This window comes from Hippoglossus hippoglossus, chromosome 2, assembly GCF_009819705.1.
Source record: "Hippoglossus hippoglossus isolate fHipHip1 chromosome 2, fHipHip1.pri, whole genome shotgun sequence".
Lineage (NCBI taxonomy): Eukaryota > Metazoa > Chordata > Actinopteri > Pleuronectiformes > Pleuronectidae > Hippoglossus > Hippoglossus hippoglossus.
In genome coordinates, this window is record NC_047152.1 from 3,638,864 (window position 1) to 3,783,042 (window position 144,179).

Sequence of the window (144,179 nt, forward strand, 5' to 3'; positions counted from 1 at the left end):
AAGAGTCAGTAGTAAAATTCCACTCCTGTTCCTTTTTTTTCAGACTTGAGACGCGCACCTAAGTTGGGAATTTCCACCCCGTGTGTGAAATTTTTCTTTTTTGGGTGAGAAGAAAATGTCTTTTTCATTTTCTGGACCCTACGGCTCAGTAGAAAACTCTGCTGGCAGTTGCACGGCTAGAATTAAGCCCGTGTCTAGCAACAACACGAGTGTGTGCGTCAGAGCCGATGCTGTCATGGGAATCGTAGGTGTCACCAGCCATTGCTTTGAAATTTGGGGCAGCAGTAGTATTAACCGGGACTCGCTCCAGCACACTGCTTGTTTCCAAGCTTTATTCTCAGGGAAACAATCCGTGCTCAGGTCTACTGCTTTTCCATCCTGTTTGGTTTGACGCACCCAGATAATACATGTTTGGATTTACACTATCAGTAGCACGGGATTGGGAAGTTTAGCAGCTCTGTATATTTTCTCCTCCTCCTGCATCTCGTATAAGGGGGGTCCTGCTTTCGGACGCCGCCACACTCTGAGAACTCGCCTGTAATTTTTTACTTTCCAAATTGGCTGCGATCTCGACTCTCACCTCGACGCGGCCGGTTCCCTCGGCACCGGGAAAAAGAGTGAGATGTGGAGGACTGTATATCCGAGCCCTGAGCTCCGAAGTCGTTTAGAAGAAGCAAAGAAAATCAGTGTGGACAGGGGTGAATGTGTGGGATAGTGTCCCGTGAATAAAGATGCATTTTCCAGTGTGACCGGTCGTTTAAGCGCAGAGAAAAGCATCCTGTCTTTGAATTCTATCTTTGGAACGTAGATCGACTGGCAAATCGAAAGCTTCCACACGACGGTCGCACTACCGCTACCTAAAAGTGGATTTGAATCAAAACACTACATGGCCCATTTCGCACGTCCTCTTTCTTCCCAAGTTATCCTGTGTTGTAAGAACCTTCAGGGGAAAATCCATAAATCACATAAATAATAATATTAAAAAATACGATCAAACCCAAAAGAGTAAAAAATAAGAATGGGTTGTTACTCTAGCAGCTGAAGTCACAGGTTTCGTAGTTGAAATCTTGTGATGGCTGCTGGTGGAGACAGTAGCTCTTTGTCTGCGGAGGCTCCTCTGAAGGAGGAGGCCCCAGGCCGATTTTCTCCTCACATGAACTGAGGCATTCACTGCAACGCTAAAGTAGCTCAACACACTTAATGTCCGAAGTCACGTCTAATGAATTGAACCTGCCACCAAAAGACTTTAAGGACTACAGCCGTTCTCAGACATGAACCGGTCCAGAAAATTGAGCTTGGACATTTTCTGCAGCTGGAAAATGTCCGGAACATTGGTGTCTGCCCTCGAGTCTTGTTGTCTTTCCACGTTGACACCTTCTTTGGTGCCATGTATGACTCCTCTTTTCGATCCTGAGATATTTGTGTTCTTCTAGTTTCACACCGCTGGGAATTTTCCTGTTTTTTTTCCTCACTTGGGCTCACTCTGCCTTTTTTTTGAGTGGGGTTGACAGGAAAAGTTCTTGAAGGCGTCCGGAACAAACTTTCACAGAAATGTTCGGAGATCAGTGCTGATCTGAAGGCAGCTCTTGGCTTTCAATGAGTTATCAAGCATCTCGTTCCCATGGCCAATGCAAAAATATTTGTAATATTCAATCCGGCTGCCGCTTTGTTCGTCTGTCAATCATTGCTGCACTTCCGTCAAGTCGTAAAGAAAACAATTAAAACACAAAAGAACAAAAAAACATTTTGAAATGCCTCTATGTCCCACTCGGTCCAAAGTTCATGGCAGGTTGAAAACTACAAGGGCAAGCTGCAGAGGAGTCAACCATTTACCCAAGTGCCTTTTTATAGACATTTAAACTCCCCAAAGGAGAATCAGACTTCCACTCACCAAAGTCTCCTGCAACAATAAGGAAGAAATTTGAAAGGATTATTGTTATGCAGGGGAAATTCTCTCTCTAATATCCTTTAATTTCATTCTGAGGAATTTGAGGTATCTGCTTTTGAGATCTCTCCCTCCGCCCCCGATTCGAATAAAAGTGAAAGGACAGATATTTCGAAGCCTCAACACACACACGACCCGAAGCATTCACCACGAGAGCTGAGTCAGAACATGTCTTTTTCTGATTTGCATAAACACCTGAGTGGCTATAGAACAATCGTCACCCTACGTCAGTCGCTACTAAGCTGTTTTCTCTAATAATATCACTATTACCGCCTGCACTCTCTACTACAGCGACATTCCAAAGGCCATGTTATATGTCGTTGGTTGGCACGCTGTTTATATGTGGCAGAGCATTGTTTGGGGTTAAACAAGAACCTACACTACGTTAATTACGCCACTGAAACCCCCATCCGTCGCAGGCAGAACTCTGAGGGTGCCACTTAGGCTCAATAGTGGTTTTGCGTTTTTTTACTGAAACCGCTCCTGTGTGGGAGGTCGACTTCCCAAAGACTGTTCAAGACCGAAACCTTTGCGAACGAGAAAGCGTAAACAGATATTCTCAGTGTGTGTGGGTGTGTTTGTGTGTGTCTGCGAATGCGTTTGAATAGAGGGTGTGGCCCTGTGTTGTTGTGGGGCTTCAGAGAAAGGTACCGGAAGTATGTGTTGACAGCAGCAGCGCAGATACACATCTATAGCTGCTGCCCAGATGTGTCGAGAAGCACGTGGGTTTCAGCCGATTATCACCAGTTACTCCACCGCAAACCAATTTCCGTTGGGTTCTGCCGTGAGCTGTGACGATTACGCGCTTGTAAACTGTAAACACAGCAGTCTGGGGGAAAATGAAAAAATAGGTTTTATTTTATTTTTGGGTTGAACTGTCCCCTCGAGGCTTTTTCCCAGCCGCTCTCTCTGTCTCTTACATCACCGACCTCCTTCTCCTGGAGCCGTTCAATCGTTCCTGAATAGAATCGGAGCAAATTGAATTCACGACGCTGCCGCCTCGAGCGGTGCGGCAGGTCCCGATGGCCTGTGTGCTGGTAGTGCAGCAACGAAACGGGCTGCGTTGATTGTGCGAAAAACTAAAACACCAGCTGAGAGTCTACTTTCCTTCCGTCGGGCAGTTTTCACCCTCACGTTTCTACCTTCCCCCAACCTTCCTTCACTCTTCATCCTCACATCAGTGTCCCCCCCCCCTCTGCCTCCCTGCATGGTCTAGTGACTATAAACAGTTGCAAGTTTACTACAAACACATCCCGCCAGCCAGCCAGCCAGCCTCCAAGGACAATCCCTCCTCCTCCTCCCTGTGGGTTTCAATGAACAGGAAAGGCAGTCCTTGGTTTCATGAGGGACTTCAGGGTCATGGATGTCCTTCGGTGTCCGAGCTGTGCTACAGGTGGCCGCCATAGATGTGGGATGACATTGTGAGCGCTGGGACTGGGTCACAGGAGCCGTTTGACCTCGTGCACAAACATACACGACGTCAAATTGGGCCCATTTACCGTTTTTCTGCCCCAACCTGAGCACGTTTAGTCTTCAAGGACATTTTCTGACTCCGTCCCCAACTCTAGGGGATCTAACTTAAGATTGGGCAAACATTTCCTGCAACACCAATTAAATAAGTATTTGTATCCGTGTCAGGGCTCAGCAGCAGCTGAACTTTGCCCGAGCTCAGACATGAAACCCAAATCTCACCTGCACGCTCAGGAGGCCCGGCACAAATGGGGCCTCAAATCGGATTTTTCATGTTTTCCCCGGACGATTAATGTGTATTAATCAAACAGGAGTTGCGGGAAGTAGGCCAATGACCTCTTTAAGCTCATTCATTGTTAGAGCAGTATGAATCTATGCAAAACACTGTGGTTTAGAGTTGTGTAAGACATTCCAGCGCCGCTCTTTTCACATTTCCTGAGGTGAAATCTCTTTTAAAATCAATTACTAGGTGTTTTTCTTTCGGTTATTTTCAGTTCGCTAGACGCTTTGACCTCAGACAGAGAGGATTCCTCCCTTTGCATTCCTCTGGCTAAACCAACTCTTTTTCCCGCGCCGTCTCAATCAGCCGCGAACGTCTCTCCCTCGTTCGCACTTTGTTATTCAAATGCCTGCAGCTCGTTTCAGCTTTTGGCAAACAAGTCACCTGCAGAACTGGACTTTCACCTTTCCAGCTTTATCTCTATTTGTCATTCCCTCTTCCGCTATCCTGACCCATTTTTTGTGTCTTCCATTCCTCCATGGAGAGGAAGCACATGCACAGGGATTCACTTTCCTGATCCAAACCACCTGTTGCGTGTGAAGGTAAAAGACTTAAGAGTGAAACAAGAGGGAAAGTGGTTAGAAAAAGAAAAAAAAGAAACAGGGAAGTTGAGACAAGACCTACCCCTCCCCTTTCTCTCACACTCCTCCTCCGCTATTACCTCCCTCCCCCAGGAGTGCCCCCCCCCCTTCCCACCCCCAGCATCACTACTACTCACCCGTCCAGTTTCACCCCCCACCCCTCTCTCTCTCTCTCTCTCTCTCTCTCTCTCTCTCTCTCTCTCTCTCTCTCTCCCTCTCTCTCCCAAACTCCTCCTCTCTGGGCAGGTGAGCCAGTTGCTGATATAAAGGTAATGTAACGTGAGGCAACCTATCTTCACTGCGCTGGGGAGTGCGGAAGACACAGGACGCAGCTGGGCTGAGAGAGAGAGAGAGAGAGAGAGAGAGAGTGTGTGTGAGAGTGAGAGAGAGAGGCGGAGTAGGAAAGTTGCAATTTAAAAAGACAATTGGACAATTGACCGCTCTCAGACTTGAATTGCAACCATGGGGCTGGGAGTAAGTACTACAGCTTTGTCACATGTTTTCCTCTGCTAGTGAGAGTCGTTATGTTTTTTGCGCCTGCTTATGAGTTTCTCACAGTTCGGAGCTGAGGGCTGAAGGTTTGGTCACAAGCTGTTGGTTAAGCTTGGCAGGAGAGTTGTGGATTGCCTGAAGTACTTTGTACCTCGGTTTTTCGAAATTCCTGCACATGCGTACAGGAATTTAGTTCAGGAAACCTGTCGAATTCTTTATTCACAATCCTAGAATGTTTTACAGCATGTTTGACGTTGACGCGGCCAAAGAGGAAGCTTCAGGGCAGGCTTCCCCTCGTGCGCTCAGTCTTCTCAGGAACTCATTTTGTCTCACTTTCTTCACTGCAGAGAGGGAAAGATGAGTACAAACTGGCGGCCACCTCAGACGATGGGCCCAAAAAAGTCAAGAAGGGCAAAGGGAAGAACAAGAAGGATATGGACGAGCTGAAGAAAGAAGTCGACCTGGTGAGTTCACACACAAAACTTTGTTTTATCTGAGTGGGAGGTTTTAAACTGAAAGCAACAGTTTTTTAGATTCACAGCTTTATCATCCTGCTTGCCTCACACTCACCTCATTCAGGCCACGGTAATGCCGTTGGTCACTGTATGCCACTGCCATTGGTCACAGCAATGATACAGTCGCAACGGACACAAACCTCTGCTTTGACCTCACGCCGAGTCACATGAGATGTAGCTGTTTGCCCTGCATTTCATAAAGATTGCTGCTTACACCACTGCATCTGCAGTCACATGTCATTAAGGAGTTCAGAGCTGTACTTAACGTCTAAATCACGCTTATCTAGACTGGCTCTCAGCGCTGAAATGTTGGGTCAGAGGTTCTCTGGTCATCATAAGAAAAAACATACGATCTAGAGATTTTTCTGCAGCCGTGTGTTTTCCTCCGATGCTTAGTTTAATTGGAGGAGCAGGTTTATTTTTATCTCGAGGCACAACTACACTTTGCTCGACTGGATGCACCGGACGTTTGCAGAGCATGAAAAAGTTGCACAGACAGTTTTTTAGGTTGGTTTGACGTATCACATGTAGATCTGTGGTTAACCAGTTTCGACTGGTGTCAGCTTTTTTTTCTCAGAGTGAATCTCGAGGTCACTTCCCAAGGTCAGTGAGGCCCTTGCTTCATCCCCAAGTCAGCGAAAAAGGGCTGACGAATACTTCCACACCAGAGCTCTGTGTTGAAATGTGCAGCGGTGCTATTTTAAACAGAGACAAACATTTATTTAAAGGTTTCATTTGTAACTTAAGTCCTTCCTTGTGAGGAGAAGTTCGTCGTACGACCTTTAAAGTGTCCTTTCAAAAGACAGGGCGCCCGTAAACCTCAGTAGGATCGTGTCCTTCACAAGGTCAGGTCACAAGGAGCCAGAGTCAGGTCTCACATTCATCTCAAAACACTAACAAGACTTTAATAAACGAGTCCTGCTCAAATGCACTACTATTTGATTTGATAATTTAAAAATGTTCTGTAATATTGCCATGTGATTTCTTTTTACGACTCAGTGACTTTCACAAGGTCATTCGCTTTTCACGGATGCTGTTAGTCTAAATGAACTTTTTTTAAAACTACAATCAGAACAGAATAACAGTTTCATTCGGCCCCGGTGCCATTTTTGTAATTACTTTCTGCCCAATGTCACTCAGCAGGCCACAGAGTGCTGCAGGTTATTAGGTAATAAAACTCCCATCTAGTTGACATATTAATGATTATTGTCCTGCCTATGTCTCAACTCGCTCTCAAAGTCCTGCCGCCGCTGAAGGACATCTCAATGCCATAGCAACCGTATCACCTGTCTGCCATAACCTCGCCGACTTAGCATATCATTGACGGCAATTAACAGCAGGCGCTGTCTTTAATGTGGCCCCCTGCTGTCATAAGTGCAACGTACATATTCAGAATGTTTTTTTAGTTTGACTTTGCGAGGGTCCACAAAGGTCAAGAGTGATTTACTGTCCTGCATTTATAGTCCACAGGTTTTCAGATTTGACCTGTGGTTAAAGGATAATAACCGATAGTGAAACAGTAGCGTAGATGGGTCTCTATGGAGCCAGCGAAGCAGACATGTTAATCATTATTGCACCATCACACTTGTATCATCCTACTATTACCCGAGGCCTCAAAGTCCACTGTAAGACAATAGAAACTATTTCCATGGCAACATGAAGCAATGGGGCCCAAGTCCAAACATTTCATTCCACTGATTTTCGTCTGGAATATCATTTCTTAAACTCTGGGTCGAGGAGAGTGAGAGTCGCAGCTAGTGCAGGAATTTCCTGTTCAGACTTCAAAAGAATGGAAGACTTGACGTCTATGCGTGGCACATTTGGCACGGAAACGCTGTGCTAACTTTATAATGCAAAACTGTGTCAGGCTGGAGCTGTGAAGTTACACCCATTTTCTGCACTGGCTGTAAAGAGTGCATAGAAACGCAACAGTCTGATTTCACACAGTATCTATATATAAACACAGTGGAGGATGGGGACATTAAACTTAAATAGGGTCAGAGTGAACTTGTACTTGATACCGAGATATAATGGGACACTGTGAACTGATACTTTATGTGTTTATACATTCATTCCCTCATTCATTTAGACGATCCTTATTTTCTAATATCAGCAAGTAGCCATAACTCAGAAGATAAAACTGTCAAGTCTTCACCACAGAAACCAGCGAGGGCATATTTCACTAAAGATTTCACTACAATACTTTTGTTGTTCCACAGCATAAAAAAATGGAAGGTGGGAGTCAGATATTATCATCAGCAGATCATCCAAATGATATTGGATGAATGTCCTCGCTCACCGGCTGTGGGTGTTATTCAGAAAAGACCGTGTAGGCACATGGATGTGTCAGATTCTCTCCTCTTTTTCACAGGCAGATGCATGTTCCCCCGCTCTTTCATTTCAAAACAAAAGAGATTTTCTACTGGGGTGGAAAAGAAGAAAAAAACACTCCAAATTGACCCTTTAGGAGATAAAAAAATCCTCCATTTACTGACACCGATGTTGATGCAGCCTCCACTCCTGTAAAGCAAACACCAGTGTGTCAGTTGGTTGGCATTGATTGTGCTGTTTGCTCACAGCAAGCCGACTGTTTGGATGAGTCCATGTGAAGGCTGGCGTCGGCGTAGCCTGTTGTGTTTGGGTCCCAGATTAGTTTCACTCTATCGCTGCTTTGGCTCATCTTGAAGTGGCGCGTAACAATAATCCTGATCAGACGGCTGATTTCTGCCGTGTCATCTCTATTTCCCCCTGGGTCCGACATGACGGGGCATGTTTTAATCCTCAAAGGAGATAATGTCTGTGGTTTTAAAATGACTTTGGAATTAGTATTAATTGTCTCTCTCTCTCTCCCTCTCCATAGGATGATCACAAGTTAACCTTGGATGAACTTCACAGGAAATATGGAACTGATCTAACCCGGGTGAGCAATCTGCACATGTGCATATTTGTTTTTGATCCTGTGTGTGTGTGTGTGTGTGTGTGTGTGTGTTTGTGTTTGTGTTTGTGTGAGAGCCTGTCACGGTGACTCACTGGAGTTATTGTTCTAGCTGCTGGTGATGATGTCACACAGGCAGATAGTCCCAAAAAGTGACAAGAGGAAGATCTTGGAGTATCTGCCGATGAATATAAACTGATCTTTTTGTAAAATATAACTTAATATACCTATTTTCTATATTATTAATTCTGTAAAATACAAGATGTCTGTGAAAGGCTAATATCAACCGATTTTTATCACTCTTCTCTCAAGGCTATCTGCCTCCCCACCAGCACAATTTCTCGGAAATGTGTTTTTGGTCCTTACTATGCAGCAAAATTACATCTAAAAAGTGTGAATATGTATCAAACAAAAGGAAATTCGGTAATTGAGTCACAATATGTTCCCTTCATGCTTCGTGCCCAGTCTTTATCAAGGACGCACACACACACACAGTCCCATTACACAACCCCACAGCGGCCAAATGCTTGACTGATGCTGATTATCTGCTGAAATCTGACCTGTATGAGTTTGCCCCCCCCCCCGTAAAAAACAAAGACTGCATTCAAACAGAACACAGGTCTGAGAGGCGTCACCAGAAAGAAAAATCCGCCTTTCCACTTCTGCTATCGTTCCAAAAGAGAAACGTGGCCTTGACCTTGTTGATGTACACGCTGTTCGCTGATCGCCGAACCGTCCTGTCTCACGGTGTTATCACAAGCTTTGTTTTCTACTGTGTCATTACACAGAGGAGGCTGGAAACATTTCTCTTTTGGTGGATGTGGTTTCTTTTGTCTAACCCACGTCCTCCTGAGGCTTGAGCGCTGAACCCGTTCACAGCGGCTGCAGGAAACGTGCCGCCAGGCTTTGTCCCTCTCCCACTAAACAAGTTCCAAGGACAAAACTGGATTTACAGGTTTCTGCTCAGTTTACACAGGCACGCGTGCGTCAGGGGATGCGGTTACTGATATCACCACTTTGTATTTACCTCCGAGGCTGGTGTTAGTCAGCATGCACAGTTTAACGTTTTCCTTTTCGTGTCTCTTTTTCAGGGTCTTTCCTGCACCAGAGCAAAAGAGATCCTGGCCCGCGACGGCCCCAACGCCCTCACGCCTCCTCCCACGACGCCAGAATGGGTTAAATTCTGTAAACAGGTACAAGTTTTGCGAATATTACTCAAGCAAAACATAAATATATCTTGAATAGTCTGATTCTTTGTTGATGTTCAAACCGGAAAATTTGCAAAACGTTAAATGTTATTTTATCACTTTTGGTTTCCAGCTGTTCGGTGGTTTCTCCATGCTGCTGTGGATCGGCGCCATGCTCTGCTTCCTCGCTTACGGTATCCAGGCGGCCTCAGAAGACGAACCCATGAACGACAACGTAAGGAGGCTCCCGCCGGTGATGTGCAAATCTCCGTTCGTACCTCCACAGATGAACTAACAACCTTTTGCTCCCTCCCTGCAGTTGTACCTGGGTGTTGTGCTTTCCGCTGTCGTCATCATCACCGGCTGCTTCTCCTACTACCAAGAGGCCAAGAGCTCCAAGATCATGGACTCCTTTAAGAACCTGGTCCCACAGGTGAGTTTTTATATTGACCAGCTAATTTTAGCTGTGATTATTTCCCACAATCCTTTTTTTTCTTCCTTCTGTGAATAAAAGAAAAACCTAAAAACACATATTTTACCTTTGGTGTTGTAGCAAGCCCTGGTCATCCGCGACGGTGAGAAGCAAAGCATCAACGCCGAGGAGGTGGTGGTCGGGGATTTAGTGGAGGTGAAAGGCGGCGACCGGATCCCTGCTGATCTGCGAGTCGTCAACGCCCACGGCTGCAAGGTGGGAACATGTTATGGGGAATAAAGCAAAGAACAGACGTGCTTTACTCTCAAATTGATTTTATGCGACTCATCGCGCAAAACCTCATCTAATTTTCTATCTTCAGGCATTTTTCTTGTGTCTTCTTCACAGAATGTCTTCAAAATATTTCATTCTTGTTGTGTTATTATGCCTCCAGGTGGATAACTCCTCTCTGACTGGTGAATCGGAGCCACAGACCCGTACTCCTGACTTCTCCAACGACAACCCGCTGGAAACGAGGAACATTGCTTTCTTCTCAACCAACTGTGTTGAAGGTAAACAACTTTTGTTGACGTCAAAATCACAGGGATGAAACAGATTTATTTACAGTTTTAAGTTGGTGACATTTGTCCCAAACTATAGAGAAAAGTTGCAAAAGCTCTTGTCAGTTTTTATATTCTGTCAGATTTCTTGTTTCTAACTTCTAAAATGTCTTTGTAGGTACCGCCAAAGGAGTCGTCATCAACACTGGAGACCGTACTGTCATGGGACGTATCGCCACCCTGGCTTCAAGTCTGGACGGCGGCAAAACTCCCATCGCTAAGGAGATCGAGCACTTCATCCACATCATCACCGGCGTCGCCGTTTTCCTCGGTGTTTCTTTCTTCGTCCTCTCCCTCATCCTCGGGTATGGCTGGCTGGAGGCCGTCATCTTCCTCATCGGTATCATCGTCGCCAACGTGCCAGAAGGTCTCCTGGCCACTGTCACTGTGAGTCCTGCTGTTTCTTGGGTATTAAACGGATCCAAAAAGGTGACTCAGCTCCTCGACTAACCCGAGCAATCCCTTCTCTAGGTGTGTCTGACCCTGACTGCGAAGCGTATGGCCAAGAAGAACTGCCTGGTGAAGAACCTGGAAGCCGTCGAGACCCTGGGCTCCACCTCCACCATCTGCTCCGACAAAACCGGCACCCTGACTCAGAACAGGATGACCGTGGCCCACATGTGGTTCGACAACCAGATCCACGAGGCCGACACCACAGAGAACCAGAGCGGCGCCTCCTTCGACAGGAGCTCGGCCACCTGGGCCGCCCTCGCCAGAATCGCCGGGCTCTGCAACCGCGCCGTCTTCCTGGCCGAGCAGGGCAGCGTTCCCATCCTGAAGGTGAGATATTGATTGGATCTTCCTAGTTGCCAAACACGCTCTGGTTCTGCCAGTTCATTAACATTGACTCTTAGTCCAGGTTGAAAACAAGTGAATATTTTCTCTTTCTTAAAACATCATGTTGAACTGAACACTGTTGCTAGGTGAAACATGAAATGCAGGGAGTGTGTGGGAGGTGTCTTGGCATCATGGATTGGCAGGGACGTTTTTGGATCTGACAAAAAAATACAAACGCGGCCAAACAGCTCCACAAATGTTTATAAAAAGCTCTCAAAATAATTAAAGGCCTTTTCTGAAATATAAAGGAGGTGGCCCGACAGACCCATTGATTTATTTCTTAATGAGTACTGGCAAATATATTGCTGTTTCAGTCGAGGGGAGAAATAAATGAGGCGTGCTGAGCTTTTTTATTCAATTAAAAAGTATCCTCTCGGGGAGTCGACCTGCTTATCTAACTGTTTTTCCCTCAATCGACAGAGAGATGTGGCCGGTGACGCCTCAGAAGCCGCCTTGCTCAAGTGTATCGAACTGTGCTGCGGCTCCGTCGGCGGCATGAGAGACAAATACAACAAGGTCTCTGAGATCCCCTTCAACTCCACCAACAAGTACCAGGTGAGCCAGCCACATAGTTCCCACTGCAGGTGAAACAACAACTGATAGTAAAAAAGAAATTCGAATTTAACCTACCTCTTGTCCCGCAGCTTTCCATCCACAAGAACAGCACTCCCGGAGAGACCAAGCACCTGCTGGTGATGAAAGGCGCCCCGGAGAGGATTCTGGACCGCTGCTCCAGCATCATGATCCAAGGCAAAGAGCAGCCTCTGGACGACGAGCTGAAAGACGCTTTCCAGAACGCGTACGTGGAGCTGGGAGGACTCGGAGAGAGAGTTCTGGGTACGACACCGCTCCATTCTAAAGCTGTGTCCATCCATCTTTGACGAGTAAAATTGATGTGTTAACCCGTTTTCTTCCTGCCGCCTTCTCCAGGTTTCTGCCACTACAGCCTGTCCGATGACCAGTTCCCAGACGGCTTTGCATTCGACACCGAGGAAGTGAACTTCCCCACTGAGAACCTGTGCTTCATCGGCCTCATGTCCATGATCGACCCTCCTCGTGCCGCCGTGCCTGACGCCGTCGGCAAATGCAGGAGCGCCGGAATCAAGGTGTGAATCTGCCTCTATTCGAGTGTCAAGCACAGCAAAGAGAAATGTGTTTGTTAAGTTTACAAAGTGTTTTCTCTTCCCTCCTCCTCCCCTCAGGTCATCATGGTAACAGGTGACCATCCAATCACAGCCAAGGCTATTGCCAAGGGTGTGGGTATCATTTCTGAAGGCAACGAGACTGTTGAGGACATCGCTGCCCGCCTGAACGTCCCAGTGTCAGAGGTCAACCCCAGGTTTGTGCTCTCGTCCTGTTTTACAACATCTCCCCTCTACATGTGGCACAGGCGTCAATTTTCCACCCGATTCCCAGAGCCAGTCATGCAAAATTCAATCAGAGATGGCTAACAAGGCCCTGCAGACGATTCAGCCAAAAAGGCTTTTACTGTTAATTCACTGCAGACAAATGAATCTAGTTAGAGCTCTGAGCTTGAGACGTTTCTGTTTCCTACACAAGCAACTTCTGTCTGTGTGTTCAGATCAATTTTAAACTGTAAAAAGATCACACATCCTCATGCAGGGAATTAGGGCCCGAGCACAGTTGGATTATTATTCCTGTTTGTAATTGATGAGAGATTTCCCCCATCTGGAAAATATAAACAGAAGCCTGTATCATGGCCGTGTTAAATCATCATTCATGATTCCTTGTCTGCAGGTCATGCTTTTTGCTGAGGATGCGTTCATTTTTCTTTTAATATCCTGTGGAATTTCCCCTGTTCACACGTAACCCCATTCCCCATGACTTTTTTTTTTCCTCTCAGAGAAAGGATGTTGTCCTAACCCTTGCTTTGATTTCCCCCTCCAGGGATGCCAAGGCCTGCGTCGTGCACGGCGGCGAGCTGAAAGAAATGACCGAGGAGCACCTCGACGATATCCTGAAGTACCACACCGAGATCGTCTTCGCCAGAACCTCGCCTCAGCAGAAGCTGATTATTGTGGAGGGTTGCCAGAGACAGGTATTGAAGACACAGGGATTAAAAGCTTTCTGAAATGTCTTGTGTTGTTTTCTAGAAATGTGGGACCAACGCTGGTTTCTTCTCTCCGCAGGGCGCCATCGTGGCCGTGACAGGTGACGGCGTGAACGACTCTCCTGCTCTTAAAAAGGCCGACATCGGCGTTGCCATGGGCATCGCTGGATCTGACGTCTCCAAGCAGGCCGCTGACATGATCCTGCTGGACGACAACTTTGCCTCCATCGTTACCGGCGTGGAAGAAGGTAAGACCTACACAAAAGCATCACCAGCTCAATTTGTTTGATCTCTTTCCTCCCAATATTAATTTTCTAAATTACGTCGTCAGGTCGTCTGATCTTTGACAACTTGAAGAAGTCCATCGCCTACACTCTGACCAGTAACATCCCCGAGATCTCACCCTTCCTCCTCTTCATCATCGCCAACATCCCTCTGCCCCTGGGAACCGTCACCATCCTCTGTATCGACCTGGGAACCGACATGGTGAGCTCTTTGCCTGGGGACACAACTGATTATCTTGTAACTTGACAACACAAAGCCTTTATTTATTTTATATTATTTATTTCCCCTCTCCAGGTCCCTGCCATCTCCCTGGCTTATGAAGAAGCCGAGAGCGACATCATGAAGAGGCAGCCCAGAAACCCCAAAACGGACAAACTGGTGAACGAGAGGCTCATCAGCATCGCCTACGGACAGATCGGTAAGAAAACCTGACGATACTTCATTTCAATGATAGTCATGTAATAAATCCACCTACTTCTGTTGCTGTGCACCGCTTCTTCCTGCAGAGGGCGACAAAGCGCGTGACTCTGTGTATTTTCGCGTCAACAACAATATAAGTGCACTTTCTTATCTTTTGGAAGCACAAAGTTTAAAATTACTCGTCTCCTCTGTTAGGTATGATGCAGGCCACAGCTGGCTTCTTCACATATTTCGTCATCCTGGCTGAAAACGGTTTCCTCCCCATGGACCTGTTGGGGATCAGGGTGCACTGGGACGACAAATACGTAAACGACCTGGAAGACAGCTACGGACAGCAGTGGGTCAGTACTGGTTCATGGGCAGTGATGTTTACCGGTTCATTCGCACTTCGAGGGAAGAGAATGGGCGGTAAAGTAACTTTCTTTTCCGTAAACGCAGACGTACGAGCGCAGAAAGATCGTAGAGTTCACCTGCCACACGGCGTTCTTCGCCAGTATCGTGGTCGTCCAGTGGGCCGATCTGATCATCTGCAAGACCAGGAGGAACTCCATCATTCAACAAGGAATGAAGTACGTACACACGGCAACCTAAAATACCTACCTATCATTTAAAATCACAACTGTCATTTAAAGAAACTCCCAAAAATGATATAAAATTTACAGACAGTGATTTAATTATCTTTTTTTGATTCCACAGGAATCGCATCCTCATCTTTGGGCTGTTTGAGGAAACCGCTCTGGCAGCTTTCCTGTCATACTGCCCGGGCATGGACGTTGCCCTGAGAATGTATCCCCTCAAGTGAGTAAAAACACACTCATCAAGTATATCCATACTGTTGTTTTTCATTCATAAAAATCTGCCACGTCCGGGTCCTTTAAAACACGCTGTTGCATGTTTTTGATTTTCAGGATCAGTGTTTTTATTTTAACACGTGTAGAGATAATGTCAGGGTGCTCGCTCACACTTTAGTAGTTTAACACAGGTAAAATAAACCAATAAGAATAAATTAGAAAAGAGGAGCGATGCTTTCTTGGGGGTTTTGTACACTTTCGAAGACAGAATCCATCCTCGTCCCAGCTCGGCCTCATTTTGCCACTGACTAGCTTCTGAATTAAATCCCAAAGCCTAATGTTCTTCTCCCAAAGCCTTTTATGTGCTCTAAGCGAAACTTCAGCCGAGCTTAATGACATTAAACTCTCCGTACCTGTATTACTCACTAACTCTCACACAGGCCTGGGGGAGGACTCTTGTACTTTTTGTCAGATTAAAAGTTGTGACTCACTCTCTCTCTCTCTCTCTCTCTCTCTCTCTCTCTCTGTGTCTGTTCATCCATCTACTTTAGGCCATGTTGGTGGTTCTGTGCCTTCCCCTACTCCCTCCTCATCTTCCTGTACGATGAAGCCAGAAGATATATTCTCAGACGCAACCCAGGCGGTAAGACCTCTACTCACAGTCCCTCGTTTGACTTTTGTTTCACACGTGTTTTTTTTATCGTCCGTTGAAGCAAAACAGATGCAAACAGGATGGTTTCATGTTGTAGGGTAGTGGAAATACAGGTGTAAACACATTTAGCATGAGCACTGTAGGTTCCCCTGTGTCTATGTGCGCGTGTGTGTGTGTTACTGCCACAAATTCCCTACTCCACACACACACCAGTGAACTTTGACTGATGGCAGAGCCCAGTGGGATTTGAACCCCCAACCTTGCCATTGTTCATGCCTCATTCCACCCACAGAGCTGAGCAGAACCTGCATGTAGGGCTGGCTCTGATACAGCAGCGTGTGCGTGTGTGTGTGTGTGTGTATCTGCTACATCTGAGCCTCACAGCACAGATCAGTGAACACCTCATTGCCTATCCATGGTGAATAATGTGTTACAGTCAGACACAGAAAACAAGCTCAACTGCCAGTTTTCAAACAGCTCCTGTATTTTTACGAAACAGATTTTACACTTTACAGTTTTAGGCTTTTTATTTGAGTCAAAACTAAATTTGAGCAAGTGATATTTTTACCCTGTGCGAGGCCCAAAGCTAATTATTTCTAACCCTGTGCTCATTGAAGTTCTCAAAAAAAAACTCAAAAGTGGAAACCAGGACTCAAGCCCAGTATTTCCTTTGCCCTAAAAATAAAACGTAGCTTTAGGGCCGAGGAAAAGCTGCTAAATCACATTATTTAAGTGTCCGCACACTGGAACCACAGTGACTCCTAATAGATTTAATGGATTGTGTGTACATTTAATGATACAGGAGCCAACACATTGATGTGTTTCTCTGGGAGATTATTATAAGGCCTCAAGGATGATATCATCACCTCATGAGAAACTGTGAGGCGGCGTTTGCTCCAAATTCTGGAAGTGACTCGCTCACGCTCTCCAATCTGCTCCGGTTTCTTGGAACGGCCTCCAGGCAGCATGAGGGATGATATCACCCCCCCGCGGCCTGAGTGCAAAGTTGAAGACTTTTTGGGATTTAGAGCCCAAATGTGACGTGAAACATCCCAACAACAAACTGTCCCTAATTCTGTCCCCTTTGGTTTTCTAGGTTGGGTTGAACAGGAGACATACTACTGAGGCGACACGACACATTCAAGAAAGGAGCAGTCAGTGTTTCAGCTTTATTTACTGCCGTGTTACATACATGTCTGACATGGTCGGACTCCGAAAAAAAAACAACAACACCAAACACTGATAATTTAATATCTTAATGTATTTCATTCGCAATAAAACATTTCTGTACCATTGTACACTGAGGCTGCTTGGACGTTTCTTTCTTCCTGCACACACTTTTGCTTGTGGATTTCTCTGACACACACATTGTGGGGCAAAAACAGGGTTTGAAGAAAGGGGGGGGGGGGGGGACTTCATGCAGGATGTTGTTTCAAGGTTCAGCAGATGCAGCGTGCACCTGTGAGTCAGGTCCGGTGACCCGTGCGGTGGGATTATCCACCTCAGCAGTTCCTAAACTTCGGCTCTGGGGTCAGATACACAGAGTCACCATCACCTTTGACAAAAAAACGGCTGTTTGGCAAAATGAAGTTTGGCAAAAAACAAAAAAATCTAATCAAAGCTGTATTAGATTTTCTGTGTTGATATGAGATTAACGATTAATGTCCTGTTTAATAAACACACTAGTCATGTCAGTGTTATCTGGTGCATTAGATGTGACCTTTTTTAACCTGTTTTTTTATCTTTTAGCCATCACACATTGAGGAAGCATGTCAGATCAGTGTGTGTGTGTGTGTGTCTCCATTATCTCAAGAGCCAGTCTGCCACAGTGGTGTTTGCGATTGATCGCTCCGTTGACCACTAATGCAAAGAGGCCCTCAGTGAAAATGAACTACTCTAGTGCTATGTACTTGGTGTTTACCCAGGTCATTATGAATTTCCCCTTCAAGCTCAACTCCTCCTAATGGGTGTGTGTGCGTGTGTGTGTGTGTGTGCGTGCACGGTATCCCATCTTTAAACCAACCAGGTCACAGATCGACGGCCTCACAAACATTCAGTAACACTCGTATCGACCCTAAAGCGTGGATTTTCTCAGGGAGGATGAATGAATGTTTCAATCAGCCAATCGGGTTCTTCCTCCTTCCACCTTCACAGGCGGTGTCTTTCTGTGCAGCAGAGCGAGCCGGTGTAACCAACCCAGTAGGTGGCCACTCGCCATTAGACCGAACCAAGAAGAAGGCGAAGCTATTAGATATCGAGGGCAATACAGTAGACGGCGTTGATGCACCTTGACTTTAGTGGCCAGCCGCCAATGAACCGAACAAAGAAGAAGAGCTAGTGTAAGAGGCTGCAAAGGGGAGAAAGAATGAGGGTGATGGATGGCGAGAAAAGTCAATCGATGTGATGAACAAGAGGGAAAAGAGCAAGACAACGACACATATTGGCGTTTCCAAGACGTAATTAATCCTCTTGCTGCGGTTCGGACGCGTTAACTGCTGCTTGTTTATAATTTTCTGATGAGCCGTAACCCCGATGAAGCAATTTAGACCAGATGAATGGAGGTGGGGAGAGAGAAAGGGGGAGATAGAAGGAGAGATAGAGACTTACATTATCATGCCTTCATCCTTCCTTCACAAGCAGGGCCCCTGAACGTGCCTGTTGCTATGGCAACTTGTTTGAGAGCCCTCTCTCTCTAACATCTAAATAAAATCTGGGCTATTTATAGAACAACACTGGCAACACGCGAGCCACACTGATGGCACATAAATGAGACGTGAATGCACTCGGCAAAACAATAATACGGCGTATATTGACCGTGCGTGTGCATGCACCTACACGTGCACACGTACAGTACGAGCACATGCACGCGATAAACCCCTGCACAAATCCAGGGCTCGCTGCTGTGCGTCCATCTGTTTGTGAGGTCCACCTGTGGTTTTCTGTTTGTTTACTCCTGATTCTGCTTATTCTGTGTGTTTTGATCAAGTGTGTGTGTGTGTGTGTGTGTGTGTGTGTGTGTGTGTGTGTGTGTGTGTGTGTGTGTGTGTGTGTGTGTGTGTGTGTGTGTGAGTGAGAGTTTCTTAAAAAGCCTCAAGATGAACTCCTCGCAGTGAAACCTCCCTGTCGCTGAGATCTATCTCAGGTTTATCTTGTCAGTTGGTGCCGAGTGCTCTTCAGGCCGCCCCGATAAGGTCTATTAGAGGCAGACAGTGAGTGACACAGTCAGGATACAATAGCGCTCCAATGGCGGGTTCACACCGTCCACCCGGGTCTACTTCATGCTTGAAGAGGTTCCTTTCAACACACGATCTATCACAGGCTGCTGATTGAGCTGTGTAACGTGCAGACGGGGGCGCAGTGCAGGGAATTTGTTGCATTTTGGAGAAACGTACTTATAAAGTGTGAAGACGTGGGTTCGCATTATGCATGAAACTTGTCTTCCTCTGCACGCAAACGCATGAGGACGTGTTTTCAGATTTCAGGCTTAGGTCCAGGGATGAAAGACTAAATCTCTCATTTGTGTTGCGGGATGAAAAAGGGTTTTAAGAGCTCCTGGAACAGATGCAAACGGGCGTGAGGGTGCCGCTGCCCGGGTTGTGGTGCAGCGAGGCAACTCGCAACGTGATAGTCGATGGGGTCTCCTCCTCCATCGGCGCAGTGGGGGGGTCAGGGGTCAGCGAGCATTGGTTCTGGACTTGCACGGTAGGGACAGAGAAATATGGTGGAACAATACACAGAGGCTCCGCTAGTCAGGGGGAGAAGGGGGAATACTTTGAGGGGGCCCCAGAGCTTAAGGGGGCCCACACGTGCTGTGGAATTCCAAGCAGCACTTCTTACCTACTTGGTTTTGCATCATAAAAATAGTAAACAGATGTAAAGACCTAAAAAACATGGTGGACATGGTGTCTGCGAACCCAGCTGTTAAATGTGTGTGTGTTTAGAGTTGGGCGTGTGGGGTGGGGGGAGGTGGGGGCTCTTTTCACAGCACAACAGTGAGACTGGAGATACACTTGTTTGTGTGTCCACGATGGCTGCCTCTTGTATTGTGCCCTCTAGAGGTGCCCTTCAGTAACACAGGTTCCACACACGCGTTTTTATGCTTTGGTTTTTTAGAATATAGGACAAGATGTTGAATATCCCTTGTACGTTTAAAGGTCTTCTGCACAATTTAAGTTACCAACCAGCAGTAGATGTTAGCAGGTGTTAGCGGCCACCTGCGGATGTTAGGGACGTTACTTCAGTTGTGCGTCTTAGCGTCAGCAAGTGTTTTTTTGCCTTGTAATCAACGATACAGGCCGGACTTGAGGCTAAAGCCGAACGCTGAGGCTAAAGCTTCTCAGGCTTTCAAACATGAGATATAAGATATACAATGGGGGCAGATTTTGTCACCTTTGGACATAGCAACTTTTCCAATGTTGTCCTCGTGTTTGTTTCTACGGCGGTCGAAAGAGCTCGACGCACTGCACATTACGAAAACACGTGCAAATAGTTCAAAAACAGGTGCAAATTAAGAAAACAACTTCATCGATTTGACGACAGGCGCGCTGCAAAAAAGTCTCAACATGTGCAAATACAGAAACAAGCTGCAAATTGTGAAAGCGACAACGGAAGTGTTTTCTGTATTTGCACCTTTTATCAAATTGTAGAAGTTGTTTCTCTTAATTTGCACGTGTTTTTTTCTATTTGCATCTTTTCTTACTTTGCAGTGAGTTGAGCTCTCTCACAGGTGCTCCCTGTATTGATTTATTCATATCAAATAGTTATTAGTTGACAAGTTTGATGTTTGATTTGTTTTCCAATCAGTGTGTGTGTGTGTGAGTGTGTGTCTGTGTGTGTTGAAAGAGAAGAAGGGGGGGGGGGAAGGAAAAACGTCCAATAATGGCAGACGCCCCGCCCCCCTCCGTGGGGTTACCATGGCAAACGGCGTCGACGTCACAATGGAAGGAACGCCGTCTATAAGTATCGGAGGATCTGCGGCGGCGGCTCGCGAGCTCGGATGTGTGTTCTGGAGGAGTGACACGTGCTTGGGAGAAAAAAAAATCTATAAAACTAAAAAAAAAAACACAACAACAACAGCGGGCACATCCTTTCTAGAGTTTTAATGTTTTTTACTGTACAACATTTTTAAGGTGGATTTCTTTTTTCTTTCCTTCTTTCTCAATTCTTACCGGGGAGAATTAAACCGACAACCGGGCAGCCATGGGGAGAGGAGTGAGTATAAATGTTTGTGCGTGTGGTTTTTAAAAAAAATTTTATTTAAAAACTTCGCCATTCAAACAAGTGGTTTCTCTGAATCCGTGTCGGCGGTGGGATGTTGAGGTGTCACATGTGTTTGAAAGAAAAGAAAAAAGTCCATTTCTCTCAAAATGCCCGAAATGAAACTACTACTTCCGTGTGTGCGAACCCCGCGAGCCCAAAGACCCCCTGATTTAATGTCATGTGCCGGTTGCGGATAACGGGGGAAGAAGAAGAAGCAGAAGTTCGTATTTTCCGTGGCTCGTGGAGATTCCTCTCAAACCCGGAGTCCGGTTACATAACGGGATGTTCTCAAGCTCCCGGGTCTGTCAAAGTTTCTCTGTGTAATGGAAGTAAAAACCCGGTTTAAAGTGGTGGTGGTGGGGGGGACAGCGGGTCGAAGCCCGGCGGTGGTTACTTCACGGACTCCACTCGAGCACTTTAAATGTGGCCCAACATGCGTGGGAATTTCCAGCATCTGTGCCACTAACATGCAGCAGCTTTTCTTCTTCTTCTCTAGTTTCCAGCCCAGCTGTGAATTCTGGGTAGAAGTGATGTTTAAAGCACAACCCCCTCCCCCCCTCCTCCTCCTCCTCCTCCTTCTCCCCCTTCTCCCCCTTCTCCTCTCTTACAGGGAGATTTGATCTGTGACCAATTGTGTTAAACTTATCTCAAGTCGCATCTACGCACCTTTTTTTGGGGTTTGAGGCACAAAAAGCAAAGAGTGTGGCTGCTTTTTCAGGCTCGTGCACTTTTTTTTGTGATGCAGCGACTGCATGTGGTGTTGCACTTGCAGGAATCAAGCGCAGGAGTGATTCTTTTAGCTGTGCATTCCCCTCAAGCCTGGATTTCATGTCGTAAAATGAATAATTGAGTTCAAATCAATTGGGGGGGGGGGGGAAGTTGCTCTTAAACGTTGGGATTTGAGCTCGAGCAGGAAGATGTGTGTTTCTGTTGTTTCCATAATCAGGTCATTCTGTTTTATTTCCACGTTCGAACCCGAGATTTTGACCAGAGGCGTCCTCTGAACGTGATCCCATCAAAAGAAGACGCAACCCAGATGCACCAGCAGCTCTTATTGTCCCTCGCCACACAGCTGGTTATTCTCCACAGACCTGCCCGAGAGGCACGTTTGAGGCGTGAAATCGAACCCTGAAATATTAGGAGTCGCCACACCCTGCCATGCTGCGCATTAGAAAACCAACTCATTATAGATTCAGCCTGCGAGGGATGGAGGGATGGAGGGATGGAGAGATGGTCGGAGGGGAGAGAAAAAGGTGGAACGAGAGATCTGGCGGGAGATGTGAAGCGGAGTTGCTCATTCAGTTTCGCTTCCTTCCTTCCTCCCTTCCCTCTTCTCCATGACGATCATTTAGGATTCAGAAAATCTTTCCTCTTGGCTGCTCCTGCTGTTTCCCCCCCCCCTTCTTCCTCCCATATGTGATGAAAGCCATGCCCTGCCCCCATCCAACCTCCATCCACCTCCCCACTGTGTCTCCCCTCCTTTCCTGGTGTAAGGAAGGAGAGGTGAGGGGGGGAGGAGGAGAGGGAGGATGAGAAGTTGTTTTGTTGTAATGGAGAAGAATCAGGGCACTGGAGTGGGAGCACAGGTATGAGAGGAGCCTCGGCAGCGACAGGTTGTTTTTCTGCCCAGTTCTCTCTCCCCCCCCCCCCCGTGTTTTGAACACTCACATCTTCATATGAGATCACTGCCTTCGCTGCCCTAGTCCAGTTTTCCCATCACGTACGCTGCACATTGCAATGAACAGACAGAAAGCAAGTGCGCAGAGAGGAGGAAGAGGAGGAATTGATTGCGTGAAAGAGGGAGGTAGAGGGAGGTGGGGGGGGGGGGGTTATATTGAGGAGAGCCAAGAGGCACCAGTTCCCGCATTGCCCCAGACGTGATTTAGAGGACGGAGGTTGGGGTGCGGCTGGAAACTGCAACATTTGAGCCCCTCAGTTATTTCATTCACTGGAGTGACCGATCCACTGCAAACCTCCATTATGTTTACTTTCCTCTGGAAAAGGCAGCAGGCAACTTAAAACTGCAAATAACTTGTTGATCATCTCTTGTCCGGACCCCCAGTGTCCTCGCTGACTGCTTAATTGTGCAGCAAGGCAGAGCGGGGATTCAGTGACAGCTGGGAAACTCGCAGGAGACCGACGCAGGCAATCCAGCTAAATATTTCATAATCTTACCTCACTCAATACTTCCCTTTTTAATGGGCGAATTGTAATGATGACAGCAACTTAAGAATCCATATTTCATTGAAAAAGCTCCGCCTGCAGATATTTGGAGAAGGGAAAAGACGAGGAAAGCGTCGCCCGGTAAATGAAAGCATTTGTGTCAGTGTCACCAACAATATATCTGCAACTAGAGCAGCACTTAGTCGAGTGCATGCATCCGCCAAGGCCTGAAACCCCCTTCAATTGAATCAAGCTGCACCAAATTGCCCACACTCAAAAGATATCAGCCATACAGATGAATTAATTATTTAAATGCCCAATCTCACAATGTTGAAGTAAGTTCAACATTGAAGGAAAGAGTTTTTTCCTTTTTGCGTAACAACAATGAAAATAATATAATAAAAATCATCATGCAAGAGACGTGTGCATTGTTAAAAATAGCAAATTCAGGGCGTCTTGCCTGCAGAACATTAAAATAAACAATGTAACAGAATTGGTCTATAAAACTTCAAGGTTAGGTTTATAAATTAGTCCGTTAGGCATTAGAAGACTTGGTTCTAATTAAATTAATGCATTAGATCTCCTCGCACACTTTAGATGTTAAATTGAAGGAGTCACTCAGTGCAACTTCAGTCGGAAGTCAGTGTGCGGTTCAAACAGCTCTAAAGGCTGCTTGCTGAATGGATGGTATATGAATCTAGGCCAGCCTCACTGCGCTTGGAGCCTTCACACTCGACCCACAGAGGCATCTTGTTCTCGAGCAGCTCTGATCGGAGCATGAGGAGAAATCATATTCCCCAAGTGAGGAAATGTCTGTTGAGTGGCACCACTCGCACCCAAATGTATTCTTTAACACCGCTCTCCCCAGCCCCCGGCCACTTTTTCATCTCCGCCAGAGGGGCTCCCCGGCTACACCTTCACCTCCATCCTTCACAGTCGGTTTCCCCCTTGTTCTCTGTGTTTGTACCTGCTTTCCGTCCCTCCGTCCCTCTCCCTCGCTCCTTCTCTGAGGATTTAACATTCTTTCCGCTTGGCAGTCATTGTGTATTAACCGGGGCTTTTGTCACACGCCACCCCTCGTCTGTGACAGAACACAGCGTTCTCCCTTCCTCCTCGCACACTCACTCCATCTCTCTCTCTTCTGTAAAACCCCCCCGCCTGGTCATTGCTGTACCTTGTTTCATCTATCTTTTCTTTCCGCTGCTCTTTTCCTTCCTTCATCTCTTCCCTCCCTCCCTCCCTCCCTCCTCCAGCTCTCTCACATGCCAGCTCGCTCCCTCCTCGCCTCTGTTTGGCCAAGCAGCTTGAGCCGCTCGATTTTGTTTTCTGTGGCAGCTCTTTGAACCTTCGCTGCGAGCCTGTTGCTCGGCCGGAGTGGAACATTCGCATTAGAAACAACAAACTCCAGAGCGCACTGTTCCCCTGCCGGTGTCCGTGCATCTCCTACATGAAGAAATATGGTGTTTTTCCATGACATGTCATAATCCGGGGCCTCAGCGCCGCGGCCCGGATCACTGGGCACTTTGTTTCATGGGATTACGACGACGTGAAAAGACAGGAAGTTTGAACATTTCAGGCAAAGTGACCCCCTCAGCTCCCCCCCCTCCTGCCCCCTCGAGGAAATGATGCAACCTGTAGCCATGGTGTCTTGGCGAGTTAAAGAAGCAGAGGAGTGGCTAAGGCCTGAGAGTGAAAAAAAAAAAAAAGGGAGCCATTGATTTATTGCTTCATTCATTCTTGGCCAGAGGAACTCCTGGTTGCCTGTTCTGCTCTTAAGATACTTGCTTTTTCCCACATTTAACAATGTAAAGACTCCTTTTATACCATCAAATGGGATAAATATGGGATAAATAAAGATTTATGCATGCACCTTAATTTAATCACCTTGATAAATAAGGAATTAGATAAGCGGATAATCCTGAAAAAGAACAAATCTTTTTTGAATTGGATTCCTCAGCCAAGGCACAACAGTCCCCTTATGAAACCACATTTAAATCCAACAGACAGGGGTGCAAACATAACCACCTTGGCAGAGAGGATTGTGGCTCAATGGAAGTTGATATTTATGTTCATAACCTAAACACAATAACCTTTTCAAAATATTACAAATAGTTTAAATAGTTTAAAACAAAAAATGTACTTCAAAAGTGCTTTCTGAACAGCTTAGATATTAAACAGAGTCTGGATGTGTGTGTGAGAGACTCGTCCCTAATGATGCCCCGAGCCCTTTGGTGAAGTTGTACTTCATAAGTTGAGGGAAAGCGATGGCGATGGAGTGATAATTCACCATTTGTCTGGCGGTGGCAGTATGTGAATTTCTCATTTCGGTGGTGCCGGGCGGTCGGCGAACTGCCCGCAAAGTCCCCAACAAGGAGAGGCATTGATTCGTGTATTCGCTCATTCATTCGCTCATCCATTCACTTTTGTTCTGCTCTGGGGGGGGAAAAAGCTGAAAGTTACACTGGACGTGGAGGGAGAGTTAAACACGGCCCCCAGTGTAAATTAACACACTTTTCTTTTCACCGTCTGAACAGAAAAGAGGGATTGGTTGGGAAGAAATGAAAGAGGAGGGAGACAGAGAAGGGGGGGGGGGGGGGGGGGGGGGGGGGGCGCCACACGTGATTGCCCATTCACATATCTCAAGAGGTGCTGTAATAGTCGCCGGTAGCAACCGGGCAAAGTTCCAGGACTCTGTGAGTGTGTGTCGCCACAGTTGAATGAGCGGCTTGTGTGTCTGGCTCCTCAGAGGAATTAATTTCTTCCTGTAAAAAGTGTGTTCTTTAAAATATGCAGCCACTTGACCGAGCGCTATCTTCTGCTACATGTGAGCCTCCAGGACGTGGTTCTCTCAGGGGAACGGGGGGAGAGGCGTGCTCAGAAATTCTTGGTTAAGTTCAGAGGCCCCCCCCCGCCCCAATTCATTCATCGTTTTCCTAACTCGCCTCTTCACACTCTTCAGATGACTCAGGACCAGAGTCGGGCCTCATTCACGCATAAAAACACCCCTAAAAAAGTAAAAATGGCACATGACGTCACCAAATGAGGGATTTAAGTTTGTAATCTGCACTAAGAATGTGTTTGAGTGTCAGCTGAGGTCTGCTTTCTGAGGTCTGGATGGTGTAGAAGAGCTATTTTGTCCATATTTTTGCGATATTCCCACAAATCTCCTTAAGGAGTGAAGCAAATATGGTGTTGGTCAGCGTCACTGGCATATAAAGTCGTCCCTCATGCCCGTGGACTTAAGAGTCACATGAAAAGATTTGAGTGTTTTGTTTGTGTTTTTGATGCAGATTTAATGTGAGCCGCACAAAGGGCCATTGTTCCACGTTCAGTCGGCTCCTGTGTTTGTGTGTGCGACTTCTGTCATCTCTGTGCTCTCGAGCATCAATTTCTGTTGTGCGCCTCTTCTACTCATCTCTTTTCCCTTTTGTTCTGTCGGTATATCCGTCTCCCACCACACTCTCCCATCCAAACATCCCCAGTGCTGTTTGGGTGTCGTTGACGACCTTGAAAGGTTCGTATTTATTTTCTAGTGTTGTGTGGGAGAACAACAGAAGACGATTTTGCTGCCAACTTTTAACTCATAGACTGTATAAAAAGATGGATGACATGACAGCTCCCTAAAAGTGAAGCCAAAATGTCTTGATCACCACCTGGTGGCTGGCTGCAGTATAGGTAATAGTTGCAATAGTTAGAGATACCACAAATGTTAAAGTGCTGTAGATGCTAGAGGAAAAGTCGTAGGGTCACCAAACTTGGTGGACTATATTGTCAGTGAGCCGCAAAGGTCCGTACAAACTTTCACTGCAATCCATTTAAGAGTTGTTGAGATTCTTTAATGTGTGATAGCAAAAAAGATTTTTCTTAACATTTGGGACAAATTACATGAAGCAAATATGCATAGCATGCAGTAGTGTAGAGAAGTATATTACACCGAAGCATTTGCAGATTGTCTGCTGCAAGAGCTTCCTGTAAAATATTGGCCATCATCAGACCTGTGAACTCTGACAGCTTTACTACAGCACTGGGCATGAAAAGCCTCGCTGAAGCATCTCGCATGATGATTAGTATCCAGGCTTTGAGCTGTGCTGCAGTGTTGCCAAATCAACATCCCCATATGTGGGCTATGATTTCCTGTACAAGATGGTCTCTGTGTTATTAATACTATAAACCAGGGCTGTGGCCTTGAGAGCTTAAAAATGCCAAACATGAAAATCTAAATCGCGCTTTCAGGCCTTCTCCATACACCCAGGAAAAAAAACGTGGTTTGAAATATATTAATGGTTTTATTTTGCCTTGAATTGAAACTCAAACACATCAAAGTGTGAAAACGGATCATAAACTCCCTGCAGGCTGCGAAAATCCTTAAATTCCCCTCGAAAATACTGAAGACATGTCTTCGTAGACTGTGTGTGTGTGTGTGTGTGTGTGTGTGTGTGTGTGTGTGTGTGTGTGTGTGTGTGTGTGTGTGTGTGTGTGTGTGTGTGTGTGTGTGTGTGTGTGTGTGTGTGTGTGTGTGAGATGGGTAGTTGAGACGTTGGTGCACCAGCAGAGGTTGTAGACACCTCTTGTACTATAAGAGAGTTTCTCAGTGACTGGCAGCAGGTACAGACAGCGGCCACAGACGTTAATCAATGTGATCAGAGTTGTTAGTCAAGTGACATGTGCCATGCGGTCATAGAAACTTAACTTAAGGAAGTGGTTTAGGCGGGGTGCCCTTATTTCTGTGCAGCGTGCCGAAGACGAGGGAGCTGACAAAATCCCCGACAGGCCTCGCTACAGCTCATCTGAGGACGAGATGGTCTCACCCGACTTTGTTTGTTGTAGTCTCATTAGTTAAGAGTGAAACTATCTCTTTTTTTCACCGGGAATTTCCCTTGAAGGCCTCGTGCACTGCTCGTCTGGTAATCAGCACGTGCAAAGTCACCAAACAGAAAAACAGAGTCAGAGAAATGTCAAGTAACATTAGAGGTTCGTGGTTTTACTTGCACCAATTTGCGAAGTAAAAACGTGTGAATATCTCGACAGAATCGTCGTTATGTCCCAGTTTTTGTTGTCTGATGAGAAAGCTGCATATTGGTGTTGGACTGACATGCCAAGATGCTTATGCTGGAAACTCGCCAATCCAAAGCTGCGATGGAGTGAACAGAGCTGGTGGTGGACGGCGTGAGGCCACGCTTTGAGACTGCTCATCCGGGTAACTTGACTTTTCCAGTTTGCTCCGTCTTTTGAAGGAAATGTCACAAGCAGATGCAGGAGGGGGGGGGGGGGACTGTGGCGCTGCGGCTCCAGCTCGAGCTCGTCACTTCTTTTAAACAACTGCTCGTCTCGACGTGCGTGGAAGCAGCTGAATGTTTGAATATCAGCTCCCCCCTCGGAGTCTGCTTGTCGGGGACGATGTGCTCTGAACAGTTCCACTCTGGCATTTCAGTGGAGCACTCCAACCATCATGTGTTTGGATCGTGCAGATAAACAGGCTTTATTGGTCTCTATGCAAACACTTCAGGTCACCAAAGAGCTCGTACGTGAACCCATGTGTTTCCCTCTAGCTGGGTTTGATCGCTGCTATGTACCTGAATTTGCATTATCATCATAGACAACAAATATAAATGGCAAATATTCACATTTTAGAAGCTGGAACTACAGGATTCTAAGCATTTGTTCTTATTTATTTATTTAATTTTAGGATATTAGTGTTTCAATTTTATTCAAATTATTTTTAATTTCTCAAACATCGAGTACATTCATATTTTTAGACAATTAAATCCTTTTATTTTGATTGCTCTACTGTAATTCTAAACACAATGGTAAGATACAACACATTAAATAACCAAATATTTCAAGGAGGCTCAAATAGTCCTCTAGTTCCATTCGCATGTCTGTTGGATGTAGCGTCTGTCCCAGTTTCAGGCCCTGGACCACTGTCTGTGAATTATTTGCCTAAGCCAGATGGCCCCTGGGGGCCCTTGGGGTTCGAGAGGCCGGAGTGATCAAGGACCAGACTCAGTGTTTTCCCAGCCTTACCAACCAGGGGGCTGGAGCAACAACAACAACATGTGCTGGGATCACACACTCTGCACTGGTGGCTCCCTGGGAAACTTTGAAAAAAGTTGAATGCGATAGAAAAACAATATTAGTTAATTATTTCCATGACAGGGGCCACGTCCAGGACGCCCATATTTGGTCGTGTCGGTGCGGCGGAGCCACGCTCGGGTCATTTTGTGTCCAAAATATCGCCGTCTGAAGAGTTTCTTTCAAAATGGCTGCTGCACACTGTGGCGTTGCATGCAGACAAATGGCTCATTAGTAGTCACTGGGCAGCCTCCCTCCCTGCTAACATGCTAACACCTCTAAACCCTGTACAGTGTTGAATTATAGATGAGCCTTAACTGCTAATCAATGCTGGCTTATAGCGCCACAATCTCGTGTTACCTACCTGAAACACACACAGGTTTGGCTGTCCCTCTGTGATTCTCACACACACACACTAAGAGGCCTACACATGTTTCATATGTTCAGTGATGCTGCACATAAGGGCGACAGCCACAAACACATGTAGGTCACATCTCGATGTTGATCATTGATTGGCTGCTGTTTCCTCTGAGTGGGCAATATGGATAAAATCATTGTATTTGTAGTTTTATATGACAACCTTAATATTTACTATGATATTGTAAATGTTCAATACTCCAAAAATATTTAATTTGGAAACCAAGGCTAATATCACAATAGGTTTAAATGGAAATTTGTCAAGATTTTAGACTTTTTTTTCAGGAAAAGTCCTCTGGAAATGAACAACCACTTCCTCTCCTCCATCTCTTCTACTCTTTACGACTTAGCTTTCTGTAATAACTTAGTCAGCACCTGGTTCCTGCAAATGAACTTGATGAATTAACGATTGAACGGCATGAAAACAGTCTCTATTTGCAAGTAATCAGTACGAGATTGAATGGAGAAATCCTTTTAATTACAGAATCATGATTATAGACACAAGATTATGGCTTTGTGTGTCAACAGGCTCACACTTGGATGCATTCTGATAGCAGTTAAACACTAATTTGATGTGATCTGCCTTCATCCTGCAGAAAACATCACGTCATTGCTTAAGTCAGGAGGATTCACCCTCTGGGGAACATGAGTTCATTTGTGCTGAATTCCGGTAGTTGAGACATTTCAGTCCAGACTGAAGTAAAGAGTTGACCCACTGGATTAGTCCTGAACCTCATCCTGAACTTTCACTTATTGATCGATCCAAAAAAAGATACTCATTCACATTTAAAGCAAAACATCCTGCAAGTGAAAATATTTTAATGAGATCCATTACAGTCAGATAGCAAAGGGAGGAGCTACATTAGTATTGGCTATATATAAAACTGTTAAGTATCAGTATCCTAATGTAATCAGTCCTATAATCTTGGAATATAAATTCAGTTTGGCAGATTGATTAAATGGTTCATCATAGTTTATGATAATGGTTCAAAATGCTCAGTGTGGAGGTATGTAGTTCATATACCAGTTGTATACTGGTGCTGGTGGTCACTCACCTGTTGCACGACAAAGTACAAGGTGGAGTTATGGATAGTACTCTGGTGTCGTCCCATGACACAGCACCCACTGTTGCTAAATTGTTGCAAGTATTCGTCTTTTTAAATTTCACTTCAGCCCCTCTGCCTCTCTCCCCTCCTCTCCCGTCTCGGCTCCTTTTTCTCCGCTCCCTTTATCTATCTCACCCTCTCTCTGTCACTCCGTCTCCCACACCCTCTGGCTTACAGCCGTCTGGAAGACACTATCTCTGCCCGGGCCTTTTGTTGCTCTGTCGGCTACAGCGGCTGCTGATAATGAGAAGGGGGGGGGATGTCTGTGGAGGAGACGGCGGAGAGAAAGAGAGGACGGGGTGTGCCAAAGTGACAGGGGATGACGAGAGAGAGACGAGTCGCACAAATACGGGACATTTCTGGCCCTGAAGTGTGTTTTATTGTTTTTAATTGCGTATACTAGGACTTAGACATTCTCCGTTTAATTAAAGTGTTTCTTGCCTAAAGTGAGAAAATTAGTGTCACAGTCAGAGTTAAAACCAACCAACTGTCCCCCAGTGTGATAACCATTGAATGACTCCGCTCTGGGGGTTGGCGGAGGTATTTAATTGGTTAGGTTTTGTGTAGGAAAAGCTGGTGAATGAATAGGGAGCTCTGTGTATTTAAGGCAGAGACAGTGGCGTTTAAACAAGTGCAATTTCTGTCGTGCAGCAGCCTAGTCTAATTAAAAAAGTTGCTTATCTCTCAACCGACCAAAAACACCATGACTCCTGCTCCTCCCTCGATGCAGATGCTCAAAGTGATCCTTAAAAATGATTTTATTTCAGTAGATTGTTCTTAAATTGGCAAAGTATTCTGCTGATAAAGGAAAAACCTGCGACAAGTGCTAATCATGGCTTCGAAAATGAAAAAAAAACGATGTTGCGATTCTTCGGTGTCGACATATAAAATCTAAAACATGTAAAGCAAGCGGTCTGATTGATGGAAGAGTTTTAAAAAAGTACAGAAGCCTTTCAAAAAAGTTAGCATATTCTGAAATAGTGGTTCCCCATGGAGCTCTGTTTGCAGTGACAGATGGCAGCGGTGACGATAAAGCCTCAGTGAAAAACTTTATTCACTCTAGATATTTTGAACCTAACTCTGTGTGACGAGTTAAGAGGCACTTCTGTTCTCTTCTTGGACTCTTAAAGTTTGCGGTGTCCTCAGTTTTAGCAGTTCATATCTGGTTCTCAGTGCATTAACCCACATGGAAGCTTAAAAGAGATGCAGGATGACAAAATGTCGTCTGGCACTTGGCGTCATCAGATGTCAGTTGTGCTCACGTCGCATCAGCACGAGTCAGTGTTCCCCCCCACTCCTTCAAATATGGTTACTTCGAGTTAAAAAGATAAAAGATGGCGAATTACAATCCTGTGTGTGTATTGTAGCTTTGATAAAATATTCGCTTGTATATATTTCTAAATATCTACAGTATCGTTTCATTTCCTGTGGAAGGAGTTGGTATGACAACAGGTAAATGTCATCCGACCCTTCAAGTTGCTGTGTATGATGACCTGTTGTACTTAGAGTTGCTCCTCACTTAATAATAAAAACCGACTTAGTTTGGGGAGGAAGACGTTGGGATTCTCATTTTTATTCCCTTTATTCTCCCTCCTTCGTGTTTCCAGGAAGGACGTGAACAGTATGAGCTGGCTGCGACCTCGGAGCAGGGCAGCAAGAAGAAAGCGAAGGGGAAGAAGAAAGAGAAGGACATGGACGAGCTGAAGAAGGAAGTGGATATGGTGAGAGCCTCGGATTGATTTTTTTCAACTGTCTCCCTCTGTTGCTTTTATTTCTCTCACCTCTCTCTTCATGCATTGGCCAGATTTCTCTCGGATACATGAACTAAAAATATTAAAATGATAAAATGTTTTATTATTTTTTCCATTTATAAATCCATTCGATTTCTGGATCCATTACTTTACTTCTTCATACTTCTATCTTAAAACTGTCCTAAAATTTCCATTACTTTTAATTTCTCTCCTTTTTTACCATCACCAAGATGTCTTCTCTTTTCTTTCTTTTACGGTCGCTCTCTTCCTCCCTCCCTCATGTCTTTTCTTGGCTCCTAATCCATCCATTCAACCTCTCCCCTTAACTGTGAACGTTTCCCTGCCATTGTTCCACCTCTACCTTGTGAGAGGTAGTCACAGTGAAACGAAAGGTCAGCAGACAATCCACCATAAATGTCACTGGCCTTTGGCATATTGAACACACACACACACTCACACTCACACACTCAGACACTGGACTGATGCCACCGTCTCTTCTCTGTGTCCCTCCAGGATGATCACAAGCTGACCCTGGATGAGCTCACTCGCAAATATGTGACGGACCTCAACAACGTGAGTGAGATGAGATGATTTGTGTTTTTTTTTTTAATGGGGTCAAACACTGAAAAGATGTCTCACCCGCAGCTTTAAAAGTCACACCGAGATGCAATTTTGGCAGCGAGATCGTTCCCCTCTCCAAACTCCGGCATCGTAACGTCTTTTTGAAAAGACTGTATCCATCAAATTGTCTGCATTTATCACCGAGATCAAATAAATATCAAAAAGCTGAGGGGAAGAGCCGCAGAGGACGTGATCAGCCCTCCCTGGGTTTATTAAACAAAGATTGTCGATCGAGGAGGAGAAGGAGGAGGGGAAATATTGAATGGAAAAGGAGATGAATGTAGACAAAGAAAGGAGGGATAGAGATGGATGATTTTTTTTCATCCTAATCTAACTTGTTTATTGCTTAAACCTTAAGTCGAGTTCAAAGTTTCCCTCCCAACAAAACCTTTGTTGTCATTTTAAAATATTTTTCCCACGTTCTGTGACTGAAAATCCAAAAATGATTTGCCTGATTCCTGCTGATGATGCTGTCAATGTGCTCAGACCTAATATAAATTAGTAGGATGTTGAATTTGTAGCTTTTGAAGCCTTGTTCCTGTTGTTTGCAGTCTTTGTGCTCAGCTAAGCTAAAATGGCTGCTGCCTGTAGCTTCATATTTACCGAACAGATATAAGAGTTGAATTGGATTCGACTCTGTGGTGTATTTCTCAAAATTTCAAGCTGTACATTCAGTTTTTTTTATTTTATTTCTTTGTCATGCCAATGCACTTGGATTTCAAGACACCCCTGATTTACAACCATGTTCATCTTCTTATTCTTATTAAAAAAGCAAAAGAAATCTAAAAAGGAAACGGCCTCTCTTGAACTTAATGCTGGTGCCGATATGAATATTGAAGGACAGTGTGAAGTGAGAGCTGATTACAAGTGGTCACCTCAGAAGCCTCCTGATGAAAGGTGTGAACGGAACGACCGGAGAGATGATCGGGGTTCAAAACAACCCAACAACCCCCCCCCCACTTACCTTTAATCACACACTCCAGCTAGCCCGCTCCCCTCATGCAAATGCGCTCCTGGTCATGCCGGAAAGATCAAGGAGAATGCTTAATGAGTACCTCTAAACTGGGGTCTCCGAGCTCTGCGTGCGCTTGCATGCAGCATTTGTGAATAATTTATTAGCTGCACAACCATAACCCACACCCCCCTTCCTGCCCTGATTTCATATGAATCTGTTCGCCTCGTCTTGGCCTTTACCTCCTTCTTCCACCGGTTTCTTTTTCCTACCTGCTGATGAAGGAGACTGACACTCTTCTGTTGATTCTGTGTTGCCAGGCAACGCAGCATCACCTGCAGCTCCCCTCGGACTTAAATATGTGTCAGGGGGTGTGTGTCTACACGTGCGGTTGGCTGACAAACAAATAGGGCTGCGCTTCAAACGGTACTTAGAATTAGAAGTGGTCGATCGCATGCTACGTTTGTGAATTTGAATTTGTGTGTTCTCGTCATATCAGGGTTTGACATGTGCAAAGGCTGCTGAGAATCTGGCCCGTGACGGCCCCAACGCCCTCACCCCTCCTCCCACCACCCCAGAGTGGGTCAAATTCTGCAAACAGGTACCATCCTCACTGATGATATCAACACTTTCTGGGGGGGGGGTTTATCATCCATGTTAAGGATTAGATGTAACCACAGTCTCCGAATTTCGAAGCTGCGTAGTTTTCAGACGTGAAAAGGTCCCTTATGCTCTGTCTTCATCCAGATGTTTGGCGGGTTCTCCATGCTTCTGTGGACTGGTGCCGTCCTCTGTTTCCTGGCCTATGGTATCCAGGCTGCAATGGAGGATGAGCCGGCCAATGATAATGTAAGAAGGCCCTGGAAATAGTTACATGATGTGTTAATGTGCCAGTTTGTTGCATGGTTTTATCTTAATGTGGACCTTTTTGTAAATAATTGTGTGTTTTGATGTGTGTCTGTTCTCAGTTGTACCTGGGTGTTGTGCTTTCTGCTGTCGTCATCATCACTGGCTGCTTCTCCTACTACCAAGAGGCCAAGAGCTCCAAGATCATGGACTCCTTTAAGAACCTGGTGCCACAGGTACCCCTCACCCCGCAGTTTAAACCTTTTTATTCATTTATCGTCTTTTGGTTTCATCCAAGCCTCCAGACATGTTCTAAGATTCCAAGAAATCAGCAAAAACCAAGGATACCACTGTTGAACTTTTCTGAAACCACTTTGAATCTGAATTTTGTCTCGTAGCAAGCCCTGGTCGTCCGTGACGGTGAGAAGAAGTGCCTCAACGCCGAGGAGGTGGTCGTTGGCGATTTAGTGGAGGTGAAAGGTGGCGACAGGATCCCCGCCGACCTCCGAATCATCTCTGCCAGCAGCTGCAAGGTGGGCAGCTCGGGAGACGAGTTGTTTTTCTTCTGTCTTAGGATCCACTTCTACGCAATTTAGCTTAAAAAAACCACTTCTCCATCAAACATTCCAGCGGTACCTTGACTTTTTGAATTTCTGTCTGCCGCTGCACTTTGGTTGACACTTAAAAAAACGGTTCTACTTGTCAGTACTTTGAACCTCTTTGTGTGTGCTTCCTTTTGAAAAGATGACTTTATTCAAGTACTACTTCTGTTGTCTTTAATGTGGATTTCAAATCTTTTGTTAATATTTAATTACAAGACAGTGACACTTCACTTTTTGTGGTGAAAAAGATTGTGTCTGTGATCCATTTTGGTTCCTGACAACTGCAGGAAAAAAGGAATGACGGTGGAGGAGAATGTTTTGTTTTCCTCCTGAAGTGATGGCTTTCTTGGCAGCTGTCTTCCTGTTTTTATAACTGTCTTATTCTCCTTTTGTTTTTAGTTTTCATCATAAATCAAAGTGTATGTCTCATTCCTCAGGTGGATAACTCCTCTCTGACTGGTGAATCAGAGCCCCAGACTCGTACTCCTGACTTCTCCAACGAGAACCCGCTGGAGACCAGGAACATTGCTTTCTTCTCCACCAACTGTGTCGAAGGTATGACGGCGGCCTTTCAGAGACAGACATTTTATATGTAGTTCAGAGGGATATTAGTGAATCAGAGATGTCATAAAATCCTTCTCACCCCAGGAACTGCTCGTGGTGTCGTGATCAGCACCGGAGATCGTACCGTCATGGGCCGCATCGCCACGCTCGCCTCTGGACTCGAAGTCGGACGCACACCCATCTCCATCGAGATCGAGCACTTCATCCACATCATCACCGGCGTGGCTATCTTCCTCGGCGTGTCATTCTTCGTCCTCTCCCTCATCCTCGGATACAGCTGGCTGGAGGCCGTCATCTTCCTCATCGGTATCATCGTCGCCAACGTGCCAGAAGGTCTCCTGGCCACTGTCACTGTGAGTCCTGCTGTTTCTTGGGTATTAAACGGATCCAAAAAGGTGACTCAGCTCCTCGACTAACCCAAGCAATCCCTTCTCTAGGTGTGTCTGACCCTGACTGCGAAGCGTATGGCCAAGAAGAACTGCCTGGTGAAGAACCTGGAAGCCGTCGAGACCCTGGGCTCCACCTCCACCATCTGCTCCGACAAAACCGGCACCCTGACTCAGAACAGGATGACCGTGGCCCACATGTGGTTCGACAACCAGATCCACGAGGCCGACACCACAGAGAACCAGAGCGGCGCCTCCTTCGACAAGAGCTCGGCCACCTGGGTTGCCCTCGCCAGAATCGCCGGGCTCTGCAACCGCGCCGTCTTCCTGGCCGAGCAGGGCAGCGTTGCCATCCTGAAGGTGAGATAATGCTCTTAACATTACCCTCCTCTTCTTCTGCTCACTTAAATAAATGACACCAAATATCAAGTGAACCTTCAGAATGTACTTTTTTGTATTAGTTTGTTTGTCTCATATATATTAACCCAACTATTCTTATCATGACAACTCACAGATTGCACGAACTGACCAGCTGTTTAACTGCCTGTTAAGCTGTTAGACTTATAATAATATAACTAGAATTACTTGAGGTGGCGGTAGATGAAACTTCACGTTACTATAGCAACGACGTAACTTATGTAACTGAGTAGATATTTTTAAATCAACAAATATTCAAACATTGACCTATTTTTGTGAACCGTTTGGCCTCTAAAACAGTGTAACTGGAAAACAACAAATTCTCTTCAGTGATTCTGTAGTTGTAATTTTATCGAGATGTTTACAGCCCACACCAACAGGCTTGTTATCCAGCTTCCACTCTCCCTGGAGTATATGCACACACATGTTGCAGTCACATGATTATTCTTAACACCGCCCCCACACGCACAGTAAGTCTCTTGGCTCCCAGACTTTTGTTGGAACCCTGTCTTTGGTTTTCGTGTGTGTGTTAATCACCTGTATATGTCTGGCTGCCATTGTGGCTCTAATTACCAGTCATTCTCTCCCACTGCTCATTATTCTTTCCCCCACAGTCACTGGTTCAGGACTAAAAGTTGCTGTTTATCAAGTCCCCTGATTTATTATGGAAGGAAAATAAAGAATATTAGCATTTTTTTTGCATTAAAGGGCCACGATGGTTAATGGAGACGTTGAAGTCTTTTAAATCTTTGTTACTGAGGCTCACAGAAGAAAAAATGAATCATTGTGCGTGTGATCGATGTTCTACTGTCTCCCTCCACCAGAGAGATGTGGCCGGTGACGCCTCTGAGTCGGCCCTGCTCAAATGTATCGAGCTGTGCTGCGGATCCGTTTCGGAAATGAGGGATAAAAGCCCCAAGATTTCAGAGATCCCGTTCAACTCCACCAACAAATACCAGGTATGAAGTTGTCATTCTTCTCCTTCAAATTTCGATATTTAAAAGCCGGATGCTGACGCTGTCCTGTTGTATCCGTCCTATGTGCCCGCAGCTTTCCATTCATACGATCTCCCCATCTGAGGGAGAGACCAAGCACCTGCTGGTGATGAAAGGAGCCCCGGAGAGGATTCTGGACCGCTGCTCCAGCATCATGTTGCAGGGCAAAGAGCAGCCTCTGGACGACGAGCTGAAAGACGCTTTCCAGAACGCTTACCTGGAACTGGGAGGTCTGGGAGAGAGAGTGCTGGGTAAGCATGCAGGGATCTACAATTTAAAGATTTTGCCTAAAGGTCAAATTCAATATTATCGCCACGATTCCCGTCATCTCTGACTCTTTGTATTGGTCCTGCTCCGGCCAGGTTTCTGCCATTTCAGTCTCCCTGATGAGGAGTTCCCAGAGGGCTTTGCTTTTGACACTGAGGAAGTGAACTTCCCCACGGAGAAGCTGTGCTTCATCGGCCTCATGTCCATGATCGACCCTCCTCGTGCTGCTGTGCCTGACGCTGTCGGCAAATGCAGGAGCGCTGGAATCAAGGTGTGTCAAAAAGCCACATTTTACTTTCGCGCCAGTTGTTCATGGATTTGTATTTTGACGGCATTAATGACACGTGTGGATTCCTTAAACTCATCTGCACACCCGTCCCTTCTCCTAGGTAATCATGGTGACAGGTGATCATCCAATCACAGCTAAGGCCATTGCTAAGGGTGTGGGAATCATCTCTGAAGGCAACGAGACTGTCGAGGACATCGCTGCTCGTCTGAACATCCCAGTCAATGAAGTCAACCCAAGGTATGGACAATACTGAGAAAACCCTGTTAGCATATCACTGGGTTCATTTTTTAAAATATAGTTTCCACGTGGGTCTGTGTGAATGAGTTCGAGTGACCTAACGGCCGTGTGCTCCCTCCAGAGACGCCAAGGCCTGCGTTGTCCACGGCGGAGACCTGAAGGATCTGGCCCCGGAGCAGCTCGACGACATCCTGAAGTACCACACGGAGATCGTCTTCGCCAGGACGTCCCCGCAGCAGAAACTCATCATTGTGGAGGGCTGCCAGAGACAGGTGTGTGTCCAAGGCGGCGTTCGCTGAGTATTCAGGTTCAGTTTTGAATTAAAGGAGCACAGTTGAGTGAGCTATGGTCCTTGATGCAGACAGAAATAGAAAACTGTATTTCTGAGAACTGAAATATAATTTAATATATACAAATACAACTGCAACAAATAAAAGCAGCATCCTCACATTTCCTCCTATCTCCGCAGGGCGCCATCGTGGCTGTGACAGGTGATGGTGTGAACGACTCTCCTGCGCTGAAGAAGGCCGACATCGGCGTTGCCATGGGGATCGCTGGATCTGACGTCTCCAAGCAGGCCGCTGACATGATCCTGCTGGATGACAACTTTGCCTCCATCGTTACCGGCGTGGAAGAAGGTAAGAGATTGTGCTCAAAAGTTCAAACCTGAACTAATTCTTATTTATCAGATTTCTTTATACAGCAATGACTTTATTGGTGTATGTTATGTTTTGATCAGGTCGTCTGATCTTTGACAACTTGAAGAAGTCCATCGCCTACACTCTGACCAGTAACATCCCCGAGATCACGCCCTTCCTCTTCTTCATCATCGCCAACATCCCTCTGCCCCTGGGAACCGTCACCATCCTCTGTATCGACCTGGGAACCGACATGGTGAGCTCTTTGCCTGGGGACACAACTGACTATCTTGCAACTTGACAACACAAAGCCTTTATTTATTTTATATTTTTTTATTTACCCGTCATCTCCCAGGTCCCTGCCATCTCCCTGGCTTACGAAGCAGCCGAGAGCGACATCATGAAGAGGCAGCCCAGAAACCCCAAAACGGACAAACTGGTGAACGAGAGGCTCATCAGCATCGCCTACGGACAGATCGGTAATTTCAAATCCGGCTTTACCAAGCTCCCTGTCGAAATCAAACCACGCTATCCACGGTTGCTCCTGATGAGGCAGCTCAGTATCTGGGTGGTCCCGAGATAACCCAAAGAGTGGCATGCACCAGGAATAGGCTTGCTCTGATAGAGAACTAGAGAGTGTGTGTGTGTGTGTGTGTTTGTGTGTGTTCTGAGTGACGATAAAGCAGCGCCTCTGGCTTTTGATTTCTCCCTCTTCGGTAATGACGCCAAAAATACTCTGTCACCCTCCTGAACTTCCCTTATAAGAGCAAAATACACGCAAAAAACCTTTTGGTAGTTTTGTTGAGACGTTTGTTTTGTTATTTTTACTGCAAAGATATAAACCTGCCTGTACTTTTCTTTTCAAATATGATCCTATTATGCATGTTATGGTTTATTCATCAAAATTATCTTTCCTAAAAGAGCAGTTAATCAGATTAATTGGATTAGGCCTCTAATCTCCTCAGAAGACGACCTAATCTCATTTATTTGTTTACTCATCCGGTGACGAATGATTTAGTCCTTAAAGAAAATTCCTCCAAATTGAATTAATCCGATTCACATTCATCTTATTTGCACGAGGCTGCTTAATCGTTTATTGATCCGAGCTTCAATCTCAAATTCTAAACCGAATGAATCAACCTTATTTGTTCTTAAAGCGTGAAACTGAAATTTATCAGAGATTATAAAATATAAGATGCAGCCTGGTGATGCTGTCACATATCATTCCTGCAGGTATGATCCAGGCGCTGGCGGGCTTCTTCACCTACTTTGTGATTCTGGCTGAAAACGGCTTCCTGCCCTACACCCTGGTGGGCATCCGAGTGTCCTGGGATAACAAATACTGCAACGACCTGGAGGACAGCTACGGCCAGCAGTGGGTCAGTGACATTTCTTGCGTGGACCCCGAGTAAAGGTTAAGATTTGGCCGTCGAACACCTGGTTTAAATGATTTTTTTATCCCCCCCCCCCCGTCAGACTTACGAGCAGAGGAAGATCGTGGAGTTCACCTGCCACACGGCGTTCTTCGTCAGCATCGTCATCGTGCAGTGGGCCGACCTGATCATCTGTAAGACCAGGAGGAACTCCGTCTTCCAGCAGGGCATGAGGTGAGTTCCAGTCCGAGCTGTGGCTGGTTTTTTGGGGGCTAAAATACACCTCTGCTACTGAAACAGCCGCCTGTGTGAATGTCCCGCCTCCTTATTTCACAGTGCGCGCGCTGTTGAACTTTTCTCAGAGGAACTCCAGTTAACCTCTGTGTTTATTTCAGGCTATAAACAAGACGAACTGTTTTTAAAAGGCATTACAGACTGCTGTTTGCCTCGGTCCCCTGGCTCAGCGCTGGTTGCAATTTGAAATCCTGGCACCGAGCGGTTAAAATCCAGCTATTTTCAGGTTTCATTTTTCCCCCAAAAAACAGAGTCTTGATTGTTCGTACTTGTGTGTTTCAGGAACAAGATCCTGATCTTCGGGCTCTTTGAGGAAACCGCCCTGGCTGCCTTCCTCTCCTATTGCCCCGGCATGGACGTCGCCCTCAGAATGTATCCTCTCAAGTGAGTAAAACCGAAAACCCCAGCCAGTTGTGCACAGCTAGCTGAATCTGTCCTTGTCCTGGGGCCCTGGATCAGTTTCTCATGGTCTTTTCTTGTGTGTGTTTTCCAGGCCCAACTGGTGGTTCTGCGCCCTACCCTACTCCCTGCTCATCTTTATCTATGATGAAATCCGTAAGCTGATCCTCAGACGCAGCCCAGGAGGTGAGCACAGAATCCCTGACTCTATTATCTTTCCTACTTCTTGTTCTTCTGCACATTTGGTCTAAAAATCTGTCTCTTTACATGATTTTTCCGTTTTATCAATAAAAACTGTCCAATCTATGCAGGAAGTTGCCTCTAAATCCCGTGCGTTTGTTTTCCTCCCTTGTGTGTCCAGGTTGGGTGGAAAGGGAGACCTACTATTAAAGACCCGTCCGTCCAGTCAGCTCGCATCTTCTCCTCCACTCCCGTCTTTGCATGAATATTGTCTTGCTGCTCGGAATAAAATTTAACCTCTGTGGGAAAAAAAATAAATTGGAACGTGTTTTTATATTAGGGAATGCTTGATACTACTATTAGACAAATACTGAGATGGAACATGCTGATGATGATGCTGATGATGATGTTGATAAAATGATAATGCTAATAATGACATGAACATTGACATGACTATGCGTGCCTTGTTTCTGAAACAGGACCAATTTTATACATGTTTTTAACAGTTATAAACGTTCAATAAAAATGCGCTCAAGTCAGGTCCCACACACGTGTCCTGTGCTCATTTGTCCTGTGTGAGTTTGACGCCGCCTCAGCCGAGAAGACGCAGCATCCCTGGAATGGTATGTGTACAATAAATGATAATGCTCAATGAGTTCTACACATCTTTATCATTTTGTCTCTTTTATTGGCTTTTTAACTTAAATCTCTTGAATTTAATGTGTTCAGGTGCAAACAGAATATTTAACCTTATTCCTCAAGCTTTTATCATTTATTAAAGCAAATACACAATTTTAATGAGACTGGCACTCAGTAATTAGCATCACTATTTTTCTTTAATAAAAAAGAATCACGTATTATATTTGGGTCTGAGTCCAAGGACCAAAACAGTCCCCATTTGAAACCACTTTTAGATTCACTAGATCCAGATTAATCCTGCAATTTGATGAAAGTGGGAAAGTGGATCCTTCCCCAACTTTAATGGTTTCTTTCCTAACTACGTTTTGGGATAATCTGTCCAGTAGTTTTTACGTAATCCTGCTAAATAACAAAACAAAAACAAACGCAGACAACTAACTAATGCTTTATATATAAAGACGTGTATGTTTTCAAAATAAAGCAAATCTTCCAGCCATGACTGGAAAAACAAGACGATAGATTAGCTGTCGCCTTCAGTGCTTGATGTCTGGTTAACAACAGTGATAAACAGCACAATAACGCAGCCTTTCAGCTCAGTGTTGTGGTTGGGAGATGGAGGGGGGGGGCTGGAATTAGATTAGACCATAATTAGATTTAGAAAAAAATCCATGCTTATTTCTAATCAATAAATTTTACACAAATACACAGTATTATGGACCCACGTCTTCATTTTTGTTCAATGATATGTCTCAGTAGAAATACATTGGTAGATTAAGGCATTTCTGCCATGGAACTGTTTCATAAATAGAAATGTATCAAACAATGAAGAAAGAAATGGTGAGTTTTCCCCAGCAGTAGAACCCTCTGATACATTTTGAGTCTTTATCTCCCTCTAACCTGTAGCAGCTGACATTAGGAGCATGCTGCCAGCTCGGCGAGGTCGAACCACAGGGTCAGATTGTGCGCAGGTCTTATCAGGCTGCGGCTGCCAGCTGCCAGTTGATATAACTCGTGCCGTAGCTCCAGTGTGTGCTCAAGTGAAATGAAAATGACATTTAAATAATATAATGGCTGTGATTTTTTTATATTTAGCAACACTATTTATGTTAACCTCCGCCAAGGCCCAACCACCCCCCTGTGAAACTACACTTAAATTAACGAGATCCGGTTTTTCTTTATGCTGTGTTTGGGTCCAACTCCAAGGAAAAAGGTTTTTGGGTTCATTTTTATTAACATTAAACCTCCCAGTAATAGGCTCAAGTTTAAAGTTTACCAAATGATTATATTCTTCTTGACTGTTATGCCTGAAACCAATTTAAACTGGGGCTTTAAAATATAAGTGAACACAGACTCAAAAGCAGCCTGAACCGTCCTTATGGCTTGTTGCATGTTCCACACAGACGCAAACAGATCTCCGGTCCTCACATGAACTTTGCTGAAGAGGTTCTCGGGGCTGCAGGGGCCACTGTGCATCGTGGGTGTTGCGGTTCGCCGAAGAATAACTGGGACGTCTAATCCAGCGTCCATTATTCTCAAAGCCGGGAGTTTGGAGCAGCTACTGTTTGTGGTCTCTGTCCTCCCACTCAGTGCTCGCTGCGGAGAGTTGACATACATAAACACACACACACACACAGAGGAGACTTAAGACTAAAGGAAAGTGGAGGCTCAGTGTGCTCCTACGTTTTGAATCCACAGTTTGAGATAAGGTGAACTTGTCAAACCATTATAACAGCTGTAAGACCTTTACCAGGTAAAACCGGGCCCAGTTCAGAAAGTCCATTTTGCTTAGGAACCTTCCTAACTAAGAAGTATTTCAGCGTCTGCCATAATAAGAGGTTACAATTCTCTAAATGATAAGGAAAGGAGCTTTAATGCTTCCTAATGTATCTCCTTTAGCATAGGAAACATCATATACTTACAGTATATCCTCCTATTTGCCTGGACACACCCACATTAATATAAAATAATTGCTGTTTTACTCTCATGACACGATCCAGAACTGATTTCTTCTATTGATTTCTGGACACAATCATTTATTTCCTCCTCGTATATTCCTCACATTATTATATATTTCCGACATTTCAGTCCTGTTTGTTTTATTTTTTAATTTTCAATTAAATCTATGTTGTTATTAATGTCTGTGAATAAGTGATGATTGAATGTTCAGTACCCGACATTTTGTGCGTACCTTCTGTTGCAAATAACGTTGTTTTAAGTCCTTTCCTAACTCCTCACGTCGTCTCCTTCCCGTCTTTCCTTGACCCCTTGACGTTTGCCATCGGGGTCAAGGAATAGTGGTTAGGAAAGTAGATTATTTGGACTTTCCCGAACGCAGCCCTGGTCACTAATGAAACAAGGGGACCACCCGATCAAACCATTTGAAAACAAAAAGGGGGTAAACAGCGTTAACAACAAGCTGAAAGCCCACGTTAAGAAACACCACCACCCCCCCGTGTTGCTGCAGCTCTTGGTACGGTCCGTTTACTGAACCCACCTGTGTCGTGTGTCAAACAGGAAGTAGAAGCACTGACGCAGCAGGTGGGAAAAGTCAACTCACCTCATTAATCATGAGAAACAGTGTGAAAATACAGTAATATAATAAACTATAAAGACAGGAAAGCAAACAGCATGTGATAAAGATGTGAGGGTGTGACACGTTCAACTTCTCTTGAATTTAGTGGTGTTATATTAATGTAGAGGAGCAAAACAAGTGCAGTTATCTCTCTTGGTATGTTGCTGGAGTAATTGTTGGAGGAAGTGAAGTACAAGTACGTCAAGTATCTTAAGTACTTTGTTACTTAGATGTGCCGAGGTGGAAGACATGAAGGAAAACAAGCTAACAAGCTAACAAGCTAACGGCCAAGGAGAGCGAGGACAGAGGAGGAAAGATGGAAGATAAATAATTACGTACGTAAGTGCTGAAAGATTTTTCGACAAAAATGGTGACATTACATGTGTGTGCGTCACCCTCTTGTTACAGGAACTGAGAGAAGATAAGGAAACTGAGGACACCAGGTGAGGTCATAAGGTGACAGAGGCTGCTTGAATATATCTCAAATAATGAAAGAATTAGTTGCAGAGTAGATGTAAAGGTAAAAGTTAAAGTTGAGGAAAGGGAAAATACTTATTGGAATGAGATTTATGATTTTATTTACATTTTTCTGTCCTGGCCACCACCTGTCGAAACTCTATCGCTTTTATATGATACTGTCGCAGCGCCCGTTCTTTATTACGCCATTGTTGTGTGAATGTCGGGGTAGATGCATTTTCTCTGAGTGGCGTTCCATTGCACTTTTCCAAGTAGGAGAGTGGAAAAACTCACATACACATAGAGAGGAATACCTGGAAATATTAGATGGAATGTGTTTTGCTTTTTGTCGTTGTCTATCCATAATGAAGAGTTTAAAACCACAAGCTTCTCACTTAGAAGAAATAATAACGTGACATTTGTCGTGATAGTTATCTATCGACTGATGGGAACATTTTCCCCCTCATGTTACAGAAACCGGGGGGAAGTAGCGGGCTCCTGCCACGTGATGAGGGAACTGAAGAGCAAGGTGAGCTCAGAAAAGATGTCATTTATTTTAAACTATTAAAACGTTGTGCGGAGGTAAAGTCAAGTATTTTCTCTCCTCTTTAGATTTGACACAGTTCTCAATGGCTTATCTTCCATATGCATGTAACCTTGTCAATGCAGGACAAAAACAGGCATGAAGATTAAAAAAAAAACTACCTGGTTTTATTGATTCCAGACATTTTAATCTTTTATAGATATAAAATGAATCCCCTTTTCACATTTTCCCTCTGAAATCCGCCACCGTGCATTAAGTGTTAAAGCCAAAAACTGCTTATAAAAATCACTATGGATTAGTGACTGTGGCGAGGACAGGGTATTTGTCAAGTATATTTAATACATTAAGGCAAATCAAACGGCTTTATGTAATGCATTAAAACCTGAAGAAGGAAATAAATTGAATTTAAGGTGTTTACCAGGATAAATTGAAGTCTCTCCGATTTCACATTTTCGACTGTGCACAGAATAATGTCTAGAAAAGCAACCGAATGTCGACACCTGCCTCTTTCCCCAGTGAAACGTCTTCATATAGCGTGAGACTTGGTGTCCTGGGAGCTCATTAGAGGAGAAAACCTCTGGATGTATTTGATGTCAGGCTGTGTGTGAGATGCTGTCTGTATTTCCTGCCCTCTGTGTCACAGCACATCAGTGCATCTGCTCACAGGTTATTTCATGTCTAGAGACCCAGACATTTTAATTCAAGATGAAGAATCAAACACAAATATGTCAGCTATTATAAACTGAGCAGTATTTTTCAGATCTAGCTTTCAACATGGAAAAATTTGTCCATGCAGAAAGGACACACATATCCTTAAAATACACACACACACACACACACACACACACGCGCTGTCTTGGTCACACAAAGGGACAGACTGTGAGGCTCCGCTGTGTGTTGTGTGTGCGTGTTGCTGTGTCAGTGAACACTTCAGCTCTGTCAAGATATCGCACGTCTCCCGACGACAGCTCTGGGGCTCTGATCTTGTGTGTGTGTGTGTGTGTGTGTGTGTGTGTGTGTGTGTGTGTGCGTGTGCGCGCGTGCGCGTGTGCGCGAGTGAGAGAACCCAGTGTTCTACAGAGCATGTGTGCCGACACCGCAGCGTTAACTCAGCCCTCGCCTCCGTCTCCGAGGATCTACTTTGCTCAGAGAGGGTTAGTCTGTGGTGACAGATGTCGTATAAGCCAGCGAGGAAGTGCCCTACGGAGGGAGAGAGTACGACAGAGACCCAGAGGGGTGGTCTCTGTAAAGGCCAGCGAGTTGATTGTAGAGCGGACAGTTGGTCTTTGTGGGTCGCTCAGTGGTACTTAATGACTTGACAACCTGTGTGACAAAATGACAAAACACAACCGTGTCATATACTTGAATAGGGATAAAGTGAACAATCCTGGAAAATGCTGTACAAAATAAACGTCATAATTCTGTTTACCTACGTAAAATATTATAACCTCTGCCGACATTTTTCCGTTCATTCCCGTTTGTTGGAGCATATTCAGTTTTAATTAATGCTGTTATCTCTACATAATGGCTCATGCTGCGTATGTGAACCCACCTTTTGTGGTCAAAGCTTCCATTTTTACGCGTGTGGTTGCATAGTGCACTTGCAAAAGTGCCTGAAAACACAACACTGCTGCTCTCCACTCGTCCCTGAATGCATCCTAATGGACGTGAGGCTGCTGTCACTCTGCCAGTGCGGCTCTCACCTTTTGTGGAGCCATTTGTCAGCGCAGTCCTTTGTGAGTGTCTGTGAGGTAACATGCATTTAGAGACTAATGAATTGCATCGTGCCATCACGTCTTCCTGTGAAGTGCGTCATTGAGGTGTGCAGCACCCAACTTCCTGATGTTTTCAGTGATAAATAACAACAACAGGGGGCATTTACCAGGCTGGGAGGGGCCGCGTCAAAGATGATAGTGAGTTGCATCATGGGAGGTGCGAGATAATTTTTGTTTACATCAACCAGACGGAGAAGTTTGACGCAACTGAGGCCGACGCAGTGTCATTAGTGGCTGCAAAAACAAATCTAAGAAGGAAATCTCATGTTAATCAGGGTGAAATTATGTATTTTTAGTTTATGTCCTGCAAGACACACAATTTTGAAGGTAACTTGCAGGCACCAGCTGCCGTGATGTGTGGTTGGTGATCTGTAGCTGTCTGGATCTATATTATATTCATTATTGCCTTCCTGTCTGCCCTGTAATGACTTTAGCTGTGACATGTCACCCTGCTGCCTTTTGTAAAAGTCTGAGTTGTGGGTTAGAGTCGTCCTCTGCACCCGTCTGACTCTCAGCTGTGTAGTTTCTTCAGTGATGCTTTAAGCTCACTCATATAAAGAGGATACTTACTGTACCTTGGCTGATCTCTGATTAGATATCATTGAAACCACATGTTGATATCATCACATCCTGTATCAGAACTGGGCAGCCGTGCTGATAACACCCCAAGAGGACAAACTGTACCTTCCCTTGATTTGTATCCTAACTCTTAATATCTAAATTTGACAGGGACATGAAGTGTTCTGTGTTTTGTTTCCCCCCTGGCACAGGACTGGTAGTGGAGTTTTTAATAGAAAGGGACTTACATTGAACAGAATGGAACAGCAGTTCACCATCAGTTTGTTCCATCCTGTAAAACTGGTGGAAATTCAGGCTTCAACCAATGTTTATCTTCAATATCAATTAATGGCCCTGTTGTTTTCAAGGTTAATGAATCTTTATGTCTATAAAGTGCCAGAATATATATTTTTTAAAGTGACACTTTCAGTTTTCCTCAGTCCAAGGTGGTGTCTTTTATAAAGTCAGTAGAGATATTCAGTTCCAAACACACAAAGAGTTGCTTTCATGTTTCCCAAATTAAATGATACAATCTTCAAATGCATTTTTGCTTAATTTCCTTCTTATGGACTGATCAATCTTTCTGAAATCAGCCTGACAGGCACTGACACTTTTTGTTACGCCCCCTTTAGATGATCATATAACTGTTTTCATTGGAAGAAACCTCGTGGAATCAAGAATTCAGAATTTGTAAGTTCAAATGCATGTCATCCTTCTTTCTAGACACTAGACATAGCATTTCAGATTGTAAAAACAAATATGCACAAAGTATTCGATCCTTGATGAAATTACTCATTGGAATGGTTGACTAAGGCCTAACCTCATCTAAGTTAATATATCAAATATATTTTTTGTACATCTAACCAATTAACCCTGAACCGTTTGTCCCTAAACCGAACTAATACACTGCAGTTAACTATGAGACTAATTATATTTCCAGTGGGCCTGTTTAATCTCATAATCATCCTGCAAGGAGTTATGGGGGCTTCTGCAGGCTCCTGTGACTGCTTTCAATTTACTGATGGTGCAGCGGTGTAGGAAAGATTGGCAAACGCATAAAGCGAGAATCAGCTCCGATGGCAAGTAGCTGCCCTCCCCACTTCGAGCATCAACGAAGCAGATGACAGCAAATGAACTTGTGGCGATTCCTTTTAGCATATTTGTCCCCAAGAAACCTCAAACTCACACATTGCCGTCTTTTTCAAGCTGTTACGAGCAGCCGACTGTGTGGAGGTGGTCAGGGATGCAATAGCCAGGTTATATGAAGCACAAATGGTCATGAGCCAAATAGGAGATAGGACAATAAATGGACTTTTATGGGTTTATGGGTTTTATTGTCGTCCTAGCTACAGGCAGATCCTTGTAACGGCTGCTGCCCGACATTTCTAAAAGGATCCAACGAGCCAGAAAATTTGTCCAAGAGCAAAGACGGAGCCACTTGCCCCCGTGTTGCTCTTGCGTGTGTGCGTGTCGCTGTTTGGGACTGGATGGGTGTCCGTGGCGTTGTTCGGTTCAGTTCTCCTGAGGGCAAAAGCGAGTCGCACAAATGTTTCTCCTGTTCTCATCCTCTTGCACTCCTCCTCTCCCTCCACAGTGCTCTCAATCTCTCCTAAGTATGCGGCAGGAAGCAGCCCTCAGGCAGAAGTTGTTTCTCAGGCAAGTGCAGCTGCCTACTCGCTGTGCGCACACGCACACACACACACACACACACACACACACACACACACACACACACACACACACACAGGAGCTTTATAGATGATTTAACTATGCCACTGCTCTAAAAACCTGTGTAGTAAAATGAGTTTCTGACTGAATTGGAGCACACAGAGTGTAGATATCTGTTTGGACTGTCCAGGGACTCGTGAGGTGAAACTATAGCTACCTTGCATTGCTTGACATTGACATTGATTCCTGCTGATATGTTGAGTTCTTGTCGAGTTTTGTTTCCGTACAGGGCTAAGTTCAAATGTGTGCTGCTGCTGAAAATGGCTACTTAAAATATAAATTGTCTGATATGCGTTACCTGTCATGAATATAAAATAATACATAAATCAAAATCCGACACATTATGGCAACCTACAACCTACTAATATTCAGACCTTGGAAAAACAAATGAGACATCTTGTCTACAGAGAATTTCTGCGATTTGCGTCACCAGCTTTTTCCCGCCCTTACCGCTGTCGCCCCGGAAACATGGGAACATGTATATCTCTAACTGTTTGGTTGTGGTGAACCTTGATGCTTGGTTTTAAAAGTGTAAGCATCTGCCTCCGCCATTATCTCTTTGAAAAACTGTTCATCATCGAAGCGCAATGAATCCTGGGACAGGTTGGCCTGAGAAGGATCCACCCATTAACGCCTCAATTGCTCGGGGATGAAAGGATGCATTTGTCGGCTTCCTTTTGAAGGAGCCTCCGAGATCTTCAAATGCAGGAGGCGCCTGAATTGAGACACAGCTCCTAAATGTAATCTATTTGTTTTTCGCACGATCTGGCAAATCTGCTGCAGGTTTGCACCCAGGAATATATTGCAAGTGCACTGGGTCTATTAGTGGTATGAAAAAGACTCTGAATTCTGTTGGATGCATTTGAAATCTGTAAATAAGGCACAACAGATCTAATGCTGGCATGTAGCGGCTCTAACCCTGCATTATTATATGCTGCTACTGCTAATTTCACACCATCCAAACCCAAATTTTGCCCACAACAAAAAACAATGTTCTGTCAGAATCCACCGAACAGGGATATAACAACCCTAAAAAAAAAAGCCCGAACAACATATTCTGTCACATCTAAATGTAGTCGATCGCATTATAGATTCTTTTGAACAACAGGTGTGTTAAATGACAACGCGCTTAGGTGAGATGAAGCGAGCGAGGGAGGAAAAGAGTGAACTGGATGAAAGAGGAAAAGTATGTTTGTTTGCATGCAGACCCATTGGGGAAATTGAGGCTGGGTGGTTTGATTAGATTAAAGCTTGCTTAGATCTACATACTGTTAATTACCTGTGTGTGTGTGTGTGTCTGTGTGTGTGCACGCTGCTGCAGGGCGGAACAGAATTACGTCGCCTGAGTAGGGGGTGACATCTGCTTTAAGCGGGATGGGCGATTATAGCAGCGTGCAAACGATAGGCACGCGTGTTTGTGTGCGTCTGTGTGTTTTTTGTGTAGTTGTGTGTCCTTTTGCAGCCTGAGCATAATAAGATAGTTCAGATAGAGGGAAAGTAACGTTTGTTTTTTGTCTTAAAACATCACATCTTGAAGTAGCAAGCCTTTAGGGTCATATCATTCAGCAGAGTGGGAGAAAATATACTTTATTACTTCCGCTATTGGTTATGTTTTCACCCCTGTCCGTTGTATTTGTCCCATTTGTACTGCTTACTTTGTAGTAAGATTACAACTGGGAGGATTACCATGACACTCGGTGGAAGGATGCATTATGGGTCAGGAAAGAACCCATGAAATTGTGGTGCAGATCCAGGATTAGGATAATTGGGCAAGATGGGGAGTTCTTCAGCATTTCCCAGGGAATAATTCATAGATCTCGATGGAAAAAAACAAAACAGGCACATCTATGAGTGTGTGACATTTGGTGCAGCTTTGGGCCTTGGCAGAGATATGCGCTCTACTGAGAGCCATACTAGCAGGAAAATATGTTTATATGAGGCCAATATTTAAAACTTGGATTGTATTCCAACTTTTATACAGTGAGTGCAAGTGCTTTATGGGTGTTTAGCAAAATCTGACAATAAATATATGCAATAGAACAGTTTTTCTCATCAATTCATGAGAAATAGAAATGATAAAATGAAATAAAGACAATTCAGATAAAAGACAAGACCAAACAATGTATTTAATTACATAAGATTTAAAAAAAAAAAGCTCAGAAACATTATCATCATGAGGAGGGTTAAAGACGTAGGTTCATGGTGTATTGAAAATGAGGATTAGTCACGAGAATTAAATCTTTTCTCTGCTTATAATCTTGAATCTTGATTTGTGTAATACCTCAGACGAACCACAATGAGTTAAAACCCAAGTCTCAGCTGGAGCCAGTGGCAGACTGAGAGAGAGAGAGAGAGAACTGTTTGAGAGAGTGTTCACTTGGAAGTGTTGAATAGGTTTTCAGGAAGTTGGTTTTGTTCTTCTCCACTCGGCCAACGTCATCTCTGGCTCGCACATTTTCCATCGCCTCGGCCAAGTGACTCTCTTTTCCTCTCTCACACGTGCTCGCAAACACACAACCACCAATGAATTCAACCAGGCACAGATAGGCCGGCTGCAGTAACTTGTATGGACACACACGTCTGCAGCCATGCAGGCTTTTTAAGATATAGCAAACTGGCTCAGGCAAACTACCTCCCTCTGACCTCTGTTCAACTACTAACTCACATGGACACACACAGTAATAAGTCTGCTCTTGGCCGCGAATGAAAGCTCTACATGCCCGTGTGTGTGTGTGTGTGTGTGTCTGTGAGTGAGCAGACCGTTTATCCACCGGTGACGCTGGTGGCACCACGACAATCTCGTCATTATTGGACTCGACACAAAGCCCGAAGAGGAGTAGAGGAAACCCAGAAGCAGAACTCACAGAACACAAACAGCAGTTATTCTGAGCCTGTTTAAAACATCTCAGTGGAATAAATAGGATTTCTTTTTCAGTACTACCATTCACCAACACTGCCACAGTTTTTGCAAGCATTTTCCAATGCGGTAAAGTGGACTTGTCTTGTTTTTCTAAAAGTAACCCAGGGTCAGTTACCAGGATTTAGATATGGGTCATATTGCTCATTTAAGCTTTATCACTACACAACCGTCAAACTTTTGACTTAACCACAATTTTCAGGAACTGTTTATAAGAAGCTTTGAATTATAGAGCCGAGTTGAGTTGACTTGAGCTTCACTGAACTTTGAACAATCTGCTGAACAGCTCTTTGTGCAGCGGTGGTAGCGCAGCTTCGGGGTTCTGCGGTCTGAGTCCTGCAGTCGGTCTGTACTTGCTCAATTACTGCAGGTCACTTGAGTTTACAGGCTCCCCACAGGCCAAGCAAACAGGCCATTCCAAACAGGATTAATTCAATAAGTTGTTGGCATGTGTAAGAAAATATTGTGACTGCATCTTAGTATAATTTGAGTGAATCATGTGCTCGATTCTAAGCAGCGTGTTTCTATGGAGGTGATGGGGTTCAGCGGCAGCAGCAGCAGTTCGTCATCCCTGCTACACTCTCCTGCTCTTTTTCACCCTCCCGGTCTCTGGGGTCTTTGTGCTTCAGGGGTTCCCTCTCAGTCATTGTGATGCCGAGTGTCCCCAGCAACAAGAACAGCCCAGTGTGGCCTCATGTCAAGGCAGGAAACTCACTTTTCTGCTCGGTGGCCTCAGTGGCAGGCGGGGACAAAGAATGCTCTGTGCAATGAACTGTTTACCTCCCTGTGATTATTTTTGTTAATGTTTACTCAGTCAACTCTTGAGAAAAAGTGCAACTTAACAGCCTTTTTTATTTTTTTTCTATACTGGGAGGACGTTTATCTTGAAGCTACAAAGCAGAATGTGGATGCAGGGCTTTGCACTGGAGAGACCATTTTATTTCAAACTGATTACCAACCATGTCTACTGTGCTATGTTAATGACCTACTTAAAAAACAAACAACATTTGTACCACAGACAATGAACAGAGCTCTGCAGCATTAATATAACAACACTGCTGTTTCTTTCGAGAACCTCTACAAGAGAAAAAACTCTGGTCATCCAGGCAACAGTGCTCTATAAAGACAATGCCAAGCGGTTAGAGAAAATCGAATAATGTCCATGTATTTCAGGTGGACGATAATGTACATGTTTATATACCTACCGCTGTTTGCAGCTGATGTGCAGCTGACTTCAGGGGTTAAGGTTTTGGAAAAGCCTTCATGTTCCTGGTAGAAGCCCGGTAAACGTGGTTAGAGGCCCAGGGGGGGATTGGAAAATAAGATTTGATGGCCATTTAAGCCCGGGTGAGCCCAGACGAAATAAGATTTGAGTGTCATTTCTCGATATCAACCCTGGGGCCAAAGTAGATGACAGATCAAAGATCACAAATAACAGGAAGCATAAATTCACTGAGAAGATGATGGAGGAGCGAGAGCAGAGGGGGGGCAGGCAGGATGCTGTTTACTGGTGCTGTGAGTGGAGGGTAGCTGGTAGATCGCAGTGAGGTTAGACTGTGGCTGGGTGCAGTTAAGTGAAGATGGAGCTGTAAGAGAAAGTCCTGACCCAATTTCCACAAGCATCTTTTTCTCTCGTCTGTTTCATAATGCATCTCTGAATATATATTTATAAAGCAAAATTTTCTTAAGCCAAGAAACTGCAGTAGTTGTGTCTGTTGAAAGTATAGTCATAAAATCCCAGAGTTATAAAGGCTATAATCTGAAAAAATATTTCAACACAAATTTGCAGAGTTTTAATCGATGGCTTTGCATATTTTACATTTACTGTTACATGCCTCAACATTAAATGCACTGCAGCAAAAAAAAATGTTTTACATTTATTTATCTAGTTTTATTGCTGCAGTGGGTGTTAATGGTGCTCGTTCACAGTTCGCGCACACTCACACAAGAGAAGTAATGTGTGTCCTCCTCCTTTGTGTGCTCCTGTTTGTCAGGTCCTGCGGTGTGCACGTTAAATATGTGCGCGTGTGTGTATCAAGACAGATGTGTGTTTATGAATAGAAAGAATTATCGCTGTGGATTTATGGGCCAGGGCGCCGTTGGCAAAACAAACACACAGGGTCCACGCACACCCACACAGCCCAACCATTTCTCCCGCGTACTGAAAGATGTGCTTGTCATGGTTACGGATGGGAGGAGGGGGGGGGGGGGGAGATGTGATCACACCTCTGGAGTGACACAAAAAATGAGGAATTATTTCTGCTGTAATTATGAAATATAGCCTGGAGAGACGGTGGTGGGGGATGGGGAGGAGAGAAACTACAGCAGAGTCGGGGGGGGGGGGATGAAAAGACGAGTGCAAGGAGCAAAAGGCCAGAGATAAAAAGAGCGAGTGAGGATAGAAAGACAGGTTAAGCCTCACCTGGAGGCATGGAGATATAAGAATTACCTTTGGTGCACTTACGGTGAGACGCTCCAGAACTCTGAGGCTGCGAGAGACAAGTCTGTTCAACCAGAACCAGAGGTGTCACTTCAAATATGTCCACATCGAAGCAATTAAAAAGCATCGTCTTTCTTTTCAGACCGTGTGCTTCGCTCCACGAGAGCCTCATTAAGATTTGAGAGCCGAAGAGATAGGAGAGCAGACGAGGTATTATCATTGGCTTAATTATGAAATATGGCCTTGTTAATTGTTATACAGCTTCAGGAAATCAAGGCGGTGGGAGGCATAGAAGCAGAAACAAACTCAGAAAGGAAAATGTTTGAGATATTATAAGAGCCCAAAAAAAAGGGAAGCAGGAGTGAAAAATGTTGAGATTCACACCTCAAGGCCGACAGGCGCCATTATTTATGTTGCAATGGTGATGACATGGAGGAGCATCTTAAGGGGGAGGACAGGTTCACACTCCTTCAGGTGAGGAAGGAGCCACAGTGTTGCTGTAAGGAAATCCTAAGGGTTTCTGTACAGGAAGGACTCGGATAACCAAGTGGCACTAAAACTCTACACTGCCATACACAGTTTTGAGGTGAATTCATCATCCACCAAATTACCCCTCCTGTTTAAATGACCATGATAATGACATTACTGATATATTATTCTAACAAGCAGATTCAGCCAAATGAAGTGAAATATATAATTTGACAGTGAAGATCTACCCCCATAAATCATCGCCAACCAATACATTGTAAGGTGATTTCTTGTGTTTTGCTTTTACATTTGAATACGACATTTCATTCACGCTGGATCCAGTATTTTTTATCGCTTTCTTTAACATCTCAAGACAAAATTACATTTTCCCATCAATATTAATTAATTAGTTACAATTATCAGGCATATTTAAGGGGACTGTTGGGTCTTGGTGGAGGTACGAGCTCTTCTCTAGTTTTGCATGTGTCTGCTGTTGAGCCGCAACTTTCTTTCATTATGGATTAAACTGCAGATCATTTTCTCAATCAATCATTGACCTTTGAATTGCTGTCAAAGATTGTGTTAAGTGCTCGTCACCATTTCCTGTGACCCAAGCCGATATATTCATGTTCACATTTGAGAATCAGTTATTATTGAATTTGTAGCGTGTATGGTTGAAGAATTGTTTGCAGACTATCTATAGCTGCAACACTTTGCCATTGGGTACAATTCATCCAGGTCGATTTAAGACTATGACCTATTTCTGCATGACGAAAATAGGGCAATTATTACAGTGGTAGAAGCGGAGCACGTGAGGACAGAGGGAGGAAATGTGTGCGCTATTCTGGTTTTGCATTGAGGTGCAGGATGTGGCACCAAAGCTGCATTTTGATCGGGATGTTTGGTTCTAATGAAAGGATTCCTTAAAAGATTGATCATGGAGGAGATGTGACATCATATTTCACTGTGCGAGAGAGAGTGTGTGTGTGCACGCATGTTTCCGTAACGTTGCCTAAGATGACTTCTGCACAAACTATGTCTGAGATTTCTATTTCTCTCCGTCAGACTGACGGAGGTGGCAAAAGCATATGTGTGAGAGAGGGAGGGCAAGTGAGATGCTCACTGAGGATTTTTTTTCTTTGCTTACTGTTTAGACTGCTTGGTAATTATCATATCCACCATCTGTCACAGAGCATATGATAAGGAGAAGGAGCAAGGCTGCCAAGGGGCGATGGAGGGAAGTGCAATCGAGGAGAAAGCTGCACAAAAGCATGTCAGAGTCGTGGCAGTGCGTCTCCCCGTGTTTGTTTATGTATGAGAGAGGCTGCTTGCATGCATGTGTCACTGCATACATTAATGCATGAGGGTGTGTTCGTGTGCAGCGTGATGGGCGGGCGCGGCGGGCACAACGAGAGCTATTTTTAGACGCTGCCTCACCTAGCTGTTAGCAGCGTGTTTACGAGGAGCCGAGAGGCATCATGAGGGTCCCAGCAGACCGAGAGAGCCCTGCCTCACGACGTTATGTCACAACTCACCCCACCTCTCTCCCGCTGTCTTCCTCTATTCCTCCTCCAGTCCCTGCAAACCACAATCTGGATAGGCCTGCAAACGTGCCTTGAAATAGTCTCTCTGCAATCAGTGCCACATTGGAGCAAGTGCCTCCTGCCAAACTGAAAGTCATGCCACCATTTGGAAAAGCCTACCGCCTGAAGACTGTAAAAAAATGAATATATATTCAATTTTTTAGGATGTAGACGGGTTTATAAAATGGATTTGTTTCTCCTGATGAGAATGAAGAGATCAGGATCTAGAGAAAACTAGTAAACAAGTGAGAATATTACACTAAATGACCAGGTCCTCCCTGGTGCTGCCATCTGTTTATTCATTGGTGCTACCACAAGAACAGAAGGCGAACCTGGCAGTGAGCAGCCACGTTGGGACTAACTTCTAACAGCTCTGTGCCGAAATTCAGGACAGACTTTTCTCACCTGCACTGGCAAAACACTTTCAGGCAGTGTAGTGTAAAGTATAGAAATACAAAGGTGCTCTAGCATATTACAAATAACATATAATAAATGCATCCTGGTTATTTCTATTATAAATTTCACATGGCCCTTCTTTTTCCTGTTTCTTACACTGCATTTAAACGGAGGCAGATAATCCTGCGGGGTTTTTTTTTGCAGTATCATCATTATGTCAACAATGCCTTTTTTTAATTTAAATTTTATTATTTATATTTAAAAATGTATTATTCGCATTTGCATTACGAAACTCTGTGTTTAGAAGCTGAGGTGGGTTGTTTTTCACCAGCACGTAACTAGCGTGGGTGGACGTGAGAATCGGATTGTATCGACTCATTCAAAGGTTTGTTTATGCTATTACTGACGATCATTGAGAATGGGGGGGGGTCTATTTTTAGCCACTGAAAAGCCGTTTCATGTGTCACTTTGAATGGATTGAATTCAGAGCGATTGGAAACTCTTTGAAGATGCTTCAAACAGCCTCAAGAGTGGACACAGTATTTACGAGGTACGATAACACCGCCGCTATCGCCGCTATGCTTGTGGATTTTTAGGGAAAAAGAAGGAAAGGAGTGTGCTGACAGATGCACAAAGTGATCTAATGAGCAAAAAATTATTTATTGAAATTAAACGTACATTAACCTTTAAAATAGCTTGACAGCATCATTATTGCCAACACTGTAAAAAAAAAAAAACTAAACTTTTGAATAAGGAGTTTTACTGCCAAGTGTCTAACACACTGCCAGACCTGCTTCATATGGTTCTCAGTCATATTGAATTAATAGAACCCTCTATGCAAATCATATTGGCAAATGGCCGCGTGGTGAATAACACTGAGTGCATTTAAAGTAGCTGTGTGTGTGGGTGGGTGTCAGTTTGTGTTACAGGGGACAGCAGCAGCTGTGGGCAGAGCAGGATGTGAGCACGGTGTACACTGCAATGTTTATTAAAAGGCATATGTGATTTAATGTCAATTCTGAATATTAAACATCTCTCAAATGATCAAAGGCACCTTTTAGTTGTGTAGAATTTCATTTTATCAGTAGTGTGTAAATCCATTAAGTGTATTTATGTGATTTAAAGCACACATTCAAGCTGCTTTATACTTCAGTTTACAGTTCAGAGGAATATATAATACTATCATATTTCATATTTATTGTTATTAAGTTATTGATAGGTTTTAATTTAATAATATATACAAGATTATATTGTTCACAGGGGCCATACCTTTTTTAAAGAGGTTTATTTCAGGCATTTAACCTTTATTGACAGGGCAGTAGGAGTGAAATGCCAAATGGACTTTTTATTATTATGGATATCTCAAAAGGTTCCCAGTCATCCAAGTCAAGCATCTTCAGGAGTTGTACTCGTGTACATAGTCCAATGCAAGTACACGTGTACAACTCGTGTACAAAGATGCTCGTTGGGGAGTATTTTTACATCATAGTATTGCTTCTTTTCCCTGAGTATCAGGGCAGAATATTGATTCAACCAGTGCATTTTTTTATAGCAGACATCTTGACACGTCACAGTAGGAAAAGCACCTGTGTAAATAATGAAATGAATTACCTAGAAGCCTTGTTAATTTATTCAGTAACACCTGTGCATTTCCAGTCAAACTGTCTCCTGTGCAAAATGCCTATAATTTCTAAACTGTCATGGCGGCAGAAAGGTGCAGAATAACATAAATATTGAGCCGAATTGTCAACAGATGGTTATTTATCTAAAAGCTAAAAGCTTCTGACTCAACTACTTGGTCCTGTAAGAAATGTAGTTGTTGTTCTTGATTTTGGCAGCCAGACTCTGAACAGAAACCAACCTCGGAGCCTATCGTCCTACAATTCAGTGACACGGAAATAAATAAAAAAGCAGATAGCCGATGTGTTTCGGTCAATGTTTTCCGCCTCTATATACGTACTTGTTGATGGTCTTGATTTTTCAAGCTAGAAACGGAAACCAGACGACTTTTGGCCCCAAAATGTTGTCCCTTGCCTACAAATTCTAAATATTTATGTGTAGAATCTGTTCATAAAGTTAATAGAGAACCAGACATGCAAGCAACCAGTTTGTGAGTCGGTCAGATGATGAATGTGTTACAATTTTCCCAGCAGATTCCAACATTTTGTGCTGAATCTCCTTGAATTAGCCTCAACATGAGCTGCAACACAACTGCTTTGCACCGAACAGACCGAGCGTCTTCATCACATCCACACTGTAGTTTTCACTCAAGCAGTCGAATGTCCTGCCGAGCACACAGCAGCATCAGTCTGGTGCTGCCTCGCTGCACTAATGCAGAGCACAGCAGTAGCCGGACACACGAGGGGTCCTCTTGAAGCTGTGGGAGCATCTTTATTTTTATTTTTCTCCGAACCAGATTCATGAATTATAAATAACGGATGGAGGGATAGGGCAAACATAAGCAGGAGAGGGATAAGATGAAAGAGGGGGATCGAAAGAGGAAAGAGAAAGAGGGAAACCGTTAAACTGTCGGTGACACTACGGAAAAACTAGACCACTGGGGAAAGAGAAAACGGTACGATTAAGGTGAGGAGATGAAGGCGGAGGGAAAAGGCAGCGAGGCGTGAAAACAAGAGCAAGACGGGCAATATGAGCTCATGGGGGAAAAAAAGAGTGTGTAGCGGAGTAAATGAAATGAGAGTGCGCGAGAGAGGCGGGTGTGGGAGGACAGGAAGATGGAGAGGTATTACGGGCAAGATGGAGAAGAGGAAGAATCGGTGGGAGATGAGGAAAGAAAAGAGTCAGAAATAAGCGCCGGCTGATTCCTGCTCTAGTTTTTGTTTTGGTTCCATAATTGCCCCGAAATTGAGAAAGAATAGCTGCTGAAAAATGTACTTCCCTTTTCTATTCTCGCCGCCGCTGCTCTCTCGCCTCTGGCATCTCCTCCGATCATCCCTCTCTTTAACTTTTCCCCTCATTTGCTCCATCATTACCTCATCTGCTGTAAAGCCGAGGAGGAAGCAGCAACATTAAGTGCTACACGGCAACTTCAGCACTCGACTCTAATGGTCGTTAATGGGATTCTCATTCCCTCACACTCGCGTAAACTGTGTTTTCTCCTCTTCAGTGAGATCCAATGGGAGAGTTGCACCGAGGCTATCGTCGTTATCAGTTTCTAGAAGGACAGTTTGAAGGGAAGTAGCAGAAGGAAAACATTAAAGCTAGGCAGGAAGTAGGTAAAAGTAGGAAAGTTTGCTATTCGCATATGAAGAACGCAGAATCCCAGATCTCTACATCAGCTACATCTACAATTTAACATCAATGTGACTGCACCCTTTAGTTTATTTTGATCATCATATCTCCCCGGTTCCCACCGTGCATCAAACAAACAATACGAGAGAGGACGCCAGACACACGCACGTGCACGCAAAACACACCTATATGCACTCGGGTTCTGGAGAAGCATGAAAGAGTTTCACTCTGATTAAGTTAATTAATTCCCTCGCGGTTTGTTGCTGAGGCAGACTGAAACTTTTAGTAACAGACCCAGAAAACAGATGAACCCCCCAAACACACACACACTCATCCTGCTCTTTATTCTTGTCCCAAACCAAGGATGAGAATACAGCAACCCAAATCCTGCAAATCTTTTTTTAAACATTTCTCGAGTGATTCAGCACCAACGTCCTGAAAGAAAAGAGTTTGGGTGCGATACCATGGACTTTAATGGTTTTGTGTATTTTAACAGGTGCAGTCTGTCTTTTTGCGGACAGACGTCACAGTCGTACAAGATGAAGTCACAGAACAGCGATCTAAATTAAGTCATATTAATTTAGATCGCAGTAATATTGTAACATGTTGTCGGGCGTCACAGCCGGTTTGACACTTTGCAAGATGGTCTCTCATTACCTCCGTCAAGGAGGTTATGTTTTCATTGCTGCTTGTTTCTCTTGGCACGTCTACTTAAAGCAGGATTTAAAACCACTGCTGCATTTGTGCATTTCAACAAATTATGATTTTCAACCAGCAGGAATCAAATCCCTGACGCAAAACGATCCCTCAGGCAGCGTCTCTAGTTATGTAGTAAGAAAGACGAAGAAAAGGTCTGCAGGGTTTCAATCCTCAGCAGGGATTTCCTTAGTTTGATTAACATTGAGGTCTCCCATTGTTGATTCCAGTTTGAATCACAGACTGTTGTTACTGATGTTTTCCTTGTGTACCAGTTGGAGGTATCTTATCTAACAGGTAGTTTTATTTTCCTGCGTTCATTTCAGTGGTATTTCGGGATCAGTTTCCCCTCAGATAACTCGACTGTATCAATAATGTACTGACAGTTTGATTAACGATTGGTAATGATACAGATGAGCAGTGCTGATGGTGTCTCTCCTCAAAAATGAATGTCTGGTGGTCGCACACCCTCCCCCCTCTTCCTCTATCAGGTAGACGCACTTGTAAATCTCATACAGAATATATTGCATGTGCTAGGTGTGTTCCAGCTGCTCCAGCTTCAGCAAGGGATGAACGCGGGAGAGAGTGCCTCTCCTCCCCCAGCGGAGTGGCTCCTCTGGATGCATGTGGGCTGCATTACAGATGCATGAGAAATCTAATGGAAAGTGAGGGATGCAGCTGAGTCCCGCGCACACCGCAACATTTCCACATGCAGACACGGTTGCATAAACTGGCATGTTGTTGTTTTTATTTTACTCGCATGCATACACACACGCCGCATATAGGTGGGTACACAGTTGGGTTCCTACAAGTATTGTGTGTGTGTGTCAAGCAGTTAAAGAATGATTGCATATGAGCCACACATTCAGTACATGTGCAGTGTGCAGAAATGGCTTCCAGAGGCAAACTTTGGACTTCAATGCCAATTTTGGCATCACGAGAGGTTACGTTTTCACCCCTGTCCATTTGTTTGTTGGTTTGTTTGTCATCAAGATTACGCAAAAAACGAATTAGAAGACTTCAACAAATCTTGGTGGGAGAATGGGACATGGGTCAAGAAAGAACAGATTCAATTCTGGCGTGGATCAAGATTCAGGAATGTTTTGTGAGATTGTTTTTTGACATTTTCACCAATTTCCCCTGGGAATAAATTCAGGGGATCTTGATGAAAGAAATCTTGGCACATTTAAAGGACTGATATCTATGAGTTTGGGTAATTTTGTACAGCTTGTTTGAATTTGAGGGCCTTGTTGGAGTTATGCGCTCTACTGAGTTACATTCTAGTGGAAACTGAGTGTTCACGAAGGTTGATCACACACAAATGCGAGACAACTGCCCATCTGCGCCGTGTTGTTAAGTTCCTCTCTGGTTGGTGCTCTGCAGTGAGTGCTTAACACCAAGTCGAAGCCATATTGGGAATAAAAACCTGCCTCATTGATTATCACTTTAACTTTATTCCCAAAGCCTCGCCCGAGTCCCTCGAAAGGAGCTGAGCAAGCAGAAGCATAAAGAGGCACTAAAACTACAACATCCATCAAGGCATAGGCGACTAAGCGGCAGTATTCAGCAGTTAGGTTTGGTGGATTGATGGTCTTTCTTTACATAAAAACCCTTCACTGTTGCAGTAAAGTTCCAGAAAGTAAACGCAGTGAAATCATGTTTTTATGTTTTATTTTATAAACCCACTGCACTAACTGGTAAATCCCCACTCTGAGACCAATTTTCGAATCTTCCTCCTCTTCTCGCTCTCTGCAGCAACTCGTAATTTTATTTTATTTATCACGCTGCTGTCATCTGCACACACTTTTCCTCTTTATCTTCCACTTGTTCACTCACACTCGTGCGGACCCTGCCTCACTCTCTGTTTACTGCAGGGTTATTATGTTGTGGTATGGGTGTGTCTTTGCCCTGCATTCGTCTGCAGTGGAGGAAATTTCCCCCCTCGAGGCTCACAGATGCAGAGACACACCGGGGAAACAGTGGAGCGATGCTGTCAGTGATGGTTTCCTTTTCATGTCATAATAGTGAGACAGCAGGAAAACTCTGTGTTCCTATCAAAGCTCAACACAGATTTACCCAATTTAAAAAATATATTTTGTCTTTTGGTGCAGTGCTGCTGTGCTTCCTTTCATTAAAAGCACACAACACGATGCCGTCTTCCTTCGATTCCCTGTTGATATCCCGGCAGCCTTGAGATGAAACAAATTATAATCCAATATAACCATTTGCATTGTGTTTTGAAACCAACTTTTTTTCTCCTCCCGGATGATGAATGGCCTCATAAATGTGGAATCTGTTATGGCTCATAATAATTCCATTATACAGACAACACAAGATACATGATGGGGGTATAGCAGGACTGCATGAAAAACAGTTTTAGGCACCATTAGGAAGCTCCCCATGATTTAGATCGCAGTATTTTCTTTGCAATGACCTGTGGATGAGGCTCTTCGGGAAACTAAATAGACAGGCTACACTTAAGGGGTTAAGAATTACAACTGCAGTGCAAGTCAGACCCCTGAAGTTAGTTTAAAGTGTGTGCATTAGTTGTAGTGGTAGATGATCTGCTCAGCAATTCAGCCGCTTGGGGTCTCAATCAAAATGGTCGTGAAGCAGAATGGGATCATTGGGAGTTATTGTTTCCACCGCCATCGTCAATGAAAATCTACCTGGGGCGCAAACCGTGTTCCCAGATGACGTAATGCATTAAAGGCAATGCAAAGGGAATTGAACAATCGTGGTCCATTACGAGTGGCCACTACGTCGCAGCAAAGACGAGCCAAGCCACAGGTAAAGTGGATATGAAGAAGTTCCAGTTACCGTGAATAAAATTGTGGATTTTTCCGGCCGGGTACATTTTTGGAAGTTTTAGATAAAGTAAGTACCTACACAAGTCAACAAAGTATAACATGGGTATATTTAAGCATATTTATACATTATCCTCTATGCTGCATGTAATACGTTTCGGGAAATCAAATAAGAGAGAGGCTGCAGTATATTTGCGGGTCGGTCCATTACTGACAGCAGTGGGGAGGAGGAGGAGGAGGAGCGACAGAGTGATGAAGGAGTGGAGTGGTTGATTAGAAAAAGAAAAAAAAAAGTCCATCATCAGCAGGAAAACTTCCAGACTGTTGATTACTCTGTTGCTCCAGCGTGTGTGTGTGTGTGTGTCTGTGGTGCAGTGGGAAGCCCTGCCCGACAGAGCTGTCTCGTCTGGGGAAGTTGCCTTCCCGACGTAATCCATTTACCGATGGCTAATGTCCTGCAGTAAGTGGAGGAGGGACGTTCCTTCCAAAACAAGATACCCTCCATTAGAAAAACACACACAAACGCTCACTCTTTTGAAAACGCCTTGCTGGCACGTTACAGGGAAGCTCAAGATAATATTTACCGATTAATTTATGTTTATATGTCTTGAATCAGATATAAAACTTTGCATTACAAGAACAATTTCCCTCCCTGCTGCAGTGTCATGTATTTTTAATTCCTACGCTTGAACACCAGTGGCTGTTTTCCCCATAACATTTGTCTTTACACAGCTTCGGTGAGTCTGTGCTCATTCGACAATTCACATTATCCTGAGAATCAGACACTTATTAATTATTTAGAGGCCACACTCTTCTTTTCAAACTGTCTCAAACAACCACGCTCACCATCGCAGGGAAACTTTCTCCGCGAGGGAGCCATTGTCTGCTGTCGTCCGTCAGCTTCGGTCCCCACCTTTCTTCTCCGCGGCGCCATTGTCTCTTCTGTAAGAGGGAGATTTGTGAGGCTGAGTGAAAGCGGAGATATTTAGACGATAATGCTGCTTTGCTGTGTGAGACGTCGCCGTCTTTCAGGCCGTTTGAGCCGCGGGAGATTGATGAAATCGTGAATTAGAGCCCTGCCTCGCCCCGCCTGGCTTTACAGACGCAGTAAAACCCACAAGTTGCTGCCGAGGAGCAGAGAAAATGCTGCGAGTCTCGACCAGCAGTATGAAACAGAACCTCAGTCAGGTTTTATTTGCTGCTGCGCAACAAAATAAGAAGATATACTGGTGTGTATTCAGTTTACACTCCATAGCAGTTAGCTTTCTAATCTATATTTTGATTGATCCGCATCATATGTCCCTTTCTTTCCATCATTTTGTGCAGTTGTACTCTCAGAATACACAGAAATAATACCACACAACGTTCCTCATCAGTGTCCAGGACTTGATTAACAATAGGTTGAACGTTTTTTTTTACCATAATCTGTAAATAAAGATGGACGATGCCTCTCCACTCCCTCCCACTATCCGTAATCGTCTGTGTTAGCTGCAATCTATGATGTTTTTATACTAGCAAATGATTAATCAAACCCAAACTTATCAGAAACCAGAACACTCTTGTAATAAGAACTACCTAAAATGACCATGTTTGAGAAAAATGCATTTGATGTGAACTTTTTACTTTGGTCCATGTCCCATCCTCGAACATGGAGGAGGTAGGATTTTTGACCTAGGCCCACTGGCTTCACTTTAGGGGAGCAGTCACATCAGCCATCTTTGTATACAGTCTATAGTTTTGACTGTGAGGCTCCACAGGAGGTTGCAGTTGTATTTTCCATTTCCTTCGTTGATCTTCTCTCCTGCTTGTCATGTCCCTCTCATCGTCCCTCTCATTGTCCCTCTCTCTCTCTTCCCTCACCTCTTCCGTCTTTCCTGTGCTGCAGTGCCGTGTAAAAAGCCCCCAGTGTTTCCTGCCCAGCTCTCAGCCTCTCAGGTTCTATTGACCATTAAAGTTTAATTATTAATAGACAGATGAGGTCGGATCCTGCTGCTCTCAGCCCGAGGCGACACACACATGCATGCACCCTTACACACAGCTAAAGGACATAGTTAAAAAAGGTCAATTTCTGAACTATAGAGTCTAAATTATATGTCTTGGAATCTTTGAAATCTGAGGTTAACTAACAACAAACTAACTACAAACTAATCAATCAACTCTAGTCAGTCCAGTATAGGTAGACGCATTTCACGTAGATGATAACAGTTCGTACGTATGTCATGCAAAGGTCTTTCGTGCGCTCCTTCAATTAAATGTGTAAGTAAAGCTAACCCGATCAAATGTTAACAACGTAACACAGACACGAAACTTGCTCCCGACTGCCGTTACAAGAAGTAACAAGTACAGTATGGTGAGAGTAAAGTGAATTTGAGGAGGTCGGTGTGACGTCCCACCGTCTTCATCCTGCTCCAGGCCTCATTTAGTCGTTCCTATGTGTTTGAGCTCTGACCCTGTATCTCATGGCCTCCGACAACAGTCTCTCCCTCTCTGTCTGTGTCTCTCCGCCTCACATGGTCCCGAACAATGGGACTTCTCTCTCAGATTCCTGCAGTCTAATCGCGTTATGCAAGCTCCCGCAGACCACAGTTGGTTGGACCTCCCTCCAACCTCCGCGCGCGCGCACACACACACACACACGCACACACACGCACACACGCACACACACACACACACACTCTAACTCTCTGCTCACTTTGGTTTTTTTCTCACACTCTCTCTAAAACTGACTAGTTACTATAGGGAAACGTGAGGGACATACAAAGTGCCTGTGTGTGTGTATGTGTGAGCTCAGCGGTGCCAATGGGAGAAAAAGATCTTTTGTTATAAAGCCAAGTTTCAGACATTTAAAGGAGCAGTCCGCATGCACTTCGATAGGAATACAGTTGCTATCGTTGTTGCTTTTTCTCAGTTGAGTCCATAAATTGAGTCTAGAGAACGTTACGTGTTGGAAAAAACACTTGAACACATTTCACTGAAGACCTTTTTTTTGCGGCAAACCCCCAACGTTTTTGAATAAACCCATGAAACTGCATGCGATTAAGATTTGATTCTAAAAGATGCTGTTAATATCCGATAAGATCGACGCAAATGGTTTATTTCCCTCAGTGCTGCAATTAACAGTTACAATTATTTTCTCAATTATTGTAATGAGATATGTGAAGAAAATGTAATTTACAGTTTATGCAAGACTTATTTTCCAATCAACATTTCAAAACTGTCCTATAAAACAAAGAAATAAAAAAAAAACGTCACTCAATAAAATGGTTTATCTATTAATTTTATGTCAATTGAATAATTTCTACCACTGTACACTTGCAGCATGACTTCATATTTTAAGTTCAGTGTCATACTATATTAATTACGTGAGCAGCATCTGTACCCGTCACAGCAGAGGCCCTTGGGCGCCCTCTGGATTTATGATCTGTCCGTTTTGGTGCCAGTGTGCTGAAGTACAGGTGGAGCCTCGACGTCTCGTTCATCATCCGACACACATTCACTCACTGCCAATTATCACCACCACCAAAAACACACATCATATTCTCACACACGGTAGTTATTCTTCAAAATGTCACTTATTTTCTGTAGTTTTGACCTGGAACTCATTGAAATGTCACCTTTTAGAATGGGGCAAAGTATATTAGAGAGATTATTAAGTAATTTGACAACAAGTCAAACTTTAATTGTATTGATGGCAACTTGAAAACCATTAATAAATAACTTATCTTGAGGGAAATGCTGAACCATTAGAGGAAAAACACCCTAAAGGCACTTAGAAATAAACCAAACTAGAGCTGAGAGGAATCAAATGATTAATTGTGAAACTATTTCAGTAATTGATCAATGGAGTTAATGGAATATTCCGAACATTTGATGCTTCTCAGATTTTTCCACATCTAACATACATGAGCATGCGGAAAGAAGTAGAACATTGATGCTATGCTACGCAGATTAAATAATTTAATTGCATTCGTTTGATAATAGATTTTTTTCTGACTGGTATTTTACAATTATGCAACACATAATCATTTTTTCCACATTTCATCAAAACAGTGCAGATGTAGTACATTATGCACACATGCTGGGAGGCGGGGGAAGAGTTGAGGCATAATTCATTCTGCAAGAAAATGGTACTTCTAATGACCCATTAATCCGGTTTTACGTTAACGCGCCCTGCAGGGGGGAAATCATTTAAACACTCATCACAAAGCAAACTGTAATAAATCAGGGGAGGGCGGCAGCTGGAGTAGATGTGGCCGGGAGGTTGCTAGTTCAAATCCACGCAGAGGCACGGTCACAAGGAGGCTTAGGGTTGTTTCTGGTTAACTTTCCCCTCCCAGTCTTCCTCTAAACCGATTCAACCGACCCCGCGTGTGCTCGTGTGGCCTCTGGAGGCCTCGTACAGTCGATTATATAAGCCGCTCGCAGCAGGATCCCCTGCGTGCAGGTCTCAGTATCGCTGGCTCTGATGGGACAGAAACCACTTACACTGGCGATGTTGACGGCATTAGATCAAACCAGTGCAGCTACACGGCAGCAGCCTGCCAATCTGTCTTTTTTGAGGGAGGATTGAGCTTTTCCAATCTCTCAGCTCTCCCAGCCCCAACCCCCTGCCATCAAACGCAAAGGGCGCTTTAATTCTCTGGGTTTTGGATGAATGAGGGACTGAGGAGAAGAATGAATGAAGGGGTGAACATTGATGAAAACGGCCAGACAGTTAGAACTAATAAACATCCGTGTTCGAGATGTTGTGCGTGATCGAACGCTGCTCTATACATAATTTGTCCTCTTCCATTTTCCTGTCACTCAATAATCCCCATGAGTCGAAAGGCCTTAATCAGCCGCTGTATGGTTTAATCAGCCGCCTCTTGGATACCGTGGCCGTGGCTTTTTGCAAGCAGCCGCCGAACGTAGCTGCTGGGATTGCGTGACAAAATACAGAAATAGCTTTTGCATCCGCTCACAGCTGATTGTGAACAACAGGGCCTAGCAGCTGTCTGGCATCCACAGAGATGGATGGCCGCAGATCGCTGAGGGCCTCTGGTGGTTCACAGATTGAATCTTCTCTCCCCGCAGATGTTGCAGATGTTAACAGCAGTAATGTGCTTACAAACAGTAGCTGTTAAGTTTTCCTGAAAATGCAGAAATCACTACAGATGCAAACCAATAGATGGGATCAATCAGTTGAGATTGATTCATAATTAATGTTTCACGATCATTTGAAATAGTTTATCTCTACTAACCACGCACATACGAGTAATTACATAACAAGGTAACACAGGGATCATGTTATCTCATGACGTTAAAGAAATACAGTCAAACACTACAAGCTGTGCTTATAATCATTGGTCTGTGGGGACATCTGCTGGATGTTGTGTGAAACTGCAAGCAAATGTAAATCTACACCCACAACAAATGGGAAAATAAGAACAAACTTTCTGGGAGCAATAATAACAAAACAATTAAATGGATTTTCATAAAGAAAATGGATTCATCTTTTGTCTTAAGATAAATGTTATGTAGTATTTTACTTCGGTAGTTTGATGGGGTCCAAATAAAAGGGTTTTAGAATTTGCAAACACTTATTCATGTGAGTTTATGAATCATTGTGAGTGTTTGTGTGTGTGTGTGTGAGAAAGATGAGGAATGAAGAGAGGCTGGGTGAGATGTGGGAAAGAGAGGAGGAACACCTCCTCTCCTCTCTCTGCTGTCTTTCTATTCCATCCAATTCCATTCCATCCTCTCTCCTGCCTTTACTCCTCTTTCCCTTTGCTCCCCTGTCTATCTGTCTCTTCCTGCGCGTTCACCCTCTGACACACACACACACACAAAATAACTAATATTTAACCTAACATGTCTTTTTCTGTTACTGCGGCTGATACATTTTAACATCAACATTTCCATATAATTAACTTGGTCATTTTAAATGCACAGTGACCGATGAGTGGATATTTATTGTGAGAAATCCTGGGGTGTTCAGTATGTACAGTGCCATCTAGTGGCCAAAAGACCCATCCATCATCATTCTATGTGCCTTCAAGATTACATAAAGGTGTTGCAACAAAAATGCCGCTTTTATCACAGCTTTTATGAATAATTTCCTGAATGCAACAACATGTGATAAAGATGATAGAACATTTTCAATTGACCTAAAAGGAGAATTAATTTGTAAAAGCCTGCATCCCCCAGTTTCACCCCTAGAGGGTCCTATTGTGTTGGAAACAGGATGAAAGCAGTGGGGCGAGAGGTGAGATGACTTGAACTTGAATTATTGAACAGACGTCTTCATTGCTTATAGACAGTGTTACTGTTCGTTTAAAATGATTTGTGTGTGTTTCACTGAAGTTATTTATGTGAGTGTAGATCAGAGATTTGGTCAAAACTATGGGTGACTCTTACATTTCTGCAATATATGATTTGATTATAATCCACATTTTTGTGGTTCATTATTAGATATTTTCTATGAAATTATGAAAGAATCTTTATACAATGTACTTATCAACCCCCCAGAACCCAAGGTGAAGACAAATAGCAAATCACAATTCTCAATCTTTGCTTGAAATTCGACTTGAGACAATTAAAGATAGTTATTTCCTAATTTACACTTCATCTTGTATAGATAGATATTTAAGTGCAGATCGATAAATAGATGTGAAGACATGTGTTAAGAGCGATGTTTTGACTGGATGCATAGTTTGTAATGTCTCCTTGTTCTTTTCTCAACAATACAGATGTTCATACGCTGTGAAAAAGCTACATTTAAGACCAAAATGGAAATAATAACTGAATTTAGCTCTGTACTCTTAGCTTGTTTGTGGGTTAGACTACAGATACCTACTGTCTCTGTCTGTAGTTTGAGAGATGCAGGTTGTTTCCAGGGTTGTTAACCTCAACTGGGCTACTTCACCTCTATCTTCTATGATGGGGAAGTAATTCTGGGCCTCTGACATTCCTTCAAACCTGTCGTGCTTGACAAAGATCTTAAATTTCATTCAAAAGTCTTAAATTCCACTTGTTGAAACCTGCAGAAACCTCGGTCCACGTGGAAGCTGCCATCGCTCACTCCAGATACGCTGAACATACTCGAGTGGGCAGTGCGACGCCGCCCCGCTGCCTCCGTCTCTCTGTGTTCGACAGTCTGGTCAAAGCTTAAACTCATCGTTGGATTTGGGATTGAAAGAAAAAAAGCAGGCCTGAGCGCACAGGTGACGACCCCGGCTTCTTATCTCTCCTCCCTCGCTCTATCCATCCACCCTCCCCTTCCCCTCCAGATATACCCCATTTCATTTTTCATCATTTTCACCCCTGCCAACCCCCCCTCCGCCCCTCCCTGTCCGTCAGAGATGAAGATTTGGCTCTCGCTTATCCACTCGACCTCGCACAGCCGCCGTAATTCAATTTTTCCAATCTTTCTAATCTAAAGATTTAGTTTTCATTTTTCTAATACTATCAAGGCAAACGGGGGCGGGGGGGGGCGATGGGCATACGGCTTGGGCAACATTTTTGGATATTACAACCCTGTTTTATTCCTTGTCTTGATTAATCGGAGACTTCTTTGAACTCGTCTTCTCCCTCACGTCACTGTGTCTCCCTTCTCTCTTTGCCGTTGCATCATTCACGCCGTTCTTTCCATCTTACATTCTTCATCTTTTCTCCGTTCTTTCCCCTTCATCTCTCTCTTCCTTCTCTATCCCCCTCGAGTCAAGACCTGGGTCCTAAATCATTACGATTATTGGGCTCCGGGAGGGGCAGCGGAGCGTATGGGGAAATCGTTAAATCCGTGATGGATTACGACGTCCAGATTGTCGCTCTGAATTAAAGAAAATGATAAGGAATGTATGAAAAAGAAATCTAAAAACAATCATAAGTAGATTTAGTTCTCAAGGAGAAGCTGTGTTGTAATGACGAGAGAGTGGGGCAGGAGAGGGGGGGGGTGATGGCACTGCATTCAATCACTGAATATCGGCCCGGCGCGTCCCCTTAAAACCTCCCCCCTGGTAAAACACAGCCGGGCTTAACCACGACCTGCATCCACTCAATTTAGGCTCTCATCAAGAAAGCACTCGGTGGCCATCTTATTTGTCAGTTTGTGTTATTGCTCTCCTCCTTCAACCGTCCGAAGAGCCCAGCCGCTTTAGAATAACAGCCGATTGTGGGCCGCACGAGTTTGTGCACGTGCCAACAAATGCTATTGCACAATGAACGCATTCTGTGTATTGTCGTCTTATTTTACGTCTCTTTTATTTGCACCATTTTGTGTTTTTAGCTTAGTTCCTAACTTCCCCAATCTCACGCTGATATGAGTCATGTTTCTACCCGTGTGCACGTTTCCACCCACGACACCAATGTGAATTCGGCGCCATGGAGAGAGAGCGCTAGAACATCTCGAGTTAAACCTGAAGCGAGAAACCTTGAAAAAAGTGCTTTAAGTAGCACGCTTCACTCACCAAGTGTGTTCCTATTGCAGTTTGCTGCTCTTTGTCTTTGTCGATCACACGCAAACTCTTTAGCGGCATATCTTATTTATTTCGATTTTTTGAATGAAGTTCCCTGAAAACAGTTGGAAGGAAAACGAGGTCCTGAAGTGTGAAACTGTCGGGGACAGACACAGTGGAGAGTGGACCCTTGTCCTGTATTTATATTTTTTTGATTTAATGGATGGAACCAGCCTGTGTGTGTGTGCGTGCGTGCGTGCGTGCGTGCGTGCGTGCGTGTGTGTGTGTGTGTGTGTGTGTGTGTGTAAGAACAAGCTTGTGGTCTGAAGATAGAGGGGGTGAGGACGAGGAAGAGTGGGATTAGTCGGGGAAGACTGAGTGGTCTTTGGGGAGATTATGCCCTCAGGTCACCGAATGCTTAAACTCAGATTATATTTATGAAACATTTTGTTTTATTGTTGTAATTCCTGACATGTGTTCTTAGTTCGAGAGCAGTGCCGGACTTCCTCTTTGAAATTCCTTTGAAACACCTATTAAGAACACAGCAGGAGATTGAATCTCGTCGTCTTTCCAAGTTGACATCTTCGTCGGTGTCCTCTACGTGTACGGCTCCTCTTTTTCAAACCCCGAGATATTTGTATTCTTCCAGTACGGTCACAGGATTATGACGTACAACAACAACAACAACAACAACGTCGTCGGCTGGTGGAAAATCCCACAGTAAATTCATTTTAAATGTTTATTTTACACTTAGCATTAATACTTTAAGGTTAAAAAAAACATGTTGAATCTTTAGAAATAAACTTGTTTGTTCTCTGCTCGTATTTACGTTTATAAGACAGGTCGGCTGTTCCTGCTGCCCTCGCTCCTCTCGTCTCTCCGCCGCGAGTGCAATGCATGATGGTAGATGTTGCTCGGTTCGTGACCATCGGTAAATACACTATTTTTTATGATGCATTATGGGAAAAAAATTGTGTATAGTGATTTGTGAGGGATTTCAGACACAGCCATGTTTTCACTCTGACATTTTCCCGACATCTTACAACGGGGACGAGGGGAAAAGTTCTTGAAAACGTCTGAAAGCAACTTAAGACTAGTTAGTAAATGTCAGAATTTCCCACCTACAGGCTCACTATTTTTCATAAGCCAGCCTCCCATTGATAATAAGCCGACTCGCCGCAGCATTAAAACAGGACAATGATTTGTAACTGTTTAGATCAGTATCTTGGCTGATGAAAGGAAAATGTCCACAACACAGTTTTCAAATTTGGATTTGCAGATTTCCTAGAATTCAGAGAGCGGGAACGGAAAGTTGCAGGTCCTCAATAAATATATGTCTCCAGAAACTGTGACTTTTAACTAAGCAACAAACTGAGATCAACAATTAGATTTGTTGTGCAAAGTTTCAGTTTCTAGTTTTGACTCAAATCATTCCAGTTCTATTGATTTCAAAGTAACGAGAGGATCTGTTCTAGTTTTCAATTTCACTCTCTCTCTCCCCCTGCGGTAATCTGCGGTGATCCTTAAAGCCACAGCATTGTAATCTTTCGAATATTTTCACAACATTTCATTATCATATGTTTATCTCTCTTATCCTTATCGCAGGCTTAGATTCTCCGTCTGGAAACAAAGCCCCGTGTCTGTCTTACTTCTTTGTTTTCTCCTGTGGACGGCCAAGAAAAGACAGGGGGCAGTAAAAGAGCATTACATGGTCATATGCTGCTGTGCGATGCCTTAAGAGGCTTTGAACAGGAAAAGCCAAGTGATGTATTGTTATGCATGAACAACGTCCATTTGATTAATGTGTGTTGGAGACAAAGACGCTGTCACATTCTTGAATTGACAATCTGGAAAGGGACAGAAAAGCATTCAAAAAGTGCCAAAATAGCCCAGAACTCTGAATCTGATGTAACATTTTTGTCAATTTCAGTTTGTGAGTAAAGAAATGTGGTAAACTAAAGAGAAAAAAAACTCTGTTCTAGTGCCATTCAACCCGATACCAGTCCATTATGTTCATGTCGGGTCAAACGAACGATGTTGATAGAAAAAGTAATGATTCATCCTTTTCCAATCATCCTGTTCTACTGCAATTTTTCTGAAGTAGTTTTCTCTACCCATCATATTCTGTGTCTAGTAAAAGGTTATACTCTCTTGATTTATTTTATTTTAATTTTATTGCCTATTTTTGTTCTATTTTATACTTTCACATGCTCTCCCCAGCGTTGGATCCATAAAGTTTATCGTATCCCATCAGTATATTTATTGTTTCTTGAATATTTGAACCTAACATGTACTCAACTTACTAAAAATGCTTCAAGCTAAATAAATGTGTCCACTGGACTTATTTCACTTATATAACCGGACTAAACACCAAATCAAGGAATTATTCAGGAGATCAAGCGATACTGAAAATACTCACTTTACTTTACTCCTCAACATTACTCCATTCTTTCCACTGTAGTTCAGTGTGTCAGAGATGGAGGATTCTTCAGTGTCTCATGATGTTGTTGATATAGCACATGTTAGCGTGTTATAAACACACATAAGATTCCTGGCATGTCTCGCGCTGATTTATCGTGGCACATGCCAACCTCGGAGCTTAACCTTGTTTTAACCCCGATAAAACTTCTCGCCGTTCTCCTCCGGCCCCATTGTTTCACATCAGACCTGCTTAGCTGCCAATTGACAGCTGTCCGCAAGTGTGTGTGTGTGTGTGTGTGTGTGAGAGTGTGTGTGTGCACTTTTTTTCCATGTTCTGTTCACCCTCTCCCCCGGTCGACCTGCCGGTGAACCTTGACCACTACATGTTTCAAAGACGCCGCACAAGCGTATTTCAAGTGTGTGCGGACAGAGGAGCACAGGAGGCCTGAGATTCTTCCCCTCTGTGTCTTCTCTTTCACTCCGTTTACCAAGCACTTGTTTGATATTTTTCTTTCTTTCTTTATCCCTTCTTTTTTCTCTCTGCCTCCAGTTTTCCAACTCTCCTCCTCTCTTCCTTCAGACCAGTAAGCAGTCCCACACGGGCCCATTCCCCATTGTCTGGCTTTAGTTATTTATAGTATGTGTGTATTTCTGAAGAGGGCCCTTCCAGGAGCCGTATCCATTTCTTGATAAATGAAATTCCTTGGCCCACTCTGGGGTCTTAACAAAAGGACAACACAGCTTAAACCACTGAGAACATTTAAACACACACACACACACACACACACACACACACACACACATGCACCTGCTCCACACCTCAGGTCTAAAGATTCCCTCTCGGCTCAAGGCTGCCGTCAAAACGACGACATGCAGGGGTGTCAAACAGAGAAGAGTTTACATCTGAACTATGTCTCGGCCCCCCGTACTGTTACAGGTGTGAATAGAAACTCTCAAACCAAGGATGCACACAGACAGGAACTAAAGACACTTCCAGAAATAAGGTGTTGAATCCAAAGACACAGTTTTCCATTGCACTCGGACTAAAAAACCTTGATCGGTGTTTGTAAGCTATTTTAGTGCTGGGAGGATTCATTCTTTATTAATCCATGAGGGTTTGATAATTGATCATTTAAGTCATTTTTCAAGCAGAAATCAGTTAATCAACTGTGAGGATTTGCTAAATTAAACTTTAAAGTGGTTTAGATTGTGTGTACCTGAGGAAACACTGTTATTCCCCTATGAAATAATGCAGGGTGATGTAGTGATCTTTACGTCCATGCATCCGTCTGTGTGTCCAACTCTAATTGTTTAGTTTCTGGAGCAGAACTTGAAAACCCCTTTAGATTTTTGTCTTCAACCTTCAGCCTCATGTTAGTGAAGTGCTGTCTTTTGCTTATTTTGGGCCACAGAGAAAGTAGTTTTCCTTTATTATCATAACTTCTCCATTATGAGATGCTCTTTTGGGTGGTTTGCTCAAGGACACTACAGTTGGGCTGGATATTCTGGTGTAGTCATTTCATCCAAGGCCAGAGTTTGCGGTTCTTTTGATTAGAAGAAATATGTTTCAAAAAACGCTCACAAATGTAGTACACAAATGCAGGATAATTCAAATCCATCAGAAATATGTATTATCCGGATCCACACCATATTTTTCCTGTCCCATGCTGCATCCTTCAATTAAGTTTTATGGAAATCTGTCTCATAGTTTTTCCCTAATCTTACTTACAAACAAAGGACATGGGTGAAAACATAACCACCTCGGCAAAGCTAAAAGAACCGGGGGGCGATCCGCACACTTATATTTCATTACAGGAGACGGAAGACAGAGAAAGTCAGTAGAAAGGGTGAAAAAACAGAGAGAAAGACAAGTAGGGGACAAAAAAGAAACATGTGTAAGTCGGGGGAGGTCAGGAGGGGAAGGTAATGTGGATTAAAATGGAGCGGCCCCGGGCTTCTCTCCATTTTAGTCTGGTTAAAGGACAAAGTGTGAGGGGGGAAATGAGTTATTGTGTGTGTGTGTGTGTGTGTGTGCGTGTGCGTGTGCAGATGAGGCTCTATTAGCTGTCCTTGTATGTCAGTGTGTGTCAGCTGATGGAACCCCTGGTATTCTTGAAAGGCTCTTATTGACAGACTTGATGCCCTTATTGGACACGGGACACGTGGCCGGCACACTCCGTCAAGGGTGTGCGGATAGAAGCAGACGCTGAGAGTGTTGTATATCTATAAGTGTGTATGAATGTGTGTGTGTGACCCCCCCACCCCCCCTGCATGTGCCCTGTGTGAGCCCGGATTGATTGCCACACCAGACGTCTCCTCTCCCCGCTGGTTGAATTTTAACATCGCAGGGTGTCCACTCGCTGCCCGCAGGACGCCTGGTACCGCAGGGAAAGAAAGTTTCAATACTCTCATTTTGATCATGTCAAATAATCACTAAAATCTTCGTTGCGGTCAAAGGTTTTCACTTGCAAGTCATCTTCAGTTTGGTGTTTTTAATGGCTCCACTCGCCGGCGGCATCTATTCAAAGGGACTGCGGCAAAACATGATTTCCATGTGTCCTCGAAACATCATTTTTAATAAACTAATTCCTGTTATTCTTTCGAAGCAAAGAGCACAAGGGAGCTTTGAATAAATCCACCTCTCTGCTTTTTTAGCAGCCGGCCGGAGCTTTTGTTTTACTAAATTAAATCAGAGAAAGGGAGGCGCATTAGGTGGCAGCAGACTGCAAAAAGTTAATCCGCAGATACATTTCCGCACATGAAAAACACATTTTTCTTTTTCACTGCGAGCATTGGAAACAAATTGAGGCAACACTAAACGTGGACTGTGGACGTCAGGGGTTGTTGTAACAAAAATGGATGCAGTTTAAAACTAAAAAACGTATCAGTATGGACGTAGCGCAAGTACACAAATCAAGTTTTGACCTTTGTTGTGAAATTCAGTTTTGAATTTCGCGTCACAATCAACCACCTCGTAGTTGATACTTTTTGCTGAAAACCATTTTACAAAACACTGATGTCATCACACTACAATGGGAAAATTCGTCCACAGTTAAACAATATCTAAACCAGAACAGTTGAAACAAATATACAGGAAACTACACACACCACTTGGCTAAGTGTTTGTATAAATTTAAAGATTAAGTGAAAAGTCCTTCTTGGAATTCTAATAGATAAGTCGACAGAGTTGCTGTTTTTTTTCAACCACATAAATCAAGTTCAGTCTGCTCCTGCCTGTTGGTGCAGATTTACTCCTCTGCTCTACCTGAGCTGAAATTGGGGGAAATCTTCTATTTCGGCAGCCCGAACAAACTCCCTCCAATAAAGGAGACATTAACAACCTTCAGGCTAAATGTGAGCGTGTCAATTTTCCCACTAGGTGGCATTGTGAGGCATTTTTTATCATTATCACCTGAAGCACCTGCATCCACCATTTGTCTTCCTCCGTCCCCCGTCTTTGGCCTCTTGACTCACGTGTCTCAGCCTTTAACTAACACTCTTTTTTTTTTGTCTTCTCTCGCTCCATCTGTCTCTCCTCTGTCCTTTCGTTGCCCCCTTTACTTCTTTCTCCCCCTCTCAACCCCTTTCCTTCCCCTTTGTGTGATGAAAAAGTGCAGTCTTGGCATTTCAGTCTCATATCGAATGCTCATATGCGTAAAGGGAGAGGGAGACAAAGATGCCAGCCTGTGTGTGTGTGTGCGTGTGCGCGCTTGTGCCAGGAGAACATTGTATTGGAGCGCCAGTGAACATCTGGCCTATGTGCCAATGATTGGTTTGGGAAGTTCCTCAGGATATAACACTTGAAAATGTCTTGGCATGTCCACGACAACAGCAGTGCAGTTTGCGCAGCGTGTGTGTTTGATGACTGCGTTTTTGCGTGTGTGAAAATTGGTAAGTGATTACATCCGTGATATGCACGCGTGAGGGATGTTATTTGTCTGAGGAAAACCATTATGTTTGAATGAGTTGAAGATGATTGTATTCTTATGATTGTTTGCTCGTGGTGATTGTACAGTGTGTAAAATTGTATTTGTGTGTGTGTGTGTGTGTGTGTGTGTGTGTGTGTTGGGAGCTTTTACTTCCCACCATTAGCTCCAAACCCTTTTTTGAGCAGGCGGCTGATTCTTCCCTTGATTACTATTTAGACTTCCACTCGTTTACCGTGCGCCATCTCTCCTTTGTTTTATCTCTCAGTTTATACCTTCTGCTTGCTCATTATTCCTCTTTCTCTGGAATATTTTTTATTTTCTTTGCCCACAGTTCATAAAGTTGTCACTTAGGTTCAACAAGAGGCCAGTTGAAGTTTTCCTCCTACTCGTCTTTTCTTGTTGTCTCCCACAACCATTTCCAATTTCCAATTTCTTTTCAATTACAGCTCCCTCTCTCCTTTGACTCGCACCCTGATCACCTCACACACTGCTAACAGGCTACGCTTCCATTGGTTTTTGTACGCCGCCGATCGCACATGTGTCCGCTGTGTTGGCGTGCGCCTGCAAAGGAGGCGGCGGCCCCGATCGGCGGCGTCCGCCCGGTGCAGGCGGCGGGCCGTGGAAGATGCGGCAGGGTTGTTAAAAGTGTTGTTAAGAGAGCGGCTGGCAGCTGTTCCTGACAGGTTGGGGATGGAAGGACAGATGGTGTTTGATTAGCGAACAGACCGCTGATGGAAGGAGAGATGGAGGGATGATGGGAGGAATGAGGGAGGTGGGGTAGATGTCAGTGAGTACAGGGGTAAAAAGAAGGTGGAGGGATGGATTCTTGAATGTAAAGATGGATTTAAAAAAAAGGAAAATAGATGACTGATCAATGGACAGATTATGAAACAATGGTTGACTCTGAGAATAAATGTAGAACTTTTCCACATGTGGGATGTTGTTTTTTTTTTAATTAGGGATTGATGAATGGTAAACGGTCGGCTGAAATACAATTTAACAGCAAAAGGAATCAATTCAATGCAAATAGAGATGGAAGAACGCATGGACAACAAAAGAGATGGAAGAATCAGAGGGAAAGAGAGGCATGACCTGACGGAGAAACAAAGATATGCAGCGCCTGCTGGGAGGAGGAAGTGAAAACGCTGTCGGGGCAGCTGTTCTAAACAACAATTAGCTTCATCCACCTGGGTGCCATCTTAAAGAACTGATGCAAGTGAACATGCAGCGCTGGCTGATTAAAGTCTGTTCAACAAGCCAATAGTGAGGGCTGCAGCGAGTCCTGGTCCAATTCAATCAGTCAATATTTGAATGATATCTTGAAGTCACTGTGTTGAAATTAGTCTCAATTAAAAACTGAGTTTAGTTTTCCTACAGGTCAGAATGAGGTCACACAAGGTAAACTCACAGAATAAAGGTTCTACTGCGCAAATGTGCGGCAGTTGAGGCAATGTTGTTTAAAATTAATCTTTGCTTAAAGGTTCAGTGTGTAGAATTTAGTGACATCTAGTGGTGACGTTGCATGTTGCAGCTGAATACCCTCACCAAAAAAAAACATAGTGGCCTCCGTAGAGAGGACCCGCTCCCGATGTAAATATAAAGTATTTAAATATAAAGGGCCCATTCTAGGGTAAAGAAACTACAATTTATACTATTAAGATGATCACACACTCGTGAAAACATCACTAGGATTATTTTATATTCAATTTCTGTCAATAGATCCCTTTCACCTAAATCTTACACACTGAACCTTTAAACTACATTATTTTTTAGAACCATGAATCAGGGTTCCACAGATCCAAGTAGAGCGTTATTGACATGGCCTGCATCAAGTTTTAGCTCATACAGTGTATAAAAATGTTCGTAGACACGAAGTCTGGCAAGTGAACACAATGCAGAAGTGCCTGAAGCCTGTATTCTCTCAAACGAGCAGCAGAGGGCGACTTCAAAGGTCGCAGTTTCCTACTTCTCACTTGATTTATGACGTCTGTAAACATTTTCCTATCGGCCTTATGGTCTCAATCTGTAGTTTCAAGTCTTCTTCAAGACAACACGATGTTCATTGTCCGATGCAGAAAGGAATAGATGATGATATGCGTTGGGGCGTAGATAATGCGTGATTGACAGCTACTACTGTCCAATGTGTGCAGGTAGCAGATGTAGGTGGGTCCTCAAAATCTCAGTCGGGCTCCTCCCCCCGGACAAAATGCCAAACTCAAAAACGGCAGTTCAAAAACCGATGGGTGAAGTCACGGTGGGGTTGCCAACCAATGAGCTGAAGGCTTGACCAGTTGTGACATCACAACAATGTGGGTCATCCCTCTTCATGAATCATGCAACTTAAAATCAGGAAAAAACGACTGGTGGAAAAAAAGGATGTGCAATACCCTTTCACAACTGCTAATATTGTTAATTATATAGATCAGTACAGTTTATATAATAGTAGAAATGCAAACCAATCGGCTGTTGTTGGATATTAGATCGCAATTACAACCCTGATGTCTGGCCTATTTTTTTTGTGATTATAGAAATTGTTATTTTGTAGCTGCGTAAATCAACTGCTTCATCTAAGGCCATCCACTAACTGCCAACATGACAGTGGAAGTGAATTAAGCAGAGAAAATCTCACTCCACACACACACACACACACACACACACACCACATTCACTCTAGCAGCAGTTAACACAGAGGCGACAGTTAAAGCTATTAGAATGATGTTGTGGAGAGATTTTCTCCATAATAAACCCGCTCCCTCCTCCATAATAACGGCGGCTATTACCCAAGATGTATCACTGTCGCGCCATCTCCGCGGACAGTAAGTGTGTTTGTGTCTGCGCGAGTGCGTTTTGTGTGTACGACGGGCTGATTGAGAATGAAACAATCAGCAGGCCAACACAAACACAGCTGTTTTATTGTTGCGCTGCTCAGATGTGCTTTCACAGGCAGACGGCACGTGCGGGCGCGTGTGTGTGTGTGTGTGTGTGTGTGTGTGTGTGATCATATAGAGCAAAGAGTGACCCCACCTCCTGTTCAGCCCCTCCTGTTCTAATGAAAAGCTCTGGCAGTGGAAGCTAATGCACGAGATACTGCTCATCTCGGCCCGTCTGTATATCTGCGATTTTTTTTTTTTATTCTTAAAGCTGAAATTTGCAACAGGTTTGTTTTTATGATGCGTCTTTATTATGTCCATCTGTGTTGGTTTAGTTCTGCATACGATTAACTACAAGATTAAGCAACACAACACTACCTTATTGTCCTCGCCGTAGTTTGGATTTGCTGAAAGTTAAATATTTGAGTTTTTATGTACAATATTTAAATAAATAATCAGTCTCTGATTTCCATTTTCATTTTCAGCAGGGTTAGGAACCTGCCTGCAACAGCTTAGGTAACGCAGGCAATCGCCCCGAACTCTGAGGAGGCCCTTGAAAATGGCCGATTACATAAGTCCACAGCGATGTCAATTTTGTTGGAACCCCCTTAAATTCTATGATCGGCCGTGTACAGGAGACTGCAACAACACCATTGTCTGATACCCCCTAACAAGGCCTAATGCCACTAGCTCTCTGCAGAAGTTTCTTCATTTACGTACGAAAAGAGATGCGTCCATTTCTAACGATGTAACCGTCACCGACCACATGCATCTTTCACGTTGGCATAGCTGTTGAGCAATACATTCACTAGAGGGGAGCGCACAGTTGAGCTTCTGCCCTTTGGTCATCTCATCTCACTTGAGCTATTGGCTACACTGCCCCCCCACCTGGTTAACCTGTGGCACTGCTTGGTTTCGTCCGTTTCATCCGCATCCCTAAGCTTCCGGAAGACGTGCACAAATATGGATGAAAATTAGCAAATGTTGAGCATAAATGAGCCTTAAAATGTCTCATTGTGCATGCATGGGGTGGTGACAGCTGTGATTGGTTGACTCTTCCACCAGCTACTGAAAAAAGTCGTCAGTGAATGCAACACCAGACCTTTACGAATCATGGAAAAACAATTGGAGACGTAGGTTGGAATCAGACGGCTAAAATCAGACTTTTAATAACGTATAAATACTTTGTGTGTGGTATCCTTTATTACAAGTGTAATCTCTAAAAGTTTACCTTATAATAAATTATGTATTATATACCTAGTAATAACACAATTAAAATACAACATCCTAGTATTTTGATTACTGTCCGTACCTTTAAGGCCTTCCATGTCTTTATTTTATGCTTTTATTTTGTAAGGTGGTTAACTCCTTGCATCACTTTTTTCCCTTTAATCCCATCTGACTTCTCCGGAGCGGAAAATTATCTTCATAGCAACGGGATAATTACAGGAGGTGTTGCTTTACAGGGTTATAAACAGCTTTATTATGCAATTATCGCCTTTTTTTAATTATCTCTGGCAATATTTGCATTATTACATGCAAGCGCTGCCACATCATCGACGCAATTTTATTTAAACTTGAGCACCGCTGAATTTCTCGCCATTGTTTTTACACACCTTGTTTTAAAGAGCGAGAGAAGGAGGGGGGAGAGAAAAAAAGAGGAACATTGAGTGCTGGCAATTTGTCCCATGCTGGTGATGGTGGTTGGCATTGTGAGATGCCAGTTAGTGTTTGGCGCCAACACAGAGAGGGCACGGCGAGTGTTTGTGTGTGTTAGGGAGGTAAGTGGTGTGAGAGGAGGGTGGATGGAATAAAAGCTACGAGGAGGGAAGTGAAGAGGAGGCAGGAGAGGTAAAATAAAAAAAAAAGGGGAGTGATATCAGTGATGGAGGGCTGAGAGAGAACAGAGACGGGATAGAGGAGTGAGAAGGAGGTTAGGGCAGCAAGGGCAGACGGGCCTCGTCCCTGTGCCTTTGTGTGTGTGTGCGTGTGTGAGTGCAAGTCTGTACCTATGTCTTTTTGTGTGTGTGTGTGTGTGTGTGTCTGTCCCTGTGTCTTTGTACTGGCTAATCTAGACGTCAGCAGCTTTTTGAGGCTTTTGTGCTGACAATAATCACACAGCGCTCCTCTTTTCAATTCATCAGCAACAACAACAAGGGATCACATGTCCCCTTTACAGAATCCAGAAAGCGAGAGAGAGGGAGAGAAAGGAGGGAGGGAGGGAGAGTGACGGAGGGAGGGAGGCCACGGACGGAGATAAAGTGGCCATCATGTTGCCTAGTTACTGCCTGGGTTGATGGTGATTTGGTGTGTGTGGGCAGGCGCATGCAAGCGGGTCAACGCCCTCTGCACCTCTGCTGAGTGCAAACACAAAGTACAGTCACACACTCCCAAAAAAAACATCCCCTCCGACTTTTTTTTTTCAAAGAATAATTTATTTCATGTTGCAGTGTGATGGATAAACAATGAGTAAACCACTGGTCAAATCTGTAGCAAGCATTAATCATCATCATCACCATCATCAACATCATCATCATCATCATAATAACATTAATAGGAATAATTATTTCAATTATAAATAATAAAAGTATCAGAGTGACCAGAGTAATTATTACATCTATACAAGCTACAAATATCAGCATTTTGTTGTATGTCATTTTTTTTTCTTTTTCTGCTGTTAAAACCTTTAAACACTTCACACACGACCCGCCTGGCGCAGCTGCCCCTCTTGTTCGCCCAGAGCAGAGAGGAATAGCTGAAATACAAACCACGCTTCCATCCCGCGGTTTGTCGCTTTTGATGACAGTGGGGGGGGGGAGGGGGTTAAAATGTCAGAATGTGGGAAATTCCTGTTTTTATTTGAAACACACCTGATTGTAGCACAGTCGGTCATCAGGGTTTTTTAAAAAGTGTTAAAACCTGTCTATGAAACTTTGTGGAAGAATGCGGTATCGGTCAGGGAAGAAGATCTGGACCAGGGGGATGATCCAGGAATGTTTTCATAATTTTTCCCAGGAGATAATTCATGAATCTTGATTTAAACAATATTTAGAGAGCTGAAATCAATGAGATTGAAATTTGGTGCAACTTGATTGGTTTTAGGGGGACTGTTGGGCCTTGGTGGAGATATGCACTCGACCATATTCTTGTTTATCATGTGATTTGCGCTCTGTGATCTAAGAACCAGTTGAAGCTGGGATGACCGTTGAAATCAATCAATCTGACTGGCATGAATCCACATTTCTTTCAAAATGAAATTAAATAAAGATGTTAAAGATTCTGCGAAACATGAGGTACAAATGAAATAAAATGAAAGGCAAACAATGACACCAAAATTGGTACAGCACCAAACATGGCCTTAGTACCCCATCCTGCATTTATCCATTATCCAACAACAGAAGTTAATCTTATCATTTAGATATTTGTGTCTATGTTGCAATACAGAAATGCCAAAAAAAAACTAAGTAAAGCACCGACGTATATTTTCCCGGCCCTCATCAGGCATTTCCTATTTTCTATGTAGTAAGTGACTAATGAGGGTTAAAAACGAGTGCGTCAATTCACTCGAGTGCTGACAGTGTGTGGGAGCTGAGGTTTGTGTTTCTATATATATATATATATAAAAAAAAAAAGAAGAAGGGTCACTTTTTAATGTCAGTTCTGCAGGTTCAGTTCTGTAGTCATGAATAGAATCAGTTGTGTAAATGCAGAAAATCGAGATGGAGATTAGGAGAATGGGTCGCTCTTTAATCTGGTTTATAAATAATCTCACTATTAACATTACCGTCTCAGATTTTTTGACTTGGTCTTCTAAAATCGTAAAAGAAAAATAGGATTGGTGTTGTATCAGTCATTTAATTCTTATTGAAAATTCTTGCCATTGATGCTCTGGGTACCTGAATGCAACATGAGCCAAAAGGGGCAGCCAGAGGGTGGGGGGGGCAGGGAGAGCCACAGTCAAGACGAACACCCAGGAAGTCTCAGTACAGTAAGAAGAGGAAGAAGTAAAAAGAGGAGGGGAAATTAAGGGAAATAAACAACTAAGTTTGTTTTTTGGGATTTGGAATTGCTACTGTGCTTTCCTCTGTGTGTGTGTATGTGAAAGTGTGTGTGTGTGTGCGTGGGTGCGTGGGTGCGTGTGTGTGTGTGTGTGTGTGTGTGTGTGTGTGTGTGTGTGTGTGTGTGTGTGTGTGTGTGTGTGTGTGTGTCTTTGTAAGTGACTGAGGAGGTGTAAGCTTATACAAAGGAGAAAAAAATACAGAAACATCACTTATTTTTTCCAAAATGTCCATGTAACTTAAAAACATCCACAATAAAAAGATTTTTTTATATATATTATCATCTTCATTTTTAGTTCGCTCCCAATCCCAGGTCTTGGGCTGAAGACTTCCTCTTCATCGGTGAAGCCGGACGAAGAGCGAGCTTGGACGAGGTGGAGGGGATGGGGTTTCAGGCTGGGAGGAGCTGTTCTGTAAGTGCAAGGATATTCAACTCTCACCGTTTTGCTTTTGATTCCTAAAAGTCTCTGCAGGATTTGTTAATCTGAGGATCATCCGACTCACGAGTCTCGGCCCTCTGCGTCGGCGAAGAGGGATTTTTTTCTTTTCTTTATAAAACATCTCGAGGGCGGGGTTTGTCTTTTAAAAGATGGGCTGACCAAAAACAACCACCAGCAAACGTCCCCCCGGAGCCTCCGAGAAGAATAACTTCAAGTCTCTGCATCGTCAAACTCCTTCAAACGTATCTCACCGAAGACCTCAACCCGACCGTGCGCCTCTCGAAACGTGTTCTCACAGTCTTCTCCCGGTCCGCGCAGGTTTGTCTTGCTTGCTGCGTTTCCTCCTCGCGACCTCGTCAGTCGTGGAGGAGTTCTTGTAGACAGTTGGGGGATTTGAAGACGTCCGGGACCTCACCGTCCAGTTTGCAGATCACCTTGTAGATGGCCTTCTTCCAGGAGGGGTCGGCGTCTTTGCCCGCCACAATGGCGTTGAAGAACTCCCGGAGAGTCACCTGAGACACCTCCAGAAATCGCTCGGGGACCTGAGGGTGAAAGAAAAAGGAAATCATTGGTGTGACGTGTTTGTTTTTGATCGAAGAAAAGTTCCTCTACCATTTAAACCATCACCTTCTCCTTTCTGGTCCGTAATGAAAATTTACAATAAAGTATTATAACCCTGAATACTCGGACAGAAAATATTGCAAAGTTTTCTTTTCAGAGCAGAAATCACTAAAAAATGTTAGCAAAGAAATATGAAACAAAAGAGCAAGAAAAGGAGGAAAAGTATTAATTTAATGACGATCTCAATTATCTTTTAAATGAACAAATACTTAAACTTAAAAATTTAAGGTGTATTTTTTTCCTATGAGATTTTTATGTCCAATAAAAATATTCATTTATATATTCAAATATAAAAAAAAGTTTGCTTTTGGAAAAGTAATTGTGTGACTGAACGGGATCACAGATTTGGGTTCAGTGTGTGTGTGTGTTTCAGGTGTGCATGTATTTCTATTCCTGTAGCAAGTTCTTCTTTAGTGGTGAACTTCCTCTAACCGTACTTCCCCTTTCTTAACAGACCCCGTGTATGTGTGTGTGTGTGTGTGTGTGGTCTGTTCACACACAATGACAGATGACACACTCAGTCCTTGACAATGGCAGGTAAACAGTTGTCTGGGATCTTTTACTGTGTGTGTGTGTGCGGGTGTGTGTCTGTGTGTGGGGAGGGCGGAGTCTAAACAGGATTGCAGGGTTCCAATTGTCCTTTACCCGTGCAGGCATAAATATACTGTCATCACAAGGCTGCGTGTGTGTGTGTCTGTGTGTTTTTTTTAATGCTGTGTTTGTGCTCATAGCCGTGTTTGACAGCAAAACACGGACACACACACATTGTTCATTCTTCTTTCTGCCCTTTCTCCCGGGGGCAAGATCATACAAAGACACTAAACAACCTGACGAGGACCCCCACCCACCCCTCTTTTTACTTCTTTGTCGCTGTCTCTTCATGCAGATACACAAACACACACACACACATGAGGCAGACTCCTCCAGATGAGTACATGCTCCCGAAACACCCCAACAAACTAACACTCGCACGTAGAGGACAGCATAGTGCTGTCTGGGTGTAACCCCGTCACGCGTGGCAGGACGCGCCAAGGTTAGCCGCCACCAGAACGGATGAATCACCCTCCACACACACACACACACACACTCGTAGTCAAACACACACACTCCCACCCTAAATGTTTCCCCGGACTCTCGTATACTCCGTCTCCCCTCACCTACCGTCTCTCTCTCATTTTAGCTGGCCCCTTGAGACCACAGTTATTTCAATGAGGCCCTCTGTCACTGTCTTTGGTATAGACACTACTGTGCAGACACACACACACGTTCACAAATCCAAGTTTAACCTTTCCAGGTGAGAACTTGTTGTGTTCATGCCAACAGGGTAGACTCCTCACTCTTTGTACTTTGTCACAACTTCAGTCTTTGTATTGGATCATCTGAACCGTTTTATTTGGAGGTGAAACCAAATAGGAAGTTGCGATGATACCTCACTGCTCAGGATGTGTGTGTGTGTGTCTGCACATTTACAACTAGTCATGAATCAAAGTTAAAGCTGGAAGTCACCCGTAAACACTTTCATTATCATTTTGACTCTTTCATTTCCTCCTTTCGACTGACCTGGCAGTTTAAAACCATTCAAATCATATTTAGTTTCTGTCTTGTTCTCACTTAATGAACACAGTTATATCATTAGGGACATGAATGAGATCTACAACTCCGAAAATAGGAGCACGTCTGCGCCGCTTATGCAGTTTTGAAAGGGCTAAAAGTGTTTGTTTTACGTCTGCAAGAAAATAAAAGGAAGCCCCAAAGTCAAGCTGCTGTTTTTTAATAGCTGCTGTGAAAGTGTCCACTGGGAAAAATAAAAGTTGAAACCCGAGCTTGATCTTGAAGATGAATGTGCCTTTGAGGCGTCCTCTCCCTCTTGGATTACATCACCCCCCCCCCCCCCCCCCCCCCAATCTCTTAGTTGTTCAAATTTGCTCTCATCTTTAAAAAAAACTAACAGATCCACAGTTTAATGTCATCCCAGGACAATTTTTCTTAAGTATTTCAAGATATTAGATCGTTTAGCTTCTGTTTTTTTCACATTCAAGGTTCTAGCTGTAAAAATCGAAGTGCTGTCTTTTCATTTGTCCATTGTTCGTGATTGATATCTCAAATTGCAACGTGACCTTGACCTAGAAAGGTCCTGGCCTTTTACAGGTCAAGGTCTAGGGAGGTCTTTGTGTTGCAGTGCTGCGTCCGCCTTGTTCCGCACGTTGACTGGCGTTTTTTTTTTTTTTATGTTTCAGGACGGCGAGAGGACTCAAAGTGCTGAAACAAGACGACGGCGGCGGGGAGGGGGGAAAAGGAGACTGCTGATTCACAGAGAGAGGTAGGGAAACACGAGCAGAAAGGATGAAATGATGCCGAGAGGATATTGTGTGTCCGGTTTGGGTATCAGCTCGACTGGACAACACACGCACACACTCGCACACACAGGAAGACACACACTTGGGTCCAGATGCCCAGATTTGTCTGGCTGTCGTAAATCAGTCCAATAAAGAGATCTAAATTAGGCCATCATCAATACAGATGGGCCTGTTTCCCCTGTGTGTGTGTGTGTGTGTGTGTGTGTGTGCGTACGATTTACTCCTGGCTTGGATCTTGATATGATGTCTAGTTGCTAGGAGAGAGGGAGCGAGTGAGGAATGGGGGAAAGTGGGAAAGAGAAAGAAAGATAAAGAGGAAGAAAGACACTTGGTTCCCAGTAAACAGAATTCGCATGGTTGCTCTGGTTTGGTGGGTAAATATTGGATGAAGGGAGGCTCAATTACTCTCTTCAGACACACACACACACACACACACACTCAAGCAGACACACATACACACGCAGAAGGACAAGAGCCTTTAAATCTCTAAATTGCTGCCCAACAAAGACGCCCACTGGGACAGCCTCCCCCTTTTTTCCTTATCTCCTTCCTCTCTCTCTCACTCGTCTTCCTCCTCCTCCTCCTCCTCCTCCTCCTTGTTGGCTCCCCTGCCCCTCATCTCCTCTTGGAAATTTATTCTTTATCTCATGACAGAGGTCACTTAACCATTTATCTGTCATCACACCTTTAAACCGGTGGTATATTTTGAGACGTTTGAAGTGAGCAGTGTTGACGGAAAACAGCCGCTGCCTTCAAGACGAGTCACCTGCATGAGGGCTACTTTAACCGTTTACTGCTCGTCCTCAGTCATTTTCCACTGCTGCGCACGTTACTGACATTTGCATTTTCCTGTTTATCTGTTTTTTCTTTTGGCTTCGTCTGTATCTCTGGCTGCATTTAAATGACCTTTTTTAAATGTTTTATTGTGGGTGTACGGTTACAGTCAATTTTAGCCGTTTCAGAAACTTTGTATTTTCAACTTTCCAGACGAAAAAAAAAAATCAACCTGGACGAATATACTCCTGCAACAACAACAGTAGATGCTTGTTTGCAATGTACACAGGAAAAATAACATTGTTAGCGTGAGCAGTAAAAACACAAACAAGCGTCCACCTGCAGAAACTCAAACCTGAAGTGCAGCAATAAGCACTAAGTAACGGTGACGTCTATTTTGCTAATTTAGTCGTTTTCTTTCTTTTTTTATTTTTGTACAGTGTTGCAGGCCAAGAGCACAAAAGGGCTTGTAAAAAAATATTTTTAGAATTAAGTAGGCTACTTCTTTATGGATACACTTGTCCCATTTTAACACGTGAAAACAATACAGTTTCGCGTCATGCTAATCATAGCTGCTAACAAGATATTATTGCGTCTCTGTGTGTTGCTATTCTTTTTGCACAGTTGCGACTGTCGGCCATTGAGCTTTGGGGCTTTTTGAGAGTGAAGCGTATTTCTGAAAGACTTTTGATTTATTTTTGATTAACTTTGTGTTGGACTGGTGGTTGGATTCAAAGATATCTCCAAGGAATCAATGAAAATTGTTGTATTGAAAGATTATTTGTTCCATCATTGAATAAAATTATGAATTTAGGTTTAATAACTTAGTAAATGACTGACTAACACTGAAGCTGTTTTCTCACCTGTCTTCTCACTATTTCTCTTTTTCTTTCCACTTCCCCTTTTCCTTCTCCACACTCAAACCCTTTTCTTAACTTCTATCAATCTATCCATCCGCTCCAGCTCTCATCAGCTGATCGCCCTCTTCTCCTCTTTCTCAGTCTCTCAGAATTCATGCTGTTTGTCTACACGGTGTCACCATGAGACCGATGCAGACGTCTGCTCTGGCTGCGTGTTTGCATGACCTCAGCTGACTCGGCTCTCTCGCTCCTTTACCTTTCCATCCTCACTCGCTGCCATGCGCAAGAGAAAAACACACACACACACACCCACTGGGTTCTTAAGAAACGACTGCACAAACACCATATGCTTGATTCTCAAGGTGTACAAACAGAAATAAACTGTGTTTTTCCTTTTGTTCTCTACCTCAGTGTCTTTCTAATCCCTCGACACGAGAGACAATGACACTATTAACTTGTGTGTGTGTGCGCATGTGCACATCCGATTGGCCAATTATTGAGTGTTTCTTCATGTTTATTTGCGATATAATAATATAATAAGATGTTGCTCCTTATAATAACCCCCCCCCCCCCCCCCCCCCCCCCCCCCCCCCCCCCCACACACACACGCACGCACACATACCCTCCATTTTGTTGCCAATCATTCTCTCCGTGGCCTTGAGGTACACATTACTGTTGGTCAGTGGAGTATTTTTTTCGACCACTAACACAATACTGGAGCTCTCTCATCTGCTGCTCCTTCTGTGAACTGAGCAATGGTGTGTGTGTGTGTGTGTGTGTGTGTGTGTGTGTGTGTGTCTACATGTGTGTGTGTGTGTGTGTGTCTACATGTGTGTGTGTGTGTGTGAGACTGAGTGGATGTATCATGTTTGTGCCAACACACGAGCATCTGCTTCCTTTTTCCTCCTCTTCTCGCTCACTCTCTCTCACTTTTTCCCGCTATCAGGCCTGGCTTTAGTCACATACACCCTGGCAGGAAAATACACACACACACACACACACACACACACACACACACACACACACACACACACACACACACACACACTGTGGAGTGCCCTTTCACTCATCCTCTTCCCTGTGTTTTCCTTTCATCGCGTCTCCTTCAGAAAATAGAAATAATGAAACTTCACACGAATTAGATAATTTGTATTTGTAATTTCTGTATCTCAAATATAGATGGAACTGTGGCCTTAACATGTAAAGTAAGATAAATAAATTGCATGGTGGTAGTGTATGTATCAGAAAAGATTCCATTGTGAAAGAGAGCTTTCACAATGGAAAGAAACATTAAGAAATGTAGGGAAATACTTGTGGTTTATAGCGATAGAAGTGCTTCATAAGACACATGATATTAGTTTTCACCTGTCTGTATCTCTCTATCCTTTTTCTCCCAATTTTGATCTCCATCTATCTGAGGAGAGGAGACTGATCATGCTTTCGCTTTCCTTGCAACATCTAACTTCAGGAACACAGACGAATTCATCAGAAGGACGCTGTGTAATTTCAAAGCATTTTGGTTTTAACCTCGAAGACGTTTTTTACCAGCAAAAGTCTGGTTTAACTTTTTTGGCGGACGACCCTGCATTTGTTTTGTAAGAGGCCCCCCCCACTGTATCGACAGAGGCTCCATTGAAATGAAAGAGCAGGGCTTCTTTTATCCAAGGGTTTGAATAAGTCTGTCTGGGTGACGTGGACGTGGCCTTTTATAGATTTTATTTATTGGAGTTTAGATGAATACAATTCTTGTGTCGTCGTCCAGAGTCTTGAAAGATTAAAACGCAAATAGCCTTCGAGATTATTGCCTGGAACATTCCCTCAGGGGCTTAAGGAGACACTTGGACTTGTCTCAGTCAGTCTAAAAACAGCTCCTGTTGTTGGGTTTGATCCCTTCTTCAAGGTTCCTTGACCAGCTGTTTATTTAAGGAAGATGAGGCAATGCTCCGTTTTAATTTATGTCTGTTCTCTTCCCCTATGTTCCCTCACGCAGCGTACACGCATAAATAGCACAGCCAGCAACCTGCGGCTAAGGTGCTCTCTGACACAGTCACCTATATTTGCACCGCGCACTGAGCGGAGCAGAAAATGGAAAGCGCTGCAAAGACCACACTTGCACGGACATAAAGTTTTAAAAAATCTGTGTGAAGTTGAAGGTATAAGTGGAGACTGGAGGTTCCTCCAGGACATCAGCAATATGTTTCCTTTCTCTGCTGCTCTTCTGTCAATCAGCCACTGATCTCACTGTCACCAGGACAATGGCACTAAAGTTTCTCTTTGTTCACACTGCATGTGACTGAGAGGAAGGGTCTGCGTCCTGAGATTGTGTGTGTGTGTGTCTGCTCTCTCTATCTCCACGAGTGTGTGTATCTTGGTTTTGTGTACAACTGCTGCGTGTGTCTTCGTATCTCTGCATGCTGCCACTTTGTGTGTGTCCATTCATACACGTGCTGTTCTTCCTAGGATCGGTGTGTGTGTGTGTGTGTGTGTGTGTGTGTGTGTGTGTGTGTGTGTGTGTGTGTGTGTGTGTGTGTGTGTGTGTGTGTGTGTGTGTGTGTGTGTGTCATCCATAGAGGACAATAGCCTGGGTCATCTGACTGAGAGGCTGCAGACCACTAGTATCACATGACAGAGGCTGAAGGCCACGTCTTTGTTACCAGGCCTATTGTTGAAGCTAAGGAGACAGCTGGGGCAGGGGAAGGGAATCACTGCATGCACAACACACACACACACACACATACAGGAAGACCATACACAGGGACACGCGCGCACATATACACCCTACGCCCCCTCGTGACTCCAATCAGGCTCAGTGACAAAGATGATTCCTTCTTCTCAACTGGTATACCACACACACACACACACACACACACACACACACACACACACTGCGGACAGCTATAATTATAGTGACAGAAACTGGCAGGTGGCATTATCTGTACCATACCACTTTCTGTCTACTTGCAGCAGAGACAAAGAGACAGTGAAGAAGACTTGGTCACTCGTACTCAGTGACATTGAGTGACAACAGTATTTTTGCAACGTAACAAGGACGCTGCTATATTTATAGATTATATGTGCATTTTTACCGAGAGTCTCTACTTCTAAGGTTAGAGGGACAGATGGACATCTGTCAAATATTGAAAACGATAGAGATAAAGCACCAAATGTCGCTGGAGAGGGTAGTAACAGAGGAGCTATGCAGCGAGGTGGGGTCTTCCTTATAGCAACAACAATTTCCCTGTACCAGAAATCCCAGCGCAAATGACAGCTCCCCCTCCGCAACAATGCATCTCGTCTCGAAATAAATAGAAAAGTCCGGTTGCCAAACCATTGTCCGGCTAAAGGCGGATTGCTTTTTGATGATGTGCTTTTATTCTTTTGTATTTAACAGTCCACAACAAGCCGTAAGCAGCACTGAGTATATTTCAAGGATGTCAGTTGTGTCACTTACGGAGCACATCAAATTGTACTGAAGTGTAGTGCAGGTCTGTGGACTTTTGTGCGACAAGCATCACTTTACACATTAATGTATGTGAAACTGAAGATGTTGCACTGGATCCGAGATCAATTGAGGACTAGTTCCCTGTTACCGTGCATGGCCATGACACTTTTTTTTTTTATTGCAATCTTTGTCTATTTGACGCTGTAGTCCTCCTTCATCAGAGACAATTAAATGTAACCTTCATCTTGTTCTTTAAAAGCGACATCACATGAGTCCCAGGGTGTAAGATGTCATGCGAGAGAGGGAGAGAAAGAGGGAGGAGAGGAAAAGAAAGCAGGACAGGTGTAGTGTTTGAAATTCTCTGCGTCTCTAAAGGCTGGTCTGCTACTTGAGGTGTGTGTGTGTGCGCACGTGCCCTCTGGGTAGGTTACATATAGAAGACGAGAGGTTAGGACGTCAGAAAGCAGGAGAAGATGTTCGGAAGAATAATGATAGATTCAAGGCCGCGGGATGGAAACAAACTTTAATATGCCAGTGTGCGCTGATTCATTGGAACATCGCTGGCCACCATACAAAAAGAAAACAATAAACCCAAACTTCAGCACCAAGGCATTTAGGCGACAGAGAGTTTTCTATGAGAAGAGGGAACAGATAGAAAGCCCACTCGGAGAATCGATTCCTGAGAGTCGAGCGCGGCCCCCGCGTTCAGCGGTCTCGTATGAAGAGGAAGTGGAAAAGATGAGTGAATAGATGAATAAGGAGAGCGAAAGGACGACAAAGAATCGCAAACGGCAGAGAAAGACATGAGAACTTTAGCCTTTCATGAAGTGCAGAGCTTATGAAACCAGATAGCCCTGAAATGTGAGTGTGTGACCACTCTGTGGCCTCCAGGTGTGTGTGTGTCGTTCAAAGTCAAAGGGCAGATTTTGGTCGCAACCACACCCACCCTTCAAGAGAGGATATCTCTGCTCTTTGAGATGAACACAAATGAGTATCTGTGTGTGTGTGTGTGTGTGTGTGTGTGTGTGTGTGTGTGTGTGTGTGTGTGTGTGTGTGTGTGTGTGTGTGTGTGTGTGTGTGTGTGTGTGTGTGGGGCGCAGCTGTGCCATCGTTTGGTGCTGACAGAGCCAGTGAGGATCCTTGAACTGGAAAGATGAGAACGTCCCTTAGATGGCTTCATAAAAATGTCTCATTGTCCGCCCTCACCCAACACACACACACACACACACACACACCTAAATATGACAGCTTCAACCCTTTCACCACTCTGCAGGCCTCTATTCTTCTTTTCGCGTTTAGATAGTGTGTGTGTGTTTGGTGGACAGTATAAGTGTGTGTGTACACCAAAGTGTACAGTTGTACTTATAGTTGTACAAATATTTCACGTATTGCAAAACATTAACATGCACACAGTCGCTGGAGTTGAGTGGCATCGCCCAGGGCGGCTGGCAAACTTAACCAACGACTCGTCAATCTGTTTTCAATAGAAAAGAATAAAAAAGAGGAAATGTTTCTCTTCCTCTTGGCAGAAGGTAGAAGCTGACACCTTTCCCTCAGTGTCCTGGCAAAGAAAATCTGTCTTTTTTTCTATTTTCTCTTTTCTTTTTTTGAAGATGAGACTATTCCCTGTCTCCTGTCCCCTTTCCGAGCCTCCTTCCTTTCTTTGCCTTCCTCATTAGTCAGTGGGCAGAGCTGCAATTAGGGCAAAATTGTTTCAGGGAGGAGGGGAGGGGAGGGGAAGGAGGAAATGGGAGACAGTAAGGATGGAGTGAGCAAGTGAGAGGGAGACAGAGGTAAACAAGAAAGAAGAGTTGAAAGAATGTGGCTGAAGAGGAGGGGAGGAGGAGGAGGAGGTAATTAATGAAGCTGCTATAATTACTGAGGCCTGTTTATGCCAACTTAGGAAGACAGCACACACACACACACACGCATGCACACGCACACACACAAACTCAACAAATTACACTCACCTTTCCGCTGCAATAATCTACAATTACTATTTAAAATGCTGGACATGTGCGTTAACTAATGATACAAGCTTTTAATAACCCATCAAAACTAAGAACACTTTCTTATTTCTAAGATTGACTGCAGGAAAACATACAAAAATGCAAATTATTTAACCTTCAAGGCCAACTTTGAGCACATAATTAGACAAGGAGCAGGTTTGAATTGTAGAAGCTAAGGTGGGTGATGGGACAATAGTGCAGAAAAGGGGGAGAGGAAATCTTGGATAAGATGTGGATATGAAGGGAGCCTGGGAAAGAACGAGACAAAGGTTGGAGAGCAGAGGAAAAGTGGGTGAGACGGTGGGAAAAGAGGGGAAGGACTGGGAGAGAAATTGGACGATAGTGGAGGAGGCGCGAGGACAAAAGGCGCACGGAGGAGGGACACAAAAAGGAGAGGGTAAGGAAAGGAGGTGACGGAGAGAACATATCGACAGAGGACAGATTCAGGAGGAAGGGGGTAGGAAGGAGAGGGAGCAAGGAAAGGGAGGCAAAAGAGGAGGAGGAAGGAAGGGAGGGGAGGGGTGAGTGTGATGGGGGACAAACCAAGGTGGAACTCTGATGATGCTAAATTTGGCAAAAGGAGAAGGTGTGTGTGTGTGTGTGTGTGTGTGTGTGTGTGTGTGTGTGTGTGTGTGTGTGTGTGTGTGTGTGTGTGTGTGTGTGTGTGTGTGTGTGTGTGTGTGTGTGTGTGTGTCGGGAGACTTGCTGAATCGGCCCTGGTTCCAGTTTCACGCCTCGGAGTTTGACAGAGGGAGAGAGAGAGAGCGATAGAGTGAGAGAAAGGGTCCCTAGCCAGTAATGTTCCCTCAGGGCGGACGGACGGACGCGAGGTTGAAGGGAGGGAAGGGGGAGGTGAAGAGAGAGACGGAGGGACGAAAGGGGACAAAGTAACTCCTACCTCTTCAAACACGTTACTGCACAGAGGACCCACATGTTCTTTACTTACATCAGCATCTTCTACCGATAACGATAAGACAAATCTTGAAGTTCAACGACTAACGACAGAAGACGTGATATTGATCCTCTTTCTTTCCTTCAGGGTATATAACGCCCTCTCAACGCTAATGCAGATTTTTTTGCAAAATCAGTTTGTAGAAGTAAAACGGAGAATTTGGGAAGCGATGACATCACAGCTTGCTTCCCACATGCCCTCTGTTACTTTGCGTGATTAACATGGGCCAGAAACGACAACAACAATGGCGGCTATATACCAATTTCTCTGCATTATACAAGTTTAGCATTAGTGCATCACATTACCGACATTTAAAGGCATCTGCCTCGCCCGATATTGGATTAAAGCGTTCTTCTCTGGTAACGAATTGTTGATGTAGACTTTATCGCCACCTACTGGCCTGGCAATCTTTGTTTAAGCGTTTCTAGTCATTTTAGCATTTTGCCTGGACAGAGATATTTTGTAAAACGAAGGTCGTGTGGACGGATTCTTTTTTAATGGAGGGGAAAAAATTTGCTCACAAAAAAGTCTGTGTCCTCAAAGTATCGACTCGGATTGATTGTCTTCCCGGGTTTGTATCCCAAAAGATCCGATTGAATATCGCTATCGGCTCCAATAATGTGTCCGTCTGACTTCTTCAAAACAAACACTCTTTTTGTGCAAAATGCCAGATCCATAATACAATTCTTACTGTTCTGAACCATTTTAGAAACCAGGAAATGTTCCAGTGAGTGTACTGCCACTGAAACCAATTTTATTTTGAGGCACAAGTAGGAAAAAGCCCCTGTATGCTTTATTCTCCTGTTACAAAAGGCTCAAATAAATATGCAAAGCCAACGTTATCATTGCTATGACACTGGAATCTGGAAATTGTTCAGATCATTTGAATCACGAGGCTTGGTGCTGCTGTGTTCAGAGGTTAATCTGTGGTGGACCTGGTGCTGCTGGTGTTGGTATTCTCTCCGTGTTTGGGTCACTTCAGGTCTGACATTGACACGACGATAATAAGACCTTTTTTTGGACTGAGTAAAATGTTATTTTTGAACATTTGAGTTGTGTCACAAGTCTGATTTGACATTTTGTACCCTTACTTTGGGCTATCTGACTGTTTTGATAATAATTTAAGTCATTTTCGAATCATACCAAACATTTTCTCAGTTGTGCTGCTTTTCTTATGAAATAGAAAGTACTTGGGTTCGGACTCTTTTAATTTATTATTTAGGTCTATTCAAAAAGTAAAAGGCTGATTATTAAATATCGAAAAAATAATTATTAGTTGCCGTCCTTCAAAGTTTTCGATTACCCGTGAATTGACTGCTTGATGTTGCACATGTTCAAAGAAAGACTATGAGCCCGCATCATTCTCACGTTCTTTTTGATAAAGATAATTGTGACGGTATAATTATCGCAAATGTATTTTCTGAAATAAACAATGAAAAATGGTCATTTCTTCACCTCCGTGGAAGCAAATGCACTAACAATAGTATAAAACTTGTGTGTTCAAGCGTCATGAAGTTGAATTTTATCTTGAAATTAATCTGAAAAATTGTTGGCACTCATTTAAAGTTTTATTGATCTGTCTTTGAAAGACTGAAATATGCAAAGCCACAATTGTGGTTCTAAAATTCCTGACCCCGACATGAACCCTAACCTACCATTCCTAAAAATAAGACCACCCAAAATAAACACACACACTCATAAATTATTTGCATGTGTGTGTCTGTTTCCTGCACAGCTTCTTTACATACACACCTGTGAAAAGCTACCTGACCCTTGATATGCAAAGCATGCAAAGTACGTGCTGTTCATTCTTCCAAAGACCGACACTGTGCATGTGTGTCGTGTCTGCAAATCTTTAAACATTTAAGCTTCAGCATTTGTCTCCCTAAGCCAAAAGTGTGTGTGTGTGTGTGTGTGTGTGTGTGTGTGTGTGTGTGTGTGTGTGTGTGTGTGTGTGTGTGTGTGTGTGTGTGTGTGTGTGTGTGTGTGTGTGTGTGTGTGCTAATGGACATCTAAATGCTGCTGATGTTACGTCGGATGGTTTAAGGGCCCTCAGGTCCCCTTAGACCAATATTGGGAGGGAAAAAGTGAGGGAGGGGATGTGACTTCTGCAAATCGCTCTGACAAGGACACCCATGCCTCGAGCGGCGTCCTCTTTCGCCTCATCGAACACACACACACACACACACGCACATTCGGCGACTTCCACACCTCAGCACAATCGTGAGGTGACTGTTGCGCTCCGAACAGCTGACTTAGTAGAGGACGTTCGTGCGACTGTGCGTCAGCTAAGTTGAATCCCGTTCTAATTCAGGTTTTTTAAAGAAACATGTTTCCTTGAATGATTTCAGGAAAATATAGAGAAAACTGATCATCTTTACGCACTCGGCTCCGGCTTACCTCAAAGTCATTGGCCTTGTTGTAGTGCATGTTGAGTGCCCGGAACAGCTCGGCGTCGCGGCCCACCGTCATGTCCTCCGCGGCGGTCACGCCCTCGTTGATGGCCTGCCGGGCGAACTTCTCCATCTGGATGTAGTAGAACTCCCGGAAGTTGCTGAACCACTTGATCAGCTGGGAGGTGATGCAGCGGTTGAACTGGAACAGCACACACAGATATAACAACATTTTAATATGCAGTATACATTTTTATTTTAATTCATTGTTATTTTCCCAGCATGCCAATCAACAGCCCAAACAGATGGAGCAGGAAATGGTGTTCTTGAGCTTTTTTCCTGACACCAAATCCTGATGTTTAGCATTTAGTTATTTTCTGTGAAACCATATACAATTTAAAGCGTGGTTACAGATTGTCGTAATTTAGAAGCTTTATAAAAGATTTTAAACGTATCATAACAAGTTTTATTTTCATTTTGTGATGGAGTAGTACTGCTTGGGTACTTGTTAACATGCTGGTATGTGATAAAAATGTACCTTGGCCTCTGAGGGCATTTTAAATGCAGTTATAACTCTCTAGGTCAGTACTTGAATGTTTTTCGAATCTTTAACACTGAGCTGCGGTCTCATCCACATATACTGCTGAAAGGAAGTTCACAGTCACACAAGGATCTTCTGCTTATTTACTATTTCTCTTTTTGAGGCAGCGTGGTCAATGTTAAAATTTGTCAATTTGAAATCGAGCAATTCAAGCTTTCGAAAGCAATGTGGTTTAATAAGTAAAAGTTAAACTTTCTGATACAATTCCATTCCTGCACCTCATTAGTCACTAAAGCACCTTGGGGGTCTTAGTTGGAAAAGAGCACGGCCCCTAGAGAGCATCCTAATCAAACAGGAGTGACCCGCACAAAACATATATTTTGTTATTGTGGCATCGTGGGCTTTTCAGACTGAGCTGAGCTGACATTAAACAAACATCATCAAACACAGTTTCTACCCTGCAGGTCTTCACCAAACATGCCTGACAAAATAGGACCATTACTTTTGTTGTCATGCAAGTAAAGTTTTAAAGTTTTCAATAATAGAATATTTGAGCTCAACTGTTTAAATATAAGTGACGTGAAACATGTTATAGTCAAAACAAGTGTCAAGTTACAACTAGATGAATGAAAGTAAAAATAAATTCATTAATATATACCTAGAAAATTTCAATATATTTAAATAAACCTTTTAAAGGGTTTCATAATAGTTTTGTGTGTGTGTGTGTCTCTTTCACCCTCTTCCTCATAAGAAACAAAACATGGAGAGAAAAAAATGTACAGCGACGGCCCAGTGAAAGTGTGTCTGTGTGTGTGTATGTGTGTGTTCAGTGAAGGGGAAAAACGGCTTTGACACGGAGATTAAGCTCGGTATTGTTACAAGACATTGTCTCACAGGAACAAGGGATGAGCGAGAGAGATGGGGAGAAAGAAAGGGGGAGACAGGGAGAGATAGAGATGAATGGAGCGAGGCAGCATGGAAAAAGGAATGCAGAGAGAGAGAGAGAGAGAGAGAGAGAGAGAGAGAGAGAGAGAGAGAGAGAGAGAGAGAGAGAGAGACGAGCAGAGGATGACGGAGAGGGAAAGAGATATTTTGTCAGGAGCGGTCAGAGGGGTGACATAATGGAGCATAATTTGGGGTGGGTGTGTGTGTGCAGCAGAGGGAAAGAGTTGGTTTTTACAAAGCTCGGGGTGAAGAGGGGAAAGTGTGTTTGTGTGTGTGTTTGTGTGGTGGGGGGTGGGGGGTGGGGGGGTGCTTTGACCCACAAAAAGAGTTGCACGAAAGGAACGTGATAACTCAGCAATTAAAACACAAACACACACAGTTACACGCACGCATAAGACGATGTCATCTGTCGATTTGCAAGCGGCCACCCGACATGCAAACAACATACGTACACAAAGTAACGAAAAACTTGGGAGTAAAACTGCAATATACTGCAACGGCCCCATGTACATCCAATAAATAATATATACACTAATAAAATTCAGAAAAGGGGAAAGCGTGAGATAAGGCAGGAGCATTGTTTTTTTTAATTTTATTTTTATTTCTATCTGCATGAATCTAGTTCACGGATGAATTCTCAGAAGCGTCGCCGGCCATGCCGCTACCTAGTTTGAATTTGCATAGTGTGGCCCATGACACCATTAGTGACCCTGACCTGTTTTCCTCGCCCCTTAACGCTGAGATTAGAGCTGATACTATGAGCTAATTAGTCAGTTATTTAAGTGACGGACAAATAATCATTACATAGCATAAAGACACATTTCATCACTGGACACTTTTATAGAATTTTAGTCGTTTAAAACTGTCTTTTCTGCCAACACTTATATATACCATGGGCTCTATGTCAATGATCTGAGCATGTGGTCTAAAGATCATGGGTCAAGTGCAACTAGAGCGTGTTCAAATCCACTTTTACTTGTTTTAGTTGCAGGAGAAAAGGTCGCTGCACCAGGCGCACGGTTCACAAGGGTTGTACTTAGTCATCTCGGCTTTCTCTGGGGCGGATTGCTATTGTGATGGTGAATTTGCCAGGGAGTAATATGGAGAGGAAACAAATCTATGAGCAGATCATCCTCGTTTTGAGACAAACACACCCTTGGGCCCCTCGGATGCTTTTTCTATTCAGACAAAAGGGCGCTCAACGGCAAACGAGAAAAAAAGGTTTTAATGGGAGTCTGTGGGGGAAATGTTGCAGTACTATTCCTGACCACTGGGTCAAAGTCGCTGCGAGCTTGACCTTGCTTCACTCAATAGTCTGCACAGACATTAAATCCTAGTCTGATGTCTTTCTGTATACACTTTACTTGTAGACAGAACTGGGGAATACTCACACTCGGCATACACCCAACCATCCCACCACCTGCCCTGCCACCCACCCACTGTCCCATCCAGCTCATCACAATCAGCACAACCGCCCCCAAAAAAACACAAGAGAGGCGAGGAGACAAAAGACAGACAGAGAATGGAGGTGGGTGGTGGGGGGGTGGGGGGGCAAAACGCTGAGTTAGAGGAATGCCATTTTCTGTTTACAGCGAAAAGGGGAAAAGAGAGAGTGTCAGAGAAAGTGTCATGGTGGCCTAACTCCCCTCTCCTTCCCCTTGATGGCGGGTGTTGTCAACCCCCGCGCACAAGGCCCCCAGGCCATGTTGGAAGGGCAAACGCACACATCCTTTAAGAATCTGCCCACCACTTTAACCAGATTCGTTGTAGCTCGGCACAATTTAGAGGACAGTGTGAATGTGCACAATCAACACAAATCACTGGGCTCTAACACTGAAGGTTTCCTGTGGATGTGGGACGAATAGCTGCTGTAGTAACTTTTATTTGAATTATGTTTTAGGGCATTTCTGCTTCACTCGACAGTACACACTTCAGCAGAGTTGATTTTCTGCGTGTGTGTGTGACAGAAAGGGAAAGAGAAATTCATCAGGCATGGTGTACAAAACCACTGATTTAGCATTTAGGTTTGTGCATTTGTTGCGTGAGGGACAGACAAATATTTGGCTTGACATGAAAATAAAAACTAATTGTAGGTTATCATATATTGTCAGTATGGCTGTGACAGAATGTATGGAGAGCTGGAGGAGAAGGAGGGGAGCGCTCGAGTTTGGCTTGATTAGCGGCAGAAATAATAGAGACAGAGAGAGGAGCAGTAAATCACCGACAGAGCTGGTAAAGTCTGTAAAAATGCAGTTGTAAGAAAACGGAAATTTAAAGAACTAACTTTTGATCTCGGATGTCAAAAAGCCTCTCCACAACTTTGTCGCTACCATGTTTACAATGAAGTGTAAAATAAATAAATGTTTAACTGAATTTCTTGTTTAGTTTGCAGTTAAATTGCAGGTCAATTTCAAACACCTAATCAAAATTACAAAAGAAAGAGAAGGTGCGCTTAATTTAAGATACTAAGCAACTAAGAAAGCCACATTTTAACAGTTTCCATTTGAAGGCAGTCGTTTTAATGCTTCCCATCTCTGATCTCACATCAGTGCACGCTGTGCCTCAGCAGCCTGCTCGATTCATAAAGGCGGCAACATTCCTTCTTGATGGTTCTCATCTCGAGAAAACACTTAAAGGTGGTAATTACTCAAGTTCAGTTGCATTCGTATCGGCAGACGAGCTGCTGCTGCTTCCGATCCTGACGTTGCCAAATTGGCTGTGTAACTCTAATTGACAAGGCAGGCGAGAGGCGGGCAGGATGCTAATTGATTCCAGCTGAGACGGCGGCGGCGAGTCGTCCTTCCAGCCTCTCAAGGCGAGTCGTCAGGGGCTCTCGCAGATAACTGTGTCACTGTTATGAGTGTGTGTGTGTGTGTGTGTGTGTGGTAACGAGAGTGTACAGTAACTCTCAGATGGGAGCGAGTGTGTGTGTGTGTGTGTGTGTGTGTGTGTGTGTGTGTGTGAGTGAGCGTCTAATTAATCCGAACTCCTTCAGTCTTTACGCGGTCTTAATTACTCTCACTGACTCTCTCAAGACGAGACAGCGGTGACCTCAGTGTCTCATGCTAACATATATGATTGTCTGGTCAGAAGGCAAGAGCTTTCACTGTGCAATTAGGATCCGTTGTGTGTGTTTGTGTGTGTGTGAGAGTGTGTGTGTGTGTGTGGGCGTGCTTGCTCATCTGTGCCTAAAACAGTTGTCAGCTCAACCCACTTCCCACACGGAGCGAGGCGGACATTGTGCGTAAGAGGCTCATCTTTAAGAACCAGTTTCCCATAGACAAAGTCCATTCAAGTCCAATTAAGGGAAGCCATTCAGGGCCCTAATTCCCTTACAGTGAATCTGCCTGATCCTCCTAACACATGCTACTTATTGTTCCCTGGGAAGGAGGGGGGGGGGGATGGAGGGAGGAACGGGGGAGGTGGAGTAAGAGAGTAGAGAGAGAGAGAGAGAGAGAGAGAGAGAGAGAGAGAGAGAGAGAGAGAAAAGAAGAAAAAGAGACATTGACCCGGATTTTGAAAATATGGTAATGATGAGGGTAATGAATGCAATGGGACAATGAAACAGGACACACACGTACACAGACAGACAGCAACAGGGTGCTCGCTCTACACACACACACACACACACACACACACACACACACACACACACAGAGCCTTGAAAAGAACAGCATTGTTCATCACAAATAGGATTATCCGTGATTCATTTTTTTATTAAGCAAAATAATGTCTGGAGGGTTCCTCCCACATATAAATATGATGGATTAACTGGGATTATGACTCAATTAAAACTAAATTGGACTGTACCCCAGTATTTGCATGAAAATGAATAACAAGAAGCCCATCATTTTCTTAAGGATAAAGCTAGATGCTAAACGCGAGACACATTGTGTTTTATGAAATTACAAAATCAAAACATAATTGCTCCCTCCAACAAACATCAAATGTGTTCTCTCACGCATTTGGAAATAGTCCAGAATAATGCAAAATATACTGAAAATGAAAGTATTCAGCTGTTTTATTAGATTGATTTGTCTTCAGTAGGAACCAGTGGATTTGAAATGTAAACTAGTGAAAAACTAACAGTTGTAGTTTTGGCTTTTTAGGGACTTCATTTAGTTAATTTACTGTCATCGGTCTTTTGTATTCAGAGCCTGTAATTACCTCTCTATGACCACATGTACTTCTTTGTGATCAAATTTTAAATAATTAACTGAAAAAATATGAAAATACAAAGAGAAATACATTCAGAAAATATATAAATAATGACAAAAAGAATTGAACCCCCCCCCCCAAAGCAGAGATCCAGGACACAGACTCTTTGTTTTTGACCGTGAGTACCCGGCCTTTATAGCTAAGTATACGATGGAATGAGTTTGCTGGTGGTCAGGGTTTCTGGATGCTAATCAGAGAGAGGGCCCTGTAATAGGACACCACTTGTTCTTGAAGTCGACCTTAGTCAAATAAAAGAAAAAGGCAGCACATGGTAGAGACGCCTTTTTTCTCGAATCAGATACACGCCAGACGGATTCACAGGAAGTTGTGTCCTAACTTTTTAACTAAGTTATTGCTAATGCGAAGGGTGTTTGCCATCAAATCAATACCTGATTTTCTTTGTCTACAGGCTGTGATGCAATCTCCAAACCTCAGACAATAAATTCCAATAGAAAACCGGTTTTCATTCCTTTAAATCCCACTTCCAGTTTTGCAGCAGCGCCGTCCATCTGCTGAGCGAAGTGTCGGACCAAAGCACTGCAAACATCTCCTAATCTAAATCCATGTTTGCGGAGATGAAGAGATTAATTGAATATCAGTTTGGATATAAAGCCACAGATTGGAGACTAGATTAATTTTAAAAGCCAATATCAATCTCCACAAGCCTACATGTATTAACTCATTAGTCCTAATTTGTCCTTTTTTTCAAATTAAACCCCGAAGCCGCAGCGTATTTGGCCACGTAAATATTAAGCATATTTACTCAGATAATAGAAACCATGATTTAGACTGGGAGTAAGCTGATTATGGAAAATTATCAATGTCAGCACATGACAGTTTTAAACTGTTTTCCTTTTTCTTTCCCCCGTAACTCAAGGTTAACTAGGCTTTTCAAAATAAAGGACGTTTTGGGAGATACACAATCGTGTTAAATCTCATAATAAATCTCATCAAATTCTGAATTCTTTTCATTTACAAACTCTTTTCCCCTTAGATTTTCAGGAGAAGTGAAGATTGCACATCCGTGAAAAAACATCTGTTGGTTTTGTTCAGCACATTCATTGCCGTCAAAGTGATGTGACACAGAAAAAAGTCAAAATCCTTCAGGGATGAAGAGCACCTGAAATGTCACTTTACAAGCTTCTTCTGAGTCATTGATATGTAGAGTGCAGATAATGTGTGTTTAATGTAAGAAAAACTTACATAAAATGTGATTTCAGATTTATTTTAGTTTAGCTTCTGTATAACAGCTGACATTTTTTATGATAATCAGTGCCAGTTCATTGTTAATCTGGAAAAAAAAAGGATCCCCAACACTGTGACTTAGGCGATGACGTTAAAAAAGAAGTTTAAAAGTTTTAAACAGTTCCGAGTTTGGATCATTTTCCACTTTAAGCGTCCCGATAAGATTATAGAGGTATAACTGGATACTATAATACCCGTCTCATCACCTCATTCACTCTGAGTTAATGACAAATCGGACTTGCATGTACTGGGAGCAGGTAGGCTTAGCAACCTTGTGTTTGCCTAGCAACCCGGTGTCCCAGCGACCCTTGTTGCCATGGCGCCCGATGAGGATGTGGCACTGCCATGAGGAAGTGATCACCACAGACATGAGCCAAAGGGCAGCTGGTGTGTGTGTGAGTGTGTGTGTGGGGCTGCTCATTTGAATACAGTGTCCTGAATCCGTCGAGGAGCCGTATGCTCCTTTACAAAACACATAGCAGCCTGTAAACACAAAACAATCAGCGCCTTTGTTTTAAAGCTGTTGTTCTGTTGTCATCCCTTTCATTTGTTTGTCCTCCCCTCCCCACATTCTCTCCATCATTTTTTCAAAACACGCAATCGCACACACGCACTTTGCGTCGTCTCCGACCTCCCATCGAACTTCCTTTACTTCCTGTATTTCTTTTACTCAGTGATTTTATTTACTGTCTTGGCTTTTTGCATTCTATTTTCTTTCCTTCTTATTTTTAACCTGCACATCCTGTCATCTGTCGACACTTAAAGTGGGATTATTCGTCTTTTGTCTGTGTCTAAACAGTTTTTCATTTGTTAGAGAGTGACAGTGAAAGTGTGTTTTGGGTGAAAAGGAGATAGAGGTAATGGTGTGTGTGTGTGTGTGTGTGTGTGTGTGTGTGTGTGTGTGTGTGTGTGTGTGTGTGTGTGTGTGTGTGTGTGTGTGTGTGTGTGTGTTGTGGTGGGGGGGTTACAGTATGTGTGTGAGAGGGAAAGTGGGCGCTATTACCCCCCTTTCCAACCGCAGGCCGATTAAGGCCAGAAACTCTAATTATGCCACAAAGACGTGACAGACTGGAGCACCCATCTGCGCTCTCTCTCTTTCTCTCTCTCTCTCTCTCTCTCTCTCTCTCTCATACACACACACACACACATGCTGAGTAACGGAATAATACACAAAAGCAAAATAACTGAATATTATCAGAAAAATAGTCACAAACACACAAGTGTCAGACAGTGGAATAAACCACAATCATGTCAAATACAAGCCAAAGTGTAACCGAATCTAAAAAAAACAAAGGCCTCACACAAAGACTCGTACCTGTCCACAACAGTTCATCTGCACCATCTGTCACTATGTGATTTTTGAGGTTCTGATTCTAAAGATGCCTTTGAATTCCCATCGCCTCGGCCTGACGGAGCTCGCGTGGCTTTATCGTATCGCTCCTCATGGCATGAGTCACTTTTTCCTGCTCTGTCTTATATCCGGTTGTACACACACACCAGGGATTTTATCTCGACAAGGCGGACTCACAATGCAAACACGACTTTTTTTTAATCTAGTTTTTTAAGCATCTATTAACAAAAATGTAGTTAGGTGGTTAAGATTCATTCTTTTCACGCTTTTTCATTATAAAACCTTGTGTGTTCATTAATTTCTTGCTTTTTGGTTAATTGTGTGAGATCGTGTGTGGGTGTGTGTGTGTGTGTGTGTGACTGCACGGCATTTAGCAAGGCATTCACTGTTTTGAACCTGCTGTTAAAAAAAAAAAAAAAACTCTTTATCACCAACAATCTGATGAGAAATAAACACAATCAATTCAGGGTCAAAACAAAGAGTCGGGTGGAAAAAAGCCACAAAGGAGCGACTTGATATGAAAAAAGAAAAAATATGTTATAATTAGAAGAGAATTATGAGGGATAAGAGATTCATAAAGGAGAAGAAGAAAGGTGCGAGGAAGAAAAGAGGAGGGCAAGGTCTTACCTTGACGTCGGAGAAGAACATTTTCAGCATGTTGGAGGAGGGGTAGCGGGCGTAGAAGAACATCAGCTTGGCTTTCTTCAGGTGGTTGGGAGACAAACCCTCCTGGATCTGAGTGACGTGTTAAGGAGCCAGCGAGCAAGTAGCAACAAATCATTAAAAACATTGGGCTCCCAGAAAAGGCCCGTAGGTGTGAGGAAATCTGAAATGAATCGCTTGCATCGGATCAAATTAGGTACCGTTTATCCTCTGGGTGTAATAAGCATCCCTTGTTTATCTTTCTTTATTTTTAAAGTTAAATCTGTAGTATCCAGCGAAAAAGACGAGTATGAGAGATTGCAAGACGATCAGTGATGGAGTTGAATTGAATTTTTCCTTTTTTTTAAATTGCAAAGTTCAGAGAAAAGCACGTTGGCAGCAGGTCACTGGGAGCACTGACCACCTGTAATCAACAGCGCCATTCAACACAGCCACAGAAATTCAGATGTACAATAGTCGAGACCAAGGTCGGGCGATCGGCGTGCCGTTTTACACCTAGAGCGAAAAAAAGCAAACACGAGCACCTGCTGGGTTTGGATCAAATCCCACAGTCACTCCTGCATCTCGCCGACTCCGCGGCCCCAATGTCAATCCCATTGTCTCAACAAGGAAAATAATAATTGTGGAGGCCCTGGTTGCAGGTCCACCATAGTGAGTGTGTGTATGTGCAACGTGTGTGTGTGTGAGTGTGCGACAACAGCTGTGGCCCACCACGCTGCCATTTCCCCACCACATTAACAGCCCTATAATCTATCAGAGAAGATGAGGCAATCAATGGAACCCCCTGCAAGGTCAATTAGCACACAGACAATTACACACACACACACACACACACACACATACACAACACACATAAACCCCAGGGGCCCTATATGGCTGGAAAGAGGGACAAGGAAAGAGGGAGAGTCGCATCATCAGCAATCGGTAAAGGAGGGAGAGAAAGAAAGTTAATAAAGTGTAAAGAAAAAGCTTGATGGAGCAGCGTCAGGACGGGAAGCAGAGGAGACATTTTAGTTTGGCATTTTTCTTCATGATGATTGTTTTCTAACAGCCAGAAAGAGCAACTCCAGCCCTCATGGGTCGTAATCACCAGTTACCAGTTGTGATTTTTAAAACTCAGCCGCGACGCCATGAGAAGTAACCGAACGTTGCAAATGGCCGTGACACCACCGCGCCGCACACTCTGCCTCGATGACTGAAGAGCGCCGCGCTGTGTGTGCATCATTCATCGAGCGGCTGCTACGTCAGGTCATCGGACAACAACACCATCGCCTGGTTAACATTCATACCAACCTGTGTTTTATATGGAAACGCACCCACACACACACACACACACATATATACTGAAGCACACACACATGACTGAGTCAACAGTGTGAAGCAGCATCATAATGAATAAAACGCAAATATATATATGTGTGTGTGTAGCAGGAGCTAACGTGACTCAGTGAATAAATGAAATGATGTTCGTCCCCCCCCATCCCCCCTCCTCCCCTCTCCCTTCCCTCCTAATGCTGTGTGGGTTCTTCTTGATACACATGTGTGTGTGTGTGTGTGTGTGTGTGTGTTTTGTGCAGCGCTCACTGTATCAGCTGTAACTTGACCTTGCTGCCAGGTGTGTGTGTGCGTGTGTGTGTGTGTGTGAGAGAGAAGGAGACGAGAGCGAGGAGGGGGGGGGGGGGGGTAAATTAATAAATAAAAGGGGGACATCTGCTCAGCTCTGTGGTGAGGATTAAAGATACACAGACCTGAGAGACGGAGCGCGTGTGTGTTCTGTTTTTGTGGTGTTTGTGCGCCTTTCAGGTGAAATACGATAGATGCAAAACACCTTAACCGAACCGCCGGGCTTCCTTGAAGCCTTAAATCCTCGGCCTTCACCATTTATTCCGACCATGTAAATCAAACAAGAATGCGCTTGTTAAACTAGAGCGGGAGACGAGAACAGCAAAAAGCAGTTTTTATGAAACGTGGACTTTTTGAGAAGATAAATTAAACTCTGGGATGTTTTCATTTACATTTAAAACACGAGTAACCACAGGAAGTCCGAGCACTTTTTAAACATTAAATTCAAGTTCAGTCGGCAGTGGGAATATTTGTATTTGTATAGCTTGACGTGGTTTATTTTCCACTAAACTCGGATAGTTCAGTAAGTGGTACTGGATGATTACAAATGTTGACACGTGCTGGTCACACAAATCCAATTTTCAATCATCAATTAATCGCGTTAATTCATTTTTGATTAAAATTGTAGCTCTGTAAAACGCAGAAACCTCATGTTTGAGAAGCTGCAACCGCAGAATTCTTTTCATATTTTCTTTCAATCTTGTGTTTTAATTTCCTGTTCATCCAATGAATCGATTAATTAAACCAATCCTTGCAAGACTAAAAGTATTAACTTCATTCAGACGTTCTCTAGAAATACAAAAACTAAATTGGGTGAATGAACTCTTGTTGAAGCAGTGCTGGCATTAAGATGACTGTAAAAACATTTTTACCTACAAAATAAAAAGGCAGGGTTGAAGGGTGGCTGGTACCTTTGAAATATAAATGTCCAATTTCAAAGTTTTTTTTTTTTACTCCAAATGAATGAGGAAGCATTTTGGAATGAAACGGCTCAGCGGGATCAAGAGACGTGTCAAATATTTATTTTTTTAATTAAAGCAACATCTAAATTGGCTTTGAAGACGACACTGTGATCAAATCCTCATCACAGCGGTGTAAGGAGTTCCTATTTGTCAGGTTCAAAGTCTTATTTTTTCTTTTCACTTTGTTCTTCAAACGTGCACGTGTGTGTGTGTGTGTGTGTGTGTGTGTGTACGTGTGCGAAACACACACACACCAGCGCCTGTTTGTGTGCAAAGCGTGAGCGCGGGCGGTGGCCGGGAGAAGCCCTCTCCATATGAAAGGTTAGAAATGAAAAAAGATAAACAGCTACCTGCAAACACCTGTCCTCATGCATGCGCCATGAAAGGGGGGGTGTTTCTGCGTGCGCGTTACGAAAGGAAGCAAACAACACGCGCACATCTGCCGAGCAACCGAGAGCGAAGGCCAGCAAATGAAAGCAAGTTTCGACAACAAGGGGGTTGGAGACGGCGAGCTAAAAACTGTAAAGAGGAAACCAATGTGTGCGTTTTGGATATCACACTTCTCCTTATGTGTGCCCACAAACACACACACACACACACACGCTGAAACACACATTTAGACGCTCCCATCAATGAGGCCCAAGCATTCACCTGTCCTTCTGCTGCGCTCTTTGAAATATGATTAGCTTTGAGCTCCTATGTACAAGGTCCTACCCCACACCCACACGCACGCACATACACACACACACACACATGCACACATGCACAGACAAAGTGAAATATGATTTGCTTTGAGCATTTATGTACAAAGTCTTTGTGATGAAAGGGAACCAAACGGCACAAGTGTCCCAGACTGTGGGAACAGTGTGTGTCTGTGTGTGTGTGTGTTGAAGAGGCAGCTCATCTGCCTTTCTCAGCACCTTTAAACACCACAACCTGCTGCACAGACTTAAAAGAGCTCGAGAGAGAGAGCAGTGCGAGACCTGTTTAATCTTCCCCCTCTTGCAAGACCCTGCGCGTCCCTTTTCATCTTCCCCACTCGGCAAAGGGAAACAAGAGGGTTAGACCAGGAACCAATTAATGCAGATGAATTGATGTTTAAGACTCTCTGTGAGGACTGCCACAGAAGACGTCTCTGTGTGTGTGACACGTGTGTAGTAGCAAAATAAATATAATGGTATTTTTTCCATGCTCACGGTAATTGTCAAAGGTCTGTACTTATGTTTTTGTCTGCGCGTGTTTGACGGATAGTAACAGGATTAATAATTTGTGGTTCTTGATGAAAAACTTTTACATTTAGGGAACTGATATCTATGAATGGGTTGAAATTCGGTGCAGCTTGATTGAATCTAAGGGCCATTCTAGTTCTTTATGGTGTGCAGAGCTGGACAATAAATTAATTCTGAAGATTTAAAGCACTTGAAAAACTTCTGACAGTTACAAGGATACAGTGCTGCCTGAGTAGGGCGATATGTCAGCAATGTCTTGCAGGTCTCCACACTCAGACTTGATGAGAGCCAGGGACAGACCCTCTGGTCCGTGCTGGTTCGGTGAATTCTGCCTGTGGTGGTGGTGGTGGTGGTGGTGGTGACTGAGATGACCCCCTCCGAGGGATGCCATTTTGGTTCGGAGGCTGATCGTTTCCCGGGTCATGTCCAGGGAATCGGGCGAGGACCGATGGTGGTCCTTGGGCCCTGGATGGTAGCCAACTCCGCTCCCGTGCGACCCCATGGGGTTCTGGAAGGGGTAACCCATGAGGGGAAGAGGGAACGGGTGGCGAAACGATGGAGGGCTAAAACCGAGAGAGGCCGTGAGCGGAGAGGGATGGAGAGAGGGATGGTGGGGAGGAGGAGGCGGAGGAGGAAGAGAGGGGTGGAGGTTCTCTCCTCCGCCGCCTCCGCCACTCTTGCGCACAACCAGCGGCAGCGCCTCTGTTTGGTCGCTCGGCGTCGGCACACCACTCAGTCTGCCACTCAAGCCTCCAAATGAATCCATCGGGCTCGGGACAATGACATCGCCGAAGCAGTGCAACCTCTGGTTGGAGGAGTGGTAGTTTGGAGTGGGACTGCCGCCACCGTTGAGAGTGAGGGCCAGAGCGCCGCCGCTAAATCGTGAGGGAGGGGTGAGGGAGGGGAGAGGCCCGAAAGGCGGAGGACAGGAAGAGGATGAGTTTGAGGAAGAGGAGGGTGCTGCTGGTGTGCTACTGTGGCAGCCATGATGGTGACTGATGGCCTGCTTGGGCGAAGAGAAGCCCTTGACGACGGTGTCAACAACCTGCGACACGGCACAGTTCAGCTCCTGCTTCAACGTCTCTGCTAGCTGCCTTCCTCCTCCTCCCCCTCCTCTTGCTGCGGCCCCTCTCCTCTTCATCACCCTTTCTTCATTCCTCTCCTCCTCCTCCCTGCCGTCCACATCTTCCTCTATTTCTCCATCTAACATCGCCTGTTCTCGAAGGAGAGCTCGGGCCCGGTCCAGGAAGAGACCTGGGTCCAGCTCGGACAGCTCGTCATGTCTGTGCCGCCCCCTGTCCCTGTGCCTTTCCTCCAAGCCGTCGGAGCGTATACTGTCCTCTGACAAGTTACCGTCCTCCTCTCTTTCTCCTCCTCGGTCCACCTCTCCACTTTCGCCATTCTCCTCCTCTTCCTCCGTCTCGGAGTCATAGATCTGGTAGAATTTCTCCTGCAGTTGCCGTAGTTGTTTCTAATGGAGAAGATAGAGAACCTGTTACCATAACTTTATATATCAGGTGAAAATATGAAGGAGAAATGATAATGGTGTAATAGGCCTCAAACACCATTTTTGTTCTGCCGTTTTACATTTACAAAACATCTCATTTACTCATTTGTCAGGAGAGGAAGTGCCCTCCGGAGAAATTGTTCTTAAAAAGCTTCTTGATAATAGAGAGGAATACCCCGGCTTTGACACCAAAGCACTGATTTTCTACAGCCACTCTCTGGGTAGACACTCAATATGTATATGGTGTATTTTTCCATTTCTGCTACTTTGAAAAGTCTGCCTTCTTTTAGACCCTGAAACAGGTATCTGCGTGTTTTTCAAATGTCACATGTTGCTCACTAAAAAAACCTGAATCTCTTGATATTTGAAAAAATTAATTAACTAACATTCCTTAAAGAAAATGTATACTGTATAACAGAACATGCGTTTTTGTTTCAAACGTCAATTCTTGATGTCCCCTGCTACCAACCTGCATGTCCTCCAGCTGCAGTTTGAGCTGCCGTCGCTCTTCCTGCCTTTGCTCCTGCCTGGAACACACCAGCTGGGTGAAGCTGTGTTGCTGCTGCGGCAGACGCTGCTTTCTCTTATTCTCCCGGTAAACCTCACCAACACCAACACCGACGACAACGGCACGGGAGCCTGGAGAGCTCATGAGGGAGGGACAGTCGCGCCGGATGTGGCTGTGGTTGCTGATGTTGTGGCTGCTGCCGTCTCCTCTGTGATCATTGCTGCTGTTGCTGTTGCTGCTGCTGTTCTCATTGTCGCGGTGGCTTTCTTGGTTGTGGTCGCCGGCGTTGGGCCGGACCAGGGGCGAGTGACTCATGCCACGGATGATGTTTTCAACGCGGGCGCGTTTTGCGCGAAGGTGCTCGTCCGACAGCCGGTCCAAGTCGAAGGAGGAGAGGGAGAGGGTCTGAGAGGGAGCGTGGGAGTTGAGGCCTGAAGGAGGCAGTGGTCGTCCGAAGGAAGAAGAGGAAGAGGAAGGGGGAAGAGGAGGCCCAGGAGAGAGGCAGTCAGACGGGCTGTCCTGGTCGCGGGAGGAGTTGCTGCAGGCGTCTTCGGCCTGGATCTCTGAGCCACCACTGGACAGAGCACCACTCCCCTGTAAAGGACGACAGGAAGACGGATTTAATAAAGTAAATTCATTATTTAATGGATGAGGATTGCAGACATTATAATCGTTTTCCTGGGTGAAATACAGATGCAAGGTTTGATTCAATGGCGAGTTAAATTGGCGATTAATGGATTCAATGTTTCACGACCAACTGTATGTGTGTGTTTGTACCTGGAAGCCTGAGTCACTCCCTCCATTCTTTCCCATGTTGTTCTTCAGTAGCTGAGAAATGATGGTCACACCGGGGAATGGCATTATGGCGTCTTCATACGAGTTGGTCCTCTTCAGCAACTTCCTCAAGACATTCGACTTCTCTCCATCGCCGTTTGAGCCCCCGTGGCTACGGCTGACCAACGAGCAGTCTCCGTCCTGATCGGGCCCATGCGATTGGTTCATGCTGTCAAACAGGGTGTCCCTGGCGCGGGTGAATAATACGCTACCCACAGTCCTTTTCACCCCGATGTCGACGCGTCGGCGCTTCGTCTGTCTGCTTAGGAGGGTGGTGCTGTCATGATCAGGCATCACGCAGGGCAGCTAACTGGACATGACCAGGGGTCCTCACAGACACATGCAGGATGAGAGGAGTTACCTGGTCAACAACGGGAAAAAATTAACGGAAACATCAATGATTTTCATTTGAATACAGTGGTAATTTCTTTCATTTAGTTTTATTTTTCCTTATATTGAAAATAAAACTGGTCTGTGCAGAAAGAATAGCAACGGAAATATTTTAAAATGTGAGCTCTAAACTTCAGGAAAACTTGAATTAAATACAGGACACAAAATTCAAGAGTGTATTTGTCATATAGATACAAAAATGCCAACTTAGGGACCGTTGCAAAACTATTACAAAAAGCAAAGGGAACTGAGCAAAATACAGAAAATCTAATCATAGCGTATTTCTTGTCCAGAAAACCATACACAAGCCAGCACCCTCTCAAAAATAGTTCAAGGAGATCTTCCCACAGAGGAGTAACACCTGCCGGTAATAACAAAAATAATTTCCCTTTTCCTCCTTCCCCCCCTGAGGGGTAACCTTGATTTCTACATCTTGTGAGGAGCTGTGAAGAATCGACAGGCGCTTTCTTACTGTCAGAGGGCTCTCACCCACACTCTCAAGAATAAAAGAGATTATCCCCTTGTGTTCATTTTTGTGTTTTGCTTCTTCATGTGATTTCAAAAATGTAGGTCCTCATCTTACTTTTTCTCAAAAGCAGTGAATTTTGGTAGTTTGTTTTAACAAAAGAAGTTACATTTTAATCAAATCTATTTAAGTTTTCCATGTGGTGCATCTTTTTATTTTATTACACAGAAAACTGGATATATTGATGCTCTGAAAGCTGCTAAAACTGTCCTGAGGGTGGGAAATCGTGTCTCCATTGACTGAGGTAGTTGCCAAAAGGATATCCAAACTAAACTATCAAAACCTAATTTCTTAAAGACTCAAAAGTCTCATGCCAAAATGGAATTTAATCCACAGATGATTTAAACCTTTTCAGCATTTAACAGAGACAAAAAAAATCCCCAAACATCAAAAAAAAAAGTGTAAACAAAACGGAAATGGGACCATATTTGCTCACATTCACTTAGGCAGCGTTTTCCATGTTACATGTTTGCATCTGTTTTGCAAGTGATTTCAGGGTCAGGTCAATGGAAATATTTCACAAATTCAAGCTGCCTCCTACAACAGTTTGGCAGAGCTGCGCCTGCACTCACAGGGAGCCGAGCAGTCTCCAGTCCACTGTTAACGACACGGTTGTGCAACCGTAACACGACAAGCGGCTTTTTAAAAGGGAGACAGAAGCCGCAAACGTGCTCAAACACACGTTCAAAGGGAATCAAGGACACAAACCAGACGCTTTTGCAATCGCCAAACAACAGGCGACAAAGCGGACACTGTTGTGTTCCTGCGGGGCCATCGCTAAAATGAAATACTCTCCGAGCAGGGGAGGAGGAGCATTAGTTTGAATGTAACTCCGAAAATGTCAGCGTTGTGTATGAGAGGTGTTCAGCACAGTGGCCGGCAGTGACCCAGATACACACTCGCATACAGTCCATGCATGCATACACACACTGTTTGCGTTATTGGTTTCTTGGCATTACTCTGGGCAAGAGGTCTGGTAGAGGCAACGGAGGACAACACAAATAGTTTAGATTAGATGGGATGGGGGGGGGGTCCAAAGAGCTTGAAAAGTTTTAGAAATTTGTGTCTGAGGTCAGGTTGGGGGCCTGGCGGTGTAAAAACAGCAAATGTTTCCTGTGAGAGGAAGAAAAAAAAAAGTCTTCATGGTCTTTTCCCTGAGCACGGACAGTATTATCTTACAGGACAAAACGTGCAAACACTTTGCTCCGTTCTTTGTTTCAAAAGCAAATCTTCTCACGTTAATGCTCATGTGAGCTTCTGTGAAAGGTGAGCACTGAAAGGAGATGTGAGAATGTGTGTGTGTGTGTGTGTGGTTTCTGCATCAAAACAGAAACTTTAGTTCTAATCTGAATTTTGAGGAGCAGCAAAAACTCACTCTGCAATTGAAGTGAAATGGGAAGTAACTGATGAATAACTGTCAAAGGCACGTTTTCATTTACAAGCAATGCAAGTATGTGGTGGCTCCTGGGTGAATTCATTTCGCTTTGTTCCATGAACATGACGGTTTCATCTAAAATTCCTTACACCTCATATAATTACTTCTGGCTCGAAATGAGAAAAAGGGGAAATCAGGTCAAAGTGATTTTTGGAAATCAAACTTTTTGTAATGGAGGTCATAATTTACACACATTTTACTTTGCGGTTGAAAGTAGCCCAAATTAAAGTGCAAAAGGAATCTCCCCCTCCTTATTTCTCACTGTTCCTGAGTGTGTGCGCGCTCTGGGCAGAGAGCACCGCTGTCCAGAGACTGGCAGACAACACAAGCTGTTACTTTTACGCACGGCAAATACGCAGAGATGGCTGTCACCTCTCCAAACAAGAACTATAGTCCACGGTGAGGACACAAGCAGCAGCAGGACAAAGTCCATCTGAACTTAAACATGCTGTTAATTATTTTATTATAAAGCAAATAAAGTTTGCTTTTACTAGAAAAGGGCCAAACCAGTAGTAAGAGGGAAATAAACCAGATTACGCGCGTGTGTGACATATCTAGATGATGTATTCGGCTATTTGAGGTTTTGAAATTTTTCCTCATATCACATTTCATTGTTTTATTTAATAAAACATAACAGGAGCAGCGTGCTGTTAAAGCTCATCTCTGCGTTCAATGACCAGGACATTTAAAAAGGCACAACGACAGGAGCGTCAAATCCGTGCGACTTTGAGTCTGCAAAAATCCACAATCAAAGCAGGAGCACGGCAGCAAACAGCGAACCAGAAGCTCCGCGTTAATGTCAAAAAGAAACTTCTGCCTTACATTTCAGCCCACGCGGCCACTTCTAACCCGCAGAGCCGCGAGAAGTCCCAAACCCTCCGAGGCTGACGCGCAAGAAGCCAAATAAAAGAAACCCTCTGGATGCGTGGAAAGAAACAGTGGAAGTTAAGTTGCACCGAAAACCCCACGATGCGACCGGACAAATCGCACAAACGCACACAAACACACGCACAAGATAGAAACAATAAGTTCGTACGTACTTCTCTCCCGAGGAGCGTGTTTTCCCAAAGTCGGTCCGTCGAAGAAAAGGGGGCGAACACAGGAGACAGATCCGCACTCGCCGTTGAGATCAATGCCGTAATTTTACCACGGCGAAGTGGAGACGTATGAAGGGCGTGCGTGCGCGCGGGCGTGAGCGTGTGTACGGGAGGGAGCGAGAGAGAGAAAGAGAGAGAGAGAGAGGTTGCTCTTGTGCGCCGCTCTCCTCCCGGGATGGGAAGTGTGTGGTATCGAGCGCACCGTGTCTCTTCGGCTCTGACCGACGGCAAGACTCTCGATAAGGAACGGGGGGAGACGCGCGTGAAGGATACGTGAAGACGCTGCGTCACCGGCCCCGGAGTGAGGTAACGGCTCCACCTGACCAATAAGGAAGAGGAGCCAGAGACGCTGGATTTTATTTATAAGGAGCGACCCCCCCCCCGGAAAACGGCAGCACGCAGCCCAGAGCGCACAGGGAGCAGGAGGAGAGAGGAGCAGGCAGAGGAGCAGGCGGAGAAGTCAGGTTCACCAACTTTTCTCATTTACGGAGAAAAAACTTTGTTGTATCAATAACTTTACATAGTTTAAGGACACAACTTTCCTTTTTTCCCCACAATGTAATCCAATATTTTCGTCTTTGCTGAATTTCTTCTCAGCTTGTGACATGACATATTAGTTAGCAGATGGAAAAAGTGAATCCAACAAATGCACTTGTGTCATTTATTTAATTTTTTTAAAATTTCAGAATCACATCTATTGAATTGTTTTCACGCTCTTACTATATGTTCCTGTTGGGATGTTTACACCGCATGCGATGCTTTTAATAAACATGAGATGGAATTAATTTGATCTGTTTCTTTTCATTCGTTTTCTGACTTTTGGTGCGGCTGTAATCGCGTGTGCGCACTTGGAAACATTCGGCCGCGTCTTTACGCAGCTCCTTGTCGATCATAAAGTTGCTCAAAGGATAGAATAACATATTTTTAGTTGGGGGGGGGTCTCCTCTCCCCTCCTCATCCGAAGTCAGGTAAAACCTCTGGGGCTGTCAGTGCTTGGCTCAAGGACACTTCTGCAGGAGGAGTCTCACCTCCACGAATCCAGAATTTTAGTAGACAACACTCAGAGGCCTCTATAGACTGGATTTTATTAAGTCTCTTTAATGCGTAAACGTGTGGTTTCACTCGCCACAATTTCCCTGGAAGACTCTGCGCTTTTTTATGGGAGTTTGGCCTAATTAAATAAAATCGTAAAGATGATGGAGTCGTGTCTCCTCCATCCACCGTTTTTCTGTTTGGAGTGCGCTCGTCGAAAAAAAGCCAGGGCGAGGACGCGTCAGGTGTAAATCCACAACAGATGGATAACGTTAAAAAAAAAAAAAAATCACACACATTTAAGCGCAGAGGATCTTTCAGGGAAGTTAATCAGAATAAATCACACTCAGAGGAAAACGCAGTGGATGTTAGATTCTGCCTCTTTGTGTAAATCAGGTGGAAAACTCGGCAGTGACGCATAACTTCTCAAGATAAACGCAGGAAATATAGAGAATAAATGTGAGAATTTTGGTATTTTACGCAAAATAAAGTTGTGCGTAAAATCGTGAGTAAACGTGCAGGTATTAGCTGTGTGTTTTTAATGTAAAGGAATGCCAATGCGCTCCGTGTGTTCGTGTGTCTGGAAAAAAAAAATCCCCTTCTTAATAAAACGCATGTAAAAATCTAAGTTATTGAGATGAAACTATTTTTTTTTAAACATGCTGTTAAACAAGGTCGTTGAAAAAATGAATACGGAAATTCCTCCATTATTTCTCACAATTAAATATCCGAGCAGGCTCAGGACCGCGCACGGCGGAGCCACTCATGCGGCATCTCATCCTCTTAACCCAATTACGCACGGGATTCATCGGCGTTTACACGAAGTTATACAATTATTTTAAAGTGCTCGCGTGGGTCGATTTACAGAAGAAGAGAAAACGCTGAAGCCCCAGAAATGTCCCGAGGAGACGGAGGTGTGTTTCGTGCCGCACAGGTTGTCCTTGCACGCATGAGACAAACAGGGCCCCGTTTGTTTAATGATCTCTTTCCAATTATTTGGCACGGACGCAGCAGCCGAACCCTCGCCACAAAGCAGCACACGGAGCTCGCCTTTTCCCCCTCCACTTAACAATGTGCTGCGAAAAGCTGTGACCCCATTGGAGCCACCGTGCCGCGGGTGATGCCATTTTGTGGTTTGGTAACTTTGACGTGAACTTGAGGGGGAGAATACGCGCACGTTTAGAGAAAAACAACAAAAGTCAAGTAAATGAATATGACTCCAGAGCGACCGAGGGCCAAAATAGGACGAGGCGGTGGTGTGCGTTCACTGAGGAGGACTCTTACCTCCGCAAAGAGGAGGGGGCAATGTTTAATTTTGTGGGAAATATTAAATTATGTCAGTTTATAGGGGGGGAAAAGGCTGTTGAATTTCAAACACAAAAAAAATCCACAAGAGTAATATTGACAAATGAAGAAAGAAAGTGTATAATAATCTTCACATGTGCACTTTCACTTATTTGAAGGTGTAATGGGCGAGTGTTTATATTTGCAGCGGTTTGCAGAAAATAAAAAAGGAGTAATGTTTAACTTGTGCAGCTCCCTGTGTTTGCTTGCCTGATGTGGCGATGACCCCCACCAGTGTTTGTGCAAGAGAGTGTGTGTTATTCAATGGATCACTCTCTCTCTCTCTCTCACACACACACCAACCCAGTCTCACACACTCTCTCTCACTTATACACTCACACACTCACAAACACACACACAATCTCACACACTAACTCTCTCACACACTCACACACTCACTCACTCTCACACACACACCTTCTCTTACCCACTCTCACTCTCACACCTACTCTCTCACACACTTTCACTCTCACACACACTCATACACTCACGTACTCTCACTCACTCACTCACTCACTCACACACACACACACACTCACACACACTATTACTCTTACACAAACACACTCACTCACACACTCTCACTCACTCTCGTACACACACTCTCACACACTCTCACTCACCCACTCACCCACTCACACACACACACACACACACACACTCTCACACACTCTCACTCTCACTCGTGTATTTGTGATGTTGAAAATAGGTGGAAACTGTGAGGAAGGAGAAAGTGTGGATGTGTGTCTCGGTCACGGTCACTCACCCTGAACTGTCGCTGCAGCTGACATCCCAGAGCGACCGCCCAACCAACAGTTCTTATATCAACCACATGTAGGATTTAACCCAAGAGCTATACTATAGCTATATTGACTATACTGCTAAATGAGCCCTCTTGACCCTTTTACACTCTGGTCACATATTTTAAAATTTGCCTCTCTGCTTAAAATGGAATCTCATCTCAAAAACCACATTTTAAAGACTTAGAGACACAATAGAGAGTGACTCGTTTGAAGCATTTGAACATGATGGGCGACGAAATAACACATTTGAGGGAAGTACCGTGAAAGAGACTTAAGTCTGGGAAGCTCAGTGGCGTCTATCAACCTCTCTAACGTCATTCGTCAGGTAAGCACAGGTTCATGTGAGCTCTGTGGCGCAAAAAAAAACAAGAAAGACTTTCATCCTGCAAGTCGATACTGAGGGCTGTGGTCATCTGCATCTATATCAGCAGCTGAAGTTGGCAAATGTACATTTTTTAAATCTGGGGGAAGCTGAGGATGAGAGAGCCATGCCAACAAACGTGGCAACAAAATTACCTTCTCCTAAAAGTAATCAAACATTTTTTAAATATAACTTCAAGCCTTTTGCCTGAACTTTCGTGGAAATTATGTTTTTGTGGGAAACACGAGTGGTGTTACATCTTGAGGGACGTATGTGGCATCAGCTTATGGTGCTTTTTCTTCCTAATAATGCCCGTGTCATCAAAAGTTCACTCTCTGGATCATCATGATGCTGAAAAACAGGGAATAATGAAAAGAGAGGCAGAGAGGGAATAATGGTAGAACTGCTGCTGATGGAGGTCTGGAGGTAAAGACTGATGGATGCAGTGGCTTCTCTCTCTGTCTTTTCCCTCCATCTCATTCCCCTCCCCTTGTCCTCTCCTTTATTTTCTCCTTTTCTCCCCACTCTTTCTCTTTTTCATGTAGTCGCTCTCCATCAAGATGCCATTATTCAGGACATTAGCGAAGAAGAGCTAAAAGCTCTCACTGTCGAGGAGGGTCCCAGGGTCCTCTCTGAGAGCTGTGACACAAGCACACACACACACATGCGGTGACACACACGCATGCGCACACGCACACGCACAAACACTTTGACTACAGAAGTAGCGTATAGCATACTGCAGGTGAAGAGGTAAGAGGTGGTAAAAAAGGTCTTATTGCAGACATTACCGGGCATCCAGGCTCCTCTACTCTCCTCCGTGGCCCGAAAATACAGACATTAGCTGACATAAAGAAAAATGAACAGCGCTTAATAAAGCAACACGCCATGTGTCTCGCCGTCCCCGTGCATTTATTTGGTGAACTTTGATACACATCATCATTCTGTATTCTCGGCTTTCCTCTCTCCACTTTCGCCCGCTCTCTTAATGCCTCGAATAATCTGTGAAAAGATGCTTGGAATTGCTGCTTATTGTGTGAACAAATTAGAAAAAAGGGTGCCGACGGCATGTCGTGCTCTGGGTAATGTAACCACCGGTGAGAGCTTTTCTTAACGGACACTTTATCAGCTGTGGAATGATCTAATGCATTTCAATCTGCTTCTTTTAATCCGCGTCTTTACTAAATATGTTTTTACAATTCTCTTAATTGGGGATAAACTTTTGGACGTGGTTCTCTGAACATACAGAAAAGAGTCTTGTCTTCTGTTTTTTGAGGAGGAAAAACCATGTGTGTGTGAGTTGCCGTATATTACTGACTTCCAAAATAAGGCTGTACGTGTTCTTAACATCTATTGTGCACGAGTGACAGAGATTCTGGTTTAATGATAATAATGATGTTCCCCTTAAGAACAGGCACAATACCAAATGAAAAGTCTTGAGCAATGAAATCTGACACGTTTTTGAAATTCTGGATGAACCAGCCTTTTAAACAATGATATTAGATGAATCTTATTTATTTAAGCAGCAAGTGGTACTGTAGTCCAGTCAGGCGTGGGATGGAAGTACACTATGTGGAAGTAAACTGTAAGTCACAGAAGTAAAGTATGTAGTAATTAGTACCAGTAACCGTGTTAATTGTGGTACTGCAATTCTGTTGGATGAAGTTGATGCAGTTGTTTTGCGTATACCGTTATCCTTAATAATTTAATTCCCCGGAAAAATATCGACCTCTATCTACTTGTGGCTGGTTAGTTCAACCAGAACACTATTGTCACGACTGCACTCAGTGATACTCAACTGATGCTGCTTATTCAGCAACTCCGAGGCCTCTGAAAGTCCATCTCTGCCATTAACTTGAACTTTTCCTAATTATTCCATTTCCTGAGCTCAGGGACTTGGAGGATTTTCGTAATTCATCGTCCTCTTTTCCCCTCTCTCTCTCTCTCTCTCTCTCTTTTTTTTCCTCGCAGTACAATTACTGTAGTACAAAACCATCAAAATTATTCATCTGTTCCCTTTTTTCAATTTACTTTTCTTTCTTTCAGTTCCTGTAATTCATGTGTGTTTTTTCTTTCTTTTTATCAGTCCTATGGAGCCCTACACTGCTCATGTATTTATTCATGTTTTTCTGCCTCTGATGGACGACATGGACAAGGCTGAATAGAGGCAGTGTGTACGTGCGTTTGCTTGTGTGTCTGTGTGTGTGGCTTCGCTATATCCCTCTTCCATTGTGCTGCTTCTAAGAGAAGGTCTTAATCTAGCCACTGCCACTACTGCTGCTGAGACCTCCAGCCTCCGCCTCCCCTCTTGCCCTGATGTTGTGCCCAGCCACGAAGGCCCTTCAGTGGCCCGGCTGGCAAGCCCGATCAGGGTCTTGGGTCTGGGGCTTGGCCTGGATCCTTGGTCCTCATCCTCCACCACCGGCGTCCCCTGCAGCCCCACAATGAAGCCTCCGACCTGACCTGACTTGGCCCCGAAGCTGCCTTCCTGGCTCGGGGCCTGGATGGAGGGATGGAGAGGGGGAAGAAAGCCCGTCGCTGGATGTGCAGTGGAGTGAGGAGAGGTGGAGAGGCTAACAATGCTATCAGAGAGCTGGCGTCCGTCTCTCAAGCACACACACACACACACACACACACACACACACACACACACACACACACACACACACACACACACACACACACACACACACACATGTATACTGCACTGTTTGTCTTTATTTATCGCAGCTCTTCACACATAGACGACAACAAAGGAAGACAGAGACTGAGGAGAATAGCGAGGGTCAGAGACAGAAGAAGAAAGGTGTAGAAAAGTGGCAGAGAAAAAGAGAAGAATGGAGCTGAAAGGCTGCTCAAAATGAGGGATTAGGAAAACCGAATTGTGGAAGGAAAAACACAAGAGGCAAGAGTTAGAGGAGTCTAAGAAGAAGTGGAGAGTTGAGGGGAAATGGAAGGACACAATGTGAATAAAAGAGGGGAAAAAGGCGGGCGGTGTTTGTCTGTTGGCCGAAGCCTCTGTGACATTGTCGGGCCTTCTGGATCCCAGCGGAAGCAAAAAAAAAAAAAAAATCAACATGTTTGCTCCAAACGCTTTCATTAACGCTTTGCAGCCGAGCCAAAAAATAGTGCGACCAGGGACGAGGAGATGCAGGATGAAAAAAACCAAACAAAAAAAATCCCACACAAATAATGCAAACAAACAAAGGATAAAAAGACTAAAAAAACAAAGTTGGTTAAAAGCAGTTCTGTGGGGTCCCCTCTGTTTTTTCCACATCTACTCATTGACCCGTGTCGTTTTGTACACAATGTGACAGGCGGGCATCACAGCGTACGACTTTCAGGTCGTTTTCCAGCGGCCAGTACTTTAGGGATGAAACCGTCCTCGGTGTAATAACGTCGCCATATTTGCGCGGGGTATTATAATGATAGCCTTTGGCACATTTGAATAAGCTTCGGATGGGGAAAGTAGCTTAAACAAACAGTTTGAGTTTGCTTGACTTTTTTTTTTTTTACCTCCATTTAATAAAAATCACAAAAGATAAAAAATAATTAATCCTCGAGCATTTTATCTGATGCATCTTGTTCATATCCAGTTTACAGCAACTAGAACTCAAATGAAAGCTAAATATTTAAACAAAAAAAGAGTAAAATTGTTTCCTGCTATTTACAATATAGTGGTAATCTCAAATATGAGCCCCCCCCCCCCACCCATGGTTCAGAAGCATAGCCTGGAAAGAAGCTAAGTAGAATCAAGCAGAGAGAAAGTAGGACATCGGTGTGTGTGTGTGTCTGTGGTCAGTCCGACTCACACACACACATCTCTGGCATAGCGACAGTCAATTAAAGCTTCCTCTTCCCCTTCTCCTTTAATTGAAATTGAATTACACAGATCCCCCCCCCCCCCCCCCCTTTATCTGAGCACGTAAGGAAACGCCTGAGGCCGATCTAAAGCTGATCTGTGCTCCCGTTTAACCAAGGAGGAAGTTTAAGGTAGAAACACGGCAAGTAATAAGGCTGTTAGGGTATTTAATAGACGCACACACCCAGGAACACACGCGCACATACACATAAGCTAAAGTAACAAGGTAATTATACGGTAAAGCCCGGTCGAGCTGAAGTAAACATGTCTCGAAGGAATGTATTTAAGATGGGACCCTAACGATCACATAACTGCCGGCATCATGACGACGGAATTTCAATACCATTTTTTTTTTGCGGCAAAGAAAATGGAAATTATTTCTAAATTAAAATTGTAATTTCTTTATTTCACTTTATTACAGTTAAAATATACATTTTGTGCAAGTGTTGGAATGCTGCATCGCAAACTGCGGGTAAACCCAGTTGCCAATTCTCCAGATTTTACCCGCAGGTCATGAAAACACCTTAACTGTGTGGAATCAGTTTAGTGCTTTGGATGTTTTTCTGAAAAAGGCATGCTTCATTGCTAGATTTCTTTTTATTTCCTGATTTCCCCAGAATCGGGGATGGTTCCAGCAAGTGTTTCATTGATATTATCACAGCATTTAAAGTCGTCTCCAAAGCATTTTTCATCCTCGTTGCTATTTTATCTCGACTTGCAGCATTTTTTGTCAAAATGAAAAGCCACACGGTGACTATTGTAGTCAGATTTCATTGTTTTAATCCAAATTAAATTCTCTCCTCGTCTGTCTTTCTTCTTTGTTTTCTCTTGCTCCATATCAGCCATATTTACGTCACCCAGTCTGACGTGTCCCAGTCTCACTCTGACCATATGTGTGTGTGGCTTGTCTTGAAGTGGACATCCTGCCGGTCCCAACAGGACACGGAGGCATATGTTGATGGAGAGCAAGCAAGGAGAGATGGAAGAGAGGATGGATACAGACAAAGTAGAGATTCAGTGTGTCGATATCTTTGAGGGACAGAGGAGTTGAGGGACATATTCTCTAGATGTAAAGTAGAAGTTGGAACAAGCAGGTTGATATGGAGGGAGCGGATTGAGGGACGAAAAAAAGAAACACAAAGCAAGGAGGGGGCGTGTCTGATATGAAAAAGTAAAGGTAACAGAGAAAAAGTAAGGAAAAGACACTGAAATAAAATGAATACTTTCCACATCCACCAGTCTTCTGGGGTCCACTATGGTCCCCATGTATACTAACACAGAGAGACTGTGCAAGAAGATTCGCTGATACCCACATTTGTACAACACATCTTTTAAGGAATAAAGGAAAAACAAATCGGGGCGAACTCTTGGAGAGAAATCGCAGAAACCTGGAAAATCTGGTCAACAAATTTCCCTCTCAGCTCGCTCCTCATCAGCTGGTGAACCCGACCCCTCAGGATAACAAAGCCACCACATACTGCACTCATTTATCGTCCACATTTCATCTCTCCTTGTTTTTTTTCCCACACGCCCCCTCCCCCGTTTCCCTCGTTCTCTCCGACACAGTGGGATAACCCACAGCCTCACAACCTCGCACCTCCCCTACCGATTCACACACACGTGCAATAGCATATTTCCAGTCAGTCATCTGCTCATTCTCCTGCAACAAATGTTTAAATTCAAGTTTTGCGAGCAACACTACACCTCCTACACTCTTCCCTCCTCCTGCCTGTGCACATCGGTCCACCCCTCTCCCTAGCGCAGGTCAAGAGGCTGTGTGCTGACTCTGCCACCTGCTGTCTGGTATCACACAAACAAACCAAACACTTATTTTCCTCCGAGCCGGACCCCACAATCACTGCGCCGGAAAAACCTCACACTCCGTTTAGCTTCAGCACAGGTGACTGGCTGGGCACTGAGCATGTGTGTGTGTGTGTGAGTGGGAGAGAGAGAGATAAAGAATTAAACGGGACTTTGATGGAAGTAAAAAACATAAAAAAGATAAGAGACAGCGAGGATAAAAGGAGATACACCATGTGGCCAAAAGTATGTGGACACCGATTTGGGGTTGATCCATTTAGTTCCAGTCAAGGAAAATGTTAACGCAACAGCACATAATATTGTGCGTTCAACTTTGTGGTGACAGTTTGAGGAAGACCCCCGACCTCTATCACATCCAGCACCTTTGCAGAGTGAGCCAGACCTTATCACCAACACCCTTATATACCCCTGCCAAGGAGCTTATGTTTTTACCCAGTGAATTTTGGTGCAATTTCCCTGATTCACGTTTCCTGATGAAAAAAATCAGGGCACGTTTAGGGAACTGATACCTATGAGTGTGTAAAATTCAGGGGACTGTTGCCTTGGCCAACGTATGCACGCCAAGTGCCATTTCAGGAGATATACAGGTGTCCACACACTTTTGTCCACACCCGCATAGAAAGATAACCCATCCCCGGCGTCACCGCGGAGATGGCTTGACCTGCAGCTCACCCTCCATCTTGTTTGTGTACTGGTTTATTTGTTGGAAACAACAACAACAGCAAACCAGCCTCTGTAATTATTCCTTAGTGCTGCTTCACTCACTGTAATTATACACCCATACGGTGTGTGTGTGTGTTTCGTGCATGTATGAGTATGCAACAGTAGATGTGAATGTGAATGTGGACACTTGTGTATTGGGATGTGTGTGTGTGTGTGTGTGTGTGTGTGTGTGTGTGTGTGTGTGTGTGTGTGTGTGTGTGTGTGTGTGTGTGTGTGTGAACAACAATTACACACTCATATTGGCCAGAAAGATAGAAAGAGAGGGAGAAAGTAAAAGATACGGATAAAGAGAGAGAGGGGGAGTGATGAAGGGACAACAAGCTGAGGTCTTTGTTGACTAAATGACAGTGATTCACCATCAGCCCACCCATTTAGTTAAAGTGTGCGGCTCATTTGCCTGTGTGTGTGTGTGTGTGTGCGCGCGTGTGCGCAGATACAAAGGGAGTGTGTGAATTAAAGATGAGAGAGGAAGAGAGGCAGCAGGACAACGCTGTGTGTGTGTGTGTGTGTGTGTGTGTGTGTGTGTGTGTGTGTGCGCGCGCGCGTGTGCGTGTGCACGTGCACTCTCTCTCTTTTACCCCTCTCAGTGTCATCAAGAACTGGCAGTAAACCAAACTCTGTGTAATTTTTTTTTTTTTTTTGTCTCTCTCTGTGTGTGTGTGCTGAAGAATCTGTATTTATGTGTGTATGCATCTGTACGTGTGTGTGTGTGTGTTACCTCGCGCTCCTCGCAGCTCCTCTCATGCGAGAATTTTCGAGTTTTTGGTTCGTCTGCTTTTCAATCTGGTGCATAACCACTCTCGCTGGGAACCTTTAAACTGCACGTGTTGCTGGTTATCTGTAATTTCACTTGAATCCGGGGTTTACCTCGTCCCTTCCAGGGTCGCGGTGTAAACACATGGCTCTGAAAACAACTTTTCTCACAGCTCATTTAAAATGAGACGGTAGTGGATTCAGAACAATCATCATTTCAAGTGATTGAATCTTGTTTTGACTGTGACCAACCAGTTGGTTCCCTATCCCCATTTTGCAGTGAATGCTACAACTGTTTTTAAATCAATGTTTTGTGTATTTTTCAGTTTTTAAATATATATAGTTTCCCAAAATGCCAAATGTTGACAATAACTACCTAAGAAATATATGAATAGGGATTATTTCCTTTGAATGACTTAAAGGGTTAAAACAATATGGCAGTAAATGCTCAAACAATCTGCTTCGTTTTTTAACCTAACTTTACTCTGTGAATTTATTCATGTGAAGGTGATATATCCAATATGTTGGAGTTATTTCAAAGGACCAATGAAGATTAACCGAAATATTCATTGTCAGGTCAGAAAATGGTCTAAATCACCAAAATACAACGGTGGAGGAAGTTCTTAAAAATGTAACTTCAGTAAATATACAAATAAAAGCACCACATTAACTTTTCTACTTGAGCAAAAGTCACTTTGCCTTTAAATATAATAATATAATATAATATATACTTGGAAGTATTAAAATGTCCCCTCTCAATAGTTATTACTTTTAAAAAATGTAGTTGAGTAGAAAGTACTGATATTTGCTGATGTGTGTAGTGGAGTACGAGTGAAAAGTACTCAAGCAAGTAAATGACTGACAAAGTGACAATAAGTTGATACAAGTACTTCCTTGTGTCTCCTCTCGTCTCAGGTAAATTCTGCTGAGTGTTCCCTCGCCCCCTCCAGCTGAGTCTGATCCATTATTAATGTCTGAACATGGTCTCTAAGGAGCTGTCGTCCATTATTCATGCCTTACGATTCCTCTCCTTCTCTCCCAGGATCTCCTTCTGTCTCCACCTCGTCCTCATCGTTGTCCCTCTTTTGATCCGTCTGTCCCGGCGTCCATCCGAGCGGCCGTCTGGAGAAAAGCTAATAACAGGTGTGTCTTCCTCCCTCATCATTCCTCCTCCTCCTCCTCCTCCTCCTCCTCCTCCTCCTCCTCCTCCTCCTCTTCCTCCTCCTGTCCTCCCATCTTCAATCTGTCTGTGATTTCTTCTGGGTCACTTTTTTTTAAAAAGGCGTTTAAAGATGCCAAGAAGTGTGTGTGTGAGTGTGTGTGCGCCACCTGTGTAAGGTGACACTTTGGCAACCTGCTAAATGTGGGTATGTGTGTGTGTTTGTATTAATGATGTATGAAGGCTCGTCCAACTACTTGAGACAATTAACTTCCATACGCACGCACGCACGCACGCACGCACGCACGCACACACACACACACACACACACACACACACACACACATACACACACACACATACACACACACACATTTACACTAACCTGCCCACTGTGCTGTTTTTAGTTCACAACTGTCCAACACACATAACGGACTCATTTAATCAGTTACTGTGTTGGATTGGTCACATTCCTCATTTGATCATAGATATATATATTAACCTTTGTTTAAGACTGATGTTTACTGATTTAAATATACAGTAAATTGCAGTAAATGCAGTAAAATAGCTGTGGCTTCGCAAAAGTACTTCTAGGGCCAGACTATGCTGGGAAAAACCTGGTTTGGAACTCGTGTGACTCAACTGTGACGGGCTACTTGTTTCTCGACTTTCCCTTGAAAGTATAAATGGTTATTTCCTTGTTCACATGAAAAGTAACAGGAGTGATCGTGTAATAAAAAGAAAAAGGGGCCTTGAGGGAGAAATTCAAAGCCTCCTTCATTCCACAGCTTCAGAAGGTTACACACGTTGTCAGACAGAGGCATGTTATGAGATTTAAGTTGAGAAAATACAGTTTCATGTCAAAGTCCGACAACCTGTTTTAAGCTGTGATGCAGATCAGCGTCAGTAATGAGCATCTTCCTCCTATTCTCAACACAAAAAATACATGACTACGCATTACTATGAATAATAATGTGCAAAAGACCAAATGAGATGGTGAGTTAAAAAAGGGGCAGGTCCAAGGGGTGGAGTTTAATGTTTCTTTGTTTTTTTTGTTGCATTTAAGCTCAGATACATGGCACAGCACAAAATCAGAGCAGAAAAGGAGCAAGAGCAGAGAGGCTGTAGTGTGTGTGTGTGTGTGTGTGTGTGTGTGTGTGTGTGTGTGTGTGTGTGTGTGTGTGTGTGTGAAGCAGGAACAGACGGTACTGTGGCCTTTAGCTGGCACGTGAGTGTTCTCAGGTGTGTGGGTGTCATTCTTTTGGCATAAGAGCGTGTGTGTGTGTGTGTGTGTGTGTGTGTGTGTGTGTGTGTGTGTGTGTGTGTGTGTGTGTGTGTGCACATCGTCCTGTAACATCTTCCTCAGAGATAAACGTCTGCACTTACTGTTCTAGGAAGACTCTTTCCCGCAGAAACAAGACTCGGACATTCATCTTATGACCCACACACTCTCACACACGTGCACACACACACTCTCTCTCAATCTCACAATTCTCAACCTGTATATCATAAGTAAACTTTCCAGTTACTCATTTTGCAAGGTTTAAGTTGTAAATTCTGCCGTGCTTTTATTTTTTAACAAGGATTGAAGTCAATGAATAAATAGGCAAATGTCCAAATACGTCATGCAATAATAATTCACAAATGTCCTCCTCTCGTTCCTCGAACACCTCTCGCTTCTTGACGGATTCTTGTAATAAAAAAAAGTTCTGGGACTTTAATTAGTCCTCACTCTGCTTCTGTATCCCTGTGAACTTTATAAATGCCACATATCCAACAAATAACAATTAGACTTAATTGAGATGATTAAAAACTCCCGTCTAATCCGTCAACACACCGTGTTTGTATCTTGCGCGGTGAGAGTGTGTATGTGGCACTCTCCCCTTCATGCTTGACGAATCAAGAAGATCACTGTATAATGACTGCATAACAAGTGCGTCCTCAAGATACACAGACGCGCACCCACACACACACACGCATACATATTCACAAACAAACATGTCCTTAAGACAGACAAAGCTTATCAATAGCTGTTAATTAAATTCTTGCGCGAATTAATGAAAGACTTGGAATCGCTGTTTACTGCTCTCTAAGTTTGCGCATGTTCTCTGCTTGTTTGTTTGCTTTAATGAAAAGACTTCACCTTGCAGCAGTTTTGGTTGTCGAGGAGTGTTTGTGTGCGCAAAGGTGTGTGTACTAAGTGTATATACTAGTAGTTTGTTTGTGTAACCGCTCAAAGTAAATGACAAGCGATGGCGATCGACAAGAGGAAGAAAGTGTTGAAGCTTCATAGTCATGACACTTTGGTGCCCCCCCTCATTTTGGTGCAAATGTTGACTTGGTGTCACTGATAAGATTTTGGTGTTTAAAGGTCAAAGGAAAATATCAAGCTGACGCCTTGTTCTCGTGAATGTGATATATTAGGAACACCCATATCAGATTTTATTCCATCTGGCACAAACATTCACTTGGACTCAAGGACTAGCCGAGTGAACATGTTATCTTAAGTACCCCTCCAGATTCAAATTTAGCAGAAATTGACGTTTAGACTCACAGAGTAACTGATTAGATTTGGTAGGGGGGGGTCAAAGGTCAAGGTCACAGTGATATCTGAAGACATTCGCATTCTGATGATGATGATGAATTTGAATAGCTTCTTGCTGACTTTTCATTTACCTCTGTGTTAATTTGTTGAATCATTTTCGACTTTTTGACAATTTCCTCAACAAAATGAATTGGAGCCAAGTCAGTTGATATAAAACCAAGATATTTGGGTGACAAAATTCTTTGGATTGAAACGTCCAGGTTGGTTTTTACATCTTTGAAATGTTTCCCTGATGAGAAATTCTCATTCTGAATACAGATCGTGACTCTTCATTTCATGTACTTTTCCCACATAGTAAAATCCCGGATGGATTTCGGTCATCCTGTCTTACAGTATCGTATCTCTTCTTTCCCCACTCAACACCATCTGTTCATCTTAAGCTGAGAAGGAGCTCCCTTTCTTCCCCGGCTCTCTTCCGCTCCCTTCTTTTAAACTCATTCTCTGACACCGTGACCTTCTGCCCTGGGCTCTAGTTTATTAGAAAAAAAGAGAGCTTTGCTTTTAAATCCACATCCTTAACGGCTTCGAAAGGGCTTCACAACAGACATGACACTTGAAACAAGTTGCTCCCGATGTCCATCACATTCTTACCCATCGTCTTTTCTCATTTCCTCTGCTGTCCTGTCCTCCCTCCAGATTAACACCCTCCTCCTTCCTCCTCTAACATGCCCTGCCTTCCCCTCCATTTCCCATCCACCCTGCTCCCTCTCACGGGCATATGTCAGGAGAAGGCAAGCATCTGCTCCTTGAGAGGCATTCTGTGTCCGCCACGCTGCCGCCCTGTGCCAGAAGTCCGTCAGTCGCGCGGCGGCAGTATGGCCATGCTCTGCCTGGCGAGGAAGTGGGACATGGACCCGGGAGGGGAGCTCCGCTTGATTTCATTTGGTGTGTCTGTGTCTTGGTGTGAGTTTCTGAGTAGATTGCTGTGCGGCAGGGCTCGGTACGAGAGGATGACAGGGCTGCACCTGCTGGTGAAAGGAATCGGTATCCAGGATGGTGAAGGACAAGAAGTGAAAATGAAATGAGGAATAAAGGCAGCGGGAACAAAAGAGACAAGCTCAAGTGTTTGTTGGCAGAATGGATGAATTTGTAAACCAGCATATGAAAGTGAACTCTTCAAGCAGTTAGGGAGACTTGAAACATTTAGGAGGAGCTGGTGGATTTCTCTGCATGCAGAGCAGAATGAAGGAATAATCCATTGACATCTCATCATTGTTTTTTCCTGTGTGTGTGTGTGTGTCTCTGTGAGTGTGTGTGTGTGTATGAAATAACTCAATGCAATATGATAAGTTATGTCATGAAGAAGTCAGACAATGATTTAAAATGCATATTTTTAGGTACTTAATCTGAAGTTTGTAAAGATTGTCATCACATCATATAGTGTTATTATATAAGTAGTCCTCCTTGTCCTTTAAAGGGGCTTAAGGCCTCGACAGTGTGCCTCCATCCGGGCCTGTCCTGGGCATCTTTTTCAGCTCGGGCGCCACAGTTAGTGTTTATTGTTATTTGGGGGGCGACGTTGTTTGCGTTTTCCAGGCGGTGTCAACCTTAGGTCATGTGTTCTGGTCCGAGGACGTGCCTGTGTTTTCGCGGGTGTCTAATCTTCAGCACCGCACTCTGGCTCTCCTTGTAGAGTTCTTCACTTGAGATCTTTTAGGCCAGAAGATGTGGCAGTGTTTCATTTTGGAAGGCCTTCATCTTGTTCATGTCACCTTCTCCTACGTGCCTGGAGTCCGAGCTACATCAGCTATTCAGCTACTTTTGCACCCAATAGTTGTACAGATAAGATCATTCGGTCATGACGCCTGATTGCTGTATTTACAGTGCGTGCACAGTGTGGCCGCTCTGACGCTTTCATTGTTGTTGCATCTCTTCTTCTACCCCAGTGTTTTGGTCGTGCTATTAGCGATAAAGATTTGGACTGCCACTTTGTGCGCACTATTCAAAAAGAGCGTACAGTACGATGTCTTCCACTCCTACTTCATGTGCATTTTCTTAGCCATTCAACCCCCGCTGAATCGGCGAGGGTCACGTTGTAAACAAATGTGTTTGGATTCATTTTATAAATACAACAAAGCTCCTTCCAGCCATAGCCCTGATCAAGACAAACACAGTTTTGAGCGACTGACCCGAAGAAGGTTGCGCGTTTTGTTTTCCCTTCGCTGTCTTGATGGATCTTTCTCCTGTTGCGCGTATTCTCGAGTGGGAGGAAGGTCTTTGTGTGCAGACGTCAGTTGTGCCGATGCAAGGTGCACGGAGGTTGCCGTAACTTGTAATTATTTCATTTGCTTCTTCCCATTGTGCACGAATCTCATCAACATTCAGTACAATGGACAGCGTGCATGGAACATTCTCCATATTCCTCCTGCTTGCATTTGTTCTATCTCTCCGGTTTAACTATACCTGCGTAGTCGGGTTTATCAACAGCCCAAACGACCCCCAAGACCTCTTTCACCTTCTAATTTGTTTTTTCCAGCTCACCGTTGTTACGCTTTAACCATTTTCACAAAAAGATATCAAATTTGACCAAATTGGTTTTAAGTAATTTTTACCTGAAGCTCGTCTCTGTGTGTTTCCTACTGCACTTTGCACATGTGCTTGTTAATATTCTAAATAATAGCAAAAATAAAAATGTTAGAAAATGCAAATGAGCTTCTGATAATGCACTACGGTCCCTAAGTTATTAAAAACAAAAGAAGGCCAAACTGCAGTCTTGACGACAAATATATCTGATTTGACCTTTACGTGCTTTTTATTAAGTCTTATATTTTTGTATTTAACATACACACTGATAAATGTATAGTTTAATAAAGCAATGAGCTCTAAGTATATTCAAATTACCCACATGCACTCTTTGCTCTCCAATTTACTCCAAGAATGAACGACGGCAAGGGAAAAGAAAAGAGTCTGGTGTCATTAATAAAAAAAGAAAGACGAGCTAATTGCGTTGCATGCTCTGGAAAAATCAAAAATCCATTAGAGGGGGGTAAAAGGACACTGAACATGGCTTTTTTGAAAATCGGATGATGCCAAACAAAAGAAGAGAACCAAGAGCGCTTTTACCTTTAATTTGCTCCTATATCCTCCATTTAAGACGGACTCCTTGTGTACGTCCGTTTGCGTTTGTGTGTGTTTGTGTGTGTGTTGTCGTCGTACGTGCTTAATGCATGCCAATGAGTGACGCAAGAGGCAACTTTATCTAATCTCCATAAATGGCCATACAGTTCAGGAAGGTCACGCACAGAAACACAGACACGCATGTCCCCCATGAGAGGGAGCATAAGGAGACGGTAATTGAGCGAAATTAGAAGAAATGATGGAAGGGAGTGGGGGAAGTTAAGAGGAATGAGGGAGAGAATGGACTCTGGAGTGAAACCATTAGCTCCGTCATTTAATATTTGCTCTGCTTTACCTGCTCTGAGAGGTCAGTGCGCGGCTGCACAGGAGCGGTAATTTGCCTACGGCGTCTGCTGAGGGACAACATAAATATCAGGGGCCGATATTTATCTTTGACTCTGCTGGAGAACTACACTACTGTCATCAAATGCTTTTTGTCATTATTAAGACTTCTGTGTCTTGATGATCAGTCAACTAGAATCACTACGATTATCAGTTGAAGAACCCTCAGTGGATTCATCAAATCGAGCATTCTGCTTTTTTGTTTGTGTGCCGTGTAATCCAGGGAACATTCCAAGTAGATGCAGGGTGAGTTATCCTCTCCTTCTCACTTTTCATGGGGTTAAACCCTCCCACTGTGTCAAGTCGTCATATCCGCTTGGTGAAGATGTCTGCGATAGGTACAGGCAGCTGCAGGCCCCAGACCCAGTGGCTTTCAGCTACTTCTTTTGCCCTGAAACCCACACAACAGTGCGAACCGCTGCACCGCCGTGCCATCCCTTACAGCTCGGAGCGACTTAATACATCACAATCGTTTGCTAAATTACACCCTGGCAGTTTAATAAGACATCGCGTGATAGACTGTACGGAGTCAGGTACTAAACGCCATCATTTCTGTGACCTAGACAGAAGAGTTAAAGAAGAGTTAAACATGAAATAGACAACACATACAATCAAGAGGACATCACTCAAATGTCTCTTTGTTTACACTGTGGGAGAGTATTTCTGCTCCTGCAACAAATTGCAATGGAAAGAAACACCACGTGATGCCAGTGCATTTGCCTCCACCTTGACAATGCAATCCATAAACCTTTCAGTAAATATTAGAGAAAAATGCACCCTGGGAATAGATTTACAGTAACTCACCTCTTCCATACTTAAATAAGGGTTAATTGTCATTTTGTTAGCAGTAGGTGCAGTGTGTGTGTGTGTGTGTGTGTGTGTGTGTGTGTGTGTGTGTGTGTGTGTGTGTGTGTGTGTGTGTGTGTGTGTGTGTGTGTGTGTGTGTGTGTGTGTGCGAGAGAACATGCATGCACAGTCGCTCTTGACATCACTTTGATGTTGTCACAAGCATTTTTCCTTTTATTGTAACGGAGGTAAATTTGTCTCTCTCTCTGACAAGCCTTCACCACCGTCCGTTTTCCACTGTGCCGTCTTTTTCATTCTTTGTTTTTGATCCCAGCACGAAACCTGCTTAGAAAGGTCTCAGGGGTGGGTCATTACTTTATGTGTGTGTGTGTGTGTGTGTGTGTGTGTGTGTGTGTGTGTGTGTGTGTGTGTGTGTGTGTGTGTGTGTGTGTGTGTGTGTGTGTGTGTGTGTGTGATGTTGGCAATACCTGCCATCTCTTTGAGGCCATCTGGATTTGGCACATGTGGGAAAACCCTGTGTTCGCTCTGAATGTGTGTGGGTGTGTGGGTGTGTCTTTGACATGTCAACACATTTGTCACAGATAACATCACAGTTGATGTCGAATTCTCAGAGCGTTTGTGTGTGTGTGTGTGTGTGTGTGTGCACCCGCAGAAAACTGTTAGCTATCTGTTGATTTTTGAGCTGACGGCCTCAACCGGCTGACTCGCCTCTTTACTGTCACCTCACCTACTTACTCTCTGGGTGTGTTCACTTTCTACATCCTGGTGTTTTATACTTTCCCTGCATTCTGTGCACATATAGGAAAAGACACAAGCATTGGTTCTTCTATCAGTATTTAGTATTAAAATAAATAATAGAAATACAGCTATAACACTTTACATATGTATTTAAACACATACGCACATTGGGGTTGCCAGAAACAGTCTAGGCCTTCATGATCACGTTTTTGAGTCAGTTAATCCTCATTTAAATTTATACATAAAATTCCTCAACACTGTAACTTTAAAAGTACGTTGAAAAATTGCAGACGTCTTCTTCAGATTTCTCACAACCAGCATTCGGCTCATATTTCTGGCCGATATATGATAATTGACTGTGAAACACATGAACCCTGGCTCATTCTTCATCTGCCGAGAACAGATTTAGGTAGGTAGATGGGGGCGAGAGAGAGAGAGAGAGAGAGAGAGAAATGAATTCATAAAAGAGTGGTGTGGATAAAATGAGGAGAACATGATAAAGGGCGAGAGAGACAACATGGTTGGAGGTTTATTTAGGTGCTAACCTGTCTGCCAAATGGACTGAATAATAGATGTGAGGGAACGGAGGATAAAAAGAGGCGAGGAGGAGGAAGGGAGGGATGGATGGATGAGACAGATAAAAAACAAGCCTCCTCTGTTCTCTTTCAGCACCCCCCCCCACCCCCCCATCTCTTTTTATCTAACTTTCCTTGTGATTGAGGATGTTCAGAGACGAGCTTGATTCATTTAGTTAAATAAACACTAAGTTGGCGAGAACTTTTTGAATTTGCATTTTTAAAACTATGAAGAATTTGAAAATAAAGTGTTTATTGCACAGATTAGAACATTTGATTTACAGTATAGATTGTGCAAATTGCTGCCTCCCTCTTTAAGGCCTCTATAAAGCATCTACATTTCACAAAGGAGCTACGTCCTTTTTATCGTAACCACATGGGAACTTTTGTGCTTTTGTCCCAAGCTTTATTTACACCTCTGTGACAACAAGAAGAATATTTGATCTGCGTGTCCTCAACCCCCTCCCAACCCTGTCGTTGGATATTTTTTTTTAATCCTGATTATCTTGAATACATAAAGAGGCACTTTCAAAATACACGTTGAAGTCAAAAGCAGGTTGCGCTCGTTACATTTCCCCATTTTGACCCCGGCCCAGGACTCTGTCATCTCAGGACGTCCCTAAATGGAGACACGGCCCCAAACCAACACGATACAGGCACAGATCTGCACTGACGCAGACGTGCATATATTCAGGACACAAAGAGGAGGTATAAAGACCCAGAACACACACTTAGAAAACACACAACCTTCTGACTATGATCAAGCGAACAATGTTCTGCTCTGCACAGCGATCGGTCTCCCTCTTTCACCTTTTCTCTCCCCGTCTTTTATCTTTCTCTTTCATCCCTCGCTCAGTCCCGTCGGGGCCCAGGACCGGAGCAGCTGAGCCCTGCTTCCACCGACTCCACACACACACACACACACTAATTTGCATTCACACTCGCACACACACACGCGCGCACACGACCACACACGCGCACCATCAACACTTCATACATTGCATCCGATTAATTTTCTTGTCTCATTTGTTTGAGTCAAGACCCTTTAGAGTGCATACAAGCGCTGACCTTCAGTCGCAGGAGATTAGACACTTGAACTCCAACTGAAGAGAGATGCATCCTCCGAGTGGGGAACCTTGTGGAGAAGCGACAACATACTTTTCTAAGAGACAGGAGGCAGGCACTTGAGGGAAAATTAAATCTCTCCAAGGATGCTGTCAGGGCATTGAGAAAAGATTGGCGTTTTGTGTCTAAATACATGTACACTGAACTAGCTCGGGTCCACTCATCCTCGATTTTTACATGTTTTTGTTTATGGTGGATTCATTTATGCAGCTTTAAGTGCCGCTTCCAAAGGTGCAGAAAACTTGCATTGGGGGAGGCTGAGCAAAAGATTTTTGTCTACACCCGCATGTGAGAAAGTTTCACTTCGATTGTTTTATTATTTTTCCGCTGAATGAGGAGATGAAGAGGTTTCTCAATGAAACTTGGGAAATGAGAGAAACATATAATTGAAATCACTTCAGCACAGAGTTAGAAGAAAGTCCAGAAAAATCAGTGGCACCAAGCTCGCGGCAGTTCTTCTCTCTTCTTTCTTTTCCCCTCGTATTCTCCCATTGCGACTGTCTAGGTCATTACCTTGTCTTTTATGTCTTTCTGAAATTATTTTTTCATACCGTGAACTCTTTTTATTCAGCCGTGAATTGTGCACCGTGCTTGTTGTTCTCTCAAATTGATTTGATCTTGTAAAGAAAGCGTAGGACCATTTCAGACCCAGAGTTTCAAGCGGTTCATTTGTGCCGCTCACAAATACTACGACGACGACGGCGGTTGTGAGTTTAAGGTTCAACTGGATCAGTCTCCGTCAACCAGTCTGAAGAAACCAGTCCGGTTTTGCATTTAAAAGGGGAATCGCTTTGTTGTAAAAAACACCGCAAACCATCGCAATGTCACCACCTGTTTCTGCCAGTTGTGAAAACCAACACCAGTCACATAGAAACTTCCTTAGACGAGCTCATTTGCCCTGTGGTGACATCTCTGCCACTGGAGAATGGAAACTGAATACAGTCTGTAGGGTAAAGAGAGTTTTAAAGTATTTCTTTTTTTTTGCATTAAAAGGAAGAAAAGGTATTCTGCCTCTGCCCTACTTATATCTTATTGTACGTTTGAATGAGGTTTCAATTAAAGGTGTACTGTATCTACAAAGAGACTTCTTTTGAATGATTTGCTTGGAATTGGAAAATTAAAAAGAATTCTGCTCTCCTTGGCTTTTATTGTCGCTTCCTTTCCTATTACTTCTCTTCCATGAAGGAAGGGCACGGTGGCACTGACCCAAGTGCTCCTGACTAAAATGGAGTTTATTTCATCATCATGGTCATCATGTTTGCTACAGTGTTATAGCTGGGGGTGCTTGTATTGTATGTGAAGCATTAGTGCTGCTCTCCAGTTTTAATGTCTAGGTCTTTACCCTGTTACTTCTTCCATTTTGATGTTTAATAACTTCCAACGTTCGTTCGACTTTTTTGTTCAGCGCTGAATTGCGAGGAGGAACTTTTTTATTCCTGCAAAGGAAGCAGACTAAGTGACTCATGCGCACACATTCACACACACACACCCCACATGCGCACTAGTGTAAAAAAAATGGAAAAAAAATCAATCCCCTAAAACTTTTGCCAGAACCACGGGTTGTGTTGCAGAGGAAAAACGGAGGGATGAAAGAAGAGGAGAAGTGAGAATGAAAGAGAGCGGTAGAACAGCAGGGTGACTGAGTGGCAGGGTAGATCGCATGCCAAACCACTGTCACTGCCACTAAAGGGGACACACACACACACACACACACACACACACACACACACACACACACACACACACACACACACACACACACACACCATATAGTCTAACCTATTCTGTACGCAGGTAGTCACATATTACGGACAAAAGCAGAAATGTTTTTTTAGAAATTTGCACACATTCAAACCAACTATTGAAAGATACACACACACACACACACACACACACACACACACACACACACACACACACACACACACACACACACACACACACCAAGCTCAGATAACTAATGACATGTTGTCAAAAGTTTCCTCCCCATCCCTCCACTGTGTTTCTCTGGTTACCATGATGCCCAGGGCCTGTCACTCAGACAACTGTGCAAAGATGAGCAAAGAACACACACACACACACACACGCACACACACACATTTACAAAGACACACAAACACACGCACCTAAACGGACACACACTTTGCAAAGCACGGCGGGCGACAGTGTGGAAGTGACTGCGGGTGCCCACATCAGAATGCAGGTTGGAGGTTTGACATTCCTGGAGGCTCTGTCCGTCTAGCCAGTTAGGGGGAGGACAGCCAATAACACACACACGCACGCACGCACGCACACACACACACATGCACAAAGCACTGGCCTGACTATCTGATGAGCCTAATGCTGATCCAAGTCAATAGTGAGAAAAAAACCCCCAACAAAGATGGCTTTTAAATGTTCCACCTCTTAGCGGGTCTGTGTGTGTTCGTGTTGGTGCTTTTCCTTGATGCTTGTCTCTCTGTATGTGTGTGTGTGTGTGTGTGTGTGTGTGTGTGTGTGTGTGTGTGTGTGTGTGTGTGTGTGTGTGTGTGTGTGTGTGTGTGTGTGTGTGTGTGTGTGTGTGTCTGTGTCCTATAACAGTAATGAAGGCATTCTGAGAGATTATCACAGTTGGGCGCCTGCAGACCTCAAGGTTAAAGGAGCACAGAGGCGCAGCAGAAACAATGTGTTGTGTATGTATGTAATTGTGTGCATGGCTTTTTATATGTGGACATGAGGCTGTATATATATATATATATATATTTATATATAAAAAAAACAGCAAGCACTCTGGCCCTGTTCAGCACCGAGACAGTGGAGACACAAAGAGACAATGATGTATTGACTTGATGATGACGACAAGAGAAGTCAAGATATTTAGTTGACGGGGGTTAATGAGCTAAAGAAACCTTTTAACATCAATAAATGACAGTCTTCACATTTTCAGGGGGCTTCAGATGGGGCACACACTTTTGTTTCTTTCTTTAAGTGTGAGATAAAAAATATTCATTACATCATCAGGTCTGTGCATTAAGTGCAGAGTACAGAGTTATAGAAATGAGATTTGAGATTTAGAAACATTTTATTGGGATGTAATCAGGCTAACAGTTTTTTCCAGCTCCATTATTGAGATCTGCATTAATCTAGTGTTTCCTGTTTCCTTAAGAACACCATTTCCCAAGCTATAGTTGTGTACTTTGAGAATTGCATATTATAGCTTTAAGTGCATTTTAGGTAGATGGATAAAATTTGACATATCTTTATTCTACCATTCAATGAAAACATTTAAAGCAGAGGGGTGAATTCTTTTAGATTGTAGTTCTGTTCTCAATAAACTTGTGTTACATCATTCAGAGTCCGAGGTATGAAACTGAAACGTACTCCATTTAGATTCCCTGGAGCTAGTGGAAGAAGGACACTCTTTACGGTCCTCGAGGAGCTCTAAGTGTTTCCTTTGGTGTTTACGACTGTTTAGCCAACCTTGCCAAATGGCCTCTGAAGTTTTTAATGTCGCTCATTCAATTAAAGTTCGGGGGAGAGCTGAACCTGGGGGGGGCAATAAGTCACATATTGGTATTATCCTGCCCCGCTAATTACTGAAGCAATGAACTTTAATTAATATCGGAGCTTGGCGTCTGCTTGTGTGTGTTAAAGCATGCAAATGTGCACGTGTGAGGGGGCGTTTGTGCGCTTCTTCTGTGCACTTGTGGCCGACTCTCCTTTATCTCGAGCCATCGCTCTTCAACACAGAGACTGACATTTCGCCGAGCGTCTCGGTTCACACGAGGAACGCTGACACCGTGAACCGATGGAGGCCGGCGGTGCCGGCGGCATTAGCATAATAATCTCAATCATCAGAGGCGTCGGAGACCAGGTCCAACAACAGAAATGACAACCACGACGACAACATACACAAGTCCGTGGATTTCCTCGTGTGGGTTTTAAGCCTGAGGGAAATAACATGTTTCACAGCGAGTATGTTTGGTCCCTTTTAGTTAGATTCAGAGGTGAAAGGCCATTTTGGTGGATGCTCAAAACCTTCTTTTGAGTTTTGTCTTGGGGCTTTTTCACAACTCAAAGTCCCGACCCAGCTTCATGTCTTTGTTTCATTATTTACATTTGGTTAGTTTTGTTTTCTTACTGTAATTTAGGGAGCTAACTAAAGACTTTAGGCTATTGGGCTGCGTCTACCTATGCTTGACACTGATTGGTTTGCAGACGGGCGTCAGTCTGACACCTCATCAATGCTACT

The 144,179-nt window shown here is 43.9% G+C and overlaps 3 protein-coding genes and 2 long non-coding RNA genes across 7 annotated transcripts in view; 4 read left to right on the forward strand and 1 right to left on the reverse strand.

Annotated features, from left to right (window-relative positions):
• Positions 1 to 4,560: 4,560 nt before the first annotated feature.
• LOC117777835 (sodium/potassium-transporting ATPase subunit alpha-1) lies at positions 4,561 to 16,707 on the forward strand. The gene is made up of 23 exons (XM_034612845.1): positions 4,561 to 4,750; positions 5,116 to 5,232; positions 8,144 to 8,203; positions 9,310 to 9,411; positions 9,539 to 9,640; positions 9,725 to 9,838; positions 9,959 to 10,093; positions 10,272 to 10,389; positions 10,556 to 10,824; positions 10,909 to 11,217; positions 11,695 to 11,829; positions 11,919 to 12,111; positions 12,205 to 12,380; positions 12,477 to 12,613; positions 13,183 to 13,333; positions 13,425 to 13,593; positions 13,677 to 13,831; positions 13,925 to 14,048; positions 14,246 to 14,391; positions 14,489 to 14,619; positions 14,747 to 14,848; positions 15,393 to 15,484; positions 16,590 to 16,707. Exons 1-23 carry the CDS (start codon positions 4,739 to 4,741, stop codon positions 16,616 to 16,618), a joined length of 3,078 nt encoding a protein of 1,025 aa, XP_034468736.1. The 5' UTR covers positions 4,561 to 4,738; the 3' UTR covers positions 16,619 to 16,707.
• Positions 16,708 to 20,462: 3,755 nt separating this feature from the next.
• LOC117777837 (sodium/potassium-transporting ATPase subunit alpha-1) lies at positions 20,463 to 41,869 on the forward strand. The gene is made up of 23 exons (XM_034612858.1): positions 20,463 to 20,704; positions 32,118 to 32,231; positions 32,775 to 32,834; positions 34,334 to 34,435; positions 34,582 to 34,683; positions 34,803 to 34,916; positions 35,079 to 35,213; positions 35,720 to 35,837; positions 35,931 to 36,199; positions 36,284 to 36,592; positions 37,474 to 37,608; positions 37,700 to 37,895; positions 38,007 to 38,182; positions 38,301 to 38,437; positions 38,559 to 38,709; positions 38,907 to 39,075; positions 39,177 to 39,331; positions 39,431 to 39,554; positions 40,309 to 40,454; positions 40,552 to 40,682; positions 41,025 to 41,126; positions 41,236 to 41,327; positions 41,503 to 41,869. The coding sequence occupies exons 1-23, from the start codon at positions 20,693 to 20,695 to the stop codon at positions 41,529 to 41,531; spliced, it is 3,078 nt and encodes a 1,025-aa protein (XP_034468749.1). The 5' UTR covers positions 20,463 to 20,692; the 3' UTR covers positions 41,532 to 41,869.
• A 3,028-nt stretch (positions 41,870 to 44,897) lies between these two features.
• On the forward strand, positions 44,898 to 90,367 carry LOC117776512. 2 transcript variants are annotated; one of them, XR_004616452.1, is made up of 3 exons: positions 44,898 to 44,975; positions 45,463 to 45,517; positions 89,161 to 90,367. It is a non-coding gene; the product is annotated as an uncharacterized LOC117776512 (long non-coding RNA). The 2 variants fall into 2 exon arrangements; XR_004616451.1 differs by having other exon boundaries at positions 44,907 to 44,975; positions 45,420 to 45,517.
• On the reverse strand, positions 85,991 to 119,101 carry LOC117776492 (prospero homeobox protein 1-like). 2 transcript variants are annotated; one of them, XM_034610457.1, is made up of 7 exons: positions 118,728 to 119,100; positions 115,280 to 115,697; positions 114,464 to 115,096; positions 112,708 to 113,958; positions 108,638 to 108,745; positions 99,718 to 99,912; positions 85,991 to 86,844 (listed from the first exon to the last, which is right to left on the reverse strand). In XM_034610457.1, the coding sequence occupies exons 2-7, from the start codon at positions 115,628 to 115,630 to the stop codon at positions 86,659 to 86,661; spliced, it is 2,724 nt and encodes a 907-aa protein (XP_034466348.1). In that variant the 5' UTR covers positions 115,631 to 115,697; positions 118,728 to 119,100; the 3' UTR covers positions 85,991 to 86,658. The 2 variants fall into 2 exon arrangements, with proteins under 2 accessions (XP_034466348.1, XP_034466355.1); XM_034610464.1 differs by lacking the exons at positions 85,991 to 86,844; positions 99,718 to 99,912; positions 108,638 to 108,745 and adding exons at positions 109,955 to 109,966; positions 111,603 to 111,604 and having other exon boundaries at positions 112,687 to 113,958; positions 118,728 to 119,101.
• An 11,298-nt stretch (positions 119,102 to 130,399) lies between these two features.
• LOC117776506 overlaps positions 130,400 to 144,179 on the forward strand; it is a 79,047-nt gene continuing 65,267 nt past the window's right edge. Inside the window, exon 1 of the long non-coding RNA XR_004616450.1 lies at positions 130,400 to 130,623. This is a non-coding gene — a long non-coding RNA (uncharacterized LOC117776506). The remainder of the gene's footprint in view (positions 130,624 to 144,179) is intronic.

Bases quoted from the DNA above. Each gene is read 5' to 3' on its own strand.
- LOC117776492 (XM_034610457.1), bottom strand. From the start codon at position 115,630: ATGCCTGATCATGACAGCACCACCCTCCTAAGCAGACAGACGAAGCGC. The intron at 108,746-112,707 runs GTATCCTTGTAA...CACGTCACTCAG, and splicing joins CGCCCTACTCAGGCAGCACT to ATCCAGGAGGGTTTGTCTCC. The intron at 99,913-108,637 runs GTAAGACCTTGC...GTGCTGTTCCAG, and splicing joins TGTTCTTCTCCGACGTCAAG to TTCAACCGCTGCATCACCTC.
- LOC117777837 (XM_034612858.1), top strand. The intron at 36,593-37,473 runs GTGAGATAATGC...TCCCTCCACCAG, and splicing joins GCAGCGTTGCCATCCTGAAG to AGAGATGTGGCCGGTGACGC. The intron at 37,896-38,006 runs GTAAGCATGCAG...TGCTCCGGCCAG, and splicing joins TCTGGGAGAGAGAGTGCTGG to GTTTCTGCCATTTCAGTCTC.
- LOC117777835 (XM_034612845.1), top strand. The intron at 12,381-12,476 runs GTGTGAATCTGC...TCCTCCCCTCAG, and splicing joins GCAGGAGCGCCGGAATCAAG to GTCATCATGGTAACAGGTGA. The intron at 13,334-13,424 runs GTATTGAAGACA...TTCTCTCCGCAG, and splicing joins TGGAGGGTTGCCAGAGACAG to GGCGCCATCGTGGCCGTGAC.